The sequence below is a fragment of the Salmo salar genome, chromosome 12 (assembly GCF_965601325.2).
Source record: "Salmo salar chromosome 12, fSalSal1, whole genome shotgun sequence".
NCBI lineage: Eukaryota > Metazoa > Chordata > Actinopteri > Salmoniformes > Salmonidae > Salmo > Salmo salar.
In genome coordinates this window covers 4,552,940-4,697,118 of record NC_138302.1, presented here as the reverse complement: position 1 = coordinate 4,697,118, position 144,179 = coordinate 4,552,940, and the positions used below count along the sequence as shown (strand labels likewise).

Genomic DNA, 144,179 nt, shown 5'->3' with positions numbered 1-144,179 from the left:
TATAGGTCATATCCACTGGTGCCCATATAGGTCATATCCACTGGTGCCCATATAGGTCATATCCTCTGGTGCCCATATAGGTCATATCCACCGGTGTCCATATAGGTCATATCCACTGGTGCCCATATAGGTCATATCCTCTGGTGCCCATATCTCCTATAACAACCATAGAGGTGGCCATTTTAGATCGTCAGATTACCTCAATCACCAAATTTTCTCAAACTGAGTATCACCCAAACACAAAACGTAATGAATAACATGCAAAAGTAGTGGAACGTTGAATTAAAAGGAAAAGGTGCTGTACTGAGCGACTGGTTGAAAAAACGATTGGTTTGAAAATGCACTGTTGCCCTTAATGTATAACTCCTTGCTTTAAGCCACACAAACCACACTAATAGACTGAAGTTGCAATTATTTCAATACCATTTTGTTCTCTTTTTTTATCCTGTGACTTTAATGCGCACATTGAACAGTTTCTCTAGAGATAAATCAGACCAAGCCTGAACTGTGTGATGTAGTAGGGAGTTGTAGTTTCTCTAGCAATAAATCAGATCCAGACTGAACTGTGTGATGTTGTAGGGAGTTGTAGTTTCTCTAGAGATAAATCAGACCCAGACTGAACTGTGTGATGTAGTAGGTAGTTGTAGTTTCTCTAGAGATAAATCAGACCCAGACTGAACTGTGTGATGTAGTAGAGTTGTAGTTTCCAACAGGCCAATATTCTACATAGTTTAGCGCATAAAACGTAATTAACTACAATGACCATAATCCATTGCGCTACTTGTTCGTCTGTGTTTCTTTTACGACTGCCACGGAAGAGAGAAGGAAGAGTGTGCGATCCTGAGGTGATGTGATCTAAGTCAGGGTTCCCAAACTCGGTCCTGGGACATCCCTGAGTTCTACACAGCTGATTCAAATAACCAGCTCATCATCAAGCTTTGATTATTTGAATAGGCTGTGTAGTGCCAGAGGGCAAAAACCAAAACACGCACCGAAGGACCGAGTTTGGGAAACCCTGATTTAAGTGATTGGTATTCTGACTGACATGTTGTGTTATCTACCTTCCAGCCATCCATTCACATACTAAGAAAAGCTCAATATAATGTATGTCCACTTGTGGCTAACATAGTTTAAAAAAATATTAATTTGATTTTTATTCAGAAAACATGTTGCACAATTTTTATTTATTTTTTTACAATCAGAACCCAGTGTTTTCTCCAACATGGGGGAATAATACTGATGAGAACATTCATCAGGTAGTGAATGTTGTAACAACTTATCAACATTATCAGAACAACATCATCACATTAACCTTTAGCTTGAAGACTAAGGGTTCTATCCGGTATTTTATTAGGATCCCCATTAGCTGTTGCAAAAGCAGCAGCTACTCTTCCTGGGGTTCACACGAAACATGAAACATAATACAGAACATTAATAGACAAGAACAGCTCAAGGACAGAAATACATTAAAAAAATTAAAAGGCACACGTAGCCTACATATCAATGCATGCACACAAACTATCTAGGTCAAATAGAGGAGAGGCGTTGTGCCGCGAGGTGTTGCTTTATCTGTTTTTTGAAACCAGGTTTGATGTTTGAGGAATATGAGATGGAAGGAAGTTCCATGCAATAAGGGCTCTATATAATACTGTACGTTTTCTTGAATTTGTTCTGGATTTGGGGACTGTGAAAAGACCCCTGGTGGCATGTCTGGTGGGATAAGTGTGTGTGTCAGAGCTGTGTGTAAGTTGACAGTGCAAACAATTTGGGATTTAACACATTAATGTTTCTTATTAAAAAGAAGTGATGCAGTCAGTCTCTCCTCAACTCTTAGCCAAGAGAGACTGGCATGCATAGTATTTATATCAGCCCTCTGATTACAATTAACAGCAAAACGTACCGCTCTGTTCTGGGCCAGCTGCAGCTTAACTAGGTCTTTCCTTGCAGCACTGGACCACACGACTGGACAATAATCAAGATTAGATAAAACTAGAGCCTGCAGAACTTGCTTTTTGGAGTGTGGTGTCAAAAAAGCAGAACATCTCTTTATTACATCTAGACCTCTCTCCATCTTTGCAACCATTGAATCTATATGTTTTGACCGTGACAGTTTATAATCTAAGGTAACGCAAAGTAATTTAGTCTCCTCAACTTGTTCAACAGCCACACCATTCATTACCAGATTCAGCTGAGGTCTAGCACTTAATGAATGATTTGTACCAAATACAATGCTCGTAGTTTTAGAGATGTTCAGGACCAGTTTATTACTGGCCACCCATTCCAAAATAGACTGCAACTCTTTGTTAAGGGTTTCAGTGACTTCATTAGCTGTGGTTGCTGATGCATATATGGTTGAATCATCAGCATACATGGACACACATGCTTTGTTTAATGCCAGTGGCAGGTCATTGGTAAAAATAGAAAAGAGTAGAGGGCCTAGAGAGCTGCCCTGCGGTACACCACACTTTACATGTTTAACATTAGAGACACTTCAATTAAAGAAAACCCTTTGAGTTCTATTAGAAAGATAGCTCTGAATCCACAATATGGCAGAGGTTGAAAAGCCATAGCACATATGTTTTTTCAACAACAGGTTATGGTCAATAATATCAAAGGCTGCACTGAAATATAACAGTACAGCTCCCACAATCTTCTTATTATCAATTTCTTTCAACCAATCATCAGTCATTTGTGTCAGTGCAGTACATGTTGAGTGCCCTTCTCTATAAGCATGCTGAAAGTCTGTTGTTAATTTGTTTACAGAGAAATAGCATTGTATTTGGTCAAAAACAATTTTCCCAACAGTTTGCTAAGAGCTGGCAGCATGCTGATAGGTCTGCTGTTAGAACCAGTAAAGGCCGCTTTACCACTCTTGGGTAGCGGAATTACTTTGGCTTCCCTCCAGGCCTGAGGACAAAGACTTTCCTCTAGGCTCAGATTTAAAAAATGACAGATACCATCCTCAGTAGCTATCCATCTAAGTTGTAAATGCCAGGAGGTTTGTCATTATTGATCGTTAACAACAACAAAAAATCCACCTCTCCCGCACTAACTTTACAAATTTCAAACTTGCCCTGCTTTTCTTTCATTATTTGTTTTTTTATGCATGAATATAATTGCTCACAGTTTGTCGTGGGCATTTCCTGCCTAAGTTTGCCCACTTTGCCAATGAAATAATCATTAAAATAATTGGCAACATCAAATGGTTTTGTGATGAATATGCCATCTGATTTGATAAAAGACAGAGTTGAATTTGTCTTTCTGCCCATAATTTCATTTAAAGTACTCCAAAGTTTTTTTCCATCATTCTTTATATCATTGATCTTGGCTTCATAATAAAGTTGTCTTCTTCTTTTGGTTGAGTTTAGTCACATAATTTCTCAATTTGCAGTAAATAAGCCAGTCAGATGTGCAGCCAGACTTATTAGCCCCTCCTTTAGCCCCATCTCTTTCAACCATACAGTTTTTCAGTTCCTCATCAATCCATGAAGCCTTAACAGTTCTAACAGTCAGTCTCTTAACAGGTGCATGTTTATCAATAATTGGAAGAAGCAATTTCATAAATTCATCAAGTGCAGCGTGTGGATGCTCCTCATTAATCACATCAGACCAACAAATATTTGGAGAGTCACAGCAAAATATTTTGTATGATCTCTTATACACTATTTTAGGCCCAGCTGTTGGAACTTTGGCTTTCCTGGATAAAGCCACTATACTGTGATCACTACATCCAGTGGGTACGGATATAGTGTAGAACAAAGTTCTACAGCATTAATAAAAATGTGATTGATAGATGTGGATGAACCTTTCCCTGTAGTGTTTGTAAACACCCTGGTAGGTTGATTAATAACCTGAACCAGATTACAGGCACTGGTTACAGTGAGAAGCTTCCTCATGAGCAAACAGCTTGATGAAAACCAGTCAATATTCAGGTCCCCAAGAAAGTAGACCTCTCTGTTTACATCACATACACTATCCAGCATTTCACACATATTATTTAGATACTGACTGTTAGCACTTGGTGGCCTATAGCAACACCCCAAAAGAAAAGGCTTTAGATGTGCCAAGTGAACCTGCAACCACAACACTTCAATAACACTTGACATGAGATCTTCTCTAAGCATTACAGGGATATGAATATATACAGCAACACCTCGCCTATAAGCATTCCTGTCTCTTCTATAAATGTTATATCATTGTACTGCTACTGATGTATCATCAAATTAATTATCTAAGTGAGTCTCAGAAATGTCTAATATATCAATGTTATCTGATGTTAGCAAGTTATTGATTTCATGAACCTTATTTCTAAGGCTACATATATTAATATGGGCTATTTTCAGCCCTTTCCTGGGTAGCTTATCAGAGATAGACATAATATTGAAAAGAGCAGACAAAGCAAGAGAAAAAAATATACATTCAGCAGTCCATTAATCAATTGCTGTGTGTGCTGCGGGGTTGAAACTACAATCAATCCGCATAGCGGAAGTTCAGCTTTACAGCGTTATTGAAATTTAAAGGCAGTGTTACCGCTTTAGTGGAGACTGCATTCAAGGTAAACCCTGCATATGTCGGCTCAATCCGAAATGACCTTTACATTTCTATAGCGGAATCTGTAACGCTTCAGCTGTACAGACTGAATAGAGTCCTAGTACACAAATTAATTAAATGAAACCAAAAGACTAAATTCATGAGGTTAGAGTCCAGAAATACACTGAGTCCATAGTTGTGAACATAAGCAACCGTTTAAATGTAAAACAATTTTTCCGGCACAAAATGCATATCAGCCAATTAAAATGGTTGATTTAATTGCACATGACAGAACACTAAATTGTAGCTGGTCTCATCAGATAAATGGCCCAATGCTAACCTCACCTGGAACAAATCATTAATCAGCAGATTTAAGACTTAACAGACTTTATATCCACCAACAAATGTAATTTCTTAAAATAGGTCAACCCTGGCCACTAGAGGGATATTTTAAACCTCAAGGTTTACTTTTGTTCCATTGGTCTGTAACAAAAATGTTGTGTTCAAATATTAAATTGATGCTTCCTTGACTAGACTACTAGTGACTACTAACGTTAGACAACATTGTCATGTTTTTGCATATACAGTATGACAAAATGTTTTTGTTTCTGTTTGACACACATCCATGATGAGGTCCTTTCTACATGTACAATTTAGCGTTCTGTCAACTGCAAGTAAATCAATGATTTTAATTGGCTGATACCCATTTTGTGCTGGATAATGTGTTTACATTTAAAATGGTTGCTTATGGACCCATAAAAAATAAAAATAAATGAATTGTAATCTGATTTTAGACATGATCATGTCTTCAGAGGAAAAAACAAACAAAAGTAAGCCTATTTTTTATTAAGATTTCAAATAAACAATATGATTTAATGTGACATAAAACAACAGTCAGAACACAGCCTGTCTATTCTGTCAGGTCTTCTGTCTGGGGAAAATGTCTTCCACAATTAGGTTCCCTAACTAAAACTCTCCAAACTGTGAGCTTATCCTCCCCTGTGTGTGTATGTTCTCATGCCTTTTCAGGTTCCCTAGCTTGGTAAAACTCTTTCCACACTGGCAACAATGGTAAGGTTTCTCTTTAGAGTGTATTATCTTATGTATGTTCAGGCTATCTAAGTGAGTAAAACTCTTTCCACACTGGGAGCAGTGGTAAGGCTTTTCTTCTGTGTGCGTCCTCTCGTGCGTTTTAAGGTCTGTTGATCTTGAAAATCTCTTTCCACACTGGGAGCAGTGGTAAGGCTTTTCTCCCGTGTGTTTCCTCTCGTGCTCTTTTAGGTTCCCTAACTTGGTAAAATCCTTTCCACACACGGAGCAATGGTAAGGTTTCTCTCCTGTGTGAGTCCTCTCGTGCTCCTTCAGATTATCGGACAACCTAAAGTTCTTTCCACAATGGGAACAAGGGTAAGGCTTCTCTCCAGAGTGTATTCTCTTATGTTTGTTCAGGTTCCCTAACTGGGTAAAACTCTTTCCACACTGAGAGCAGTGGTACGGCTTTTCTCCTGAGTGTAATCCTTTATGCCTTTTCAGGCTCACTAACTGGGTATAACTTTTTCCACACTGGGAGCATTGGAAGGGCTTTTCTCCTGTGTGTGTTCTATCATGCTCTTTCAGCTTCCATAACCACTTAAAACTCTTATTACACTGGGAGCAGTGGTGTTGTCTCACTGGTTTGGGCATCTCTGGGTATGGTTTCCCTGAAGAAGTCTTCCCACTGTCAGAGTGAGAGTCTGGTCTTTCTCCTGCCAAAGACAAACAGAGCATTTAGTTAAACAAAGAGACCTGAATGAAAACTCCACATGATAAATCAGGTTTAATCTAGATGATATCGCTCATTATAAAACAGTATATTTGGATCCTGGATACCGATTGGTTGATAGCAGTTAGTTATTCATGATAATCCCTGCGTAATGCCTGTTAACAGTTCCATTTGAATTACTCCTACTAGTCAAGGTTCCTCAGAGGAGGACCATCCTCAGTGAATTTCAGAAAAATAAATGTTCTAAAAAGTTACCCTTTTTAGATAAAACTATAATAAATATATATTCACCAAATAAATGATTAAAACACACTGTTTTGCAATGAAGGTCTACAGTAGTCTCAGCAGCACTCTGTAGGGTAGCACCATGGTGTAGCCAGAGGACAGCTAGTTTCCATCCTCCTCTGGGGACATCGACGTCAATACAAAACCTAGGAGGCTTGTGATTCTCACCCCCGTCCATGACCTGACATGTTGTCCACCCAGTCAAAGGATCAGAGAATGAATATAGTACGGAAAGCAAAAGCAAAAGCTAGCTAGCACTGCAGTGCATAACATGTTGAGGTTGACTCAAAGAGAGAGAAAGACAATAGTTGAACAGTTTTTAACAAATTAATTTCTTCAAAACTGAAAGAAGCAAGAGAGAGAAAGCTATATTTGGTTGTATTTTTTTTTCACTGTCACTTCCCTAGCTAGCGAATGCAACTAGCTATGTTTAGCCTACTCAAACACCTGGCTTAAACAGAGAGGGATGCTTTGTTAGCTGGCTGGCTGGCTATCCAACACTGCAACTCTTCCAAGTCAAGGTAAGCTTTTGGTTGGATTAATCTATTGCCACCGGGGCCCGCCGGTGTAACTGCTAAACTGCTTGCTGACTGTACACTGACTGAATGATTGTAGTGGATTTACTAACGCGTTAGTAGCTATGTTGACTATGACAATATGGTGACAACGATGTAGGCTGTGTAGCGGTTAACGGTAATAATATAAAGGTTTGGCTTAGAACGTTTTTTTCCCGCCTGGTCATAGACAGCTGATGCGTTGTGCACTGAAGTCCACAAGTGAAGGGAAAAGGTTAGAGGAGATGCAGAAGAAGGAATTATACAACTATCATGCTGTTTGTATGTGGCAGCTATGAAAGTGATCATGCTGTTTGTATGTGGCAGCTATGAAAGGGATCATGCTGTTTGTATGTGGCAGCTACGAAAGGGATCATGCTGTTTGTATGTGGCAGCTACGAAAGTGATCATGCTGTTTGTGTGTGGCAGCTACGAAAGTGATCATGCTGTTTGTATGTGGCTGCTATGAAAGTGAACTGTTTTTGCGGTGATCAGGGGTGTATTCATTCCACCGATTCTGTTGAAAAACATTTCTTAAACAGAATGAAAATGGGGATAAACATACCTGAATGTGTCCAATAGAAACTCTTGTTTGCAACTGTTGGACTAATGATTACACCCTAGATCAGCTAGATGCAGGCGAGATTGTGCAAGGCAGGATTTAATGTGTCACTGTCTGTTACCTTGATTACTAAAATTGATCTCAAACTGTGTGCACCTACGTTGTAAACTTTCATTCATAGGCTAGGTTGTAGCAACCTCATGATGGGTAAAGAGAAAATTAGAGTATCATGTAGTAGCCTAAACCTATCTATGGGTGAATGGAATATGAATGACAGTCATCCAATATGCTTTAATAGAAATAAGGCCATGCTCATGAAAACAATTATTAAAATGGCCACTGATCCCTATGCATACACTGTCCCACAGCCCAGCCAGGCAATTCATCAACTAATCTCCACTGTTCCACTGCCCAGCCAGGTAATTCATAAACTAATCTCCGCTGGAAAAAAAGCATCTAGACATTACCACGTTTTCTAGTCTAGAATTTGGTTTGCAACAAAGGGGATTTGTATAAACCTTGCTATCGGCCTCTCTGACTTCTGAAACTTTGGTGATTTATTATTGAATATAAATGTATGAAAATGTTTATAATCTCCTTTACCTGCTATAATGACACCTAGTGGACAATTGTTGGTTTGCTACTAGAGTGGTACATAGGGGGTTAAAAATGGGGCTAGAGTGATACATAAGGGGTTAAGATGGGGTTAGAAGTGGAGCGGGTTGAGAGTTTCAAATTCCTTGCTGTCCACATCACCAACATATTATCATGGTCCAAACACACCAAGAAAGTTGTGAAGAGGGCACGACAACACCTTTTCCCCCTTCAGGAGACTGAAAAGATTTGGCATGGGTCCCCAGATCCTCAAAAAGATTGACAGTTGCACCATCGAGAGCATCCTGAACGGTTGCATCACCGCCTGGTATGGAAACTGATCGGCATCCAACCTTAAGGCGCTACAGAGGGTAGGGCGTACAGCCCAGTACATCACTGGGGCCAAGCTTCCTGCCATCCAGGACCTATATACCAGGCGGTGTCAGAAGAAGGCCCAAAAAAATTGTCAAAGACTCCAGTCACCCAAGTCATAGAGTGTTCTCTCTGCTACTGCACGGCAAGTGGTACCGGAGCGCCAAGTCTAGGTCCAAAAGGCTCCTTAACAGCTTCTACCCCCAAGCCATAAGACTGCTGAACAATTAATTAAAATGGCCATCGGACTATTTACATTGACACCCCCCTTTGTTTTTACACTGCTGCTACTCGCTGTTTATTATCTATGCATAGTCACTGTACCCCTACCTACATGTACATTTTTTATTTTTGTATTGCTTGTAACTGTTTCGGGTAAAGCAAGCTCTTGTGCTGTTAGAGGAGTAACCTATGTGTAAATGAAATCTGTTGATGTATTTTTGTGTGTTATCTGTGATCATTTTGTTTGTCTTGTTTAGTTTTTTAATCATTGTACCTAAACTGTATGTGTAAACATGTATACGCAGGGCCCAGCTGTAAAAGAGATCTTGGTCTCAGTCGGTGTTCCTTGTTGAAATAAAAGGTATAATAAAATAATAATAATAATACAAATTGCCTCGACTAACCTCTACCCCCGCACATTGACTCAGTACCGGTACCCCCTGTATATAGCCTCGTTATTGTTATTTTATTGTGTTACTTAAAAAAAAAAACATGTTTTACTTTAGTTTAATTAGTAAATATTTTCTTAACTCTATTTCTTGAACTGCATTGTTGGTTAAGGGCTTGTCAGTAAGCATTTCATGGTAAGGTCTATCTATACCTGTTGGATTTGGCGCATGTGACAAATAAAATTTGATTAGAAACCATGATTTACACCATTATATTTACACCTTTTCATTTGTGAATTTATACCTTTGGATTTACCATTTATTTCACCCTCATAATTTTTGTGTTTTTACTATCAACATCAATTACAACCTGTTTTACCATCAACATCAATTACAACCTGTTTTAACGTCAATATCAATTACAACCCGTTTTACCGTCAACATCAATTACAACCTGTTTTACCATCAATATCAATTACAACCTGTTTTACCATCAATATCAATTACAACCTGTTTTACCATCAATATCAATTACAACCTATTTTACCGTCAATATCAATTCCAACCTGTTTTACCGTCAATATCAATTACAACCTGTTTTACCGTCAATATCAATTACAACCTGTTTTACCGTCAATATCAATTACAACCTGTTTTACCGTCAATATCAATTACAACCTGTTTTACCGTCAATATCAATTACAACCTGTTTTACCGTCAATACCAATTACAACCTGTTTTACAATCAATACCAATTACAACCTGTTTTACAATCAATATCAATTACAACCTGTTTTACCGTCAATACCAATTACAACCTGTTTTACCGTCAATACCAATTACAACCTGTTTTACCGTCAATACCAATTACAACCTGTTTTACAATCAATACCAATTACAACCTGTTTTACAATCAATATCAATTACAACCTGTTTTACAATCAATATCAATTACAACCTGTTTTACCGTCAATATCAAGTACAACCTGTTTTACCGTCAATATCAATTGCAACCTTTTTTACCGTCAATATCACATTACAACCTGTTTTACCGTCAATATCAATTACAACCCGTTTTACCGTCAATATCACATTACAACCTGTTTTACCATCAATATCAATTACAACCTGTTTTACCATCAATATCAATTACAACCTGTTTTACCATCAATATCAATTACAACCTATTTTACCGTCAATATCAATTCCAACCTGTTTTACCGTCAATATCAATTACAACCTGTTTTACCGTCAATATCAATTACAACCTGTTTTACCGTCAATATCAATTACAACCTGTTTTACCGTCAATATCAATTACAACCTGTTTTACCGTCAATATCAATTACAACCTGTTTTACCGTCAATACCAATTACAACCTGTTTTACAATCAATACCAATTACAACCTGTTTTACAATCAATATCAATTACAACCTGTTTTACCGTCAATACCAATTACAACCTGTTTTACCGTCAATACCAATTACAACCTGTTTTACCGTCAATACCAATTACAACCTGTTTTACAATCAATACCAATTACAACCTGTTTTACAATCAATATCAATTACAACCTGTTTTACAATCAATATCAATTACAACCTGTTTTACCGTCAATATCAAGTACAACCTGTTTTACCGTCAATATCAATTGCAACCTTTTTTACCGTCAATATCACATTACAACCTGTTTTACCGTCAATATCAATTACAACCCGTTTTACCGTCAATATCACATTACAACCTGTTTTACCGTCAATATCAATTACAACCTGTTTTACCGTCAATATCAATTACAACCTGTTTTACCGTCAATATCAATTACAACCTGTTTTACCGTCAATATCAATTACAACCTGTTTTACCGTCAATATCAATTACAACCTGTTTTACCGTCAATATCAATTACAACCTGTTTTACCGTCAATTACAACCTGTTTTACCGTCAATTACAACCTGTTTTACCGTCAATTACAACCTGTTTTACCGTCAATATCAATTACAACCTGTTTTACCGTCAATATCAATTACAACCTGTTTTACCATCAATATCAATTACAACCTGTTTTACCATCAATATCAATTACAACCTGTTTTACCATCAATATCAATTACAACCTGTTTTACCATCAATATCAATTACAACCTGTTTTACCATCAATATCAATTACAACCTGTTTTACCATCAATATCAATTACAACCTGTTTTACCATCAATTACAACCTGTTTTACCATCAATTACAACCTGTTTTACTATCAATTGCAACCTGTTTTACCATCAATATCACATTACAACCTGTTTTACCATCAATATCATATTACAACCTGTTTTACCATCAATTACAACCTGTTTTACCATCAATATGAATTACAACCTGTTTTACCATCAATTACAACCTGTTTTACCATCAATTACAACCTGTTTTACCATCAATTGCAACCTGTTTTACCATCAATATCACATTACAACCTGTTTTACCATCAATATCACATTACAACCAGTTTTACCATCAATTACAACCTGTTTTACCATCAATATCAATTACAACCTGTTTTACCATCAATTACAACCTGTTTTACCATCAATTACAACCTGTTTTACCATCAATTACAACCTGTTTTACCATCAATTACAACCTGTTTTACCATCAATTGCGACCTGTTTTACCATCAATATCACATTACAACCTGTTTTACCATCAATTACAACCTGTTTTACCACCAATATCAATTACAACCTGTTTTACCATCAATTACAACCTGTTTTACCATCAATTACAACCTGTTTTACCATCAATTGCAACCTGTTTTACCATCAATATCACATTACAACCTGTTTTACCATCAATATCACATTACAACCTGTTTTACCATCAATTACAACCTGTTTTACCATCAATATCAATTACAACCTGTTTTACCATCAATTACAACCTGTTTTACCATCAATTACAACCTGTTTTACCATCAATTACAACCTGTTTTACCATCAATATCAATTACAACCTGTTTTACCATCAATTACAACCTGTTTTACCATCAATATCACATTACAACCTGTTTTACCATCAATATCACATTACAACCTGTTTTACCATCAATATCACATTACAACCTGTTTTACCATCAATATCACATTACAACCTGTTTTACCGTCAATATCAATTACAACCTGTTTTACCGTCAATATCAATTACAACCTGTTTTACCGTCAATATCAATTACAACCTGTTTTACCGTCAATATCAATTACAACCTGTTTTACCGTCAATATCAATTACAACCTGTTTTACCGTCAATATCAATTACAACCTGTTTTACCGTCAATATCAATTACAACCTTTTTTACCGTCAATATCAATTAAAACCTTTTTTACCGTCAATATCAATTACAACCTTTTTTACCGTCAATATCAATTACAACCTGTTTTACCATCAATATCAATTACAACCTGTTTTACCATCAATATCAATTACAACCTGTTTTACCATCAATATCAATTACAACCTGTTTTACCATCAATATCAATTACAACCTGTTTTACCATCAATTACAACCTGTTTTACCATCAATTACAACCTGTTTTACCATCAATTGCAACCTGTTTTACCATCAATATCACATTACAACCTGTTTTACCATCAATATCATATTACAACCTGTTTTACCATCAATTACAACCTGTTTTACCATCAATATGAATTACAACCTGTTTTACCATCAATTACAACCTGTTTTACCATCAATTACAACCTGTTTTACCATCAATTACAACCTGTTTTACCATCAATTGCGACCTGTTTTACCATCAATATCACATTACAACCTGTTTTACCATCAATTGCAACCTGTTTTACCATCAATATCACATTACAACCTGTTTTACCATCAATTACAACCTGTTTTACCATCAATATCAATTACAACCTGTTTTACCATCAATTACAACCTGTTTTACCATCAATTACAACCTGTTTTACCATCAATTACAACCTGTTTTACCATCAATTGCAACCTGTTTTACCATCAATTGCAACCTGTTTTACCATCAATATCACATTACAACCTGTTTTACCATCAATTACAACCTGTTTTACCATCAATATCAATTACAACCTGTTTTACCATCAATTACAACCTGTTTTACCATCAATTACAACCTGTTTTACCATCAATTGCAACCTGTTTTACCATCAATATCACATTACAACCTGTTTTACCATCAATATCACATTACAACCTGTTTTACCATCAATTACAACCTGTTTTACCATCAATTACAACCTGTTTTACCATCAATATCAATTACAACCTGTTTTACCATCAATTGCAACCTGTTTTACCATCAATATCACATTACAACCTGTTTTACCATCAATTACAACCTGTTTTACCATCAATATCAATTACAACCTGTTTTACCATCAATTACAACCTGTTTTACCATCAATTACAACCTGTTTTACCATCAATTACAACCTGTTTTACCATCAATTACAACCTGTTTTACCATCAATATCAATTACAACCTGTTTTACCATCAATTACAACCTGTTTTACCATCAATTACAACCTGTTTTACCATCAATTACAACCTGTTTTACCATCAATTACAACCTGTTTTACCATCAATTACAACCTGTTTTACCATCAATTACAACCTGTTTTACCATCAATATCACATTACAACCTGTTTTACCATCAATATCACATTACAACCTGTTTTACCATCAATATCAATTACAACCTGTTTTACCATCAATATCAATTACAACCCGTTTTACCATCATTATCAATTGGAACCCATTTTACCATCATTATCATCTGGGACTGGTCTGTGTTTACCATCATTATCATTATCAACTGGGACCGGTCTGTGTTTACCATCATTATCATCTGGGACCGGTCTATGTTTACCTGGACAAATTGCTTCCTTTACCATTCAACAACAAAATAACTTTGTGACAAACCTTTTGAGTATAATAAATGTACTTTCTGTTCAACCAATAAAATATATCTTAGGCCTTTTCTTGGACACGTGTTAAAACATCCTTGTAAAGGTCTAAAGGAAGTGGCTAATTAGAATATTGGGACGTTGTTTGAAGCCACTACAGTAACAATGTTGACATTTTAAAACGTGATCTCTGCCCTGCCATAGGGAACGAACGTGATCTCTGCCCTGCCATAGGGAACGAAAGTGATCTCTGCCCTGCCATAGGGAACGAACGTGACCTCTGCCCTGCCATAGGGAACGAACGTGACCTCTGCCCTGCCATAGGGAACGAACGTGACCTCTGCCCTGCCATAGGGAACGAACGTGACCTCTGCCCTGCCATAGGGAACGAACGTGACCTCTGCCCTGCCATAGGGAACGAACGTGACCTCTGCCCTGCCATAGGGAACGAACGTGACCTCTGCCCTGCCATAGGGAACGAACGTGACCTCTGCCCTGCCATAGGGAACGAACGTGACCTCTGCCCTGCCATAGGGAACGAACGTGACCTCTGCCCTGCCATAGGGAACGAACGTGACCTCTGCCCTGCCATAGGGAACGAACGTGACCTCTGCCCTGCCATAGGGAACGAACGTGACCTCTGCCCTGCCATAGGGAACGAACGTGACCTCTGCCCTGCCATAGGGAACGAACGTGACCTCTGCCCTGCCATAGGGAACGAACGTGACCTCTGCCCTGCCATAGGGAACGAACGTGACCTCTGCCCTGCCATAGGGAACGAACGTGACCTCTGCCCTGCCATAGGGAACGAACGTGACCTCTGCCCTGCCATAGGGAACGAACGTGACCTCTGCCCTGCCATAGGGAACGAACGTGACCTCTGCCCTGCCATAGGGAACGAACGTGACCTCTGCCCTGCCATAGGGAACGAACGTGACCTCTGCCCTGCCATAGGGAACGAACGTGACCTCTGCCCTGCCATAGGGAACGAACGTGACCTCTGCCCTGCCATAGGGAACGAACGTGACCTCTGCCCTGCCATAGGGAACGAACGTGACCTCTGCCCTGCCATAGGGAACGAACGTGACCTCTGCCCTGCCATAGGGAACGAACGTGACCTCTGCCCTGCCATAGGGAACGAACGTGACCTCTGCCCTGCCATAGGGAACGAACGTGATCTCTGCCCTGCCATAGGGAACGAACGTGATCTCTGCCCTGCCATAGGGAACGAACGTGATCTCTGCCCTGCCATAGGGAACGAACGTGATCTCTGCCCTGCCATAGGGAACGAACGTGATCTCTGCCCTGCCATAGGGAACGAACGTGATCTCTGCCCTGCCATAGGGAACGAACGTGATCTCTGCCCTGCCATAGGGAACGAACGTGACCTCTGCCCTGCCATAGGGAACGAACGTGACCTCTGCCCTGCCATAGGGAACGAACGTGACCTCTGCCCTGCCATAGGGAACGAACGTGACCTCTGCCCTGCCATAGGGAACGAACGTGACCTCTGCCCTGCCATAAGGAACGAACGTGATCTCTGCCCTGCCATAAGGAATGAACGTGACCTCTGCCCTGCCATAAGGAACGAACGTGACCTCTGCCCTGCCATAGGGAACGAACGTGACCTCTGCCCTGCCATAGGGAACGAACGTGATCTCTGCCCTGCCATAGGGAACGAACGTGATCTCTGCCCTGCCATAGGGAACGAACGTGATCTCTGCCCTGCCATAGGGAACGAACGTGATCTCTGCCCTGCCATAGGGAACGAACGTGATCTCTGCCCTGCCATAGGGAACGAACGTGATCTCTGCCCTGCCATAGGGAACGAACGTAATCTCTGCCCTGCCATAGGGAATGAACGTGATCTCTGCCCTGCCATAAGGAACGAACGTAATCTCTGCCCTGCCATAGGGAACGAACGTGATCTCTGCCCTGCCATAAGGAACGAACTGACCGGATGAGACAATCTTTTCTAAACCAGCCTGGTGAAATCAAGCCTCAGCACTATTAGGAATATATTATTATCTTATACAAAGAAATATCAATAGAAAAACAGGTCAAACAAACAAAAATAAATCTATCCTGAACAAAAATATATAACGCAACATGCAACAATTCCAAAGATTTGTCTGAGTTACAGTTCAAATAAGGAAATCAGTCAATTGAAATAAATTCATTAGGCCCTAATCTATGGATTTCACATGTCTGGGAATACAGGTATGCATCTGTTGTTCACAGATACCTATAAAAAAAAGTTATGGGCGTGGATCAGAAAACCAGTCAGTATCTGGTGTGACCACCATTTGCCTCATGCAGCATGACATCTCCTTCACATAGAGTTGATCAGGCTGTTGATTGTGGCCTGTGAAAGGTTGTCCCACTCCTCTTCAATGGCTGTTCGATGTTGGTGGATATTGGCGGGAACTGGAACATGCTGTTGTATATGTTGATCCAGAGCATCCCAAACATGCTCAATGGGTGACATGTCTGGTCAGTATGCAGGCCATGGAAAAACTGGGACATTTTCAGCTTCCAGGAATTGTGTACAGATCCTTGTAACATGGGGCCATGCATTATCATGCTGAAACATGAGGTGATGGAGGTGGATGAATGGTACAACAATGGGCCTCAGGATCTCGTCACGGTATATCTGTGCATTCAAAATGCCATCGATAAAATGCAATTGTGTTCGTTGTCCGTAGCTTATGCCTGCCCATAGTATAACCCCACCACCACCATAGGGCACTCTGTTCACAAAGTTGACATCAGCAAACCGCTCGCCCACACAACACCATATATGTGGTCTGCGGTTGTGAGACTGGTTGGACGTACTGCCAAATTCTCAAAAATTACATTGGAGGCGGCTTATGGTAGAGAAATGAACATTCAATTCTCTAACAACAGCTCTGGTGGACATTCCTGCAGTCAGCATGCCCATTGCACACTCCTTCAAAAGTTGAGACGCCTGTGGCATTGTATTGTTTGACAAAACTGCACATTTTAGAGTGTCCTTTTATTGCCCCCAGCACAAGGTGCACCTGTGTAATGATCATGCTGTTTAATCAGCTTCTTGATATGCCACACCTGTCATGTGGATGGCAATGGAGAAATGCTCACTAACATGGATTTAAACAAATTTGTGAACCAAATATTTTGAGAAATAAGCTTTTTCTGCATATGGAAAATGTCTGGGATCATTATTTCAGCTCATGAAACATGGGACCAACACTTTACATGTTGTGTTTATATTTTTGTTCAGTGTAACATTCAGCAAAAAAAAGCTTGCGTCCCTCTTCGAATAGTCTATTGGTATAAGAAATGCCAAAAAAAACAATGTCCAGCTGTTTTAGTCTAGCAAGGAGCGTTTTTTAAGGAGAGGCCACTGGTGTTGCGTATTGTACAAGAGACAGAGGCTAGAAGCTTAATTATGCATTACCCATGATATTTAGCTAATTAATAAGGCTAATACTGCACTGAGTTTATTACCTGGAAGAGGTATGCTAGGAATTATTCAGACCCCTTCCCTTTTTCCACATTTTGTTACGTTACAGCCTTACTCTAGAATTTATTAAATACATTTTTCTCCTTAATCAATCTATATACAATAGCCCATAATGACAAAGTAAAAACTGGTTTTTGCAAATTTTGGGGGAAAATTGGGGAAAAAAACTGAAATACTGTATTTGGACCCTTTGACATGAGACTCAAAATTGAGCTCAGGTGCATCCTGTTTCTATTGATCATCCTTGAGATGTTTCTACAACTTGATTGGAGTTCACCTGTGGTAAATTCAATAGATTGGATTTGATTTTGAAAGGAACACACCTGTCTATATAAGGTCCCACAGTTGACAGTACATGTCAGAGCAAAAACCAAGACATGCGGTCAAAGGAATTGTCCGTAGAGCTCCGAGACAGGAATGTGTTGAGCCACAGATCTGGGGAAGGGTACCACATTTCTGCAGCATTGAAGGTCCCCAAGAACACAGTGACTTCCATCATTCTTAAATGGAAGAAGTTTGGAACCACCAAGTCTCTTCCTAGATCTAGCTGCCCGGTCAAACTGAGCAATCGGGAGAGAAGGGCCTCGAGTTACATGTTAAAATATGCTTATTCTGAGAAATGTAAACCATTTACCTTTGTTACAAAAGTGTTCCTGTTTGACAGTGATATTTTGTCATAATTTCCAACATTGTGAATGTTGGTGTGATTAGACTATATCCTCTGGTATAAATAAAAACATGTTAATATTTTTTGTCATTTTTACTTAAAAGCTTTCAACCCCTGGATTATTGTGCTTAACACTAACAGGCCGTAGTTTGTTACAATAATCCACAGGTTCTCGTGCTTTATTGGTTAAATAACCTGGTCAGTTAATGTTAAATACATTTCATCCATATCAAAATGATCCTGGTCCTCAGTTGATTTTTGCTTTTATGTGATCAAAGCACTACAGAAAGAGATATTCAGATGTTTACAAATGTAGTGAAAATCATATTTTGCAGCATTTGTTCCATTAACGTTTTGTTGGCCGCCCCCCACTCTTTGTAGCTTTCACAATTCCTACAGCACAGAACTATTAAAGTGTAGAACTTCAGTATAATGCCCCTTTAAAACCACACATCAGTTAAACAACTGCAGAGTTTGTACCCCTGTTTTTAAGATATTACTCACTGTTGTTAATCAGATCTCCTGTCTCCTCCTCTTCCAATGTGACAGTAATCTCCCCCACTTCCTTCATTCCAAAAATGTCTTCCTCTTCTTTCACTGTGACAGTCACCTCTTTCTCCTCTTTCTCTTCCTCCTCTTCTTTCACTCTGAACGCTTCTTCATCTTGTGCCAATTTAACTTCTTTCACTGTAACAGCCTCAATCTCTGCTTCTTTCTTAACTGTGACATCCTCTTCTTCCTTCTCCTCTTTCACGACAATGTTCAGCCCCAGAGTTTCTTTCTCCGTCCAGCAGACCCCCTCTTTAGCAGAGTCGTTTAGCGAACTCATGGTTTAAAACACTGTGGCAAATATACACCGAAAGTGTCTACAGAGCTTGAAAGCTTCGGCTATGTTGGCGAGCAAGCTACCAAGGTGTCTGACTACCTGTTGTTGTTGAAGAAACGTCCCGTCCACTAGATTATACGTCACAGTGGCAGCATCACCTGAAAGACGCTCATCGCCATCTGCTGACTGGAGTGGGTAACGCATTCGCGGAACATTTTTATTTTCATTTTCCAGACAAAATTGTTATTTTTTAAATGGATTTCATTATATAATATTATTATATTGTGACGTACAAAGAGGAGCATGTGTTAATTAGTGAATATCTTTCATGAGTGAGAATTTAAAACAATTTACTCCGCATCTGCATTTAGGAAATCAATCAAACAAACAGATAATATCCCAATAAGGTAGCTAGGTCCAAACTGCTCCTACACGGTGTAACAGTACTGAGTAGGTCCAAACTGCTCCTACACGGTGTAACAGTACTGAGTAGGTCCAAACTGCTCCTACACAGTGTAACAGTACTGAGTAGGTCCAAACTGCTCCTACACGGTGTAACAGTACTGAGTAGGTCCAAACTGCTCCTACACGGTGTAACAGTACTGAGTAGGTCCAAACTGCTGCTACACGGTGTAACAGTACTGAGTAGGTCCAAACTGCTCCTACACGGTGTAACAGTACTGAGTAGGTCCAAACTGCTCCTATATGGTGTAACAGTACTGAGCATGTCCATGTCACCCGAACGACGACATCGGTTGGAGCATGTCCATGTCACCTGAACGACGACATCGGTTGGAGCATGTCCATGTCACCTGAACGACGACATCGGTTGGAGCATGTCCATGTCACCTGAACGACGACATCGGTTGGAGCATGTCCATGTCACCTGAACGACGACATCGGTTGGAGCATGTCCATGTCACCTGAACGACGACATCGGTTGGAGCATGTCCATGTCACCTGAACGACGACATCGGTTGGAGCATGTCCATGTCACCTGAACGACGACATCGGTTGGAGCAGTCCATGTCACCTGAACGACGACATCGGTTGGAGCACGTCCTTGTCACATAAACAATGAAAGCTGGTGAGTGCATTGCTGAGTGATGACATTTTATGCTGATAATAGTTCCGTAACATTGTCACCATCTTTGTTCTGTCCAAATGGTGCCGTCTCGTCCTCTCTTCCTGTCTCACCGTTGTTATTTGGTCGTGGCGCAGGCATCTGCTCAGTGCTACTCACCTTTCTGCCTCTCAGAGGTTAAGAATCAGAAGAATAATCATCAGAGATGTCTTGATTCATTTCTTCCCCGCCATCCGAATAGTTTTCGTTCAGATTTGGTAAGTTAGGCACACACTCACTGTGGACTCCAAGTAGACCAGAGTAGACTGATAGGACTGCTGTTCTTCCTTCACAATTGGTGATTAAATAATTATCTTCCCCTCGCTCATCAACTCACCCGTTCTCCCCCTTTCTCCCCCACGATACTTTACTTCATTCATTTAATCCGTTGTTCTACGTCTGAATAGAGGTTAGGTTCAGTTTGGAAGAAATGATTGGGGATGATTATCAACTAGTCACGTCCCTTTAACCTGTCAGGAGAAGGAGAGGAGCTATTGATTACCACCAGTAAGTACTACATTTACATAAGTATTCAGACCCTTTACTCAGTATTTTGTTGAAGCACCTTTGGCAGCGATTACAGCCTCGAGTCTTCTTGGGTATGCCGCTACAAGCTTGGCACACCTGTATTTGTAGAGTTTCTCCCATTCTTCTCTGCACATCCTTTCAAGCTCTGTCAGGTTGGATGGGGGGCGTCACTGCACAGCTATTTTCAGATCTCTCCAGAGGTGTTTGATTGGGTTCAAGTCCGGGCTCTGTCTGGGCCACTCAAGGACATTCAGAGACTTGTCACGAAGCCACTCCTGGGTTGTCTTGGTTGTGTTCTTAGGGTTGTTGTCCTGTTGGAAAGATGAACCTTCACCCCAGTCTGAGGTCCTGAGCGCTCTGGAGCAGGTTTTCATCAAGGATCTCTCTGTACTTTGCTCCGTTCACCTTTCCCTCAATCCTGACTAGTCTCCCAGTCCTTGCCTCTGAAAAACATCCCCATAGCATGATGCTGCCACCACCATGCTTCACCGTAGTGATGGTGCCAGGTTTCCTCCAGACGTGACGCTTGGCATTCAGGCCAAAGAGTTCAATCTTAGTTTCATCAGACCAGAGAATCTTGTTTCTCATGGTCTGAGAGTCCTTTAGGTTCCTTTTGGCAAACTCCAAGCGGGCTGTCATGTGCCTTTTACTAAGAAGTGGCTTCCGTTTGGCCACTCTACCATAAAGGCCCGATTGGTGGACTGCTGCAGAGATGGTTGTCCTTCTGTAAGGTTCTCCCATCTTCACCGAGGAACTCTGGGGTGACCATTGGGTTCTTGGTCACCTCCCTGACAAAGGCCCTTCTCCGATTTGTCAGTTTGGCCGGGCGGCCAGCTCTAGGAAGAATCTTGGTGGTTCCAAACTAATTCCATTTATGAATGATGGAGGCCACTGTGGTCTTGGATACCTTCAATGCTGCCGAAATGCTTTGGTACCCTTCCCCAGATCTATGCCTCGACACAATCGTGTCTCAGAGCTCTATGGACAATTCATTCAACCTCATGGCTTGGTTTTTGCACTGTCAACTGTGGGGCCTTGTATAGACAATCAAGTTGTAGAAACATCTCAAGGATGATCAGTGAAAGCAGGATGCATCAAAACTCAATTTTGAGTCTCATAGCAAAGTGTCGGAATACTTACAGTACCAGTCAAAAGTTTGAACACACCTACTCGTTGCAGGGTTTTTCTTTATTTTTACTATTTCCTACATTGTAGAATATTAGTGAAGACATCAAAACTATGAAATAACACATATGGAATCATGTAGTAACCAAAAAACTAAACTAATCAAAATATATTTTCTATTTGAGCTTCTTCAAAGTAGCCACCTTTTGCCATGATAACAGCTTTGCACACTCTTGACATTGTTAGTAGAGAGGTAGTTCTGTAGTTGTATAGAGCCAGACTGGAAGGGTTCATGCAGGTTGTTGGTAGAGAGGTAGTTCTGTAGTATCTAGCCAGATTGGAAGGGTTCATGCAGGTTGTTGGTAGAGAGGTAGTTCTGTAGTATCTAGCCAGATGGGGGTCGGCAGGGGGAGGGGGCGGCGCCGTTGGGGGCGTGCAGGTTGTTGCTAGAGAGGTATTTTTTTCTTTTTTTTCTGACTAGTTCTGTAGTATCTAGTCAGACTGGAAGGGTTCATGCAGATTGTTGGTAGAGAGGCAGTTCTGTAGCTGAGCTGAGACCACGACTTCAAGGACCTTTTGCCAGATCATCATCGTCAATAGTAAAGTCATTGTTGTAAAGTTTATGTAGTCGACATGTAGGCGCAAGTCGGACACTTTCTATCCCCAAAATGCATCACACTTTGAAAGGTGGTGACTTGACAACAGTGATCCATCCGCTCATACGAGCCCATTGCCATAACATGTGCAAATACCTGTCCAGGCATTGTAAGTTCTGTCAGCAGCGTCTGAGCAGAGGAACACGTCTAAAGACTGCAGGTGGGGGCATTTAAAGAGCTAGCCCCACCCCTTTCAGGTGAATGAAGTGTTTATTTTTTTACATTTTATTTCACCTTTATTTAACCAGGTAGGCTAGTTGAGAACAAGTTCTCATTTACAATTGCGACCTGGCCAAGATAAAGCAAAGCAGTTCGACAACATACAACAACACAGAGTTACACATGGAGTAAAACAAATATACAGTCAATAATACAGTAGAAAAATAAGTCTATGTACGATGTGAGCAAATGAGGTGAGATAAGGGAGGTAAAGGCAAAAAAGTCCATGGTGGCAAAGTAAATACAATATAGCAAGTAAAACACTGGAATGGTAGATTTGTAGTAGAGGAAAGTGCAAAGTAGAAATAGAGATAATGGGGTGCAAAGGAGCAAAGGAAAAATAGAAGAAAAAAAAAATACAGTAGGGGAAGAGGTAGTTGTTTGGGCTAAATTATAGATGGGCTATGTACAGGTGCAGTGATCAGTGAGCTGCTCTGACAGCTGGTGCTTAAAGCTAGTGAGGGAGATAAGTGTTTCCAGTTTCAGAGATTTTTGTAGTTCGTTCCAGTCATTGGCAGCAGAGAACTGGAAAGAGAGATGGCCAAAGGAAGAATTGGCTTTGGGGGTGACCAGAGAGATATACCTGCTGGAGCGCATGCTACAGGTGGGTGCTGCTATGGTGACCAGTGAGCGGAGATAAGGGGGGACTTTACCTAGCAGGGTCTTGTAGATGACCTGGAGCCAGTGGGTTTGGCGACGATTATGAAGCGAAGGCCAGCCAACGAGAGCGTACAGGTCGCAGTGGTGGGTAGTATATGGGGCTTTGGTGACAAAACGGATGGCACTGTGATAGACTGCATCCAGTTTGTTGAGTAGGGTATTGGAGGCTATTTTGTAAATGACATCGCCAAAGTCGAGGATCGGTAGGATGGTCAGTTTTACTAGGGTATATTTGGCAGCATGAGTGAAGGATGCTTTGTTGCGAAATAGGAAGCCAATTCTAGATTTAACTTTGGATTGGAGATGTTTGATGTGAGTCTGGAAGAAGAGTACAGTCTAACCAGACACCTAGGTATTTGTAGTTGTCCACATATTCTAAGTCAGAACCGTCCAGAGTAGTGATGCAGGACAGGCGGGCAGGTGCAGGCAGCGATCGGTTGAAGAGCATGAATTTAGTTTTACTTGTATTTAGGAGCAGTTGGAGGCCACGGAAGGAGAGTTGTATGGCATTGAAGCTCGTCTGGAGGGTTGTTAACACAGTGTCCAAAGAAGGGCCAGAAGTATACAGAATGGTGTCGTCTGCGTAGAGATGGATCAGAGACTCACCAGCAGCAAGAGCGACATCATTGATGTATACAGAGAAAAGAGTTGGCCCAAGAATTGAACCCTGTGGCACCCCCATAGAGACTGCCAGAGGTCCGGACAACAGGCCATCCGATTTGACACACTGAACTCTATCAGAGAAGTAGTTGGTGAACCAGGTGATGCAATCATTAGAGAAACCAAGGCTATTGAGTCTGCTGATGAGGATGTGGTGATTGACAGAGTCGGAAGCTTTGGCCAGGTCAATGAAAACGGCAGCACAGTATTGTTACTTGTCGATGGCGGTTATGATATCGTTTAGGACCTTGAGCGTGGCTGAGGTTCACCCATGACGCTGTGTTTGTAAATGTAACAGTATAGCTTCCGTCCCTCCCCTCGCCCCAACCTGGGCTTGAACCAGGGACCCTCTGCGCACATCAATAACTGACACTCCATGAAGCATCGTTACCCATCGCGCCACAAAAGCCGCGGCCCTTGCAACAGAAGGGGAACAACCACTTCAGGTCTCAGAGCGACTGACGTCCCTGATTGAAACGCTATTAGCGCGCACCACCGCCATTTCACATCGGTTACATAAATACCAGTTGGATGGCCGTTCAAGTGGATTTTTCCCAGTCGTATGTGGTAAATCCCACGTGGTTATTAATGCAGCGTATTGATAACTAACCCCAGATGTATCACTGGCGTTGTTTTCAATGGAAGCAAAGTTGTATCGTGCCTCACATTCATCACACATGACATAGCTACCATCTTGCTCTTTCAGCACTTCAGCAAATCTTTCCCAAACATTACTTTTGTGACCCTCCCTTCTCTTTATTTTCAACTCTCCATTTCGCAGCTTTTCTTAATAAATTAAACAAACAATTATCTGTTCGTTTCACTGAATGACAAAATAGTAGGATAGTATGTTTTAAATTGTCATGAAGTCTAATCAATCAACACCTGCTTGCTTCTCTTTATTCATGTCAATATAAAATTAGTATTTAATAAAATAGATGGGGAAAAAGTTCTGAAAATGAAATAAACGTACGACACCAGTCAGCAGATGAAGATGTGCTTCTTTGAGGCGACGCTACCAGCGTGACGTGTAATCTAGAAGACGGGACGCTTCTTCAACAACAGCAGCTAGTCAGCCACCTCCGTAGCTTGCAACTGACATTAAATTGTCAAGATTGGAGTTCACTCCTTAACTAGGTCTTAATTTTGTTAAACATTTTATTTATTAATTAAGCAGACGCAGATCCACTTACATTAGTGTGTGCATACATTTTCGTACTGGTCCCCCGCGGGTATCAAACCAACAACCCTCGCGTTGCATGCGCCATGCTTTACCAACTGAGCTACACAGAACTATTCTAACAGTATGTATTCATAATGTTCATATTCACATGTAGCTACAGGTCTGCATTAAACTATTCTAACAGTATGTACTCATAATGTTCATATTCACATGTAGCAACAGGTCTGCATAGACGAAAGTTTTGGCTGTAAGAAGTCAGACAAAACATATTTCCTTTCCTCATCTTTAAATTCTTTAAATTAATAAACAATGTAGTGAATATTTTTCTAAACTGCGTTAACCATTCCAATCAGCTGACGGCGATATGCGTCTTCAGATGGTGACGTCATATCTAGTGGACTAATCGACACCGGATGCTGTTTCAACAACACGGATACTGACTCATTCAACCACCTCCGTAGCCTGATAGCCAACATACAACCGAAAACAAGTTCTTTGGACCATTTTTGTGTGTATTGATCTCGGTGTTTTTAACACAATCCTCTTTACGTATCTACTATTTAACTTAAAGTAATTTGCTTGTTAAATGTACAAATGTGGATTATACTAAGTCTAGCACTAAGCTTATCGCTAATGCTAGCTAGCCCGACCATGAGGTCGCTAAGCTACTCTCCAGATGAAGAAGAGGTCTGCTGCACGGAGAAATAAGCTATGGGGCTGAACATTGTCATGAAAGAATATGAGGAGGATATTACAGTAAAAGGAGAGGAAGAAGCTTTCAGAATGAAAGAGGAGGAAGAAGAGGCTATCAGTATCACATTGAAAGAGGATGTTAAAGTGAAAGAAGAGGAGGGGATAGAGGCTGTCACAGTGGAAGAAGAGGAGGAGGAGGATATTGCATTGAAAGGAGAGGAAGAAGCTTTCAGAATGGAAGAGGAGGATGTTATAGTGAAAGAAGAGGAGGGGATAGAGGCTGTCACAGTGGAAGAAGAGGAGGAGGAGGAGGATATTACAGTGAAAGGAGAGGAAGAAGCTTTCAGAATGAAAAAGGAGGAAGAGGAGGATGTTATAGTGAAAGAAGAGGAAGAACCTTTTAGAGTGAAAGAGGAAGAGAGGATAGAGGCTGTCACAGTGGAAGAAGAGGAGGTAGAATCTTTCAGGATGAAAAAGGAGGAAGAGGAGGCCATCACATTGATAGAAGAAGAGGAGAATGTTTTGGGAGATGAAGGAGAGGAAGAGGAGACTGGAGATCTGATTAACACCAGTGAGTGCTGTCTTAAAAACACAGCCAGAAACTCTGCAGTTGTTGAACTAATGTGTGGTTTGAAAGCCAAAGGGTCATTGCACTGAAATGTGCTCCTCACCAGAACCTCAAATATAAGCTTGTAAAACTCCCGTTGTGTGTAAACAATGCAAATGTAAACAAACACTGTATTTGACTCAAAACGTGGTTAAAACAATCATTTTGATCTCATGGTCGGTCCTTGCATCACAGCTCTGTCTATGATTTAGAGTTGTTCCATTTCTTCACATCCTCAGCTACTCTCCCCTATCTGTTTATTAGGACAGTGGAGATATAAAACGTTTAAGTACCAATAAGGTGTATGATATTTATGGCTCTACCTTTCTCACTCATTATTATTCATGATCCATTCATGATTATCCCCCCCCAAAAAATATTTGTATTTTATTTAACCAGGCAAGTCAGTTAAGAACAGATTGTTATTTACAATGACGGCCTACCGGGGAACAGTGGGTTGTTCAAGGGCAGAAGGGCGGGCAGAACGACAGATTTTTAACTTGTCAACTCGGGGATTCGACCCAGCAACATTTCGGTTACTGGCCCAACGCTCTAACCACTAGGCTACCTACCGAACCCATCATGTTAGCATCCACAAAGTGTTAAGAAACATATTCTATTCTTGTGTGACTCGTATGACACAATACATTATTTTACCGTTGTTAGGTTCTAATTCTCAGAGTGAAAACCCAAAGGAAAAAGCTGAACCAGTTTATTCTTCCCAGAGGGTCAATCCAGTTGGATTAGACAAAAAACCTTAGATTAGACCCCCCCCCCCCTCATCACTAATCCGTGGCTCTCTCCCCTTATCAATGCCTGCCACATGTGATCGCTTCCCTGCACTCAGTCTTTCAATAGGATCCCTGATATAATGTAAACATTATACATTACCCTCTCGCCCTCATGTTCATGAATAAGTATATTTCATATTCTCAGAACCCAACACCATTCATTTCTATCGGGTACACATCATCTGAAACACAACCAAAACAAACTGCAAATGTATCCAACAAGTTTGTAGAGTCACAAGCTTGATGTAGTCATTGCGTTCTAGGAATATGGGACCAAATACTTTAATTCACATAAAAGTGAATTTATCCAAATACTTATGACGCATTCAAATGGGGGGACTAGATACATGAAGTGATTTAATTTCTAAATGGTAAAACAGATGCCCTGAAAATACCCTCAAATAAAAGGTGATGTTCTGTACTGTCTCATATGAAACATTTGATCTAAAATGCTTGAGTACAGAGCCACATTAAACGGTTTATCTTCCCTGTCCAGATAAATACGTAGAGGAGTACAGAGCCACATTAAACGGTTTATCTTCCCTGTCCAGATAAATACGTAGGGTATTACAGAGCCACATTAAACGGTTTATCTTCCCTGTCCAGATAAATACGTAGAGGAGTACAGAGCCACATTAAACGGTTTATCTTCCCTGTCCAGATAAATACGTAGGGGAGTACAGAGCCACATTAAACGGTTTATCTTCCCTGTCCAGATAAATACGTAGAGGAGTATAAATAGTTTAAGCAATAAGGCCCGTATAGCACAGGTATGACAACCTGATCTACATGAATGCAGCTTCCACTTCATTAAAGCCGTTAGATGCAGTTTATCATAGCGCTCTTCGTTTCATCACGGGTGACAGGTTTTGCACTCCACTGCTTGCTCTATCAGAAAGTAGGATGACCCTCTTTGACCTCACGTAGGTTGAAACACTGCATTTTATTCATTTATAAAGCCCAACACTTGCAACGAGATTGGTAAAGTATAACTTGTGTGCAGTGTTCAGTGCCTCTTTGTATGTAGTCTGATGATATACCAGGGACTGGGGATGCAGTTAGGTTTGTATGCAGTCTGGTGATATACCAGGGACTGGGGATGTAGTTAGGTTTGTACAGTCTGGTGATATACCAGGGACTGGGGATGCAGTTAGGTTGGTACAGTCTGGTGATATACCAGGGCCTGGGGATGCAGTTAGGTTTGTACAGTCTGGTGATATACCAGGGCCTGGGGATACAGTTAGGTTTGTACAGTCTGGTGATATACCAGGGACTGGGGATGTAGTTAGGTTTGTATGCAGTCTGATGATATACCAGGGCCTGGGGATGCAGTTAGGTTTGTACAGTCTGGTGATATACCAGGGCCTGGGGATGTAGTTAGGTTTGTATACAGTGTGATGATATACCTGGGCCTGGGGATGCAGTTAGGTTTGTAGCAGTCTGGTGATATACCAGGGCCTGGGGATATAGTTAGGTTTGTATACAGTGTGATGATATACCTGGGCCTGGGGATGCAGTTAGGTTTGTACAGTCTGGTGATATACCAGGGACTGGGGATGCAGTTAGGTTTGTATGCAGTCTGGTGATATACCAGGGACTGGGGATGCAGTTAGGTTTGTATGCAGTCTGATGATATACCTGGGCCTGGGGATGCAGTTAGGTTTGTATGCAGTCTGATGATATACCAGGGACTGGGGATGCAGTTAGGTTTGTATGCAGTCTGATGATATACCTGGGCCTGGGGATGTAGTTAGGTTTGTATGCAGTCTGATGATATACCAGGGACTGGGGATGAAGTTAGGTTTGTTTTCCTCTAGCTATTCTCCAGTTTGCTCCCAGCAGCGTTCATAGAACATAGATCCCTGTTAAACTAGGCTGCAGAGTTCCTAGTTTGACAGATAATTCAACCAGTGTGTGGCCAGTGGGTTTCTTTAAATGAATGAATATCAAACTGCCTTAATAAATACAGATGTGAAGGATAGTTTGTTTTAAATTCTCACTTAAAATATGCGCTGCTCTATTTGAACGTCTCAATATAATATTATTATTTCATGAAAGGAATTAAAAAATACATTTATCTGCAAATGAAAAAAAATAAAGTATCTTAACTGCGTTTCCCTCCAGTCAGCAGACGGCGATGTGCGTCTTTCAGGCGATGCTGCCAGCGTGACGTATAATCTAGTGGACGGTTCTTCATAAACAGCTCGTCAACCACCTCGGGAGCTTGCTAGCCAACATAGCCGAAAGATTCAAGCTATTTATACGCCTTCGGTCTATATTAGCTACTGTGTTTTAGACACACTTCTGTCGTATCTACATGTTAACCTATTTAATATAACGTTATTTTTTATTAGTCAGCTATAGTAGCTGGCTGGTTAAGTTAGCATTAGCCTAGTCGCTTATGATAGCTAGCTAGCTAACATCCCCGAACATGAGCTCCCTAAACTACTCCCCTCCTGTTAAAGAAGAGGAGGTCTGCTGGACGGAGAAAGAAGCTCTGGGGCTGAACATTGTCGTGAAAGAGGAGAAGGAAGAGGAGGATGTTACAGTAAAACAAGAAGTAGAGGGTGAGGCTGTTACAGTGAAAGAAGAAGAGAAAGACGTTTCAGTTAAACAAGAGGAAGAAGAGGATGATGCTATTTTTGGAGTGAAGAAGGAAGGAGAGATTATTGTCACATTGAAAGAGGAGGATGTAGTGTTTGGAGTGAAGAAGGAAGGGGAGATTACTGTCACATTGAAAGATGAAGAGGAGGAGATAGGAGATCTGATTAACACGAGTAAGTACCGCCTTCAATTATTTTTGAACTTTGGATATTCGGAGTTGGTTCGTCAATACCTCTTCAACGGAGGGCCCTGGGATGATGACTGGTATGTCTAGAATCAGACGGCGTAGAGAACAAGCTACCCCTTGTTTTCTCCGTTCCGTTTCCAAAAAGTGACTTAACATATATATTTGAGAAGGGTCTATCTGCTGACCGCAGACTGGGGGCCACGGCATGTAGTGATGAATATGCATAGCGATCTGGAGACAACTCCTATAGTGTTTTTATCAAAGTTTTCGGTATGTCAAGTGTCCACATAACAACTTAAGAATTATGAAACTTCTGTTGGATCAAGTAAACCTCACTTAGCAAATAAGCCATTCATTTTGTTGTTGACCAAATTCAACACTTTCCACATTGGGTTGATAATTGTTTCCACTTGGATACAACCTACTGTAACCTACTGGCATGACCTAGAGAGATACAACCTACTGTAGTCTACTGGCATGACCTAGAGAGATACAACCTACTGTAACCTACTGGCATGACCTAGAGAGTTACAACCTACTGTAGCCTACTGGCATGACCTAGAGAGATACAACCTACTGTAACCTACTGGCATGACCTAGAGAGTTACAACCTACTGTAGCCTACTGGCATGACCTAGAGAGATACAACCTACTGTAACCTACTGGCATGACCTAGAGAGTTACAACCTACTGTAGCCTACTGGCATGACCTAGAGAGATACAACCTACTGTAACCTACTGGCATGACCTAGAGAGATACAACCTACTGTAACCTACTGGCATTACCTAGAGAGTTACAACCTACTGTAACCTACTGGCATGACCTAGAGAGATACAACCTACTGTAACCTACTGGCATGACCTAGAGAGATACAACCTACTGTAACCTACTGGCATGACCTAGAGAGTTACAACCTACTGTAGCCTACTGGCATGACCTAGAGAGATACAACCTACTGTAACCTACTGGCATGACCTACAGAGATACAACCTACTGTAACCTACTGGCATGACCTAGAGAGATACAACCTACTGTAGCCTACTGGCATGACGGGCCCTACGACCGGCTGCCTAGGGCAACCTACTGTATTCTACTGGCATGACCTAGAGATTTACAACCTACTGGTAATTCTAAACTTTCTCTCACTTTTATGGGGTATTGTGAAGTCCTTATGAGGTATTGTCTGAAGATTGATAATTTAAAAAAAAAAAAGTCTTCCATTTTAGAATAAGGTCGTAACGTAATGTAACAAAATGCTTAACCTGTTGGGGGTAGGGGGCAGTATTGACACGGCCGGATAAAAAAACGTACCCGATTTAATCTGGTTACTACTCCTGCCCAGTAACTAGAATATGCATATAATTATTGGCTTTGGATAGAAAACACCCTAAAGTTTCTAAAACTGTTTGAATGGTGTCTGTGAGTATAACAGAACTCATATGGCAGGCAAAAACCTGAGAGGATTCTATATGGGAAGTGGCCTGTCTGACAAGTTGTTGTTCATCTGGGCTCTTTTTATTGAAGACTGAGGATCTTTGCTCTAACGTGACACTTCCTACGGCTCCCATAGGCTCTCAGAGCCCGGGAAAAAGCTGAACGATCTTGAGGCAGCCTCTGGCTGAAACACATTATCGCTTTTGGCAAGTGGCCAATCAGAGTACTATGGGCTTAGGCGCGTGCCCGAGTCGACCCCATGCTTTATTTTCTTTCGTCTGTTTACCTAAATGCAGATTCCCGGTCGGAATATTATCGCTTTTTTACGAGAAAAATGGCATAAAAATTGATTTTAAACAGCGGTTGACATGCTTCGAAGTACGGTAATGGAATATTTAGAATTTTTTTGTCACGAAATGCGCCATGCTCGTAACCCTTATTTACCCTTTCGGATAGTGTCTTGAACGCACGAACAAAACGCCGCTATTTGGATATAACTATGGATTATTTTGAACCAAACCAACATTTGTTATTGAAGTAGAAGTCCTGGGAGTGCATTCTGATGAAGAACACCAAAGGTAATAACATTTTTCTTATAGTAAATCTGACTTTGGTGAGTGCTAAACTTGCTGGGTGTCTAAATAGCTAGCCTTGTGATGCCGGGCTATCTACTGAGAATATTGCAAAATGTGCTTTCACCGAAAAGCTATTTTAAAATCGGACATATCGAGTGCATAGAGGAGTTCTGTATCTATAATTCTTAAAATAATTGTTATGCTTTTTGTGAACGTTTATCGTGAGTAATTTAGTAAATTCACCGGAAGTATGCTAGTTCTGAACGTCACATGCTAATGTAAAAAGCTGTTTTTTGATATAAATATGAACTTGATTGAACAAAACATGCATGTATTGTATAACATAATGTCCTAGGTGTGTCATCTGATGAAGATCATCAAAGGTTAGTGCTGCATTTAGCTGTCTTCTGGGTTTTTGTGACATTATATGCTAGCTTGAAAAATGGGTGTCTGATTATTTCTGGCTGGGTACTCTGCTGACAATCTAATGTTTTGCTTTCGTTGTAAAGCCTTTTTGAAATCGGACAGTGTGGTTAGATTAACGAGAGTCTTGTCTTTAAAATGGTGTAAAATAGTAATATGTTTGAGAAATTGAAGTAATAGCATTTCTAAGGTATTTGAATAACGCGCCACAGGATTCCACTGGCTGTTACGTAGGTGGGACGATTTCGTCCCGCCGGCCCTAGAGAAGTTAAAAGGGGTCTGAATGAGAGCATGTTGTATGTTCTAGGGCAGATTAAAAAAAATGTGTTTTCTTTCTACCGATTGATTGGTTGAAATGTTATGATGTGTATTTGTTCATATAGACACACCCCATGTGTTTAATAAAATCAACTGTATGTGCAGAACTTGAACTGTACTGATGCTTCAAGTGTTAGTCCGTGTTAGTCCGTTAGGACACAGAGATACTTAGCTCATAATGTGTAGAGAACTGTTCCTTGGTGGATAGGCTATTGGACATTTAGAATGACAACACATTACAGAGTAGCCTAGTGGGATTATTCACAAAATTATCTGGTGATGAAATGTAATGAAGACAAAGACATTTTAGTTTCCATGTTTCACCCTAAATATTAAATGATATATATAGTCCATGGTCTATGTTGTTGTTAGGTGAAGTTATGGGTCCTACAGTAGGTCTATGTTGTTGTTAGGTGAAGTTATGGGTCCTACAGTAGGTCTATGTTATTGTTAGGTGAAGTTATGGGCCAATTGGTTAAACACTTAGTGTACAAACCCTTATTGTCAGGCTGATGGCAAAGCTAGCCAAAGAGCATTTTACTGGTTGAAGTATTTTTTAAGTATAAAGCAGTTGATTTGCGACAATAACACAAACATATTAAGCAGGTGATTCAAGCGAGCCTTACAATTATAATCTTAAATTAGTGGGAAATACACTCATAATCAACCTGTAAATGGAGGCTGTTTTTGCTGTCAGCCTATGAGAACTCCCCTGAGTTTTCCCCCACGGTGGTGAATTAGTGAATAGACACAGAGCTTAATGTGAGTTTCCTTGAGTAGCACTCCTGATCTTGTGCTGTAATATTCAGAATACATTGTGAAAATCTAAAATCTTTGCTCACTATTTTTGCTCCAGGCAGATATACTACATCCATAACTAGTGGTTTCCTCATTACCAGATATACTACATCCATAACTAGTGGTTTCCTCATTACCAGATATACTACATCCATAACTAGTGGTTTCCTCATTACCAGATATACTACATCCATAACTAGTGGTTTCCTCATTACCAGATATACTACATCCATAACTAGTGGTTTCCTCATTACCAGATATACTACATCCATAACTAGTGGTTTCCTCATTACCAGATATACTACATCCATAACTATCGGTTTCCTCATTAGCAGGAGAGGAGTTTCTGCAACCATATTGTGTGTGCATTGCCCTCGTGCTGCAATTTTAGCAAACACAGAAAAAGGCCTTTATTGGAGACCAAAAGTCGTCTGGCACACTGCTGAGGATTTGAACAACTTGAATAACTTATTTCTAGCCTACATTCATCGATGTTACTTCTGTGAAAACAAGACTAAATCTGACTATTGTTGCTATCTTGACTGTCTTAATTTTCAAATTTAACAGACGTCAATTGTTGTACAGTTTCATGGGTACGCTCTGGGCATCACCCTTTACCTCAAATAAATAGTGGATTTCTGCTGTTGTGGGCCTTTAACCATCTGTCTGACTTTGTTGTTCACACAGGAGAGAGACGGGACTATCGTGGATCCTCTGGGGAGCCTCAACAACATCATGATGCTGAAGAGGCAGAGAAGAGTCTCTCCAGATCAGAACTACTCAAGAAACACCAACAGGGAAGAAATCTCACTGCTGCTCTGACTGTGGGAAAAGATTCAACTCTTCATCAAACCTTAAAATACATCAAAGAATTCACACAGGAGAGAAACCGTACGGCTGTGATCAATGTGGGAAGAGTTTTACTACATCTAGCTATCTAACAATACACCAGAGAACACACACAGGAGAGAAATCTTACGGCTGTGATCAATGTGGGAAGAGATTTATTCTGCTACAAACCCTGAAATCACACCAGAGAACACACACTGGAGAGAAACCTTATGGCTGTGATCAATGTGGGAAGAGTTTTACTCCATCTAGCTGTCTAACTATACACCAGAGGACACACACAGGAGAGAAACGTTATGCCTGTGATCAATGTGGGAAGAGATTTATTGGCCTACAAACCCTGAAATCATACCAGAGAATACACACTGGAGAGAAACCTTTTAGCTGTGATCAATGTGGGAAGAGTTTTATTGGCCTACAAACCCTGAAATCACACCAGAGAACACACACTGGAGAGAAATCTTATAGCTGTGATCAATGTGGGAAGAGTTTATCTCACCCAAGCAGCCTGATAGTACACCAGCGGACACACACAAGAGAGAAATCTTATAGCTGTGATCAATGTGGGAAGAGTTTTTCTACATCTTGCTATCTAACTATTCACCAGAGAACACACACAGGAGAGAAACCTCTTGGCTGTGATCAATGTGGGAAGAGATACTCTTATAAAAGATCTCTGATTAAACATCAGAAAATACATGAAGGAGTTTTTTCATGATATCGATGAAATAATGTCAGAATGTAGAATGTTTTAACATTGTAGTAGGAGTATTTTAATGATGTCACAATGTAGAGTGTTTTAACATTGTAGTAGGAGTATTTTAATGATGTCACAATGTAGAATGTTTAAACATTGTAGTAGGAGTATTTTAATGATGTCACAATGTAGAACCCTAAACGTTTGTCCCCTGTTCTATTGATTTCAGCATGATATGGATATTAGCCTCAGGGGGAAAATCCAGGCTCTGAAATGGAAGAGTTACTATTTATGAGATTTAACAAAGAGTGACAAAAAAAATGTGTTACACTTACCATGTTGGTGACCCACTTGAATCAAAATGCAACACTTCAAAATGTTTAGGTTTTCAATTTATCACAAACTGTTTCTACATATTGGTTATTGATTTGGACACGTTAAAACTGTGTTTTGACATTGCACTATTCTCATTTAGCAAAATGTCATTGAAAAGACGTTGAAAATAAGACTATGCCCGAGGTCCAATATATGTTCGGTTGTTGTTGAAAGTTGAAAAGATGTCTTTTCGGGTCGTTTTTTCAATGACTTGAAAACAGCTTAATTTCAACGTACTTGCAGCCTATACACATGGACGCAGTATAATAAATTGGTCTATAATCTATTTTATTAACAATCCTACATCACTCCAGTATTTCTTTACAACATTCAAGTGCTAATTGTCTTTATTCCACTACTGAAGAAGCATGACTCAAATCACCTCATATTAAAAAATATAAAAAATTATCTATGAAATGTATGTATTCACTACTGTAAGTCGCTCTGGATAAGAGCGTCTGCTAAATGACTAAAATGTAAAAAATTTCAAACATTCAGCCTGACAAAATCCATTTTTTTAAAATTATTTCATGCCTCACCATTAGGTTCATTATTGTCAATATGTATTAACAAAGGGGTGTACATTTGGTTTTGATATTTCATATTTACAATTCATGTAATACTTATTCATGCAACCAACTGACAATTTTTGGGTACAATTATATTGACATTGTTATCCTGCTTTTAGAATATCAGGAATCATTCTCAGATGTGCCAACCCAAATGTACTAGAGCATGACATTGGGGACTGGGCCCCGTTCCAACAACATACCTATCACAGTGCCATCCGTTTTGTCACCAAAGCCCCATATACTACCCACCACTGCGACCTGTATGCTCTCGTTGGCTGGCTCTCGCTTCATATTCGTCGGCAAACCCACTGACTCCAGGTCATCTATAAGTCTTTGCTAGGTAAAGCCCCGCCTTATCTCAGCTCACTGGTCACCATAACAGCACCAACCTGTAGCACGAGCTCCAGCAGGTATATCTCACTGGTCATCCCCAAAGCCAACTCCTCCTTTGGCTGCCTTTCCTTCCAGTTCTCTGCTGCCAATGACTGGAACGAATTGCAAAAATCACTGAAGCTGGAGACTTATATCTCCCTCACTAACTTTAACAATCAGCTGTCAGAGCAGCTTACCGATCAATGCACCACTACACAGCCCATCTGTAAATAGCCCACCCAACTACCTCATCCCCATACTGTATTTATTTTTTGCTCCTTTCCTCCCCAGTATCTCTACTTGCACATCTTCTGCACATCTATCACTCCAGTGATAATTGTAAATTGTTATTATTTCGCTATTTATTGCCTTACCTCCCTAATCTTACTACATTTGCACACACTGTATATAGATTTTTCTATTGTGTTTTTGACTGTACGTTTGTTTATCCCATGTGTAACTGTTGTTTGTGTCGCACTGCTTTTCTTTATCTTGGCCAGGTCGCAGTTGTAAATGAGAAGTTGTTCTCAACTGGCCTACCTGGTTAAATAAAGGTGAAAAAAACATTCTGACATCATTTAAAGTTGAAATAAAGATGTGTCACTAGCTTCTAGAACTCTCGTCCCCTTGGAACGAGCCCAAACAAAACTCATCTCCAATACGGAAAAACATGCAATAATGTAGCTGGTCAGCCCTACACTCTGAGGTGGAAGGCCGAGAGCTCGATGACACAAGGAGTTCAGAAGCCTTATATAGTCAAACTATCTTGTGCATATAGAAAACACGTGATCTTGGTATATGTACGTGTGTGGAGAACGAGACACAGACTTAAGTGTGAATTGGTCGTCTCGTTCTGTAGCAACAGCTAGTTATTCTAGTCTTCTAGTGAGGTGTCAAAACAACAGGAAATCACCCTAGACATAGTTCCTCTGAAGTAGATCAACGGTTCCCCCGAATTGGGACAAGCAAGCGAGTGTCTAGAGATAAATCAGACCCAGCCTGAACTGTGTGATGTAGTAGGGAGTTGTAGTTTCTCTAGAGATAAATCAGACCCAGACTGAACTGTGTGATGTAGTAGAGAGTTGTAGTTTCTCTAGAGATAAATCAGACCCATACTGAACTGTGTGATGTAGTTGTAGTTTCTCTAGAGATAAATCAGACCCAGACTGAACTGTGTGATGTAGTAGGGAGTTGTAGTTTCCAACAGGCCAATATTCTACATAGTTTAGCGCATAAAACGTAATTAACTACAGTGACCATAATCCATTGCTTGCCTACTTGTCTTGTCTGTGTTTCTTTTACACCGGCTATGTAAAAGAGACAGAAGAATGCACGATGGTCAATGCAATCAGGGATCCTTGGGACATCCCTACCCTAAACCCTAACCTTAACCCCTACCTTAACCTTTTTAAATGTCAACTTCAATGGGCTAGGGACGTCCCAAGGATGTATCTCTACCTGAAAATACATGATCTAAGTGATTGATAGTTGGTATTCAGCAGTCATAAAGCCTTATTTACTTTAATGAACTACTAAAATAGTGATTTTGTCAGACAGCAGCTCTACACTTTATTGACTGACTGATCCTTCCATCCCTCCTCAGCCTTCCTCTCCTCTGAAGACCCAGTGGGGGTGGAGCTCAGTCAGAGAGCTGTTGAGGGACTGGTTAGGAAGAACACTTCTACAGCCAGAGAGGTGAGAGGTCACACATGGTTTAGATGGTAAATATTTATGTCCCCTTAGCGGTTCATCACGTCAGCAAAAGGGAATATGTTCATTTACATTAGTGCAAATTGTCCACTGATATTGGTGTAATTTCTCACCCCTTTTGGCTGTATGAAAGTTAATTTCCCCTCAGACACACACATTTGTTCTTTGATATTATGAAGGTCATTTGTTTATAATGTACTTTTCCCCACTCATTCACCCCATCTCTTTACATTGCTGATGCATATTCGGTGGCCTGACTGCATCCAGACTGTCAAAGGCCCATCCTGGTAGATCTGAACCTAATGCAGCTTGGAGTGATCGGATGACAGAAGTCACATTTAGGTGCCAGGTGTAACTGAGGCCATAGATGCTCCATATCCATTACTTTGAGTGTTTTATATAATATGACTAAATGTGTTTCTGTGTTGCAGGGACAGTCAAGAAATGGAACAGCAAGGCCACAGAACATGACATAAGCAGAGCTGTGGGAGACCACCTCAAGCCCCTGGTAGAGCCGGGGGTGGTGTTTACCACTCCACCACGCCTTCAGCAGGCTGGAAAAGTGGGATTGATCTGTTTGATCCATTTGTTTGTTTCAGTTTTCAGTAGTTGAATCCTTTAACATATTGTTGATTTAAACATTTTTCATTTTCAACAAATGGACTGGTTGGTTGAAAAGTGATACTCAATGTACATACCAGCACTATTTTGACATAGTGGAAGATACACTTTTTCATAGTAAGATGGACCAAGATACATGTTGCTTTTGTTCATTGGTTTTGCAAGAGTCTGTTGATTGGTCAGTCATTGGGTTCATTTGTTTTACAATATGTTCAAATCAAGCTTTATTTATACAGCATATTTCAGACATGGATGCAACACAATGGCTTCACAGGAAAAAACTACTAAACAAATATTTAGTACACAACAAACAGAATAATAACAAAGACTAATGAGCATTATGATGAAATGCCATCGATTAAAAAACTAAGAAATGGATGCAATATCCAACCCAAAATATAAGCTTGTTTTAATCCATTGTTTGTTGCTAAGTTCCCCAGCAAATATCTCTAAAATAGAAGAGGGGATCAAATGAAGAGTCACTGACAACAACCACAACTAAACAGGTGGGGTTTTAGGAGGGGTTCTGATAAACAGGTGGGGTTTTAGGAGGTGTAACACATACTGACTAACGAGGTGACACCAATCAGTGCGTCCTACGTGCTAACGAGCTAGACCTGCTAACGGAGCTAGACGTGCTAAAGTCCAACCTCAAAACATAAATGGAAAAACCAAAGCCTGTAACACCTTCCCCCAACAAATATATCCTATATTTTTGTTGGACAAGTTTGCTCACCACCAACAGAAAACAACTTCCATTTCTCATTATAATCAACTACAATGCTTCACCTTCTACAATGTAAACATGGTGTCTACTGGCTGTAAACTATTAAAAAAATGTTTAATTTTTCAAAAATTCTAAATACATTTTCTACAATGTAATTTTTTGCTTCTAGAACTCCCGTCCCCTTGAAACGAGCCCAAACAAAACTAATCTCCAAAACGGAAAAATGTGCAGTCAAAATAAATTGTGATCCATGGTAACTCACTGGCAAAATACAAAACGTTTTGACTGCCCACCCTTGAGACAATCAGCAACCAAGTTGTCCTTACCTCAGACATGTCTGATTTCAAGAGGAAACTCCTGCAATATCCGTAGTAACTTTCCACCTCACTGCAGAGCTTCTCTCTCTTTTCAGGGTTCACTAGATAGGCTGGTTGTTGGATCGGGGCCCAGTCCCCAATGTCATGCTCTAGTACATTTGGGTTGGCACATCTGAGAATGAATCCTGATATTCTAAAAGCAGGGCAACAATGCCAATATAATTGTACAAAACAATTGTCAGTTGGTTGCATAAATAATTATCATTACTAAATGTTACATGAATATTAAACATGAAATATTTGGTTGCATCGTCTTATTTTCAACGGGTCTTCAATGACATTTTGCTAGGTGGGATAGCCCCAATGTCAAAACACAGTTTAAACATGTCTAAATCAATAACCAATATGCAGAAACAGTTTGGGATAAATTGAAAACCTAAACATAAAATGTGCTATATACACAAACATCTGCCACAATAATCATATTACTTGTAATTTTTTTAACAAACAACTTTTAAAATGCACAAGCACCAGAAACGCTGTTGTTTTGACAAGTAGCAATAAGAGGATATTATATTTACATTTTTAGCAGACGCTCTTATCCAGAGCGACTTACAGTAGTGAATGCATACATCTCATACAATTTCATACATTTTTTTTTTTTTCTGTGATATCGATTAGGGGGGGTATCAGGTTGTACATGCTGTTGAAACTAACACAACTAAACTAACACAACTAAAAAAACACATGGAAATGGGAGATATATTTTACCTCACTGGTTAGAGGACAACCTGCAGTAGACAGTCAGCTACATTTTGGAGTGATACATTTAAATGTGGGGGTCGCGAAACAAAGGAACAACACTTATGTCATAACTCATTGATATGCTAAAATCATTTGTGTGACAGAAGGGAGATGAGGTTGCACGTCCTGTTAAAACTAACAGCTCAAAAACCACACGGAATCTGGGAATAATGTGTACATCACTGGTTAGAGGACAATTTGTAGAAAACAGCTAGATGCATTTTGATTCCAGTGCGTCACCAACATGGTAAGTGTAACAGAAGTCTTTTTTTGTTTGTCACTCTTTGTTAAATCTCATAAATAGTAACTCTTCCATTTCAGAGCCTGGATTTTCCCCCTGAGGCTAATATCCATATCATGCTGAAATCAATAGAACAGGGGACAAACGTTTAGGGTTCTACATACCATTATTTCATTGATATCATGAAACAACTCCTTCATGTATGTATTTTCTGATATTTGATCAGAAGTCTTTTATCAGATTATCTCTGGTCACAGCTATAAGATTTCTCTCCTGTGTGTGTTCTCTTGTGTACTGTCAGACCGCTAGATGAAACAAAACTCTTCCCACATTGACCACGACTATACGGTTTCTCTCCTGTGTGTACTCTCCTGTGTACAGTCAGCTTCCCAGATTGACCAAAACTCTTCCCACAATGATCACAGCTAAAAGACTTCTCTCCTGTGTGTGTTCTCTGGTGTTGAGTCAGAGTGCTAGATGCAGCAAAACTCTTCCCACATTGAGCACAGCTATAAGGTTTCTCTCCTGTATGTATTTTCTCATGTTTTTTAAGGTCTGCTGACTGGGTGCATCTCTTCCCACATTGAGCACAGCTATAAGGTTTCTCTCCTGTGTGTGGTCTCTGGTGTAATGTCAGCTGGCCAGATTGAACAAAAGTCTTCCCGCATTGACCACAGCTATAAGATTTCTCTCCTGTGTGTGTTCTCTGGTGTGAGGTCAACTGGCAAGATTGACCAAAACTCTTCCCACATTGATCACAGCTATAAGATTTCTCTCCTGTGTGTATTCTCTGGTGTTTAGTCAGACTGCTAGATGCAGCAAAACTCTTCCCACATTGATCACAGCTATAAGATTTCTCTCCTGTGTGTATTCTCTGGTGTTTAGTCAGACTGCTAGATGCAGCAAAACTCTTCCCACATTGATCACAGCTATAAGATTTCTCTCCTGTGTGTATTCTCTGGTGTTTAGTCAGACTGCTAGATGCAGCAAAACTCTTCCCACATTGATCACAGCTATAAGGTTTCTCTCCCGTGTGTATTCTCTGGTGTGACTTTAAATGTCCTGAAGAAACAAAACTCTTCCCACAGTCAGAGCAGCGGTGAGTTCTCTTCCCAATGGACCTCTGCGGGTGTTTCTTGAGGTGTTCTAATGGGGAGAGACTCTTCTCTGCCTCGTCAGCATCATGAGGTTGTTGAGGCTCCCCAGAGGATCCACGGTAGTCCCGTATCTCTCCTGTGTGAACAACAAAGTCAGACAAATGATTACAGGCCCACAACAGCGGTAATCCACTGTAAAAGTAATGCCAACAGCGTAGCCATGATGTTGTACAACAATTGACATCTGTAATGAATGTTATAATTATTTGACAATTGTCTTAAAATTAGCAAGAATAGTCATATTTTAGTAGTAACATCGATGATTGTAGGCTAGAAGAAAGTTAAAGTTGCTGAAATCCTAAGCAGTGTGCCAGACGACTTTTGGTCTCCAATATAGGCCCTTTTCTGTGTTTAATAAAATTGCGGCACGAGGGCGATGCGCACACAATTTGATTGCAGAAACACCTCCCTGCTAATGAGGAAACCGATAGTTTTTCACAATGTATTCTGAATGTGAATGGGGGAAAACTCAGGGGAGTAACCTCCATTTCCAGGTTGCTTATGAGTGCATTTCACACTACTTTGGATTATAATTGTAAGGCTAGTTTGAATGTCCTGCTTAATATAATGTTTGTGTCATCCTCGCAAATCAACTGCTTTATAATTAAACATTTCAACCAGTAAAATGCTCTTTGGCTAGCTTTTCCATCAGCCTGACAATGAGGGTTTGTAAACTAAGTGTTTGCCAAATTGGCCAATAACTTCACCTAACAATAACATAGACCTACTGTAGGACCCATAACGTCACCTAACAACAAATATACCTATGTCGTGATGTTTGTCATTCAATTGGAATTCAGAAAATGATTTCCTGGATCAGCTGATGATAGTTGAACATGTGACTGTAACTAAACAGCTACAGTATTAAGTATTATGTGTAATTATTTAAGAACCACATTAATGACAGTATCCATTTGGGTGTTGTCAATCAACTTAAATGACTCAGTTAAAACCATTGGATTTTGCATACTCTGAAATGATTTAGGATATCTGTGCCCATGAAAACTGTTTTCCCACCGTAACATAAGGAGACACTAAATGTTACATAGTTAGAGTGCATTGCAGAGATCTGAATACAACAAACTGTCCGACAGCAAGATCCAGTATTTAAGTTGAAGTTCATCATATGACAAGCTTAATGTTATGACTATAACTACTGTTCCCTGAAGGAGGGAAACTAGGTACAACATACTATTAAATCCACGCCTCGATGGAAGCCCCGCCTTCTACAGGTGATGAGTGTGAGGCTTAGATTTATTCCTTAAATTTAATACCGCTCTTCACCGACCCAGGAAGGGGTGGGGCCAAACAGGTGTTGTACCTCGTTTCCCTCCTTCAGAGTAGAACACCTCTTTAGGAGAGGTGCTGGCTAGCAGAGAAGAACACCTGTTTAGGAGAGGTGCTGGCTAGCAGAGTAGAACACCTGTTTAGGAGAGGTTTTCATTTCATAGGTTTCATTTTAGTATACTGTAACAACATACTTAATGAGTATATACGACATACTATTAGTTAATTGTAGTATACTGTAACTTCATACTTAATGAGTATATACTACATACAATTAGTTAATTGTAGTATACTGTAACTACATACTTAATGAGTATATACTACATACTATTAGTTAATTGTAGTATACTGTAACTACATACTTAATGAGTATATACTACATACTATTAGTTAATTGTAGTAAACTGTAACCGAACCGTTCCCTTTCAGTTGAGCGCTCTTCTCCTGTCTACCGGAAGTTTATGCTGTTGCTATGCAACCTCTTGTTAGCTAGTTAGCATAACACATTACAAGTTAGCCTCTTGGGGCTAGGGGGCAGTATTGAGAATAAAAAAAAAAATATGTGCCCATTTTTAACTGCCTCCTACACCAACTCAGAAGCTAGGATATGCATATTATTAACAGATTTGGATAGAAAACACTCTGAATTTTCTAAAACTGTTTGAATGGTGTCTAAGTATAACAGAACTCATATGGCAGTCAAAACCCTGAGACAAATTCTAACAGGAAGTGGATATCTGATGTGTTGAATTACTTTTAAGCCTATGCCATTGAAACACACAGGGACTTATTAATCATTGAGCACTTCCTACGCCATCCACTAGATGTCAACAGTCTTTACAAAGTGGTTTGAGTCTTCTCCGGTGAAAACTGACCCAAAGAGAGGCTTGGAAAGTTGGTCATAAGCGGATGGCCTATACTACTCCGGCGCTAGCGTCCCACCTAGCCCATAGAAGTTAGACATTTTACGACTTCAGGTGTGTTTTTAAATTAGATCTTGAATACCAGAGTGCTTCATAAATTCAGACCGTTGTCAGGTTGTCTGTTTGTAAATTCAGCCCGTTTCGCTCTCGGAGCCACTGGCTGCTCCGGCCGAGGAGTTGGGTTGATTTGACCGTTCTGACCTTAGCTTGCTAGCTACTTCCAGACACAAATGAGACTCTGACCATTTTACTCGCCCTAGCAGAGCTGGTTAGGCAGTTTTCATGTTATCCAGGGTGACTGTAATTGTGCTGCTGGAAAACATTTAAATTACGTTTTTTTTTGCCAACGTTTACTGACACCTGGACATATTCAACAGGTGTTGAGCGCAAGTAAATTCATTATTCTGCTCTCTGGTACTCAGACGAGAGTGCTCTGAAATCAGAGTAGACAGCCAGAGTGAATTTATGAAAGTACCCGAATGTCCATTGAGAAAACACAACGACTATACCATTTAGCTAAGCTAAGAATGACGGGAATAATCAAGTCAATAAACGTTGGGTAGTTAGTTAGATAGAATATAGTTCATATACTGGCAAGTTTGATGTACGTGAGGAACCTGGTTAACATATGCTAACAAATTGTCAACCAAAATAACGTGTAAAGTAACTTATTTGAAAAGTAATTACTTTATTACATTTTATTAACATTTGTCATAATTAGTTAAAACAATGAATTTGTATCGGCTCTCGATGGACTTCGGCTGCATATTTTCCGCCATTTTCTTCCAATCTGAAAACAATGTGAAGCCACGCCCATTTCCTGAAGAATTGCATTATGGGCCCTAACGTACTGCGTGTTTACGTCATATTTTGGTGAATTTAGTACGACATCCGGGAACTTTTGGCATACTAACTACATCATACTATGACCAATAAGCACACTATATACTCAATTAACATCACAAATAGTACGGTTAGTATGAGTATTCTAACACCGCTAATGACTTATCAACAGCTCTAACAATTTGACCCCCACAGGAAATCTACACTGGCAGTTATAGAAAGACCCATTTACAATATAACCATTGATTCTTGAAGAATATAACTTATAAATGCCTCAAATGTTTCAACTTTATTACCCCACCAGAAACCAAAACATAAGCTTGTATAACGCCACTATTTGTAAACAAGCACTGTATAGCCTTGAAATCTGGTTAAACTATCATTTTGACCTTATGGACAGCCAGTCCGTGTATTTATAGTGTAGTCAATTCAGGGGGTAGTCCTGAGCTGAACTCAAACCTGTGTCCAGCAACTGTCAAGCCAACACCTTATAACTGTTACGCCAAGATGTCTGAACTTCTTAACGAGGTCGCTAGTTGTGTTGGGTTACGGTTTCTACAATAGCTTTCTCTATGAATTTGAGAGTGGTTACATTTCTCCAGCCACATCCCTCAGCTGTTTACCAAACCAAGTCTCAGGGCTGACAATGTTTTGCTATTTAAATCCTAGGTTACCCCTATAAAATAGCCGCACATCTATCAACCAATCTGCAGTTCATACAATAACAAAGCTGTCATTCCACCACTAGTTTGGTTATAAGATGATGATGGGGCTGGAGAAATGTAATTACTCTCAAATTCATAGACAGACCTACGGATGCAAGGACTGACCATCCATGATATCAACATAGTTTTAACCATGTTGAGTGTTTACAGTGTTTGTTTATCATTTAAATTGTTTCTAAACATTGGAGTAAAAAAAGCTTATTTGGGGTTCTGATGGGGTACAACAGTTGAACTAAGCTCATGAGGCATGTGTAATATTCTTCAAGAATCAATGGCTATAAATAAATTATTTTAAAAGTCTATATATGGATGTAGCTATTGCATATTTCCCCTTTAACACCAAACATCAGATCAACAACTGCAGAGTTTGTGCCTCTGTATTTAAGACAGTACTTACTAGTGTTAATCAGGGCCTGTTCACCGTTAGAACCATTGGATGCCTTAACATGCGTTTGGGAAACCGAGGCCAGATATCCAGTTTCCTCCTCTTCATCCTCGTCTTCTTCCAATGTGACAGTCATCTCCCCCTCCTCCTCTTCTTTTACTTTACTCTTTCACTGTGAACGCGTCTTCCTCTTCTACTTGTTTTTGTATTGTGACATCCTCTTCCTCCTCTTTCAGGACAACGTTCAGCCACAGACCATCTTTCTCCGTCCAGCAGACCTCCTCTTCTTTAACAGGAGGAGAGTAGCTTAGTGAACTCATGGTCGGGGATGTTAGCTAGCTAGGCTAATGCTAACTTAACCAGCCCGCTAGCTGACTAATAACAACAACACCGTAAATATGGAATAAAATCTGATAACTAACTAACTAGACGACAGAAGTGGGTTTAAAACAAAGTGGCTAATATACACTAAAGCATCTAAAGAGCTTTATTGGTTCGGCTATTTTGTCTAGCAAGCTACCGAGGTGGCTGAATAACTGTTGTTGCTGTTGAAAGAAGCGTTCCGTCCACTACATTATACGTCACACCAACAGCATCGCCTTAAAGCCCCACATGATGTATTGTTACACCATATAGGAGCAGTATAGACCTAGTCTGTTCATTATATACATCTACATGATGTATTGTTACACCATGTAGTAGCAGTATAGACCTAGTCTGTTCATTATATACATCTACATGATGTATTGTTACACCATGTAGGAGCAGTATAGACCTAGTCTGTTCATTATATACATCTACATGATGTATTGTTACACCATGTAGTAGCAGTATAGACCTAGTCTGTTCATTATATACATCTACATGATGTATTGTTACACCATGTAGGAGCAGTATAGACCTTGTCTGTTCATTATATACATCTACATGATGTATTGTTACACCATGTAGGAGCAGTGTAGACCTAGTCTGTTCATTATATACATCTACATGATGTATTGTTACACCGTGTAGGAGCAGTGTAGACCTAGTCTGTTCATTATATACATCAACCTGATGTATTGTTACACCATGAAAGGAGCAGTATAGAACTAGTCTGTTCATTATATACATCTACATGATGTAGTGTTACACACAAAAAAGGGAAATGATATCATTTTATACTAATACAATTGCTCAGAGAAAGAGATTTAGTTTAACATGTAATTCTCAAATGGTAGGTGTCTGAATTATTGCCACCCATGTTTTCAGTACTCCAGCACTCTCCCCTTGGGAGGATAACGACACTGAAATGTTTTATGAGATTAGAGAACACATTGGGTGGGACCTTAGACCCTTCCTCCATACAGAATTTCTCCATGTCCTTGATTGATTTAGTCTGTCTTACGGACTGCCCTGTTCAATTCAAACCACAGGTTTTCAATGGAGTTCAAGTTCCGAAGACTGAGATGGCCATAGAAAATGTTGATTTTGTGCCCAATTGACCATTTCTTTGTGGATGTTGATGTGTCTTGCTGGAAGATCCACTTATGGCCAAGTTTCAGCCTCCTAGCAGAGAGGTAACCAGGTTTTGGGCTAAAATATCCCGGTAGTGGGTAAAGTTTATTTATTTATTTCATACAGTAATTTTTTGCTCATCTTTATCAATGGTATCAATAACTAGGTGCTTATTCGGATATCTAGTTATTTGACTGAATCAGAAATACAGATGTGGAGTAGATGTAGAGTTTGTTTTAAATTCTCATAAAAATCTGAACTAATCAAACAACACTTGTTGCTCTTTATACGTGTTGATATAATATTAATATTTAATGGAGAGAAAAAACGTTTCCATAAACTGCTTTATAATATTATAATTCAATGAACAATAAAAAAAGTTTTCCTCCTCAACTGCATTTCCTCCCCCCAGACAGCAGATGGCGATATGTGTCTTTCAGTCGATGTTTCTAGTGTGACGTATAATCTAGTGGACGGAACGCTTCTTCAACAACTGCAGCCACCTCGGTAGCTCGCTAGCCAACAAAGTCGGAACATTCAAGCTGTTTGGACAATTTCGTGGTTTAATTGCCACTGTGATTTAAACATAGTACTACATTTTATGTAATATTTACGTTGTAAGTCAGCTAGCTGGCTGGTTAAGTTACCACTAGTCTAGTCGCTAATGCTAACTAGCTATTATCCCCGACCATGAGTTCACTAAGCTATTCTCCTCCTGCTAAAGAAGCGGAGGTCTGCTGGACGGAGAAAGAAGGACTGTGGCTGAACGTTGTCGTGAAAGAGGAAGAAGAGGATGTCACACTACAAAGACAAGTAGAGGGTGAAGCTGTTACCGTGAAAGAAGAAGAGAAAGACGTTACAGTTAAAGAAGAGAAAGACGCCTTCAGAGAGGAGGATGTTACTGTGAAAGAAGAGGAGGAAGATGCCGTTTTTGGAATGAAGGATGAAGAGGGGGAGATTACTGTCACATTAGAGGAGGACGAAGAAGAGAAGACTGGAGATCTGATTAACACCAGTAAATACAGTGAGTACTATCTAATAAAACAGGGACATTGATCTGATTAACACCAGTAAATACAGTGAGTACTATCTAATAAAACAGGGTCATTGATCTGATTAACACCAGTAAATACAGTGAGTACTATCTAATAAAACAAGGACATTGATCTTTTATTTAATTTTTTATTTATTTCACCTTTGTTTAACCAGGTAGGCAAGTTGAGAACAAGTTGTCATTTACAATTGCGACCTGGCCAAGATAAAGCAAAGCAGTTCGACAACATACAACAACACAGAGTTACACATGGAGTAAAACAAACATACAGTCAATAATACAGTAGAAAAATAAGTCTATATACAATGTGAGCAAATGAGGTGAGATAAGGGAGGTAAAGACAAAAAGGCTGTGGTGGCAAATTAAATACAATATAGCAAGTGGAACACTGGAATGGTAGATTTGAAGTAGACGAAAGTGCAAAGTAGAAATATAAATAATGGGGTGCAAAGGAGCAAAATAAATAAATACAGTAGGGGAAGAGGTAGTTGTTTGGGCTAAATTATAGATGGGCTATGTACAGGTGCAGTGATCTGTGAGCTGCTCTGACAGCTGGTGCTTAAAGCTAGTGAGGGAGATAAGTGTTTCCAGTTTCAGAGATTTTTGTAGTTCGTTCCAGTCATTGGCAGCAGAGAACTGGAAGGAGAGGCGGCCGAAGGCGGAATTGGCTTTGGGGGTGACCAGAGATATACCTGCTGGAGCGCGTGCTACAGATGGGTGCTGCTATGGTGACCAGCGAGCTGAGATAAGGGGGAACTTTACCTAGCAGGGTCTTGTAGATGACCTGGAGCCAGTGGGTTTGGCGACGAGTATGAAGCGAGGGCCAGCCAACGAGAGCGTACAGGTCGCAGTGGTGGGTAGTATATGGGGCTTTGGTGACAAAACGGATGGCACTGTGATAGACTGCATCCAATTTATTGAGTAGGGTATTGGAGGCTATTTTGTAAATGACATCGCCGAAGTCGAGGATCGGTAGGATGGTCAGTTTTATGAGGGTATGTTTGGCAGCATGAGTGAAAAATGCTTTGTTGCGAAATAGGAAGCCAATTATAGATTTAACTTTGGATTGGAGATGTTTGACAGTCTAACCAGACACCTAGGTATTTGTAGTTGTCCACATATTCTAAGTCAGAACCGTCCAGAGTAGTGATGCTGGACGGGCGGGCAGGTGCAGGCAGCGATCGGTGAAGAGCATGCATTTAGTTTTACTTGTATTTAAGAGCAGTTGGAGGCCACGGAAGGAGAGTTGTATGGCATTGAAGCTCGTCTGGAGGGTTGTTAACCTCTCTGGGCTAGGTGGGACGTTTGCATCCCACCCTAGTCAACAGCCAGTGTAATCGCGTGGCGCGAAATACAAATACCTCAAAAATGCTATAACTTCAATTTCTCAAACATATGACTATTTTACACCATTTTAAAGACAAGACTCTCGTTAATCTAACCACACTGTCCGATTTCAAAAAGGCTTTACAACGAAAGCAAAACATTAGATTATGTCAGCAGAGTACCCAGCCAGAAATAATCAGACATCTATTTTTCAAGCTAGCATATAATGTCACATAAACCCAAACCACAGCTAAATGCAGCACTAACCTTTGATGATCTTCATCAGATGACAACCCTAGGACATTATGTTATACAATACATGCATGTTTTGTTCAATCAAGTTCATATTTATATCAAAAAACAGCTTTTTACATTAGCATGTGACGTTCAGAACTAGCATACCCCCCGCAAACTTCCGGGGAATTTACTAACAATTTACTAAATTACTCACGATAAACGTTCACAAAAAGCATAACAATTATTTTAAGAATTATTGATACAGAACTCCTCTATGCACTCGATATGTCCGATTTTAAAATAGCTTTTTGGTGAAAGCACATTTTGCAATATTCTAAGTTCATAGCCCAGGCATCACGGGCTAGCTATTTAGACACCCGGCAAGTTTAGCCTTCACCAAAATCAGATTTACTATAACAAAAATGTTATTACCTTTGTTGTCTTCGTCAGAATGCACTCCCAGGACTTCTACTTCAATAACAAATTTTGGTTTGGTCCCAAATAATCCACGGTTATATCCAAATAGCGGCGTTTTGTTCGTGCGTTCCAGACACTATCCGAAAGGGTAAATCAGGGTTACGAGCATGGCGCAATTCGTGACAAAAAAATTCTAAATATTCCATTACCGTACTTCGAAGCATGTCAACCGCTGTTTAAAATCAATTTTTATGCAATTTATCTCGTAAAAAAGCGATAATATTCCGACCGGGAATCTCCTTTTCGGTAAACAGAGGAAAAAACAGAAAGACGGGGGCGGCCAGTGCACGCGCCTAAGCCCACTGTCCCTTGATCGGCCACTTGAGAAAGGCGATAATGTGTTTCAGCCTGGGGCTGGAATGACGACATTCAGGTTTTTCCCGGGCTCTAGGAGCCTATTGGAGCCGTGGGAAGTGTCACGTTACCGCAGAGATCCTAAGTTTTGGAAAGAGATGTCAAAGAAAGACAATAAATGGTCAGACAGGCCACTTCCTGTAAAGGAATCTCTCAGGTTTTGACCTGCCATTTGAGTTCTGTTATACTCACAGACACCATTCAAACAGTTTTAGAAACTTTGGAGTGTTTTCTATCCAAAGCCAATAATTATATGCATATTCTAGTTACTGGGCAGGAGTAGTAACCAGATTAAATCGGGTACGTTTTTTATCCAGCCGTGTCAATACTGCCCCCTAGCCCTAACAGGTTAACAAACCTCCAAACGAGCTTCAATGCCATGAAACAAATAAATTACTAATCACACATGCAATACACCAAATTAAAGCTACACTTGTTGTGAATCCAACCAACGTGTCAGATTTTAAAAAGGCTTTATGGTGAAAGCAAACGATGCTATTATCTGAGGATAGCACCCCAGCAAACAATCAGACAATCATATTTCAACCCTCCAGGCGCGACACAAAACACAGAAATAAAGATATAATTCATGCCTTACCTTTGACGAGCTTCTTCTGTTGGCACTCCAATATGTCCCATAAACATCATAAATGGTCCTTTTGTTCGATTAATTCCGTCGTTATATCTCCAAAATGTCCATTTATTTGGCGCGTTTGATCCAGAAAAACACTGGTTCCAAGTCGCGCAACATGACTACAAAATATCTAATAAGTTACCTGTAATCTTTGTCCAAACATTTCAAACTTATTTCCTAATACAACTTTAGGTATTTAACGTAAATAATCGTAAAAATTTAAGATGAGATTATCTGTGTTCAATTCCTGAGGAAAACAAAGTGGAGCGTGCTTTTCAGGTCACGCGCCTCTATCAAAGAGTACACTTCTCTCTACCCTCATTCTGAACAGTGCTACTTCTTCATTTCTCAAAGGAAAAACCTCAACCAATTTCTAAATAGTGTTGACATCCAGTGGAAGCGATAGGAACTGGAAGAAAGCCCCTTCGAAATCTGGATTTCCAATGAAAACCATTGAAAAGAGAGTGACCTCAACAACAAAAAAATTGAATGGTTTGTCCTCGGGGTTTCGCCTGCCAAATAAGTTCTGTTATACTCAGACATGATTCAAATGGTTTTAGAAACTTCAGAGTGTTTTCTATCCAAATCTACTAATAATATGCATATCTTAGCTTCTGGGCCTGAGTAGCAGGCAGGTTACTTTGGACACGCTTTCATCCGGACGTGAAAATACTGCCACCTATCCCAGAGAGGTTAAACGCTAGTAAAAGTAAATGCATGCTCTTCAACCGTTCGCTGCCCGCACCTGACCGCCCGACTAGAATTACTACTCTGGACGGTTCTGACTTAGAATATGTGGACAACTACAAAATACCTAGGTATCTGGTTAGACTGTAAACTCTCCTTCCAGACTCATATTAAGCATCTTCAATCCAAAATTAAATCTAGAATCGGCTTCCTATTTCACAACAAAGCCTCCTTCACTCACGCTGCCAAACATACCCTCGTAAAACTGACTATCCTACCAGTCCTCGACTTCGGCGATATCATTTACAAAATAGCCTCCAACACTCTACTCAGCAAACTGGATGCAATCTATCACAGTGCCATCCATCTTGTCACCAAAGCCCCATATACCACCCACCACTGCGACCTGTATGCTCTCGTCGGCTGGCCCTCGCTACATATTCGTTGCCAAACCCACTGGCTCCAGGTCATCTATAAGTCTTTGCTAGGTAAAGCTCCTCCTTCACTCAGCTCACTGGTCACTATAGCAACACCCACACATAGCACGCGCTCCAGGAGGTATATCTCACTGGTCATCCCCAAAGCCAACACCTCTTTGGCCGCCTTTCCTTCCTGTTCTCTGCTGCCAATCACTGGAACAAATTGCAAAAATTGCTGACTTTGGAGACTTATATCTCCCTCACTAACTTCAAGCATCAGCTATCTGAGCAGCTTACCGATCGCTGCAGCTGTACACAGCCCATCTGTAAATAGCCCATCCAACTACCTACCTCATCCCCATGTTTTTATTAACTTAACTTAACTCTTTTGCACACCAGTATTTCTACTTGCACATCATCATCTGCACATCTATCACTCCAGTGTTAATTTGCTAAATTGTAATTACTTCGCTACTATGGCCTATTTATTGCCTTACCTCCGTACTCCATTTGCACACACTGTATATAGATTTATCTATTGTGTTATTGACTGTACGTTTGTTTATCCCAAAAATCTCAAATGTGTAACTCTGTTGTTTTTTTGTCGCACTGCTTTTTTTTATCTTGGCCAGGTCACAGTTGTAAATGAGAACTTGTTCTCAACTGGCCTACCTGGTTAAATAAAGGTTATTTTTTAATTTTTTAAAATAATTTAAAAAAATAAATTTAAAATAAATTTAAAAAATTTTAACTTTATTGACAACACCCAAATGGATACTGTTATTAACACGGTTCTTAATACTGTAGCAAACATATTAAGCAGGACATTCAAACAAGCCTTACAATTACAATCCAAAGTAGTGTGCAATGCACTCATAAGCAACCTGGAAATGGAGGTTACTCCCCTGAGTTTTCCCCCATTCACATTCAGAATACATTGTGAAAACTAAAATCTTTGCTCACCATTTTTGCTCCAGGCAGATATACTACATCCATAACTATCGGTTTCCTCATTAGTGGGGAGGAGTTTCTGCAACCAAATTGCCCTCGTGCCGCAATTTTAGCAAACACAGAAAGGGGCCTATATTGGAGACCAAAAGTCCTCTGGCACACTGCTTAGGATTTCAACAACATGAATAACTAGCCTACAATCATCGATGTTACTACTAATGTGAAAACAAGACAAAATATGACTATTCTTGCTCATTTTAAGACAATTGTCAAATAATTTTAACATTCATTACAGACGTCAATTGTTGTCCAACATCATGGCTCCGCTGTTGGCATCACCTTTTACAGTGGATTACCGCTGTTGTGGGCCTTTAATCATCTGTCTGACTTTGTTGTTCACACAGGAGAGAGACGGGACTATCGTGGATCCTCTGGGGAGCCTCGACAACCTCATGATGCTGAAGAGGCAGAGAAGAGTCTCTCCACATTAGAACACCTCAAGAAACAGAGATCCACAGGGAAGAGAACTCACTGCTGCTCTGACTGTGGGAAGAGATTCACCTCATCAGGCATTAAAATTCATCAGAGAACACACACAGGAGAGAAACCTTATAGCTGTGATCAATGTGGGAAGCGTTTTACAGACTCTAGCGGTCTGACTAAACACCAGAGAATACACACAGGAGAGAAACCTTATAGCTGTGATCAATGTGGGAAGAGTTTTCGTGGATCTGGCCACCTGGTATCACACCAGAGAACACACACAGGAGAGAAACCTTATCGCTGTGGTCAATGTGGGAAGAGTTTTGGTCAATCTGGAGAGCTGACAGTGCACCGGAGAACACACACAGGAGAAAAACCTTATAGCTGTGGTCAATGTGGGATGAGTTTTCGTCAATCTGGAGAGCTGACAGTGCACCGGAGAACACACACAGGAGAAAAACCTTATAGCTGTGGTCAATGTGGGATGAGTTTTCGTCAATCTGGAGAGCTGACAGTGCACCGGAGAACACACACAGGAGAGAAACCTTACAGCTGTGATCAATGTGGGAAGAGTTTTGGTCAATCTGGAGACCTGACAGTGCACCAGAGAATACACACAGGAGAGAAACCTTATAGCTGTGATCAATGTGGGAAGAGTTTTGATCGGTCTGGAGCGCTAACAGTGCACCAGCGAACACACACAGGAGAGAAACCTTACAGCTGTGATCAATGTGGGAAGAGTTTTCCTACATCTGGCTCTCTGACTCTACACCAGAGAACACACACAGGAGAGAAACCTTATAGTTGTGATCAATGTGGGAAGAGTTTTGGTCAATCTGGCCATCTGGTATCACACCAGAGAACACACACAGGAGAGAAATCTTATAGCTGTGGTCAATGTGGGAAGAGTTTTGCTGCATCTAGAACTCTGACTCAACACCAGAGAACACACACAGGAGAGAAACCTTATAGTTGTGATCAATGTGGGAAGAGTTTTGGTCAATCTGGCCATCTGGTATCACACCAGAGAACACACACAGGAGAGAAATCTTATAGCTGTGATCAGTGTGACAAGAGATACTTTGATAAAAGATCTCTGACCAAACATCAAGAAATACATACATGAAGGAGTTGTTTCATGGCATCAATGAAAAAATGTCACAATGTTTTTAACATTGTAGTTGGAGTATTTGAAAGTATTTCACAATGTAGAACCCTAAACGTTTGCCTCATTCAATTGATTTCAGCATGATATGGATATTAGCCTCAGGGGGAAAAATCCAGGCTCTGAAATGAAAGAGTACTATTTATGTGATTTAACAAAAAGTGACTAACAAAAAAAAAGAGCTGTGTTACACTTACCACGTTGGTGACGCACTTGAATCAAAATGCAACACCTCAAAATGTTGCTAGCTGTTTTCTACAAATTCTCCTCTAACCAGTGATGTACACATTATTCCCAGATTCCGTGTGTTTTTTTGAGCTGTTAGTTTAACAGGACGTGCAACCTCATCTCCCTTCTGTCACACAAATTATTTTAGCATGATATCGATGAGTGATGACAAATAAGTGTTCCTTTGTTTAGCCACCCCTAAATTTAAATGTGACACTCCAAAATGTAGCTGACTGTCTACTGCAGGTTGTCCTCTAACCAGTGAGGTAAAATATATCTCCCATTTCCATGTGTTTTTTTAGTTGTGTTAGTTTCAACAGCATGTACAACCTGATACCCCCCCCCCCCCCCCCCCCCTAATCGATATCATTGATTTATTGCTACTTGTCAAAACAACAGCGTTTCTGGTGCTTGTGCATTTTAAAAGTTGTTTGTTTAAAAAATTACAAGTAATATGATTATTGTGGCAGATGTTTGTGTATATAGCACATTTTATGTTTAGGTTTTCAATTTATCCCAAACTGTTTCTGCATATTGGTTATTGATTTAGACATGTTTAAACTGTGTTTTGACATTGGGGCTATCCCACCTGGGAAAATGTCATTGAAGACCCGTTGAAAATAAGACGATGCAACCAAATATTTCATTTTTACTGTTCATGTAACATTTAGTAATGATAATTATTTATGCAACCAACTGACAATTGTTTTGTACAATTATATTGACATTGTTGCCCTGCTTTTAGAATATCAGGATTCATTCTCAGATGTGCCAACCCAAATGTACTAGAGCATGACATTGGGGACTGGGCCCTGATCCAACAACCAGCCTATCTAGTGAACCCTGAAAAGAGAGAGAAGCTCTGCAGTGAGGTGGAAAGTTACTACGGATATTGCAGGAGTTTCCTCTTGAAATCAGACATGTCTGAGGTAAGGACAACTTGGTTGCTGATTGTCTCAAGGGTGGGCAGTCAAAACGTTTTGTATTTTGCCAGTGAGTTACCATGGATCACAATTTATTTTGACTGCACATTTTTCCGTTTTGGAGATTAGTTTTGTTTGGGCTCGTTTCAAGGGGACGGGAGTTCTAGAAGCAAAAAATTACATTGTAGAAAAATGTATTTAGAATTTTTTTTTAATTAAATGATTTTTGTTCATAGTTTACAGCCAATACACACCATGTTTATATTGTAGAAGGTGAAGCATTGTAGTTGATTATAATGTGAAATGGAAATTGTTTTCTGTTGGTGGTGAGCAAACTTGTCCAACAGAAATATAGGATATATTTGTTGTCTTAAGGGGGAAGGTGTTACAGGCTTTGGTTTTTTCATTTATGTTTTGAGGTTGGACTTTAGCGCGACCGTGCCGTAGCCGTGCCGTTAGCACGTAGGACGCAGTGATTGGTGTCACCTCGTTAGTCAGTATGTGTTACACCTGTGCTGGCTTCTCCATCTCGTTAGTGGGAAGGTGTTTCATCTGAGCTGGTCCAGGTTCTATTTAAGAGTGTCTGGCCCAGTGCTCCAGTTGTCTTGATAGATGTGGAGAGTCAACACCTTTAGTTGCTCCGCCTTTTTGGTTTGCTTCCTGTCTTTAAGTTTGGTGTGGGTTTTTCTTTTATTTTCCTCTTCTTGGCCAGATTTAGTGGGTCTCATGGTGGGTGTCTTTTATGTCCCAGTTGTTGTTACTAGTCAACTTTCAGTGGACACCCCCATAGTGTCTATCAGAACCCCTCCTCCCCCGTTTAGTTGTGGTTGTTGTCAGTGACTCTTCATTTGTTCCCCTCTTCTATTTTAGGGATATTTGCTGGGGAACTTAGCAACAAACAATGGATTAAAACAAGCTTATGTTTTGGGTTGGATATTGCATCCAATTCTTAGTTTTTTAATCAATGGCATTTCATCATAATGCTCATTAGTCTTTGTTATTATTCTGTTTGTTGTGTACTAAATATTTGTTTAGTAGTTTTTTCCTGTGAAGCCATTGTGTTGCATCCATGTCTGAAATGTGCTGTTTAAATAAAGCTTGATTTGATTTGAACATATTGTAAAACAAATGCACCCAATGACCAATCAATCAACAGATATGTATGAAAGAACAGTATAAATTCAGTATATCTTCCACTGTCAAAATGTATGATATGTACATTTAGTATCCTTTTTTAAAAAATCAACAATACGTCAAAGGATTCAACTATTAAAAAACCAGCCGCTCGCTTATGTCATGTTATGTGGCCTTGCTGTTCCATTTGTTGACTGTCCCTGCAACACAGAAATAAACACATTTAGTCATATTATGTAAAACACTCAAAGTAATGGATATGGAGCATCTATGGCCTCAGTTACACCTGGCACCTAAATGTGACTTCTGTCATTCCGATCACTCCAAGCTGCATTAGATTCAGATCTACCAGGATGGGCCTTTGACATCGTCTGGATGCAGCCAGGCAACCAAATATGCATCAGCAATGTAAAGAGATGGGGTGAATGAGTGGGGAAAAGTACATTATACACAAATGACCTTCATAATATCAAAGAACAAATGTGTGTGTCTGAGGGGAAATTAACTTTCATACAGCCAAAAGGGGTGAGAAATTACACCAATATCAGTGGACAATTTGCACTAATGTAAATGAACATAGATGGAACATATTCCCTTTTGCTGACGTGATGAACCGCTAAGGGGACATCAATATTTACCATCTAAACCATGTGTGACCTCTCACCTCTCTGGCTGTGGAAGTGTTCTTCCTAACCAGTCCCTCAACAGCTCTCTGACTGAGCTCCACCCTCACTGGGTCTTCAGAGGAGAGGAAGGCTGAGGAGGGATGGAAGGATGAATTGATCAGTCAATAAAGTGTAGAGCGCTGTCTGACAAAATCACAATTTTAGTAGTTCATTAAAGTAAATAATGCTTTATGACTGCTGAATACCAACTATCAATCACTTAGATCATGTATTTTCAGGTAGAGATACATCCTTGGGACGTCCCTAGCCCGTTGAAGTTGACATTTAAAAAGGTTAAGGTAGGGGTTAGGTTAGGGTTTAGGGTAGGGATGTCCCAAGGATCCCAGATAGCATTGACCATCGTACATTCTTCTGTCTCATTTACATAGCAAGTGTAAAATAAACAGACAAGACAAGTAGGCACGCAATGGATTGTGGTCATTGTAGTTAATTAGGACACGGTTGATTGGCTATCAGACAAGGTTTATTACACTGCTAGCTGGTAGGACTGCTTTGCTGGATTATACTATAGCTGAGATCCCAATACCCATGTAAACATAGCTTACTGACAGATCAATGAAGTCAGATCCCAATACCCATGTAAACATAGCTTACTGACAGATCAATGAGGTCAGATCCCAATACACATGTAAACATAGCTTACTGATAGATCAATGAGGTCGAATCCCAATACCCATGTAAACATAGCTTACTGACAGATCAATGAGGTCAGATCCCAATACCCATGTAAACATAGCTTACTGACAGATCAATGAGGTCAGATCCCAATACCCATGTAAACATAGCTTACTGACAGATCAATGAGGTCAGATCCCAATATCCATGTAGACATAGCTTACTGACAGATCAGTGAAGTCAGATCCCAATACCCATGTAGACATAGCTTACTGACAGATCAATGAGGTCAGATCCCAATACCCATGTATTGCGAACAGGTCGATTGTAGCGGTAGTTGTTTCGATTAGCGAAGTACTTTACAGTTATTTTGACCGCAGTGGTTATTGGAGTCGTGGTTTCCTGGAAGAAACCGTTGTTGTGCATCATCTTTCAACGCTCCAATACCTGATAATGACCAAACCTGTAGAGGCTATTTGGGAATTCAACTTTAATTAACCTGAAAGCGTTGCTTCATAGTAGAAACATCTGTTGTGTTGGTAGAATGTGGAAAGACCCACCTCATTGGTTAGTATTCCCAGTTGTAGAAACATTTGTTGGGTTGGTAGAATGTGTAAAGACCCACCTCATTGGTTAATATTCACTGTAGCAGAAACATCTGTTGGGTTGGTAGAATGTGGAAAGACCCACCTCATTGGTTAATATTCACTGTAGTAGAAACATCTGTTGGGTTGGTAGAATGTGTAAAGACCCACCTCATTGGTTAATATTCACTGTAGTAGAAACATCTGTTGTGTTGGTAGAATGTGTAAAGACCCACCTCATTGGTTAATATTCACTGTAGTATTAACATCTGTTGGGTTGGTAGAATGTGGAAAGACCCACCTCATTGGTTAATATTCACTGTAGTATTAACATCTGTTGGGTTGGTAGAATGTGGAAAGACCCACCTCATTGGTTAATATTCACTGTAGTGGAAACATCTGTTGTGTTGGTAGAATGTGTAAAGACCCACCTCATTGGTTAATATTCACTGTAGTATTACCATCTGTTCGGTTGGTAGAATGTGGAAGTAGGTTATTATTACTTATTACAAATCTGCAGATGTCTGACTATTATATTATTATTTAATGAAATAAATGTAAAAATGCACTTTTTGTCTGGAAATAAAATAAACATTTATCTGCGTTTCCCTCCAGTCAACAGATGGCGATGTGCGTCTTTCAGGCGATGCTTTCAGCGTGACGTATAATCTAGTGGACGGAACACTTCTTCAAGAAAAGGGGCTTTTTCTTCATAAATTTTGATTTGTGTATAAAACATTTTCCTAATAAAATAAAGAGATTTATGACATACTCACGTTCAATTGTGGAATCAGTGTAGTAAAAAAATATGTCAAACTTAGAAATTTCAATGGTTGTATGCAATTTGAGGCCAAGATATAGTTTTACATCAGTCCAGAACACTTCACTATATAGACAATTACAGAATAAGTGTTCAATAGATTCAGTTTCTAGTTCACAAAAACTGCATTCACTGGTAACATCAAGTATGTATTTAGAAATCAAACTATTACACGGATAGAATCTATGGATTATCTTAAAGGAGATCTCCTTCACTTTATTGGTCACCATAAATTTGTGTGGAGTGAGCCAAGCACGGCGCCAGTTTACATCAAACGATGAAGCCCAACAAAATATCGCAGAGGGAATAGACTTCCTGTAGAAAATATCCCTTAATAAACGATTGTTGAATTTCGTATCTAGTAGACCAATGCCATTCACCGGAACATTGCTTACAATCGGAGATATTCCAAAATATGTATTATTCTGAAGTAAAGTTTTTATCCCACTAGGTATAGCTTTAATAACAGTGTCATATTCCTTGCTTGAAAGCTCAAAGTTGTATCTTTCCATAAATTCTCTCCGTGTAAATAGATTCCCACTATTATCAACTAATTGGCTGACAAGAACAATGTTTTTCGAGAACCATTTATGGTTAAATAACATCTTGTTTCTATGTAATATCGACCCATTGTTCCATATAAAACATTTATGAGGTGAAAATTTGTGTTTATACAACAAAGCCCACCACATTAAAGCCTGCTTGTGAAAATCCGCCAGTTTCACAGGAAGTTTACCCACAATATATGGACATTGTAGTAAAAAATTAAGCCCTCCGAACTTCTGAAAAACAAAATGAGGTATAATATTCCAGAAACTATGAGGATTTTTTATGTACCTTTTAATCCAGTTAACCTTTGATATCTGATTAAAGAGAGTGAAATCTAAGACATTTAGACCGCCATCACAAACCCTGTTGGTGATAACATCTCTTTTTATCTTATGTGGCTTGTTTTTCCATATGAAGTTGTACAAAAGCCTATCTAAGGTACAGCAAGTGGATTTGGAAATGTCAATAGATGAAAAAAGATAGGATGCACGAGATAGCCCCTCAGCTTTGGATAAAAGCACCCTTCCTTGAAGACTTAAATCCCTCCCTAACCATGAGGATAATTGTTTTTTGACAGATTCAGTTACAGGGTTCAAATTAAGATCTTTCATAGCCTTAAGATTTTTGGTGATCTTTACACCAAGGTAGGTTACAGTATCTTTTTCAGAGATGTTACAATCTGCTGGATTGACAGCTCCTTTCAAAACAAACATCTCACATTTGGAAAGATTTAAAACCAAACCTGAGATTTTGGAGAACTGCTTCACGATATCCAATGCTAATCTAGCTTGAGACACATTTTTCAAAAAAAGTGAGGTGTCATCCGCCAGTTGGGATATCTTGATCTCTCTGGCCTGGAATGTAATGCCTTCAAATTGACTTTCATGAACTAATGAGCATAGCATTTGAGATACTAACAAAAATAAAAAAGGTGAAATTGGACAACCTTGTCGTATTCCTTTGTAAATGTTAAACCTCGAGGATGTTCCATGACAGAGTTTGATACAGCTATTGCCACCATTATACAGAGTTCTAATAGCATCAACAAAAAAACGACCAAATTTCAAATGCTTAAGACAATCAAAGATAAAATTGTGACTTACTGTATCAAATGCTTTCTGAAAATCCCAAAATAGGATAACAGGGAAGTCATCTAATAGATCACAATACTCAACCAAGTCTAACACCAGCCTGAGATTATTAGATATAAGGCGCCCTTTCATAAACCCTGATTGACATTCATCAATCAGATCATTTAAGCAAGACTTTAACCTTTTTGCAAAGATTAAGGCTATAATTTTGTAGTCGTTATTTAGGAGTGTGATTGGACGCCAATTATCAATACTTAGGAGATCCTTGTGTGGTTTAGGTATAAGAGTAATAACCCCTTGCTTCAGAGAGGCAGGTAGTTCTCCCTTCTTTATAGCCTCCTTAAAGGTTTCAAGTAAAAAAGGTGCTATTTCTTCAAAGAAGGTTTTGTAAAATTCAGAGGTTAATCCATCACAACCTGGAGATTTGTTCTTTTTTAACTGAGCAACCCCGTACTGGATGTCCATAATGGATAAATCTTGGCAACAAGACTGATTGAGTTCTTCACTAATCAAATTAACATTCTCTATAGAATCAAGGAGATCCTTAGAGTCACTCAAATTGTTATCTAAGGAGTAAAGATTCTCATAAAATGTAGTGGTAAATTCTGATAACAACTCTCTATCCTCAGTGGTAACCCCATTAATCTTAAGTTTCCGAAGTGTGTTGAGTTCCCCTCTCCTCTTCTCCAAATTAAAAAAGTATCTACTGTTCTTTTCACCTTTTTCAAGCCATTGTTTTCTAGATCTTATGAAAGCTCCTCTAGCCTTTTCCTCATACAATGTATCGAGTTGATTCTGTAAATCATTCAATTTAGCTTTCTCATTAAGATCAACATGCTCAATCTCTGTGATATCGGCAATTGTTTTAGAGAGTTCAGCTACCTCACATCTCCTTCTTAAAGCAAGCCGTTTTCCATAAGTAATACAGGCTGAGCGGATTTTAAATTTCAGCAGTTCCCAATATTTCCCATATTCTGCATTAGATGTAGCTAAACTCCAGTAAACAGAAATTAGATTCTTAATCACATTTTTTTAAATCAACATGCAATAACAGAGTTATTTAATTTCCAGTAACCACCAGAGTATTTCTTACCATCATTACTGCATATTCTTACAGTCAACCATATGACTTTATGATCCATCAGGACTGCAGACAGTATTTTTACCTCTACAGTGTTGTTGGCTCTGAGCGCCCATGGAAGACGTAGGAAGTGTCACGTTAGAGCAGAGATCCTTTGTAAAAGATAGAGATGGCAAAGAAGTTCAAGAAATGGTCAGACAGGCCACTTCCTGTAAAGGAATCTCTCAGGTTTTGACCTGCCATTTGAGTTCTGTTATACTCACAGCTACCATTCAAACAGTTTTAGAAACTTTGGAGTGTTTTCTATCCAAAGCCAATAATTATATGCATATTCTAGTTACTGGGCAGGAGTAGTAACCAGATTAAATCGGGTACGTTTTTTATCCAGCCGTGAAAATACTGCCCCCTAGCCATAACAGGTTAAACATAATTCTGTCTTATAACTATTTTCTCCATTTAATGTCATATTTCCGTTTAGTCAGGTAACGGTAGCTGGCTTGATAAATTAGCCTATCACTAGGCTAGTCGCTAACTAGCTAGGTTAGCTGGCCAACATCCCCGACCATGAGCTCACTAAGCTACTCTCCTGTTAAAGAAGCGGAGGTCTGCTGGACGGAGAAAGAGGGTCTGTGGCTGAACGTGGTCGTGAAAGAGGAAGAGGAGGATGTCACAGTTCAAAAAGAAGTTGAGGCTGAGGCTGTTACATTGAAAGAAGAAAAGAAAGATGATGCTTTTTTTGGAGTGAAGGAAGGAGAGATAACTGTCATATTGAAGGAGGAAGAAGAGGAGGAGGAGACAGAAGATCTGAACACGAGTAAGTCCTGTCTTGAAAATAGTTGTTGAACTGATGCGTGGTTTTAAAACGGCATTCTACTGAAGTTCTGAGCTTAAATGCCGTTTTTTAATGTAGGAATTGATAAAGCTACACTGTAAGATGTGAATACCATCAACAAGCTGGCCAACAACAAAACTTTAACAATGGATTTGCAGCAAAATCACAACTTAGATGTCTCACAGAATGGACTAGCCCTCATTCAATACTGCAATTACATTGTATTAAACTGGAGGGCAATTCCTAGGCCAATATTAACTGCGGTCAAGTGAGCAGACAGTCGCAAACCGCGGTCAGTCCATTTGCTCTTCAGTTTCTTCCTGAAATCGCGTGCGCAAATTGACTTTACGGAATCACGTATTTTTTCTGGTAGGGAAACTGAGTTGGATGGACTCTCATGCACAGATAGTCGAGACATGGCTACAAATCATTCCAAGAAAACCGTTTGACGCACACTTTTCATTTTCGCGTTCTCAAAAAGGACTTTGATATCGTTGCTAGAGTGAGGCTGCAGTAGTCTAACATGGTGCTGTTTAGCAAATGTTGAATTGTTAAAGCAAGTTGTTTACAGTCATGACATACACTATCTATACAAAAGTATGTGGACACCCCTTCAAATTAGGGGATTCGGCTATTTCAGCCACACCTGTTGCCGACAGGTGTATAAAATCGAGCACACAGCCATGTAATCTCCATAGACAAACATTGGCAGTTGAATAGCCTTACTGAAGCGCTCAGTGACTTTCAACGTGGCACCGTCATAGGATGCCATCATTCCAATAAGTCAGTTTGTTGAATTTCTGCCTTGCTAGAGCTTCCCCAACCAACTGTAAGTGCTGTTATTGTGAAGTGGTAACATCTAGGAGCAACAACCGCTCAGTGGTGGGCCACACAAGCTCATAGAACGGGACCGCCATGTGCTGAAGCGCGTAACGAGTACAAATCGTCTGTCCTCGGTTTCAACACTCACTACGAGTTCCAAACTGCCTCTGGAAGCAACGTCATCACAATAACTTTTTGTCAGGATCTAAATGAAATGGGTTACCATGGCAGCCACATACAAGCCTAAGATCACCATGCGCAATGCCAAGCGTCAGCTGGAGTGGTGTAAACGCTACAGCATACAATGACATTCTAGACGATTCTGTGCTTCCAACTTTGTGGCAACAATTTGGGGAAGACCCTTTCCTGTTTCAGCATGACAATGCCCCTGTGCACAAAGCGAGGTCTATAAAAAAAATGGTTTGTCGAGATCGGTGTAGAAGAACTTGACTGGCCTGCACAGAGCCCCGACCTCAACCCCATCGAACACCTTTGGGATGGATTGGCACGCCAACTGCGAGCCAGGCCTAATCGCCCAACATCAGTACCCGACCTCACTAATGCTCTTGTGGCTGAATGGAAGCACAGCAATGTTCCAACATTTAGTGGAAAGCCTTCCCAGAAGAGTGGAGGCTATTATACCAGCAAAGGGGGGACCAACTCCATTTTAATGACCATGATTTTGGAATAAGTTGTTCGACAAGCAGGTGTCCACATATTTTTGGTCATGTAGTGTATCTACTTTAGTCCAAAGTTGCTCTATAGCTCTGTCACCGAAATAAATGTATTTCCTGTTGCCAAGTAATTTCCGGTTTCTATGCCTTTAGTTTTCCTTGTGGACCAATTTATGGGTGAATCCTGAAAGCTATAGATGGATTGTTCCAGAAGGTTGTGTTTTTAGGAATTCATATTGATTCTTGTAGAAACGTTCAATTTTATTCCACATTGTTCTAGTGTTCTTAAGTATGAAGCTGTTAATGTTCTATATTTTATCCTTTGAAAATAGATACGTACAATTATTCTGTGGATGAGTGAGTGCATCTTCAATCTGTACCCATTGTTCCTCTTTAGTGCATTTAACTATACAGTACCAGTCAAAAGTTTGGACACAACTACTCATTCAAGGGTTTTTCTTTATTTTTACTATTTTCTAAATTGTAGAATAATAGTGAAGACATCAAAACTATGAAATAACACATATGGAATCATGTAGTAACCAAAAAAGTGTTAAACAAATCAAATATATTTTAGGTTCTTCAAAGTAGCCATCCTTTGCCTTGATGACAGCTTTGCACACTCTTGGCATTCTCTCAACCAGCTTCAGCTGGAATGATTTTCCAACAGTCTTGAAGAAGTTCCCACATATGCTGAGCACTTGTTAGCTGCTTTTCCTTCACTCTGTGGTCCAACTCATCACAAACCATCTCAATTGGGTTGAGGTCGGGTGGTTGTGGAGGCCAGGTCAACTGATGCAGCACTCCATCACTCTCCATGGTCAAATAGCCGTTACACAGCCTGGAGGTGTGTTTTGGGTCATTGTCCTGTTGAAAAACAAATGATAGTCCCACTAAGCACAAACCAGGTGGGATGGCGTATCGCTGCAGAATGTTGTGGTAGCCATGCTGGTTAAGTGTGCCTCGAAATCTAAATAAATCACAGACAGTGTCACCAACAAAGCACCCCCACACCATCACATCTCCTCCATGCTTCACGGGGGGAACCACACACGCGGAGATCATCCGTTCACATACTCTGCGTCTCACAAAGACACGGCAGTTAGATTTGGACTCATCAGACCAAAGGACAAATTTCCCTGGTCTAATGTCCATTTCTTGTGTTTCTTGGCCCAAGAAAGTCTCTTATTATTATTGGTGTCCTTTAGTAGTGGTTTCTTTGCAGCAATTCGACCATGAAGGCCTGATTCACACAGTCTCCTCTGAACAGTTGATGTTGAGATGTGTCTGATACTTGAACTCTGTGAAGGATATATTTTGGATGCAATCTGAGGTGCAGTTAACTCTAATGAACTTATCCTCTGCCGCAGAGGTAACTCTGGGTCTTCCTTTCCTGTGGCAGTCCTCATGAGGGCCAGTTTCATAGTGCTTGATGGTTTTTGCGACTGTACATTTCCCGGATTGACTGACCTTCATGTCTTAATGTAATGATGGACTGTCATTTCTCTTTGCTTATTTGAGCTGTTTGTGCCGTAATATGGACTTGGTCTTTCAGCAAATAGGGCTATCTTCTGTATACCAACCCTACTTTGTCACAACACAACTGATTGGCTCAAACGCATTAAGAAATATTCTAGTGTTATAGTGTTCTAAAACTTTTCTAGTGTTCTAAAACTTTTGACCGGTAGTGTATATTAAAGGAGATCTAGACTGTAGATCATCAGTTATTAGGTCTGCTATCATGTTATATATATTTATATATTAAAGGAGATCTAGACTGTAGATTATCAGTTATTAGGTCTGCTACCATGTTATATATATTTATATATTAAAGGAGATCTAGACTGTTGATCATCAGTTATTAGGTCTGCTATCATGTTATATATATTTATATATTAAAGGAGATCTAGGCTGTAGATCATCAGTTATTAGGTCTGCTACCATGTTATATATATGTATATATTAAAGGAGATCTAGACTGTAGATCATCAGTTATTAGGTCTGCTATCATGTTATATATATTTATATATTAAAGGAGATCTAGACTGTAGATCATCAGTTATTAGGTCTGCTATCATGTTATATATATGTATATATTAAAGGAGATCTAGACTGTAGATCATCAGTTATTAGGTCTGCTACCATGTTATATATATTTATATATTAAAGGAGATCTAGACTGTAGATCATCAGTTATTAGGTCTGCTATCATGTTATATATATTTATATATTAAAGGAGATCTAGACTGTAGATCATCAGTTATTAGGTCTGCTATCATGTTATATATATTTATATATTAAAGGAGATCTAGACTGTAGATCATCAGTTATTAGGTCTGCTACCATGTTATATATATTTATATATTAAAGGAGATCTAGACTGTAGATCATCAGTTATTAGGTCTGCTATCATGTTATATATATTTATATATTAAAGGAGATCTAGACTGTAGATCATCAGTTATTAGGTCTGCTATCATGTTATATATATATGTATATATTAAAGGAGATCTAGGCTGTAGATCATCAGTTATTCTTTATTTTTCCTATTGTCATTATTTCGTTTTTTCCATGTTAATTTTATGTCCTGAGATTTTAGAGGATTCTGAAAATATTTTTAGCAGGGGGGCATTGAGTTTTCAATATTGGTCATGTACTGTATATCAGTAAATTTAGTTTATATTCATGTTTAAAAATACTGACACCTGTTATGTGCAAACAGGAAGGGGGAGAGGGGACATCCCTGTCTTGTTCCCAAAATATTTTTAGCAGGGGGGCATTGAGTTTTCAATATTGGTCATGTACTGTATATCAGTAAATTTAGTTTATATTCATGTTTAAAAATACTGACACCTGTTATGTGCAAACAGGAAGGGGGAGAGAGGACATCCCTGTCTTGTTCCCATTTCTAAAGCAATTTAATCAGATAATGATTGTAAGTTGCTTTGGATATAAGTGTCTGTTAAATGGCATATATTATGATAAGTAAAGAAAATAAACCTGGCAAATGTCTCGCAGCTCTCAGAAAAGGAATACATGCTAAACCGGTTATGATTTTAAAAGATAGAAAAGCAGTAATTAGAAACAACAATGTGATTTAATTACAATTTTAAAAGCTTCTATGAACTTTTATATAAATAAGAATAAAACAACAGTTGAATGGATCCCGCCCCCCCGCTCTCAGAATGTTGACTTTGTTCTGATAATTCCACATCTGAAGGGTATTTAGCGTTTTTCTGCTTAACGCCGGTTCAGTGGCATTGGGCATCTTTGACTATTGTTATCTACATTGCTCCAGATCCTCCGGTGATACAGCCACGTCAAGCTCCTCCAATATCAGCTTGATAATGGAACTGGAAAGGTCTCTTTTTTTACCTAATTTTCCGGTAGGGACAATATTCTCATGTTTTGTCTCAATCTGTTTTCTAGCTGATCCAGCTCATCTTCTAAAGTTTGCACCTTTGTTTCCAGATGGGGTATTGTGATGTGATTATGGGGTATTGTGATGTCATTATGGGGTATTGTGATGCCAATTTTGTTGTCTTGTTTGTCCACGCACCCGCCGTGCACATCTGACAGATTCCACTTTCCTTTCTAACAAATCCACCCTTTTAACAACAGATTGCTACAGTTTGTTTCTTTTGGTGTTGTAGCATTGAGAGTATTTTAGCTATGCTTTCCTGGATATCCTTTAGCTGTTTGTTGCTCTCATTTGCATCTCCAAGTTGTTCTTTGTCTTTTCCTCTGAGGGAATCCATGGCTTGTTGGGTTCGAGTCTCAGCGTTGCTTTACTCACAGATTGGTTCACTGTTGTATGTAATTGACCTCTCACTCTCCCCCGGTTGCTTGGAGAAAGATTCATCTATCAGTTTTAAAGGCTTCGTTTAAACTATGTTGTCTGGCTTCTACATGTAATCACAGTTTTGATGTTCATGCGCATCTTTACTGAACCAAGTTTATTTTTAAGGATGAAAGATTTTAGGATCAAAATTTGTCTCAGGTTGAGGATCTGATTGTGATTTAAAACCTAACAGGAAGACAGTGTTATCAGTTTTGATCTCTCTGTTAAACTAAATACCCTCTTTGTCTTTGGCAGGAGAGAGACCAAACTCAGAGGAACCAGAGGCAGAGGCGTCCAAAACAGCAAGACGACACCACTGCTCCCAGTGTGGAAAAGTTTTTTCCCGTTTAGCATCCCTGAAAAGACATAAAAGAATACATACAGGAGAGAAGCCTTACTACTGCTCCCAATGTGGAAAGAGTTTTACCCAGTTAGGAACCCTGAACATACATAAGAGAATACACTCTGGAGCGAAGCCTCACCAATGCACCAAGTGTGGAGAGGGTTTTGCCCATTTAAGGTTCCTGAAAATACACGAAAGAATACATACAGGAGAGAAGCCTTTCCACTGCTCCCACTGTGTAAAGTGTTATATCAAGTTATGGAACCTAAAAGAGCATGAGAGGAAATACACAGGAGAAAAGCCTTTCCAATATTCCCAGTGTGGAAAGAGTTTTACCTATTCACGGAACCTAAAAGGGCATGAGAGAATACACACAGGAGAGGAGAGGACTTACTACTACTGCTCTCAGTGTGGAAAGCGTTTTAGTTGGTTAAAGGACCTAAAACGGCATGAGAGAACACACACTGGAGAGACCCCTTACCAATGCTCTCAGTGTGGAAAGGCTTTCTCTCGTTTAGCGTCCCTGAAGATACACAAAAGAATACATACAGGAGAGAAGCCTTACCACTGCTCCCAATGTGGAAGGAGTTTTACCCAGTTAGGAAACCTGAGCATACATAAGAGAATACACTCTGGAGCGAAGCCTTACCATTGCGCTGAGTGTGGAACCGTTTTTCCCGCATTTAGGTTCCTTGAAATTACATGAAAGAATGCATACGGGAGAGAAGCCTTACCACTGCTCCCACTGTGGAAAGCGTTTTACCAGGTTAGGGCACCTAAAAGAACATGAGAGGACGCAGACAGGAGAAAAACCTTTCCAATGTTCCCAGTGTGGAAAGCGTTTTACCCATTCACAGACCCTCAAAGGGCATGAGAGAATACACACAAGACAGGAGAGGACTTACAATTACTGCTCCCAGTGTGGAAAGAGTTTTAGTTGTTTAAAGTACCTGAAAAGGCACGAGAGAACACACACTGGAGAGACCCCTTACCACTGCTCCCAGTGTGGAAAGAGTTTTACCCAGTTTGGGAGCCTGAACAAACATCAGAGAATACACTCTGGAGAGAAGCCCTAGCGGTATACAATAAAGACTGTATACCGGGGTATTTGGAAATAGCCACCACGGGATGGTTTTTCAATACATTATAATATTTGTAGCCACTTCAGTAAATACCTGTAGTCAACTTGTGCAATACATTAGGAGATAAAGCAGATGGCGATCTTCAGTTCACCTGTCACATTATTTTACATTATGAAGCTAACCGTAGTTCCCCAGAACAGTTGAACCAGTCATGTGTTTGTTTGTAAATAACAACAGAAAGCGAGAGCAGCTGAGTTCAGATGTGTATTGACGGGGGTCACGTAATATAATGAAAGTCATCAGTGTTTTTTTGGTTCAATAGCCTGATCACTTAAGTGTCACTAAAGCTTTACCTTCACAGAAAATACATTAGTGCAACACATTTGTCCAGAAAATAGCTTAATTTTCATCAGATGACAAACAGAAATTCAACGCTATTTGGCTGGCAGCCACACAAGTAAATTAGTTTGCAATGAAAATCAAGGTCTTTTTTTTTTAAACGATGCATGGCCATCATCATATTTCTAAACTTTTTATAATAGAAAGAATGTAGCCAGCTACCGTTCCTAATGTTTTGTTTTAAAGTGAATCTGTCATTTTAGCTGATAAAAGTAGTCTACAGGAGAACAGCACCAAGTAGCTCCACAAAGTCTGATGCAGAAATCACAATAACAAGCATCTTAGCTCTACAGGTACAAAACGCAGACAGATTTTTTCTGACGAGTTTTACATATTTATCCTGCATGAAAAACTCATAATTCTGCATAAACGCCAAGTTTAACTTGCTAGTTATCTCAGTAGGTGGCTGAATTAGTAAGGAGACGGGGCATCATATAGTGTTAACTTTCTGCCCTGTTTGAAAAGGTCAAAGCACTTTGAATTAGTTATTTGTACAGCTGCCACTGCTATCTTGATCTTCTTGTGTTTTTTTTAAATGTCTGTACTCGGCCTGTCTGCTCTTCCCTCCTCATCTCCAAGCGGAGCAGGCAGGCCTGTTGCCCTTGCGACTCCAGAATCCAAACAGACACAGCTTGTACACATGCTGCTCCAGAGCCAGTACTGTTCTTCCTTCCTACGTGTGTGTATGTATATGTGTGTGTATGTATGTATGTATGTATGTATGTATGTATGTATGTATGTATGTATGTATGTATGTATGTATGTATGTATGTATGTATGTATGTATGTATGTATGTATGTATGTATGTATGTATGTATGTTGTATGTATACACAGTGCATTCAGAAATTATTCAAATTCCTTTTTCCACATGTTGTTACGTTACAGCCTTATTCTAAAATGGATTAAGTCGTTTTTTTAACTCCTCAATCTACACACAATACCCCATAATGACGTCACAATACCCCATAATGACATCACAATACCCCATAAAGACATCACAATACCCCATAATGACAAGGCAATAACAGGTTTTTAGATACTTTTGCAAATACTAAAAACAGAAACCTTATTTACATAAGTATTCAGACCCTTTACTATGAGACTTGAAATTGAGCTCAGTTGAATCCTGTTTCCATTGATCGTCCTTGAGATGTTTCTGCAACTTGATTTGGAGTCCACTTGTTTTAAATTCAATTGATTGGACATGATTTGGAAAGGCACACACCTGTCTATGTAAGGTCCCACAGTTGACAGTGCATGTCCGAGCAAAAACCAAGCCATGAGGTCGAAGGAATTATCCGTAGGTTTCCAAGACAGGATATGGGGAAGGGTACCAAAACATTTCTGCAGCATTGATGGTCCCCAAGAACACGGTGGCCTCCATCATTCTTAAATGGAAGAACTTTGGATCCACCAAGACTCTTCCTAGAGCTGGTCGTCTGGCCAAACTGAGCAATCGGGGGAGAAGGGCCTTGGTCAGGGAGGTGACCAAGAAGTCACCTCCCTGAGTTCCTCTGTGTAGATTGGTTTGCCCTTCTGGAAGGTTCTCCTATCAGGCCTTTATGGTAGAGTGGCCAGACGGAAGCCACTCCTTAGTAAAAGGCACATGACAGCCCGCTTGGAGTTTGCCAAAAGGCACCTAAAGGACTCTGACCATGAGAAACAAGATTCCCTGGTCTGATGGAACCAAGGTTGAACTCTTTGGCCTGAATGCCAAGCGTAACGTCTAGAGGAAACCAGGCACCATCCCTACGGTGAAGCATGGTGGTGGCAGCATCATGCTGTGGGGATGTTTTTCAGAGGCAGGGACTGGGAGACTTGTGAAGATCGAGGGAAAGATGAACGGAGCAAAGTACAGAGAGATCATTGATGAAAACCTGCTCCAGAGTGCTCAGGACCTCAGACTGGGGCGAAGGTTCCCCTTCAACAGGACAATGATCCTAAACGCAGAGCCAAGACAACGCAGGAGTGGCTTCGGGACAAGTCTCAATGTCCTTGAGTGGCCTAGCCACAGCCTGGACTGAAACCTGATCGAACATCTCTGGAGAGACCTTAAAATAGCTGTGCAGCAAAGCTCCCCATCCAACCTGACAGAGCTTGAGAGGATCTGCAGAGAAGAATGGGAGAAACTCCCCAAATTCAGGTGTGCCAAGCTTGTTGTGTCATACCCAAGAAGACTGGAGGGTGTAATTGCTGCCAAATGTGCTTAACCTCTTGGGGCTAGGTGGGACGCTAGCGTGCCACCCGTGGTGCACTCCATCAACAGCAGGTGCATTTCAAGAGCGGCAAATTTGAATCCAAATAAATGTCAAAATTCAAATTTTTCAAAAATACAACTATTTTACACCATTTGAAAGATAAACATCTCCTTAATCTAACCACGTTTTACGATTTCAAAAAGGTTTTACGGCGAAAGCATAAATTTAGAGTATGTTAGGACAGTACATTTACAAGAGTTGTGTGTAATGTTTTGTCAAGTCAAAGACAGGGTCACCAAAACCATAAAACCAGCTAAAATGATGCACTAACCTTTTACAATCTCCATCAGATGACACTCCTAGGACATTATGTTAGACAATGCATGCATTTTTAGTTCTATCAAGTTCATATTTATATACAAAAACAGCGTTTTACTATGGCATTGATGTTGAGGAAATCGTTTCCCTCCAATAACCGGCAGTCAAGTCAGCGTCACAAATTAAATAATTAAAATTAGAAAACATTGGTAAAATATTATATTGTCATTTAAAGAATTATAGATTTACATCTCTTGAACGCAATCAACTTGCCAGATTTAAAAATAACCTTACTGGGAAATCACACTTTGCAATAATCTGAGCACTGCGCCCAGAAAAATACGCGTTGCGATACAGACTAGACGTCATGTTGGGGAGATCTAAAATCGAAAATACTATGTAAATAATCCATTACCTTTGATTCTCTTCATCAGATGTCACTTCCAGGTATCACAGGTCCATAACGAATGTAGTTTTGTTCAAAAAAGCTCATCATTTATGTCCAAAAATCTCCGTCTCGTTAGCACATGATGTAAGCCAGCCGGACTTCTCGTCATGAACGAGGGGAAAAAATATATTTCCGTTCGTTCAAACATGTCAAACGTTGTATAGCATAAATCATTAGGGCCTTTTTTAACCAGAACATGAATAATATTCAAGGTGGACGAATGCATACTCTTTTATAACGTATTGGAACGAGGGTACCCAACATGAACTAGCGCACCAGGTGTCTAATGGGACATCACCGTTCCATGGCTCTTGTTCGGTCAGATCTCCCTCCAGAAGACTCAAAACACTTTGTAAAGGCTGGTGACATCTAGTGGAAGCAATAGGAAGTGCCAAAATATTCCTAAACCCCTGTGTTTTTCAATGGGATAGGTTTAAAGTCAATACAACACATCAGGTATCCACTTCCTGTCAGAAAATGTCTCAGGGTTTTGCCTGCCAAATGAGTTCTGTTATACTCACAGACACCATTCAAACAGTTTTGGAAACTTTAGAGTGTTTTCTATCCATATATAATAAGTATATGCATATTCTAGTTACTGGGTAGGATTAGTAACCAGATTAAATCGGGTACATTTTTTTTATCCAGACATGCAAATGCTGCCCCCTAGACCCAACAGGTTAAACAAAGTAATGAGTAAAGGGTCTGAATACTTATGTAAATGTCGTATTTCCATGTTTTTTTTTATTTTTATACATTTGCAAAGATTTCTAAAAGCCAGTTTTTGCTTTTTCATTATGGGGTATTGTGTGTAGATTGAAGAGGAAAAAAACAATTTTAATCAATTTTAGAATAACGTAACAAAATCTGTAAAAAGTCAAGGGGTCTGAATACTTTCCGAAGGCATTGTATGGTATGAGCATTTCTTGAGTCTAAACTTGAAACCTCTTGAATTTAGTCATTTTGTTTCATTTAGATAATTAGTATTCATCAAGCTAAATTAATATGAAAATGTGATTACTTTGTTGACATGAAACATTCACTACATCCTGACTGTTCCCATATTAAAACATTCACTACATCATGACTGTTCCCATATTAAAACATTCACTACATCATGACTGTTCCCATATTAAAACATTCACTACATCATGACTGTTCCCATCAGTATTATTAAAACATTCACTACATCATGGCTGTTCCCATCAGTATTATTAAAACATTCACTACATCATGGCTGTTCCCATATTAAAACATTCACTACATCATGGCTGTTCCCATCAGTATTATTAAAACATTCACTACATCCTGACTGTTCCCATCAGTATTATTAAAACATTCACTACATCATGGCTGTTCCCATATTAAAACACTCACTACATCATGACTGTTCCCATCAGTATTATTAAAACATTCACTACATCATGACTGTTCCCATATTAAAACATTCACTACATCATGACTGTTCCCATCAGTATTATTAAAACATTCACTACATCCTGGCTGTTCCCATATTAAAACACTCACTACATCATGACTGTTCCCATCAGTATTATTAAAACATTCACTACATCCTGACTGTTCCCATGTTAAAACATTCACTACATCATGACTGTTCCCATCAGTATTATTAAAACATTCACTACATCCTGGCTGTTCCCATCAGTATAATTAAAACATTGACTACATCATGGCTGTTCCCATCAGTATTATTAAAACACGCACTACATCATGACTGTTCCCATATTAAAACATTCACTATATCTAGACTGTTCCCATCAGTATTATTAAAACACTCACTACATCCTGACTGTTCCCATATTAAAACATTCACTACATCATGGCTGTTCCCATATTAAAACACTCACTACGTCATGACTGTTCCCATCAGTATTATTAAAACATTCACTACATCATGACTGTTCCCATATTAAAACATTCACTACATCATGACTGTTCCATCAGTATTATTAAAACATTCACTACATCATGACTGTTCCCATATTAAAACATTCACTACATCATGGCTGTTCCCATCAGTATTATTAAAACATTCACTACATCATGACTGTTCCCATCAGTATTATTAAAACATTCACTACATCATGACTGTTCCCATATTAAAACATTCACTACATCATGACTGTTCCCATCAGTATTATTAAAACATTCACTACATCATGACTGTTCCTATCAGTATTATTAAAACATTCACTACATCATGACTGTTCCCATCAGTATTATTAAAACATTCACTACATCATGACTGTTCCCATCAGTATTATTAAAACACCCACTACATCCTGACTGTTCCCATATTAAAACATTCACTACATTATGACTGTTCCCATATTAAAACATTCACTACATCATGACTGTTCCCATCAGTATTATTAAAACATTCACTACATCATGACTGTTCCCATCAGTATTATTAAAACATTCACTACATCCTGGCTGTTCCCATCAGTATAATTAAAACACTCACTACATCATGACTGTTCCCATCAGTATTATTAAAACATTCACTACATCATGACTTTTCCCATATTAAAACATTCACTACATCATGACTGTTCCCATCAGTATTATTAAAACATTCACTACATCATGACTGTTCCCATATTAAAACATTCACTGCATCATGACTGTTCCCATCAGTATTATTAAAACATTCACTACATCATGACTGTTCCCATATTAAAACATTCACTACATCATGGCTGTTCCCATCAGTATTATTAAAACATTCACTACATCATGGCTGTTCCCATCAGTATTATCAAAACATTCACTACATCATGGCTGTTCCCATATTAAAACACTCACTACATCATGGCTGTTCCCATCAGTATTATTAAAACATTCACTACATCATGACTGTTCCCATATTAAAACACTCACTACATAATGACTGTTCCCATATTAAAACATTCACTACATCATGACTGTTCCATCAGTATTATTAAAACATTCACTACATCCTGACTGTTCCCATATTAAAACATTCACTGCATCATGACTGACTAAAGTGAAGACTAGTCTGTTCATTATATACATCTACATGATGTATTGTTACACCGTGTAGGAGCAGTATAGACCTCGTCTGTTCATTATATACATCTACCTGATGTATTGTTACACCATGTAGGAGCAGTATAGACCTAGTCTGTTCATTATATACATCTACATGATGTATTGTTACACCATGTAGGAGCAGTATAGACCTAGTCTGTTCATTATATACATCTACATGATGTATTGTTACACCATGTAGCAGCAGTATGGAGGTACAGTGGGGGACAAAATTTTTGACACCCTTGATAAAGATAAGCAAAAACGACTCTATAAAATCAAGAATTAAAATACTGAGCTATATTGTATGTAACAAAAAAATAAAGGGAAATTATATTATTTTATACTAATACAATTGCTCAGAGAAAGAGATTTAGTGTAACATGTAATTCTCAAAAGGTAGGGGTCTGAATTATTGCCACCCATGTTTTCAGTACTCCAGCACTCTCCCCTTGGGAGGATAACGACACTGAAATGTTTTATGAGATTAGAGAACACATTGGGTGGGACCTTAGACCCTTCCTCCTTACAGAATTTCTCCATGTCCTTGATTGATTTAGTCTGTCTTACGGACTGCCCTGTTCAATTCAAACCACAGGTTTTCAATGGAGTTCAAGTTCCGAAGACTGAGATGGCCATAGAAAATGTTGACTTTGTGCCCAATTAACCATTTCTTTGTGGATGTTGATGTGTCTTGCTGGAAGATCCACTTATGGCCAAGTTTCAGCCTCCTAGCAGAGAGGTAACCAGGTTGTGGGCTAAAATATCCTGGTAGTGGGTCAAGTTTATTTATTTATTTTATACAGTAATTTTAGCTCATCTTTATCAAGGGTATCTAACTAGCTGCTTATTTTGATATCTAGTTATTTGACTGAATCAGAAATACAGATGTGGAGTAGATGTAGAGTTTGTTTTAAATTCTCATAAAAATCTGAACTAATCAAACAACACTTGTTGCTCTTTATACGTGTTGATATAATATTAATATTTAATGGAGAGAAAAAAACGTTTCCCTAAACTGCTTTATAATATTATAATTCAATGAAGAATAAAAATAGTTTTCCCTCCTCAAATGCGTTTCCTCCCCCAGACAGCAGATGGCGATATGTGTCTTTCAGGCGATGTTTCTAGTGTGACGTATAATCTAGTGGACGGAACGCTTCTTCAACAACTGCAGCCACCTCGGTAGCTCGCTAGCCAACAAAGTCGGAACATTCAAGTTCTTTAGACAATTTCGTGTTGTATTTGCCACTATACTTTAAACGTAGTTATGTGGAAACAACTAGCTACCCCATTTATTTTCATATTTACATTGTAAGTCAACTAGCTGGCTGGTTAAGTTAGCACTAGTCTAGTCGCTAATGCTAAAAAGCTATTATCCCCGACCATGAGTTCACAAAGCTACTCTCCTCCTGTTAAAGAAGAGGAGGTCTGCTGGACGGAGAAAGAGGGAGTGTGGCTGAACGTTGTCGTGAAAGAGGAGAAGGAAGAGGAGGATGTCACAGTAAAACAAGAAGTAGAGGGTGAGGCTGTTACAGTGAAAGAAGAAGAGAAAGACGTTACAGAGAAAGACACTTTCAGAGTGAAAGAGGAGGATGTTACTGTGAAAGAAAAGGAGGAAGATGCCGTTTTTGGAGTGGAGGATGAAGTGAAAGAAGATGAAGACGTTTTTGGAACGAAGGATGAAGAGGGGGAGATTACTGTCACATTCATACTCGGCCTTGTCTTAGGACGGTAAGTTGGTGGTTGGAGACATCCCTCTAGTGGTGTGGGGGCTGTGCTTTGGCAAAGTGGGTGGGGTTATATCCTGCCTGTTTGGCCCTGTCTGGGGGTATCATCGGATGGGGCCACAGTGTCTTCTGATCCCTCCTGTCTCAGCCTCCAGTATTTATGCTGCAGTAGTTTATGTGTCGGGGGGCTAGGGTCAGTCTGTTACATCTGGAGTATTTCTCTTGTCTTATCCGGTGTCCTGTGTGTCCTGTGTGAATTTAAATATGCTCTCTCTAATTCTCTCTCTCTTTCTCTCTTTCTTTCTTTCTTTCTCTCAGAGGACCTGAGCCCTAGGACCATGCCTCAGGACTACCTGGCATGATGACTCCTTGCTGTCCCCAGTCCACCTGGCCATGCTGCTGCTCCAGTTTCAACTGTTCTGCCTGCGGCTATGGAACCCTGACCTGTTCACCGGACATGCTTGTTGCACCCTCGACAACTACTATGATTACTATTATTTGACCATGCTGGTCATTTATGAACATTTTAACATCTTGACCATGTTCTGTTATAATATCCACCCGGCACAGCCAGAAGAGGACTGGCCACCCCTCATAGCCTGGTTCCTCTCTAGGTTTCTTCCTAGGTTTTGGCCTTTCTAGGGAGTTTTTCCTAGCCACTGTGCTTCTTTCACATGCATTGCTTGTTGTTTGGGGTTTTAGGCTGGGTTTCTGTACAGCACTTTGAGATATCAGCTGATGTACGAAGGGCTATATAAATAAATTTGATTTGATTTGATTTGATTAGAGGAGGACGAAGAAGAGAAGACTGGAGAATTGATTAACACCAGTAAATACACTGAGTACTATCTAATAAAACAGGGACATTGATCTGATTAACACCAGTAAATACAGTGAGTACTATCTTATAAAACAGGGACACAAACCATTTTCAAGTCTTGCCATAGACTTTCAAGACGATTTAAGTCCAAACTGTAACTAGGCCACTCAGGAACATTCAATGTCATCTTGGTAAGCTCCTCCAGTGTAGATTTGGCCTTGTGGTTTAGGTTATTGTCATGTTAGGACGGTTTTCTGTATTCAGATCTTTGAAATGCACTCTACCTACGTAACATTTAGTGTCTCCTTATGTTACGCTGGAAAAACAGTTTTCATGGGAACAGAAATCCTAAATCATTTCAGAGTTTGCTAAATCCAATGGTTCTAACCGAGAGTCACCTTAACTTTATTGACAACACCCAAATGGATACTGTCATTAACGCGGTTCTTCAATAATTACACAATTCTTAATACTTTAGCTGTTTAGTTACAGTCACATGTTCAACTATCATCAGCTGATCCAGGAAATCATTTTCTGAATGACAGTCACATGGCAAACATCATGACATGCAACAACAACCAAAGTGCTTCTTCATTCATTACTCTGGTAAAGACAGTTATGCCGTGCTCCACATTGGATCCAACATCCCTAACAAATTGGTGTTTATAATGTGTTATTGTCTGCTTGATTTACAGTAGGGTCTCGTTAGTCTGTTTGGACACAGAGATACGCTCCACGTTGGATCCAACATCCCTACTTAGCTCATAATGTGTAGAGAACTGTTCCTTGATGGATAGGCTATTGTTCATCACACAGAGCTATTTCCTTTATTCAGGACATTTAGAACGACAACCCATTACAGAGTAGCCTAGTGGGATTATTCACAAAATGATCTGGTGATCAGGTTATGAAATGTCATGACAAAGACATTTTAATTTCCATGTTCCACCTGAAATATTAAATTATTTATAGTCCTAGGTCTATGTTATTGTTAGGTGAAGTTATGGGTCCTACAGTAGGTCTTTGTTGTTAGGGGAAGTTATGGGTCCTACAGTAGGTCTATGTTGTTGTTAGGTGAAGTTATGGGTCCTACAGTAGGTCTACGTTATTGTTAGGTGAAGTTATGGGCCAATTTGAGTACATTTATTTTACAAACGCTCATTGACAGACTGGTAGCAAAGCTAGTCAAAGAGCATTTTACTGGTTGAAGTGTTTTAAAAAAAAGTATAAAGCAGTTGATTTGCGACAACACATATTATATTAAGCAGGACATTCAAATGAGCCTAACAATTATAATCCAAAGTAGTGTGAAATGTACTCATAAGCAACCTGGAAATGGAGGCTGTTTTTGCTGGCAGCCTGTAAGTTTCCCCACTGTGGTGAATTAGTGAATAGACAACAGAGCTTAATGTTTCCTTGAGTAGCACTCCTGATCTTTCTTTGTAATATTCAGAATACATTGTGAAAAACCAAAATCTTTTCTCACCATTTTTGCTCCATGCAGATATACTACATCCATAACTAGCGGTTTCCTCATTACCAGATATACTGCATCCATAACTAGTGGTTTCCTCATTAGCAGATATACTACATCCATAACTAGTGGTTTCCTCATTACAGGATATACTACATCCATAACTAGTGGTTTCCTCATTACCAGATATACTACATCCATAACTAGTGGTTTCCTCATTAGCAGATATACTACACCCATAACTAGTGGTTTCCTCATTACCAGATATACTACATCCATAACTAGTGGTTTCCTCATTAGCAGATATACTACACCCATAACTAGTGGTTTCCTCATTACCAGATATACTACATCCATAACTAGTGGTTTCCTCATTACCAGATATACTACATCCATAACTAGCGGTTTCCTCATTACCAGATATACTACATCCATAACTAGTGGTTTCCTCATTACCAGATATACTACATCCATAACTAGTGGTTTCCTCATGACCAGATATACTACATCCATAACTAGTGGTTTCCTAATTACCAGATATACTACATCCATAACTAGTGGTTTCCTCATTACAGGATATACTACATCCATAACTAGTGGTTTCCTCATGACCAGATATACTACATCCATAACTAGTGGTTTCCTCATTAGCAGATATACTACATCCATAACTAGTGGTTTCCTCATTAGCAGATATACTACATCCATAACTAGTGGCTTCCTCATTAGCAGATATACTATATCCATAACTAGTGGTTTCCTCATTAGCAGATATACTACATCCATAACTAGTGGTTTCCTCATTACCAGATATACTACATCCATAACTAGTGGTTTCCTCATGACCAGATATACTACATCCATAACTAGTGGTTTCCTCATGACCAGATATACTACATCCATAACTAGTGGTTTCCTCATTACCAGATATACTACATCCATAACTAGTGGTTTCCTCATTACAGGATATACTACATCCATAACTAGTGGTTTCCTCATGACCAGATATACTACATCCATAACTAGTGGTTTCCTCATTAGCAGATATACTACATCCATAACTAGTGGTTTCCTCATTACCAGATATACTACATCCATAACTAGTGGCTTCCTCATTAGCAGATATACTATATCCATAACTAGTGGTTTCCTCATTACCAGATATACTACATCCATAACTAGTGGTTTCCTCATTACCAGATATACTACATCCATAACTAGTGGTTTCCTCATTACCAGATATACTACATCCATAACTAGTGGTTTCCTCATTACCAGATATACTACATCCATAACTAGTGGTTTCCTCATTACCAGATATAGTACATCCATAACTAGTGGTTTCCTCATGACCAGATATACTTCATCCATAACTAGTGGTTTCCTCATTACCAGATATACTACACCCATAACTAGTGGTTTCCTCATTACCAGATATACTACATCCATAACTAGTGGTTTCCTCATTACCAGATATACTACATCCATAACTAGTGGTTTCCTCATTACCAGATATACTACATCCATAACTAGCGGTTTCCTCATTACCAGATATACTACATCCATAACCAGTGGTTTCCTCATTACCAGATATACTACATCCATAACTAGTGGTTTCCTCATGACCAGATATACTACATCCATAACTAGTGGTTTCCTAATTACCAGATATACTACATCCATAACTAGTGGTTTCCTCATTACAGGATATACTACATCCATAACTAGTGGTTTCCTCATGACCAGATATACTACATCCATAACTAGTGGTTTCCTCATTAGCAGATATACTACATCCATAACTAGTGGTTTCCTCATTACCAGATATACTACATCCATAACTAGTGGCTTCCTCATTAGCAGATATACTATATCCATAACTAGTGGTTTCCTCATTAGCAGATATACTACATCCATAACTAGTGGTTTCCTCATTACCAGATATACTACATCCATAACTAGTGGTTTCCTCATGACCAGATATACTACATCCATAACTAGTGGTTTCCTCATGACCAGATATACTACATCCATAACTAGTGGTTTCCTCATTACCAGATATACTACATCCATAACTAGTGGTTTCCTCATTACAGGATATACTACATCCATAACTAGTGGTTTCCTCATGACCAGATATACTACATCCATAACTAGTGGTTTCCTCATTAGCAGATATACTACATCCATAACTAGTGGTTTCCTCATTACCAGATATACTACATCCATAACTAGTGGCTTCCTCATTAGCAGATATACTATATCCATAACTAGTGGTTTCCTCATTACCAGATATACTACATCCATAACTAGTGGTTTCCTCATTACCAGATATACTACATCCATAACTAGTGGTTTCCTCATTACCAGATATACTACATCCATAACTAGTGGTTTCCTCATTACCAGATATACTACATCCATAACTAGTGGTTTCCTCATTAGCAGATATAGTACATCCATAACTAGTGGTTTCCTCATGACCAGATATACTTCATCCATAACTAGTGGTTTCCTCATTACCAGATATACTACATCCATAACTAGCGGTTTCCTCATTAGCAGGGAGGAGTTTCTGTAACCAAATTGTGTGTGCTATAATTTGCAAATAAATTCATAAAAAATCCTACAATGTGATTTTCAGGGATTTTCTTTTCTCATTTTGTCTGTCATAGTTGAAGTGTACCTATGATGAAAATTACAGGCCTCTCTCATCTTTTTAAGTGGGAGAACTTGCACAATTGGTGGCTGACTAAATACTTTTTTGCCCCACTGTATATATATCCATACACGCATGCATACATATACACATATTTACATACACATACCTATATAGACATAGATACTTTATTAAAGAATATACCTTTATTATTATTCCCTGCAAACCCTACCATCGATCGCCCAATTGGAGTAAACTAAGAAACACTTCGGCTTTTACCTTGAATTTATTCATCTTATACACATTTTACAGACACAGTCTAATTTACAATAGTTCTTTTTTGTTTGTTTTTAGTCCTTCCTCTATTTCTGATGTCCATCCAGTTTGATTTCTATTTGTAACTGTGCTATATCACAAAAGTTCTGAACCTATATAGATTTTACAGACCCCGTATGTTTTACATTGTTTATCTTGTTATTAGTCCCACCCTTCAGCTCCATTCAACCCCTCCCATCTATCCATCAACATCATCCATTTCAGATTTCTATTTGCCATATATTTTTCAACTGTGCTATGATGCTTCACAAAACAATTGAACCTTTCTATTCACATAGCTTCTACAGATTGTAAATTTAAAAAAAAATGTTTTGCTAAAATAATTATTATATTATTGATTGATTGACTATGGCTTTTCAAATCACCCAGTACTGCTATCTGCAGCGTTAGTTCTAGGCAAATGTTGCAATTTTTCAGCCATTCCTGGACCTGTGATCAAAAATGAGCTACATATGGACAATACTAAAATAAATGATCTAATGACTCTGCCTCCTCACAGCAGAATCTGCAGAGCTGGGAAGATTGTATCCCCCATATATATAACATTCTATTAGTTGCAAGAATTTTGTATAGTAATTTAAATTGAAAAATTCTAAGTTTTGAATCCGGCGTTGTTTTGCGTATCAATTCATAAACCATGTGCCATAGAATGGGCACATCGAAAATCTCTTCCCAACTATTTAGCAATTTATATGGCACAGCTATCAGTTTTTTGGTCCTTAACCTCTCTTGGGTAGGGGGCAGTATTTTCACCCAAATTAAACGGCCTACTACTCGGGCCCAGGAACTGGAATATGCATATTATTAGTAGATTTGGATAGAAAACACTCTGAAGTTTCTAAAACTGTTTGAATGATGTCTGTGAGTGTAACAGAACTCATATGGCAGGCAAAAACCTGAGAAGAATCTAACCAGGAAGTGAGAATTCTGGTGCTTGTAGTCCTTTCAAGTCATTGCCAATCAAACACACGGTGAGTTAGAGTTCATTTTGCTTCCACTAGATGTCAACAGTCTTTAGAAAGTTATTTGAAGCGTCTACGATGAACAGAGACCGAATGAGAAGCCTGGGAAGTTTGTCACCCAGAGAACGACATCACTTCATTGGGGCGCGTTCACGAGAGAGGATGTTCCGTTCCAAAACCTTTTTCAAGACACAGGAACCGTCCGGTTGAAATATTACTGAATCTTCACGTTCTAAAGGCCCTAAAGATTGATGTTTTACAACGTTTGACATGTTTGAACGAACGTAAAGACATTTTTTTTTTACTTTCATCGTCACATTTTCGGCGCGCTTCCGACATTTTGAGTAGCTGAACTGAACGTGCGAACAACAAGGAGCTATTTGCACATAAATTATGGATTTTATCGAACAAAACAACATTTGTTGAGTACCTGGGATGCCTGGAAGTGCCTTCTGATGAAGATCATCAAAGGTAAGTGAATATTTTTAATACTATTTATTAATTTAGTTGACTCCAACATGGCGGCTATCTGTATCGCCTAGTGTATTTTTCTGAGCACAGTACTCAGATTATTGCAAAGTGTTATTTCCCAGTAAAGTTATTTTGAAATCTGGCAATGCGGTTGCATTCAGGAGATGTTAATCTATAATTCTTTGAATGGCAGTTTAATATTTTATGAAGGTTTTTGAATAGTATTTTTGTCAATTGTAGCACTGATTCACCGGCAGTTTTGGAGGCTAAATATTTTCTGAACTACACGCGCCACTGTAAAATGCTGTTTTTGGATATAAATATGAACTTGATAGAACAAAAAATGCATGTTTTGTGTAACATGATGTCCTAGGAGTGTCATCTGATGAAGATTGTCAAAGGTTAGTGCTTCATTTTAGCTGGTTTTCTGCTTATGGACGGCTACCGTTGCTTTGAAAACACTAAGAAAATGGCTGTTTTGTTACTCTGTTGCTGTGGTGGTATCCTAACATAATGTAATGTTTTGCTTTCTCTGTAAAGCCTTTTTGAAATCGGACAACGTGGTTCGATTCAGGAGATGTTTATCTATAATTCTTTGAATAACAGTTTAATATTTTATCAAGGTTTTTGAATAGTATATCTGTAAATCGTAGTGCTGATTCACCGGCAGTTTTGGAGGCAAAATATTTTCTGAACGTCACGCGCCAATGTAAAATGCTGTTTTTATATATAAATATGAACTTTATCCAACAACAAAATGCTTGCATTGTATAACATAATGTCCTAGGAGTGTCATCTGATGAAGATCGTCAAAGGTTAGTGCTTCATTTAGCTATGTTTTGGGTATTTGTGATGCATGCTAGTTGCTTAGAAAATGGCTGTGTGGTTACTGTGTCGATGTACTCTCCTAACATAATCTAATGTTTTGCTTTCGCTGTAAAGCCTTTTGGAAATCAGACAACGTGGTTCGATTTCATCCCACATACCCGAGAGAGGTTAAATGAAATTGGTATATGTTTTTATTTATCACACTTTTCTTTAACCATTTATGTTCTTTAATACAGGGCCGACATACAAGTTCCTTACTTTTTTCCCCTTCTACTTGCCTCTTCCATTTTTGTGGTTATGCTGCAATTAATTCATTGTAATTTTGGGTAGAGCAGACATTTCCATATGTCTGTGTTAGCTGCATGTGTGACATCACTCCACCAGTCCTATTTATAATATCATTCACTAAAATTATACATTTTTTTTTAAATGTCTTCGAAAAATACAGTTTTTTTAATCAATTATTGTATTTGAATTTAACCACAATATTTGTTGTATTATTTGTTGTATTATTTGTTTCAGGTGGATTAAACTGAAATTGCAACCCACTTTCTAAGGCTTGTTTAAAAAAATAAAGATTTTTTGGAGATTATTTCCTTTTCAAACAACCGAAAGTGGGCAGGTGTAATCTGAATAAAGGGAAAAAGGCCCTTCTTGAACATAGGATGAGACATTTGTACCAATTTACTAGAAAACCAGTTTGGATTTAAATATAACTTTGGTATGACTGATGCCTTTAGTGAGGTCTAATGCTTTAATATTTAATAATTTCTGCCCTCCGAATTCATATTCGTTATATAAATAGGCCCTTTTAATTTTATCTGGCTTGCCATTCCAAATAAAAATGAATCTTTTTTGTTCATATAATTTAAAAAGCAGGTCACTAGGTGTAGGCAAAACCATAAGCAAATAGGTAAACTGTGATATGATTAAAGAGTTAATCAGGGTGATTTTTCCACAAATAGACAGGTATTTTCCTTTCCATGGTAGCAAGATCTTATCTGTTTTTGCTAACTTTCTATAAAAAATGTATTGGAGTGACTACATGGTAATGTAAAATGTGCATTTTTTTGTGATCCAATATGTAGTATCATATCACTTATCATAATTTGGTTTTAATCCAGAGAGGATAGCAAAAGTATCTAGATCCTCTATGAAGCTGTAGAGAGACTCTAATTGTGGTTTTAAAAGAAAACATGAATCATTGGCGTACAATGACACCTTGGTTTTTAAGCAACGGATTTCTAATCCCTTAATATTATTGTTTGATCTAATCTTAACAGCTAACATTTCAATGGCAATAATAAATAAATATGCCGATAGTGGACAACCTTGTTTTACTCCTCTAGATAGTTGAAAACTTTCTGAGATGTAGCCATTATTTACTCCTTTACACCTAGGGTTACTATACATAACTTTAACCCATTTTATAAGAGATTCCCCAAAATTGAAATATTCTAGGCATTTATATATAAACTCCAGTCGTACTTTATCCATAGCCTTTTCAAAAACAGCTATGAAAACCAGGCCTGGTGTCCCTGATATTTCTTGACTGTCTTAATTTTCAAATTTAAGACGTCAATTGTTGTACAACTTCATGGGTATGATCTGGACATCACCTTTTACCTCAAATAAACAGTGGATTTCTGCTGTTGTGGGCCTTTAACCATCTGTCTGACTTTGTCGTTCACACAGGAGAGAGACGTGACTATCGTGGATCCTCTGTGGAGCCTCAACAACATGATGCTGATGAGGCAGAGAGGAGTCTCTCCAGATCAGAACTCCTCAAGAAACACCAGCAGAGACCCACAGGGAAGAAATCTCACTGCTGCTCTGACTGTGGGAAAAGATTCAACTCTTCATCAAACCTTAAAATACATCAAAGATTTCACACAGGAGAGAAATCATACGGCTGTGATCAATGTGGGAAGAGTTTTACTCTGCTACAAACCCTGAAATCACACCAGAGAACACACACAGGAGAGAAACCTTATAGCTAGCTAGCCTACTTTACCAGCCAGCAGTACTGTATCATTTTAGTCATTTTAGTCAATAAGTTGTCTTTGTCATAGTTTGTCATAGTTTGATAATTGTGTAGTTTAGAGTAATTATCGAGGTTAGCTGGCTAGCTATTTTCACACATAAGTGCCTGTTTTTCCGTTGGGTTTTTGTGGGTAATTGTTTCTGTTAGTGTTTTGCACCTGACAGGACTGTTTGGCTGTCGGTTTTCTTGTGTTGTTTCGTATAGTGTTCTTTCTGTTATTAAATTCAATGATGAACACTAACTCCGCTGCACCTTGGTCTACTCTCTCTCCCGACGGCCGTTAGAATGAGTGACTAAACCAAGGCTGGTTTAAAATGTAGTTTGTGGTGATTAAAATAATCTCACTCATGAATATCCAAATGCCAAAACATGTATTGTTTTACATATCATATTGTTCACCATGGCTGGTCATCACTATTGTCTCATTACTGTCTCTTTTTAGGATCATACCTCTCTCTTCCAACTTCATATCCAATTCAACCTGGGCAATTCTCATTTCATGTTCTTCCTTCAGATATTTCATTTTATGCTCATGAAATTCTCTGGTTAACGTTTCATGCATGGTCATCTTTGTTCTCTGCTGAAAGGTGGTGGCAGCATCTTCTCTCAGGGATGTTATAGCAGATGTGGAGGGAACCCACTCACTGTGTACTGGCTCTTCCAACCTGTTCACATTCCACCCTCACTGTGTACTGGCTCTTCCAACCTGTTCACATTCCACCCTCACTGTGTACTGGCTCTTCCAACCTGTTCACATTCCACCCTCACTGTGTACTGGCTCTTACAACCTGTTCACATTCCACCCTCACTGTGTACTGTCTCTTCCAACCTGTTCACATTCCACCCTCACTGTGTACTGGCTCTTACAACCTGTTCACATTGCTTTCCTCTGGAAAAAGAACACGGTTAGAAGCACAAATAAACTCATATGGTCCTTAAAATGAAGAAAAATAAAGATTGACTCAGACAGTGGAATATATTTACCAAAGGAAGTTACCAATTTACTGTCTTTGGTTTATGTACCATTAGCGCTCAGTTCTTCATCTAAACTGGCCAAATGGTCATCGTCCGGTATACCATCCAGAGGTCGGTCATCGTCCGGTATACCATCCAGAGGTTGGTCATCGTCCGGTATACCATCCAGAGGTTGGTCATCATCTGGTATACCATCCAGAGGTTGCTGCTGCTCTATTTTTCCAGACAGTGTTGTCTTGTTTTGGTGGTCCACCACCAGTAGTAAATCTCTCTCTTCTGATCTCTGCTTTCTCTCTTTTTAAAGCCAGTTTAACCTCTCTAGGGTATGTGGGACGAAATTGTCCCACCTACTCAACAGCCAGTGGAATCCCGTGGCGCGATTTTCAAATACCTTAGAAATGCTATTACTTCAATTTCTCAAACATATGACTATTTTACACCATTTTAAAGACAAGACTCTCGTTAATCTAACCACACTGTCCGATTTCAAAAAGGCTTTACAACGAAAGCAAAACATTAGATTATGTCAGCAGAGTACCCAGCCAGAAATAATCAGACACCCATTTTTCAAGCTAGCATATAATGTCACAAAAACCAAAACCACAGCTAAATGCAGCACCAACCTTTGATGATCTTCATCAGATGACACTCCTAGGACATTATGTTATACAATACATGCATGTTTTGTTCAATCAAGTTCATATTTATATCAAAAAACAGCTTTTTACATTAGCATGTGATGTTCAGAACTAGCATACCCACCGCAAACTTCCGGTGAATTTACTAAATTACTCACGATAAACGTTCACAAAAAACATAACAATTATTTTAAGAATTATAGATACAGAACTCCTTTATGCAATCGCGGTGTCCGATTTTAAAATAGCTTTTCGGCAAAAGCACATTTTGCAATATTCTGACTAGATAGCTCGCCATCACGGGCTAGCTATTTTGACACCCACCAAGTTTGGCACTCACCAAACTCAGATTTATTATAAGAAAAATTGGATTACCTTTGCTGTTCTTCATCAGAATGCACTCCCAGGACTTCTACTTCATCCACAAATGTTGTTTTGGTTCAAAATAATCCATAGTTATGTTCAAATATCCTCTGTTTTGTTCTTGCGTTCAAGACACTATCCGAACGGTGACGCGCGGACGCGTATCGTGACAAAAAAATTCTAAATATTCCATTACCGTACTTCAAAGCATGTCAAACGCTGTTTAAAATCAATTTTTATGCGATTTTTCTCGTAAAAAAGCGATAATATTCCGACCGGGAAACCCTGTTTTCGTTCAAAGACTCAAAATCTAAAATGGACTCTTCACGCGCACGCGCGCCCCCCGTCTCATTGTTCTCAGATCGACCACTTACCAAATGCGCTACTGTTTTTCAGCCATGGGCTGCAAAGTCATCATTCAATGTTCTGGCGCCTTCTGAGAGCCTATGGGAGCCTTAGAAAATGTCACGTTACAGCAGAGATCCTCAGTTTTCAATAAAGAGAGTGTAGAAGGCCAAGAAATGGTCAGAGAGTGCACTTCCTGTACAGAATCTTCTCAGGTTTTTGCCTGCCAAATGAGTTCTGTTATACTCACAGACACCATTCAAACAGTTTTAGAAACATTAGGGTGTTTTCTATCCAAATCAAACAATTATATGCATATTCTAGTTTCTGGGCAGTAGTAATAACCAGATTAAATCGGGTACGTTTTTTATCCGGATGTGAAAATACTGCCCCCTATCCTAGGTTCTTCCACAGAGTCTATAAAAGCCAGATATCATTTAATAATAAAAGTGATGTCACAAAAATATGAATATGAGAAATGTGAAATCATGATAATAATGCAGATATCTCACCTCTAGTTGTTGTTTCTTCTTGTAATCCTGATAATAATGCAGATATCTCACCTGAAGTTGTTGTTTCTTCTTGTATCCTGATAATAATGCAGATATCTCACCTCTAGTTGTTGTTTCTTCTTCTTGTAATCCTGATAATAATGCAGATATCTCACCTCTAGTTGTTGTTTCTTCTTGTAATCCTGATAATAATGCAGATATCTCACCTCTAGTTGTTGTTTCTTCTTGTAATCCTGATAATAATGCAGATATCTCACCTCTAGTTGTTGTTTCTTCCTGTAATCCTGATAATAATGCAGATATCTCACCTGAAGTTGTTGTTTCTTCTTGTAATCCTGATAATAATGCAGATATCTCACCTATAGTTGTTGTTTCTTCTTGTAATCCTGATAATAATGTAGATATCGCACCTCTAGTTGTTGTACTCTTCTTGTGGTTACATTTCCATTGAATTCACTGCAAATTGCAGCCCAACCCTCTTGTTCTACTGCTCAGTAGCAGCAGTGAGGCTCAGTTGGTAGAGCATGGTGTTTGCAATGCCAGGGTTGTGGGTTCGATTCCCACGGGGGGCCAGTACAAAAAATGCATGAAAATGAAATTAAATGTATGCATTCACTACTGTAAGTTGCTCTGGATAAGAGCGTCTGCTAAATGACTAAAATGTAAATGTACCTTCAATAACTGGATGGTTTGACAACATTTGTTTTGGTAACGCTTTTTCATACACACTAAAAAAAATTTTAACAAATGATTTTTGCCTCTGCCATTGTTTCGTCTCAAGATTCACACCAGTATTGGTGTTTTCTATTCCGGGTTTTAATGAGCACCACTAGACCAACAGCATGTGTTCATACTGAACCTAATCAGGATTAACCCAGGTGTTCATACTGAACCTAATCAGGATTAACCCAGGTGTTCATACTGAACCTAATCAGGCTTAACCCAGGTGTTCATACTGAACCTAATCAGGATTAACCCAGGTGTTCATACTGAACCTAATCAGGATTAACCCAGGTGTTCATACTGAACCTAATCAGGCTTAACCCAGGTGTTCATACTGAACCTAATCAGGATTAACCCAGGTTCTCAGACTGAACCTAATCAGGATTAACCCAGGTGTTCATACTGAACCTAATCAGGCTTAACCCAGGTGTTCTCATTTAGGCTTACTTACCTTACTCCAGTCTCCGACTAACTAAGCCAAATTTATGCCACGTTCAGGAAAGCTACTTAAATGTCCTAGTTTATCTAGTCCTGGCTTAATCTAGGGTCTGAATGAAACCCAATGTCCAGTGGGATTGATCTGTTTGTTTCAGTTTACAGTTGTTGAATCCTTTGACATGTTGATTTCAAAACTTTTCAGTTTCAACAAATGCATTGGGTTGGTTGAAAAGTGATACTGAATTTATACTGTTTTTCATACTAAGATGGACTAAAATATGTGTTCATTGGTTATGCAAGAGGGCAGCAGGTAGCCTAGTGGTTAGAGTTGACAAGGTAAAAATCTGTTGTTCTGTCCCTGAACAAGGCAGTTAACCCACTGTTCCCTGGTAGGCAATCATTATAAATAAGAATTTGTTCTTAACTGACTTGTCTAATTAAATAAAGGTTAAATAAAATAAAAAAATAATGAAGTCTGTTGATTGGTCAGTCATTGGGTTCCTTTGTTTTGCAATATGTTCAAATTAAAATCAAGATTTATTTATACAGCACATTTCAGACATGGATGCAACGCAATGGCTTCACAGGAATAAAAAAAAAAACTGAAATATTTACTACACAACAAACATGAGGATAAAAAAAACAAAAGATTAACGACTGAAAGACTAATGAACATTCTAAGGAAAATCCATTGATTAAAATATTAACAATTGGATGCAATATCCAACCCTAACGAGATGGACAAGCCAGCACAGGTGTAACACGTACTGACTAACGAGGTGACACCAATCAGTGCGCCCTACGTGCTAACGAGCTAGACGTATTTTTCCCCCACTAGCTTCTAGAACTCTCGTCTACCTAAAACTCACTAGCTTCTAGAACTCTCGTCTACCTAAAACTCGCTAGCTTCTAGAACTCTCGTCTTCCTAAAACTCACTAGCTTCTAGAACTCTCGTCTACCTAAAACTCGCTAGCTTCTAGAACTCTCGTCTTCCTAAAACTCACTAGCTTCTAGAACTCTCGTCTTCCTAAAACTCACTAGCTTCTGGATCGAGCCCAAACAAAACTCATCTCCAATACAGGAAAAAGGTGCAGTCAAAAATAAATTGTGATCCATGGCAACGCACTGGCTAAACACAAAACTTTTTGACTGCCCACCCTTGAGACAAATCAGAAACCAACTTGATAGGCATGTTGTTGGATCGGGGCCCAGTCCCCAATGTCATGCTCTAGTCATGCTCTATTTGGGTTGGCACTTCTGGGAATGAATCCTGATATTCCAAAAGCAGGGCAACAATGTCAATATAATTGTAAAAAATAAATTGTCAGTTGGTTGCATAAATAAATATCATTACTAAATGTTACATGAAATGTAAATATGAAATAGCCCCAATGTCAAAACACAGTTTTAACGTGTCCAAATCAATAACCAATATGCAGAAACAGTTTGGGATAAATTAAAAACCTAAACATAAAATGTGCTATATACACAAACATCTGCCACAATAATCATATTACTTGTAATTTTTAAACAAGCACCTTATAAATTGCACAAGCACCAAAAACGCTGTTGTTTTGACAAGTAGCAATAAATCACTGATATCGATTAGCGGGGAAATCAGGTTGTACGTGCTGTTGAAACTAACACAACTAAAAACACATGGAAATGGGAGACATGTTTTACCTCACTGGTTAGAGGACAACCCGCAGAAGACACCCAGCTACATTTTGGAGTAGACAACTCTTTTTTTGTTAGTCACTTTTTGTTAAATCTCATAAATAGTGACTCTTCCAATTCAGAGCCTGGATTTTCCCCCTGAGGCTATTATCCATATCATGCTGAAATCAATAGAACAGGGGACAAACTTTTAGGGTTCTACATTGTGACATCATTAAAATACTCCTACTACAATGTTAAAACATTCTACATTGTGACATTAATTCATTGATATCATGAAACAACTCCTTCATGTATGTATTTTCTGATGTTTGATCAGATAACTTTTATCAGAGTATCTCTTCCCACATTGAACACAGCTATAAGGTTTCTCTCCTGTGTGTCTCCGCTGGTGTATAGTCAGATAGCTAGATGTAGTAAAACTCTTCCCACATTGATCACAGCTATAAGGTTTCTCACCTGTGTGTGTTCTCTGGTGTACTGTCAGACTGCCAAACATAATAAATCTCTTCCCACACTGATCACAGCTAAAAGGTTTCTCTCCTGTGTGGAGTTTATGGTGGGATTTCAGGGAGCTTGATTGAGTAAAACTCTTCCCACATTGATCACAGCTATAAGATTTCTCTCCTGTGTGTGATTTCTGGTGCATCTTCAAAGTATGTGATGTTGAAAAGCTTTTTCCACAATCTGAACAGTGGTGAAGTTTCTCTCCTGTGTGTCTCCGCTGGTGTATAGTCAGATAGCTAGATGTAATAAAACTTTTCCCACATTGATTACAACTAAAAGGTTTCTCTCCTGTGTGTTTTCTCTTGTGTACTGTCAGATTGCTAGAATTAATAAATCTCTTCCCACATTGATCACAGATAAAAGGTTTCTCGCCTGTGTGTAGTTTACAGTGGGATATCAGGGAGCTTGACTGAGTAAAACTCTTCCCACATTGATCACAGCTATAAGATTTCTCTCCTGTGTGTGTTTTCTGGTGCATCTTCAAAATCTGTGAAGTTGAGAATCTTTTTCCACAATCTGAACAGTGGAATGGTTTCTCTCCTGTGTGAACTCGCTGGTGTCTAGTCAGATGGCTAGATGTAATAAAACTCTTCCCACATTGATCACAGCTATAAGGTTTCTCTCCTGTGTGTGTTCTCTTGTGTACAGTCAGATCTCTAGACGTAATAAAACCTTTCACACATTGATTACAACTAAAAGGTTTATCTCCTTTGTGTGTTCTCTGGTGTACTGTCAGATTGCTAGACTTAACAAATCTCTTCCCACATTGATCACAGCTAAACGGTTTCTCTCCTGTGTGTAGTTTATGGTGTGATTTCAGGGCGCTTGACTGAGTAAAACTCTTCCCACATTGATCACAGCTATAAGGTTTCTCTCCTGTGTGTGTTCTCTGGTGTGATATCAGGTTGGTTGAATGAGTAAAACTCTTCCCACATTGATCACAGCTATAAGGCTTCTCTCCTGTGTGTACTCGCTGGTGTATTTTAAGGTCTGATGAATATTTGCAACGTTTCCCACAGTCAGAGCAGCAATGAGATTTCTTCCCTGTGGGTCTCTGCTGGTGTTTCTTGAGGTGTTCTGAACTGGAGAGACTCTTCTCTGCCTTGTCAGCATCATGATGTTGTTGAGGCTCCCCAGAGGATCCACAACTGTCCCGTCTCTCTCCTGTGTGAACAACAATGTCAGATGGTTAAAGTGCGCACACAATTTTGGTTGCAGAATCACCTCCCTGCTAGTATATCTGCTATTGAGGAAACCAGTAGTTATGGATGTAGTATATCTGGTAATGAGGAAACCACTAGTTATAGATGTAGTCTATCTGGTAATTAGGAAACCACTAGTTATGGATGTAGTATATCTGGTAATGAGGAAACCACTAGTTATGGATGTAGTATATCTGGTAATGAGGAAACCACTAGTTATGGATGTAGTATATCTACCTGGAGCAAAAATGGTGAGCGAAGATTTTAGTTTTTCACAATGTATTCTGAATATTACAGCGCAAGATCAGGAATGCTACTCAAGGAAACTCACATTAAGTTCTGTGTCTATTCACTAATTCACCACCATGGTGGAAAACTCAGGGGAGTTCTCATAGGCTGACAACAAAAATAGCCTCCATTTACCGGTTGCTTATGAGTGCATTTCACATTTTACTTTTGGATTATAATTGTAAGGCTCGCTTGAATCTCTTGGGGCTAGGGGGCAGTATTTTCACAGCTGGATGAAAAACGTACCCAATTTAAACTGGTTACTACTCTTGCCCAGGAAATAGAATATGCATATTATTAGTAGATTTAGATAGAAAACACTGAAGTTTCTAAAACTGTTTGAATGGTGTCTGTGAGTATAACAGAACTCATATGGCAAGTAAAAACCTGAGAAAATTTCAACCAGGAAGTGTAAGGTCTGAGAACTGTAGTTCTACTTTTGAATCCCTCGAGAAACTACAAATACTTAGGGGTCACGTTGCACTTCCTAAGGCTTCCATTGGCTGTCAAAAGCCCTCTGAAAGTTGTTTCATCCGTATCCAGTAACCGGGCAGAATATAGGAGCTCAGTTACTGAGTGGACTGCTGGAGGACAAAGGGTTTGGAAATGGGCAGTCACGTGAGCGCACCTTTCCTTATTTTTCCTTCTGAAATGAATACGCTATTGTCCGGTTGGAATATTATCGCTTTTCTATGAGAAAAATACCATAAAGATTGATTTTAAACAGCGTTTGACATGCTTCTAAGTACGGTAATGGAACATTTGGACTTTTTGTCACTGGTTCCACGCTCGCGCGCTATTCCTTTGGATAGTGCTCTTAACGCACGAACAAAACGGAGGTATTTGGACATAAATATGGATTATTTGGAACAAAAACAACATTTCTTGTGGAAGTAGCAGTCCTGGAAGTGCATTCTGATGAAGATCAGCAAAGGTAATACAATATTTCTAATACTAATTCTGAGCTTAGTTTGCCTTGAACTTGGCGGGTGTCTGAATAGCTAGCCGTGATGGCTGAGCTATGTACTCAGAATATTGAAAACTGTGCTTTCGCCGAAAAGCTATTTTAAAATCTGACACAGCGTTTGCATCCAGGAGTAGTCTATCTATAATTCTTAAAATAATTGTTATGTATTTTGTCAACGTTTATGATGAGTAGCTCTGTAATATGTGTGCTCATTGTGCTCATTCACCGGTAGTTCTGGAGGCAAAACATTTTCTGAACGTCACACGCCAATGTAAAATGCTGTTTTTGGATATAAATATGAACTTTATCGAACAAAACATACATGTATTGTGTAACATAATGTCCTAGGAGTGTCATCTGATGAAGATCATCAAAGGTTAGTGCTTCATTTAGCTGTGTTTTGGGTTTTATTGACATATATGCTTGCTTGGAAAATGGCTGTGTGATTATTTTTGTCTATGTACTCTTCTAACATAATCTAATGTTTTGCTTTCGCTGTAAAGCCTTTTTGAAATCGGACAATGTGGTTACATCAAGGAGAAGTGTATCTTTAAAATGGTGTAAAATAGTCGTATGTTTGAGAAATTGAAATTATTAGATTTTTGCTGTTTTGAATTTCGCGCCATGTTAACTTGTCAAGCAATCCCGTTAACGGGATCCTAATACGAAAGGGTCCCCAACAGGTTAATATGTTTGTGTTTTTGTCTCAAATCAACTGCTTTATACTTAAAAAAACACTTCAACCAGTAAAATGCTCTTTGGCTAGCTTTGCCAACAGCCTGACAATGAGGGTTTGTACACTAAGTGTTTAACAAATTGGCCCATAACTTCACCAAACAATAACATAGACCTACTGTAGCACCCATAACTTCACCTAACAAAAACAAACCTACTGTAGGACTCATAACTTCACCTAAGAACAACATAGACCTAGGACTATAAATCATTTAATATTTCAGGTGAAACATGGAAACTAAAATGTCTTTTTCATGATATTTCATAACCTGATCACCAGATAATTTTGTGAATAATCCCACTAGGCTACTCTGTAATGTGTTGTCATTCTAAATGTCCTGAATAAAGGAAAATAGCTCTGTGTGTTGTACAATAGCCTATCCATCAAGGAACAGATCTCTTCACATTATGAGAAAAGTATCTCTGTGTGCAAACAGACTAACGAGACCCTACTGTAAATCATGCAGACAAACACATTATAAACACCAATTTGTTAGGGATGTTGGATCCAACGTGGAGCACGGCATAACTGTCTTTACCAGAGTAATGAATGAAGAAGCACTTTGGTTGTTGTTGCATGTCGTGATGTTTGTCATGTGACTGTCATTCAGGAAATGATTTCCTGGATCAGCTGATGATAGTTGAACATGTGACTGTAACTAAACAGCTACAGTATTAAGTATTATGTGTAATTATTGAAGAACTGCATTAATGACAGTATCCATTTGGGTGTTGTCAATAAAGTTAAGGTGACTCTCGGTTAGAACCATTGGATTTAGCAAACTCTGAAATGATTTAGGATTTCTGTGCCCATGAAAACTGTTTTTCCAGCGTAATATAAGGAGACACTAAATGTTAAGTAGTTAGAGAGCATTTCAGAGATCTAAATACAAAAAAACTGTCCGACAGCAAGATCCAGTATTTAAGTTGAAGTTCATCATATGACAAGCTTAATGTTATGACTATAACTACTGATCCCTGAAGGAGGGAAACTAGGTACAACATACTATTAAATCCACGCCTCGCTGGAAGCCCCACCTTCCACAGGTGATGAGTGTGAGGCTCGGGTTTATTCCTTCAATGTAATACCGCTCTTCACCGAACCAGGAAGGGGTGGGGCCAAACAGGTGTTGTACCTCGGTAGAAATGGTAAGATAAATTGGCACTCCAAATGGAAAAAGTTTGCCGATTTTACCGGAAACTACAGCAGCATAACGTCAGAATTGACGAAGGCCAGCAGCAGGTGGGGAATTGGTTATTTTCTTCTGGTTATATTGATCTCTGGCTTCCTCAAGTCATTTGTGTGTGTTAATTATTTAATCAAACACATGAAGCATCAGTTCAGTTCTGCACATACAGTTGATTACATTAAACACATGGGGTGTGTCTATACGAAAAAATACACATAAAATGTATACCAATCAATTGGTAGAAAGAAAATTATATATTTTTTTATCTGGGACATACAACATACATGCATTCAGACCCCTTCCCTTTTTAAGCATTTTGTTACATTACGACCTTATTCTAAAATGGAAACATTTTTTTTTTTAATTATCAAATGATCAATCGTCAGACAATACCTCATAATGACATCACAATACCCCATAAGTGAGAAAAAAGTTTAGAAATGCTTGTATATATCTTGAATACCAGTGGTTGTATCGCTGTAGGTCATGCAAGTAGGTTACAGTAGGATGTAACTCTAGGTCATGCCAGTAGGCTACAGTAAGTTGTACCTCTCTAGGTCATGCCAGTAGGCTACAGTAGGTTGTAACTCCAGGTCATGCCAGTAGGTTACAGTAAGTTTTAACTCTCTAGGTCATGCCAGTAGGCTCAGGTAGGTTGTATCTCTCTAGGTCATGCCAGTAGGTTACAGTAGGTTGTAACACTCTAGGTCATGCCAGTAGCATACAGTAGGTTGTAACTCTCTAGGTCATGCCAGTAGGCTACAGTAGGTTGTAACTCTCTAGGTCATGCCAGTAGGCTACAGTAGGTTGTAACTCTCTAGGTCATGCCAGTAGGTTACAGTAGGTTGTAACTCTCTAGGTCATGCCAGTAGGTTGTAACTCTCTAGGTCATGGCAGTAAGCTACAGTAGGTTGTATCTCTCTAGGTCATGCCAGTAAGCTACAGTAGGTTGCATCTCTCTAGGTCATGCCAGTAGGTTACAGTAGATTGTAACTCCCAAGGTCATGCCAGTAGGCTACAGTAGGTTGTAACTCTCTAGGTCATGCCAGTAGGCTACAGTAGGTTGTATCTCTCGAGGTCATGCCAGTAGGTTACAGTAGGTTGTATCTCCCTAGGTCATGCCAGTAGGTTACTAGTAGGTTGTATCCTCTATGTCATGCCAGTAGGTTACGTAGGTTGTAACTCCCTAGGTCATGCCAGTAGGCTACAGTAGGTTGTAACTCTCTAGGTCATGCCAGTAGGCTACAGTAGGTTGTATCTCTCGAGGTCATGCCAGTAGGTTACAGTAGGGTGTAACTCTCTAGGTCATGCCAGTAGGTTACAGTAGGTTGTATCTCTCTAGGTCATGCCAGTAGGCTACTGTAGGTTGTATCTCTCTAGGTCATGCCAGTAGGTTACTGTAGGTTGTACCTCTCTAGGTAATGCCATTTGGTTACTGTAGGTTGTATCTCCCTAGGTCATGCCAGTAGGCTACAGTAGGTTGTAACTCTCTAGGTCATGCCAGTAGGCTACAGTAGGTTGTAACTCTCTAGGTCATGCCAGTAGGTTACAGTAGGTTGTATCTCTCTAGGTCATGCCAGTAGGTTACAGTAGGTTGTAACTCTAGGTCATGCCAGTAGGTTACAGTAGGTTGTATCTCTCTAGGTCATGCCAGTAGGTTACAGTAGATTGTAACTCCCAAGGTCATGCCAGTAGGCTACAGTAGGTTGTAACTCTCTAGGTCATGCCAGTAGGCTACAGTAGGTTGTATCTCTCTAGGTCATGCCAGTAGGCTACAGTAGGTTGTAACTCTCTAGGTCATGCCAGTAGGCTACAGTAGGTTGTAACTCTCTAGGTCATGCCAGTAGGTTATAGTAGGTTGTAACTCTCTAGGTCATGCCAGTAGGTTGTAACTCTCTAGGTCATGCCAGTAAGCTACAGTAGGTTGCATCTCTCTAGGTCATACCAGTAGGTTACAGTAGATTGTAACTCCCAAGGTCATGCCAGTAGGCTACAGTAGGTTGTAACTCTCTAGGTCATGCCAGTTGGCTACAGTAGGTTGTATCTCTCGAGGTCATGCCAGTAGGTTACAGTAGGTTGTAACTCCCAAAATCATGCAAGTAGGTTATAGTAGGTTGTAACTCTCTAGGTCATGCCAGTAGGCTACAGTAGGTTGTAACTCTCTAGGTCATGCCAGTAGGCTACAGTAGGTTGTAACTCTCAGGTCATGCCAGTAGGTTACAGTAGGTTGTAACTCTCTAGGTCATGCCAGTAGGTTATAGTAGGTTGTAACTCTCTAGGTCATGCCAGTAGGCTACAGTAGGTTGTAACTCTCTAGGTCATGCCAGTAGGCTACAGTAGGTTGTAACTCTCTAGGTCATGCCAGTAGGCTACAGTAGGTTGTAACTCTCTAGGTCATGCCAGTAGGCTACATCTCTCTAGGTCATGCCAGTAGGCTAAAGTAGGTTCTAACTCTCTAGGTCATGCCAGTAGACTACAGTAGGTTGTAACGCTCTAGGTCATGCCAGTAGGTTGTAACTCTCTAGGTCATGCCAGTAAGCTACAGTAGGTTGTATCTCTCTAGGTCATGCCAGTAGGCTACAGTAGGTTGCATCTCTCTACGTCATGCCAGTAGGTTACAGTAGGTTGTATCTCTCTAGGTCATGCCAGTAGGTTACTGTAGGATGTATCTCTCTAGGTCATGCCAGTAGACTACAGTAGGTTGTAACTCTCTAGGTCATGCCAGTAGGTTACTGTAGGTTGTATCTCTCTAGGTCATGCCAGTAGGTTACAGTAGGTTGTATCTCTCTAGGTCATGCCAGTAAGCTACAGTAGGTTGTATCTCTCTAGGTCATGCCAGTAGGTTACAGTAGGTTGTATCTCCCTAGGTCATGCCAGTAGGCTACAGTAGGTTGTAACTCCAGGTCATGCCAGTAGGCTACAGTAGGTTGTAACTCTAGGTCATGCCAGTAGGTTACAGTAGGGTGTAACTCTCTAGGTCATGCCAGTAGGTTACAGTAGGTTGTATCTCTCTAGGTCATGCCAGTAGGTTACTGTAGGTTGTAACTCTCTAGGTCATGCCAGTAGGTTACTGTAGGTTGTACCTCTCTAGGTCATGCCATTTGGTTACTGTAGGTTGTATCTCCCTAGGTCATGCCAGTAGGCTACAGTAGGTTGTAACTCTCAGGTCATGCCAGTAGGCTACAGTAGGTTGTAACTCTAGGTCATGCCAGTAGGTTACAGTAGGGTGTCACTCTCTAGGTCATGCCAGTAGGCTACAGTAGGTTGTAACTCTCTAGGTCATGCCAGTAGGTTACAGTAGGTTGTAACTCTAGGTCATGCCAGTATATTACAGTAGGTTGTAACTCTAAGGTCATGCCAGTAGGTTACAGTAGGTTGTAACTCTCTAGGTCATGCCAGTAGGTTACAGTAGGTTGTAACTCCCAAGGTCATGCCAGTAGGCTACAGTAGGTTGTAACTCTCTAGGTCATGCCAGTTGGCTACAGTAGGTTGTATCTCTCTAGGTCATGCCAGTAGGTTACAGTAGGTTGTAACTCTCTAGGTCATGCCAGTATACTACAGTAGGTTGTAACTCTCGAGGTCATGCCAGTAGGTTACAGTAGGTTGTAACTCCCAAAATCATGCAAGTAGGTTATAGTAGGTTGTAACTCTCTAGGTCATGCCAGTAGGCTACAGTAGGTTGTAACTCTCTAGGTCATGCCAGTAGGCTACAGTAGGTTGTAACTCCAGGTCATGCCAGTAGGTTACAGTCGGTTGTAACTCTCTAGGTCATGCCAGTAGGTTATAGTAGGTTGTAACTCTGTAGGTCATGCCAGTAGGCTACAGTAGGTTGTATCTCTCTAGGTCATGCCAGTAGGCTACAGTAGGTTCTAACTCTCTAGGTCATGCCAGTAGGCTACAGTAGGTTGTAACTCTCTAGGTCATGCCAGTAGGCTACAGTAGGTTGTATCTCTCTAGGTCATGCCAGTAGGCTAAAGTAGGTTCTAACTCTCTAGGTCATGCCAGTAGACTACAGTAGGTTGTAACGCTCTAGGTCATGCCAGTAGGTTGTAACTCTCTAGGTCATGCCAGTAAGCTACAGTAGGTTGTATCTCTCTAGGTCATGCCAGTAAGCTACAGTAGGTTGCATCTCTCTACGTCATGCCAGTAGGTTACAGTAGGTTGTATCTCTCTAGGTCATGCCATTAGGTTACTGTAGGATGTATCTCTCTAGGTCATGCCAGTAGGTTACAGTAGGTTGTACCTCTCTAGGTCATGCCATTTGGTTACTGTAGGTTGTATCTCCCTAGGTCATGCCAGTAGGCTACAGTAGGTTGTAACTCTAGGTCATGCCAGTAGGCTACAGTAGGTTGTAACTCTAGGTCATGCCAGTAGGTTACAGTAGGGTGTAACTCTCTAGGTCATGCCAGTAGGCTACAATAGGTTGTAACTCTCTAGGTAATGCCAGGAGGTTACAGTAGGGTGTAACTCTAGGTCATGCCAGTATATTACAGTAGGTTGTATCTCTCTAGGTCATGCCAGTAGGCTACAGTAGGTTGTATCTCTCTAGGTCATGCCAGTAGGCTACAGTAGGTTGTAACTCTCTAGGTCATGCCAGTAGGCTACAGTAGGTTGTAACTCTCTAGGTCATGCCAGTAGGTTATAGTAGGTTGTAACTCCTAGGTCATGCCAGTAGGCTACAGTAGGTTGTACCTCTCTAGGTCATGCCAGTAGGTTACAGTAGGTTGTACCTCTCTAGGTCATGCCAGTAGGCTACAGTAGGTTGTAACTCTCTAGGTCATGCCAGTAGGTTACAGTAGGTTGTAACGCTCTAGGTCATGCCAGTAGGTTGTAACTCTCTAGGTCATGCCATTAAGCTACAGTAGGTTGTATCTCTCTAGGTCATGCCAGTAAGCTACAGTAGGTTGCATCTCTCTAGGTCATGCCAGTAGGTTACAGTAGGTTGTATCTCTCTACGTCATGCCAGTAGGTTACAGTAGGTTGTAACTCTCTAGGTCATGCCAGTAGGTTACAGTAGGTTGTATCTCTCTAGGTCATGTCAGTAGACTACAGTAAGTTGTATCTCTCTAGGTCATGCCAGTAGGTTACTGTAGGATGTATCTCTCTATGTCATGCCAGTAGGTTACAGTAGGTTGTACCTCTCTAGGTCATGCCATTTGGTTACTGTAGGTTGTATCTCCCTAGGTCATGCCAGTAGGCTACAGTAGGTTGTAACTCTAGGTCATGCCAGTAGGCTACAGTAGGTTGTAACTCTAGGTCATGCCAGTAGGTTACAGTAGGGTGTAACTCTCTAGGTCATGCCAGTAGGTTACAGTAGGTTGTATCTCTCTAGGTCATGCCAGTAGGTTACTGTAGGATGTATCTCTCTAGGTCATGCCAGTAGGTTACTGTAGGTTGTACCTCTCTAGGTCATGCCATTTGGTTACTGTAGGTTGTAACTCTCTAGGTCATGCCAGTAGGCTACAGTAGGTTGTAACTCTAGGTCATGCCAGTAGGTTACAGTAGGTTGTATCTCTCTAGGTCATGCCAGTAGGCTACAGTAGGTTGTATCTCTCTAGGTCATGCCAGTAGGTTACAGTAGATTGTAACTCCCAAGGTCATGCCAGTAGGCTACAGTAGGTTGTAACTCTCTAGGTCATGCAAGTAGGTTATAGTAGGTTGTAACTCTCTAGGTCATGCCAGTAGGCTACAGTAGGTTGTAACTCCAGGTCATGCCAGTAGGTTACAGTAGGTTGTAACTCTCTAGGTCATGCCAGTAGGTTATAGTAGGTTGTAACTCTCTAGGTCATGCCAGTAGGCTACAGTAGGTTGTAACTCTCTAGGTCATGCCAGTAGGCTACAGTAGGTTGTAACTCTCTAGGTCATGCCAGTAGGCTACAGTAGGTTGTAACTCTCTAGGTCATGCCAGTAGGCTACAGTAGGTTGTAACTCTCTAGGTCATGCCAGTAGGTTACAGTAGGTTGTATCTCTCTAGGTCATGCCAGTAGGCTACAGTAGGTTGTAACTCTCTAGGTCATGCCAGTAGGTTGTAACTCTCTAGGTCATGGCAGTAAGCTACAGTAGGTTGTATCTCTCTAGGTCATGCCAGTAAGCTACAGTAGGTTGCATCTCTCTAGGTCATGCCAGTAGGTTACAGTAGATTGTAACTCCCAAGGTCATGCCAGTAGGCTACAGTAGGTTGTAACTCTCTAGGTCATGCCAGTTGGCTACAGTAGGTTGTATCTCTCGAGGTCATGCCAGTAGGTTACAGTAGGTTGTAACTCCCAAAATCATGCAAGTAGGTTATAGTAGGTTGTAACTCTCTAGGTCATGCCAGTAGGCTACAGTAGGTTGTAACTCTCTAGGTCATGCCAGTAGGCTACAGTAGGTTGTATCTCTCAGGTCATGCCAGTAGGTTACAGTCGGTTGTAACTCTCTAGGTCATGCCAGTAGGTTATAGTAGGTTGTAACTCTCTAGGTCATGCCAGTAGGCTACAGTAGGTTGTAACTCTCTAGGTCATGCCAGTAGGCTACAGTAGGTTGTAACTCTCTAGGTCATGCCAGTAGGCTACAGTAGGTTGTATCTCTCTAGGTCATGCCAGTAGGCTAAAGTAGGTTCTAACTCTCTAGGTCATGCCAGTAGGCTACAGTAGGTTGTAACTCTCTAGGTCATGCCAGTAGGCTACAGTAGGTTGTAACTCTCTAGGTCATGCCAGTAGGCTACAGTAGGTTGTATCTCTCTAGGTCATGCCAGTAGGCTAAAGTAGGTTCTAACTCTCTAGGTCATGCCAGTAGACTACAGTAGGTTGTAACGCTCTAGGTCATGCCAGTAGGTTGTAACTCTCTAGGTCATGCCAGTAAGCTACAGTAGGTTGTATCTCTCTACGTCATGCCAGTAGGTTACAGTAGGTTGTATCTCTCTAGGTCATGCCAGTAGGTTACTGTAGGATGTATCTCTCTAGGTCATGCCAGTAGGTTACTGTAGGTTGTACCTCTCTAGGTCATGCCATTTGGTTACTGTAGGTTGTATCTCCCTAGGTCATGCCAGTAGGCTACAGTAGGTTGTAACTCTAGGTCATGCCAGTAGGCTACAGTAGGTTGTAACTCTAGGTCATGCCAGTAGGTTACTGTAGGATGTAACTCTCTAGGTCATGCCAGTAGGTTACTGTAGGTTGTACCTCTCTAGGTCATGCCATTTGGTTACTGTAGGTTGTATCTCCCTAGGTCATGCCAGTAGGCTACAGTAGGTTGTAACTCTAGGTCATGCCAGTAGGCTAAAGTAGGTTCTAACTCTCTAGGTCATGCCAGTAGGCTACAGTAGGCTGTATCTCTCTAGGTCATGCCAGTAGGTTACAGTAGGTTGTAACTCCCAAGGTCATGCAAGTAGGTTATAGTAGGTTGTAACGCTCTAGGTCATGCCAGTAGGTTACAGTAGGTTGTAACTCTCTAGGTCATGCCAGTAGGCTACAGTACGTTTTATCTCTCTAGGTCATGCCAGTAGGCTAAAGTAGGTTCTAACTCTCTAGGTCATGCCAGTAGACTACAGTAGGTTGTAACTCTCTAGGTCATGCCAGTAGGTTACAGTAGGTTGTAACTCTCTAGGTCATGCCAGTAGGTTACAGTAGGTTGTATCTCTCTAGGTCATGCCAGTAGGCTACAGTAGGTTGTAACTCTCTAGGTCATGCCAGTAGACTACAGTAGGTTGTAACTCTCTAGGTCATGCCAGTAGGTTATAGTAGGTTGTAACTCTCTAGGTCATGCCAGTAGGTTGTAACTCTCTAGGTCATGCCAGTAAGCTACAGTAGGTTGTATCTCTCTAGGTCATGCCAGTAAGCTACAGTAGGTTACATCTCTCTAGGTCATGCCAGTAGGTTACAGTAGATTGTAACTCCCAAGGTCATGCCAGTAGGCTACAGTAGGTTGTAACTCTCTAGGTCATGCCAGTAGACTACAGTAGGTTGTAACTCTCTAGGTCATGCCAGTAGGTTATAGTAGGTTGTAACTCTCTAGGTCATGCCAGTAGGTTGTAACTCTCTAGGTCATGCCAGTAAGCTACAGTAGGTTGTATCTCTCTAGGTCATGCCAGTTGGCTACAGTAGGTTGTATCTCTCTAGGTCATGCCAGTAGGTCACAGTAGGTTGTAACTCCCAAGGTCATGCAAGTAGGTTATAGTAGGTTGTAACTCTCTAGGTCATGCCAGTAGGCTACAGTAGGTTGTAACTCTCTAGGTCATGCCAGTAGGCTAAAGTAGGTTCTAACTCTCTAGGTCATGCCAGTAGGTTACAGTAGGTTGTATCCAAGTGGAAACAATTATCAACCCAATGTGGAAAGTGTCGAATTTGGTAAACAACATAATGAATGGCTTATTTCCTTCATGATGTTTACTTGATCTAACAGAAGTTTCATAATGATTAAGTTATGTGGATAAGTGACAACGATAACTTTGATAAAAACACTATAGGAGTTATCTCCAGATCGCTATGCATATTCATGCTAGTAGCTTAGCATCTCTCTCCATTGAATACAGGTGGTTGACGACAACAACCCTCATAGAATATAAACAATAGATTACAATAATAAGATGTATCCACCAATCCAAAGACAGGATAGGCGGGAGCGAGACAACCCACAGTGCAGCTTTGTGGACAACGACTCCCCTTGTTAGGACAGAGAGACATCTTGTCAGTATATCCATAATCTTTGGTGTAGCCAACCCAACTCTCACATGGCTCTATTGGGGGGCACGGTGTGTAGTAAAACATCACATTAAAATCACTACATGCCGTGGCCCCCAGTCTGCGGTCAGCAGATAGACCCTTCTCAAATACATATGTTAAGTCACTTTTTGGAAACGGCACGGAGAAAACAAGGGGTAGCTTGCTCTCTCCGTCGTCTGATTCTAGACATCAGTCATCATCCCAGGGCCCTCCGATGAAGAGCTATTGACGAGCCAACTCCGAATATCCAAAGTTAAAAACTAATTGAAGGCGGTACTTACTGGTGTTAATCAGATCCCCTATCTCCTCTTCATCTTTCAATGTGACAGTAATCTCCCCTTCCTTCTTCACTCCAAAAACTGCATCCTCCTCCTCTTTCACAGTAACAGCCTCCTCTTTCCCTTCCTCCTCTTCTTTCACTCTGAACGCGTCTTCCTCTTGTTTAACTGAAACGTCTTTCTCTTCTTCTTTCACTGTAACAGCCTCACCCTCTACTTCTTGTTTTACTGTAACATCCTCCTCTTCCTTCTCCACTTTCACGACAATGTTCAGCCCCAGAGCTTCTTTCTCCGTCCAGCAGACCTCCTCTTCTTTAACAGGAGGGGAGTAGTTTAGGGAGCTCATGTTCGGGGATGTTAGCTAGCTAGCTATCATAAGCGACTAGGCTAATGCTAACTTAACCAGCCAGCTACTATAGCTGACTAATAAAAAATAACGTAACATTACATTAAATAGGTTAGTTAACAAGTAGATACGACAGAAGTGTGTCTGAAACACAGTCGCTAATATAGACCGAAAGCGTATAAATAGCTTGAATCTTTCGGCTATGTTGGCTAGCAAGCTACCGAGGTGGTTGACGAGCTGTTTATGAAGAACCGTCCAATAGATTATACGTCACGCTGGCAGCATCGCCTGAAAGACGCACATCGCCGTCTGCTGACTGGAGGGAAACGCAGTTGAGGATTAGATTTTATTTTCAGACAAATATGATTTTAAATGGATTTAATTAAATAATACTATTATATTGAGACATACAAAGACCTGAAGGTGTTGGTTGATTAGTGCGAATAAAACATGTTTACTACAGCACATTTAAGACAGTTTCATTCAGTCAAACTAAATCTAAATAAGTAGATAGCTACTGTAAGTCTATACTGCTCCTACATGGTGTAACAATACATCATATAGATGTATATAATGAACAGACTAGGTCTATACTGCTCCTACATGGTGTAACAATACATCATGTAGATGTATATAATGAACAGACAAGGTCTATACTGCTCCTACATGGTGTAACAATACATCATATAGATGTATATAATGAACAGACTAGGTCTATACTGCTGCTACATGGTGTAACAATACATCATGTAGATGTATATAATGAACAGACTAGGTCTATACTGCTCCTACATGGTGTAACAATACATCATGTAGATGTATATAATGAACAGACTAGGTCTATACTGCTGCTACATGGTGTAACAATACAGTGCATTCGGAAAGTATTCAGACCCCTTCACTTTTTCCACATTTTGTTACATTACAGCCTTATTCTAAAATGATTAACGTTCAAAAGTTTGGGGTCACTTAGAAATGTTCTTGTTTTTGAAAGAAAAACACTTTTTTTGTCCATTAAAATAACATCAAATTGATCCGAAATACAGTGTAGACATTGTTAATGTTGTAATGACTTTTGTAGCTGGAAACGGCAGATTTTTTATGGAATATCTCCATAGGCGTACAGAGGCCCATTATCAGCAACCATCACTCCTGTGTTCCAATGCCACGTTGTGTTAGCTAATCCAAGTTTATCATTTTAAAAGGCTAATTGATCATTAGAAAACCCTTTTGCAATTATATTAGCACAGCTGAAAACTGTTGTGCTGATTTAACAAAGCGTTTGTAAACAGTGTTGTTGCATAACAATCAGGCAGTAGAACAACAATAATAATCATCCTCTTGACCAATCTTCCCTCCCCTTAACATTGGGTTGATTCAGACCCTGCCAGTGTACCAGGTGTACATTGGGTTTGATTCAGACCCTGCCAGTGTACCAGGTGTACATTGGGTTTGATTCAGACCCTGCCAGTGTACCAGGTGGACATTGGGTTTGATTCAGACCCTGTCAGTGTACCAGGTGGACATTGGGTTTGATTCAGACCCTGTCAGTGTACCAGGTGGACATTGGGTTTGATTCAGACCCTGTCAGTGTACCAGGTGGACATTGGGTTTGATTCAGACCCTGCCAGTGTACCAGGTGGACATTGGGTTTGATTCAGACCCTGCCAGTGTACCAGGTGGACATTGGGTTTGATTCAGACCCTGTCAGTGTACCAGGTGGACATTGGGTTTGATTCAGACCCTGCCAGTGTACCAGGTGGACATTGGGTTTGATTCAGACCCTGCCAGTGTACCAGGTGGACATTGGGTTGATTCAGACCGTGCCAGTGTACCAGGTGGACATTGGGTTTGATTCAGACCCTGTCAGTGTACCAGGTGGACATTGGGTTTGATTCAGACCCTGCCAGTGTACCAGGTGGACATTGGGTTTGATTCAGACCCTGTCAGTGTACCAGGTGGACATTGGGTTTGATTCAGACCCTGCCAGCATGGCCAGAAATGTATTCCAAGGTCAGTAACTTATAACCACAGAACCACCACAAACCTTTCATACATGACTAAAAACACCTAAGTATTAGATTTACTGCCATGGTCTAGTATGTCACCGCCTCAGACACCATTCACAATGCTGGCTGAGGTACGAGTAAAACATGACATATTATTTCCTAACCATTCACAATGCTGGCTGAGGTACTAGTAAAACATGACATATTATTTCCTAACCATTCACAATGCCGGCTGAGGTACGAGTAAAACATTACATATTATTTCCTAACCATTCACAATGCTGGCTGAGGTACGAGTAAAACATGAAATATTATTTCCTAATTGTAAAAAAAATCCCACTCCTTAATCAACTAGTCTCTCACTGTTTAACCAGAATAACATTTGTGTCCTTGTGTGCTTTAGACTGTTAGTCATATTAAGCTACTTAGATATCATCTATTGTCATGTTATGTTCTCCATAATGAAACATCACCACTGTAGATGTCATGTTATGTTCTCTACAATGACACATCACCACTGTAGATGTTATGTATTGTCATGTCATGTTCTCTACAACGAAACATCACCACTGTAGATGTCATGTATTGTCATGTTATGTTCTCTATAATGAATCATCACCACTGTAGATGTCATGTATTGTCATGTTCTCTATAATGAAACATCACCACTGTAGAAGTCATGTATTGTCATGTTATGTTCTCTATAATGAAACATCACCACTGTAGATGTCATGTATTGTTATGTTCTCTATAATGACACATCACCACTGTAGATGTCATGTATTGTCATGTTATGTTCTCTATAATGAAACATCACCACTGTAGATGTCATGTATTGTTATGTTCTCTATAATGAATCATCACCACTGTAGATGTCATGTATTGTCATGTTCTCTATAATGAAACATCACCACTGTAGATGTCATGTATTGTTATGTTCTCTATAATGAAACATCACCACTGTAGATGTCATGTATTGTTATGTTCTCTATAATGAAACATCACCACTGTAGATGTCATGTATTGTTATGTCATGTTCTCTATGAAACATCACCACTGTAGATGTCATGTATTGTCATGTTATGTTCTCTATAATGAAACATCACCACTGTAGAAGTCATGTATTGTCATGTTATGTTCTCTACAATGAAACATCACCACTGTTGAAGTCATGTATTGTCATGTTATGTTCTCTATAATGAAACATCACCACTGTAGCTGTCATGTATTGTCATGTTATGTTCTCTATAATGAAACATCACCACTGTAGAAGTCATGTATTGTCATGTTATGTTCTCTACAATGAAACATCACCACTGTTGAAGTCATGTATTGTCATGTTATGTTCTCTATAATGAAACATCACCACTGTAGCTGTCATGTATTGTCATGTTATGTTCTCTATAATGACACATCACCACTGTAGAAGTCATGTATTGTCATGTTATGTTCTCAACAATGAAACATCACCACTGTAGATGTCATGTATTGTCATGTTATGTTCTCTATAATGAAACATCACCACTGTAGATGTCATGTATTGTCATGTTATGTTCTCTATAATGAAACATCACCACTGTAGATGTCATGTATTGTCATGTTATGTTCTCTATAATGAAACATCACCACTGTAGATGTCATGTATTGTCATGTTCTCAACAATGAAACATCACCACTGTAGATGTCATGTATTGTCATGTTATGTTCTCTATAATGAAACATCACCACTGTAGATGTCATGTATTGTCATGTTATGTTCTCTATAATGACACATCACCACTGTAGATGTCATGTATTGTCATGTCATGTTCTCTATAACGAAACATCACCACTGTAGATGTCATGTATTGTTATGTTCTCTATAATGAAACATCACCACTGTAGATGTCATGTATTGTCATGTTCTCTATAATGAAACATCACCACTGTAGAAGTCATGTATTGTCATGTTCTCTATGAAACATCACCACTGTAGATGTCATGTATTGTCATGTCATGTTCTCTATAATGAAACATCACCAAGTGAAATAAAGAGAGAGAGAGAGAGATAACCATATACATTGCACATGGACCGTAAGAAATCCTGAAGGTATTGAAATGCCTGGGCTCGCAGGGGATGTGTTAATTCATAACCCATCATTTATACCTGTTAATTCATAACCCATCATTTATACCTGTTAGTTCATAACCCATCATTTATACCTGTTAATTCATAACCCATCATTTATACCTGTTAATTCATAACCCATCATTTATACCCTTTAATTCATAACCCATCATTTATACCCTTTAATTCATAAACCATCATTTATACCTGTTAATTCATAACCCATCATTTATACCTGTTAGTTCATAACCCATCATTTATACCTGTTAATTCATAACCCATCATTTATACCTTTTGCTCGAAAGGGGCGGTTCAGGCAGGCTGGCACACTCCCTGACCTAACTTGGCAGGAACTAATGGGGATCCATAATAAACCCCAGGAAGAGTAGCTGCTGCCTTGGCAGGAACTAATGGAGATCCATAATAAACCCCAGGAAGAGTAGCTGATGCCTTGGCAGGAACTAATGGGGATCCATAATTGTATCTCTCTAGGTCATGCCAGTAAGCTACAGTAGGTTGCATCTCTCTACGTCATGCCAGTAGGTTACAGTAGGTTGTATCTCTCTAGGTCATGCCATTAGGTTACTGTAGGATGTATCTCTCTAGGTCATGCCAGTAGGTTACAGTAGGTTGTACCTCTCTAGGTCATGCCATTTGGTTACTGTAGGTTGTATCTCCCTAGGTCATGCCAGTAGGCTACAGTAGGTTGTAACTCTAGGTCATGCCAGTAGGCTACAGTAGGTTGTAACTCTAGGTCATGCCAGTAGGTTACAGTAGGGTGTAACTCTCTAGGTCATGCCAGTAGGCTACAATAGGTTGTAACTCTCTAGGTAATGCCAGGAGGTTACAGTAGGGTGTAACTCTAGGTCATGCCAGTATATTACAGTAGGTTGTATCTCTCTAGGTCATGCCAGTAGGCTACAGTAGGTTGTATCTCTCTAGGTCATGCCAGTAGGTTACAGTAGGTTGTAACTCTCTAGGTCATGCCAGTAGGCTACAGTAGGTTGTAACTCTCTAGGTCATGCCAGTAGGTTATAGTAGGTTGTAACTCCCAAGGTCATGCCAGTAGGCTACAGTAGGTTGTACCTCTCTAGGTCATGCCAGTAGGTTACAGTAGGTTGTACCTCTCTAGGTCATGCCAGTAGGCTACAGTAGGTTGTAACTCTCTAGGTCATGCCAGTAGGTTACAGTAGGTTGTAACGCTCTAGGTCATGCCAGTAGGTTGTAACTCTCTAGGTCATGCCATTAAGCTACAGTAGGTTGTATCTCTCTAGGTCATGCCAGTAAGCTACAGTAGGTTGTATCTCTCTAGGTCATGCCAGTAAGCTACAGTAGGTTGCATCTCTCTACGTCATGCCAGTAGGTTACAGTAGGTTGTATCTCTCTACGTCATGCCAGTAGGTTACAGTAGGTTGTAACTCTCTAGGTCATGCCAGTAGGTTACAGTAGGTTGTATCTCTCTAGGTCATGTCAGTAGACTACAGTAAGTTGTATCTCTCTAGGTCATGCCAGTAGGTTACTGTAGGATGTATCTCTCTATGTCATGCCAGTAGGTTACAGTAGGTTGTACCTCTCTAGGTCATGCCATTTGGTTACTGTAGGTTGTATCTCCCTAGGTCATGCCAGTAGGCTACAGTAGGTTGTAACTCTAGGTCATGCCAGTAGGCTACAGTAGGTTGTAACTCTAGGTCATGCCAGTAGGTTACAGTAGGGTGTAACTCTCTAGGTCATGCCAGTAGGTTACAGTAGGTTGTATCTCTCTAGGTCATGCCAGTAGGTTACTGTAGGATGTATCTCTCTAGGTCATGCCAGTAGGTTACTGTAGGTTGTACCTCTCTAAGTCATGCCATTTGGTTACTGTAGGTTGTATCTCCCTAGGTCATGCCAGTAGGCTACAGTAGGTTGTAACTCTAGGTCATGCCAGTAGGCTACAGTAGGTTGTAACTCTAGGTCATGCCAGTAGGTTACTGTAGGATGTAACTCTCTAGGTCATGCAAGTAGGTTACTGTAGGTTGTACCTCTCTAGGTCATGCCATTTGGTTACTGTCGGTTGTATCTCCCTAGGTCATGCCAGTAGGCTACAGTAGGTTGTAACTCTAGGTCATGCCAGTAGGCTACAGTAGGTTGTAACTCTCTAGGTCATGCCAGTAGGTTACAGTAGGTTGTAACTCTAGGTCATGCCGGTAGGTTACAGTAGGTTGTATCTCTCTAGGTCATGCCAGTAGGCTACAGTAGGTTGTATCTCTCTAGGTCATGCCAGTAGGTTACAGTAGATTGTAACTCCCAAGGTCATGCCAGTAGGCTACAGTAGGTTGTAACTCTCTAGGTCATGCAAGTAGGTTATAGTAGGTTGTAACTCTCTAGGTCATGCCAGTAGGCTACAGTAGGTTGTAACTCCAGGTCATGCCAGTAGGTTACAGTCGGTTGTAACTCTCTAGGTCATGCCAGTAGGTTATAGTAGGTTGTAACTCTCTAGGTCATGCCAGTAGGCTACAGTAGGTTGTAACTCTCTAGGTCATGCCAGTAGGCTAGAGTAGGTTGTATCTCTCTAGGTCATGCCAGTAGGCTACAGTAGGTTGTAACTCTCTAGGTCATGCCAGTAGGCTACAGTAGGTTGTAACTCTCTAGGTCATGCCAGTAGGTTACAGTAGGTTGTATCTCTCTAGGTCATGCCAGTAGGCTACAGTAGGTTGTAACTCTCTAGGTCATGCCAGTAGGTTGTAACTCTCTAGGTCATGGCAGTAAGCTACAGTAGGTTGTATCTCTCTAGGTCATGCCAGTAAGCTACAGTAGGTTGCATCTCTCTAGGTCATACCAGTAGGTTACAGTAGATTGTAACTCCCAAGGTCATGCCAGTAGGCTACAGTAGGTTGTAACTCTCTAGGTCATGCCAGTTGGCTACAGTAGGTTGTATCTCTCGAGGTCATGCCAGTAGGTTACAGTAGGTTGTAACTCCCAAAATCATGCAAGTAGGTTATAGTAGGTTGTAACTCTCTAGGTCATGCCAGTAGGCTACAGTAGGTTGTAACTCTCTAGGTCATGCCAGTAGGCTACAGTAGGTTGTAACTCCAGGTCATGCCAGTAGGTTACAGTCGGTTGTAACTCTCTAGGTCATGCCAGTAGGTTATAGTAGGTTGTAACTCTCTAGGTCATGCCAGTAGGCTAAAGTAGGTTCTAACTCTCTAGGTCATGCCAGTAGGCTACAGTAGGTTGTAACTCTCTAGGTCATGCCAGTAGGCTACAGTAGGTTGTATCTCTCTAGGTCATGCCAGTAGGCTAAAGTAGGTTCTAACTCTCTAGGTCATGCCAGTAGGCTACAGTAGGTTGTAACTCTCTAGGTCATGCCAGTAGGCTACAGTAGGTTGTATCTCTCTAGGTCATGCCAGTAGGCTAAAGTAGGTTCTAACTCTCTAGGTCATGCCAGTAGACTACAGTAGGTTGTAACGCTCTAGGTCATGCCAGTAGGTTGTAACTCTCTAGGTCATGCCAGTAAGCTACAGAAGGTTGTATCTCTCTACGTCATGCCAGTAGGTTACAGTAGGTTGTATCTCTCTAGGTCATGCCAGTAGGTTACTGTAGGATGTATCTCTCTAGGTCATGCCAGTAGGTTACTGTAGGTTGTACCTCTCTAGGTCATGCCATTTGGTTACTGTAGGTTGTATCTCCCTAGGTCATGCCAGTAGGCTACAGTAGGTTGTAACTCTAGGTCATGCCAGTAGGCTACAGTAGGTTGTAACGCTAGGTCATGCCAGTAGGTTACTGTAGGATGTAACTCTCTAGGTCATGCCAGTAGGTTACTGTAGGTTGTACCTCTCTAGGTCATGCCATTTGGTTACTGTAGGTTGTATCTCCCTAGGTCATGCCAGTAGGCTACAGTAGGTTGTAACTCTCTAGGTCATGCCAGTAGGCTAGAGTAGGTTGTATCTCTCTAGGTCATGCCAGTAGGCTACAGTAGGTTCTAACTCTCTAGGTCATGCCAGTAGGCTACAGTAGGTTGTAACTCTCTAGGTCATGCCAGTAGGTTACAGTAGGTTGTATCTCTCTAGGTCATGCCAGTAGGCTACAGTAGGTTGTAACTCTCTAGGTCATGCCAGTAGGTTGTAACTCTCTAGGTCATGGCAGTAAGCTACAGTAGGTTGTATCTCTCTAGGTCATGCCAGTAAGCTACAGTAGGTTGCATCTCTCTAGGTCATACCAGTAGGTTACAGTAGATTGTAACTCCCAAGGTCATGCCAGTAGGCTAAAGTAGGTTGTAACTCTCTAGGTCATGCCAGTTGGCTACAGTAGGTTGTATCTCTCGAGGTCATGCCAGTAGGTTACAGTAGGTTGTAACTCCCAAAATCATGCAAGTAGGTTATAGTAGGTTGTAACTCTCTAGGTCATGCCAGTAGGCTACAGTAGGTTGTAACTCTCTAGGTCATGCCAGTAGGCTACAGTAGGTTGTAACTCCAGGTCATGCCAGTAGGTTACAGTCGGTTGTAACTCTCTAGGTCATGCCAGTAGGTTATAGTAGGTTGTAACTCTCTAGGTCATGCCAGTAGGCTAAAGTAGGTTCTAACTCTCTAGGTCATGCCAGTAGGCTACAGTAGGTTGTAACTCTCTAGGTCATGCCAGTAGGCTACAGTAGGTTGTATCTCTCTAGGTCATGCCAGTAGGCTAAAGTAGGTTCTAACTCTCTAGGTCATGCCAGTAGGCTACAGTAGGTTGTAACTCTCTAGGTCATGCCAGTAGGCTACAGTAGGTTGTATCTCTCTAGGTCATGCCAGTAGGCTAAAGTAGGTTCTAACTCTCTAGGTCATGCCAGTAGACTACAGTAGGTTGTAACGCTCTAGGTCATGCCAGTAGGTTGTAACTCTCTAGGTCATGCCAGTAAGCTACAGAAGGTTGTATCTCTCTACGTCATGCCAGTAGGTTACAGTAGGTTGTATCTCTCTAGGTCATGCCAGTAGGTTACTGTAGGATGTATCTCTCTAGGTCATGCCAGTAGGTTACTGTAGGTTGTACCTCTCTAGGTCATGCCATTTGGTTACTGTAGGTTGTATCTCCCTAGGTCATGCCAGTAGGCTACAGTAGGTTGTAACTCTAGGTCATGCCAGTAGGCTACAGTAGGTTGTAACGCTAGGTCATGCCAGTAGGTTACTGTAGGATGTAACTCTCTAGGTCATGCCAGTAGGTTACTGTAGGTTGTACCTCTCTAGGTCATGCCATTTGGTTACTGTAGGTTGTATCTCCCTAGGTCATGCCAGTAGGCTACAGTAGGTTGTAACTCTAGGTCATGCCAGTAGGCTAAAGTAGGTTCTAACTCTCTAGGTCATGCCAGTAGACTACAGTAGGCTGTATCTCTCTAGGTCATGCCAGTAGGTTACAGTAGGTTGTAACTCCCAAGGTCATGCAAGTAGGTTATAGTAGGTTGTAACGCTCTAGGTCATGCCAGTAGGTTACAGTAGGTTGTAACTCTCTAGGTCATGCCAGTAGGCTACAGTACGTTTTATCTCTCTAGGTCATGCCAGTAGGCTAAAGTAGGTTCTAACTCTCTAGGTCATGCCAGTAGACTACAGTAGGTTGTAACTCTCTAGGTCATGCCAGTAGGTTACAGTAGGTTGTAACTCTCTAGGTCATGCCAGTAGGTTACAGTAGGTTGTATCTCTCTAGGTCATGCCAGTAGGCTACAGTAGGTTGTAACTCTCTAGGTCATGCCAGTAGACTACAGTAGGTTGTAACTCTCTAGGTCATGCCAGTAGGTTATAGTAGGTTGTAACTCTCTAGGTCATGCCAGTAGGTTGTAACTCTCTAGGTCATGCCAGTAAGCTACAGTAGGTTGTATCTCTCTAGGTCATGCCAGTAAGCTACAGTAGGTTACATCTCTCTAGGTCATGCCAGTAGGTTACAGTAGATTGTAACTCCCAAGGTCATGCCAGTAGGCTACAGTAGGTTGTAACTCTCTAGGTCATGCCAGTAGACTACAGTAGGTTGTAACTCTCTAGGTCATGCCAGTAGGTTATAGTAGGTTGTAACTCTCTAGGTCATGCCAGTAGGTTGTAACTCTCTAGGTCATGCCAGTAAGCTACAGTAGGTTGTATCTCTCTAGGTCATGCCAGTTGGCTACAGTAGGTTGTATCTCTCTAGGTCATGCCAGTAGGTCACAGTAGGTTGTAACTCCCAAGGTCATGCAAGTAGGTTATAGTAGGTTGTAACTCTCTAGGTCATGCCAGTAGGCTACAGTAGGTTGTAACTCTCTAGGTCATGCCAGTAGGCTAAAGTAGGTTCTAACTCTCTAGGTCATGCCAGTAGGTTACAGTAGGTTGTATCCAAGTGGAAACAATTATCAACCCAATGTGGAAAGTGTCGAATTTGGTAAACAACATAATGAATGGCTTATTTCCTTCATGATGTTTACTTGATCTAACAGAAGTTTCATAATGATTAAGTTATGTGGATAAGTGACAACGATAACTTTGATAAAAACACTATAGGAGTTATCTCCAGATCGCTATGCATATTCATGCTAGTAGCTTAGCATCTCTCTCCATTGAATACAGGTGGTTGACGACAACAACCCTCATAGAATATAAACAATAGATTACAATAATAAGATGTATCCACCAATCCAAAGACAGGATAGGCGGGAGCGAGACAACCCACAGTGCAGCTTTGTGGACAACGACTCCCCTTGTTAGGACAGAGAGACATCTTGTCAGTATATCCATAATCTTTGGTGTAGCCAACCCAACTCTCACATGGCTCTATTGGGGGGCACGGTGTGTAGTAAAACATCACATTAAAATCACTACATGCCGTGGCCCCCAGTCTGCGGTCAGCAGATAGACCCTTCTCAAATACATATGTTAAGTCACTTTTTGGAAACGGCACGGAGAAAACAAGGGGTAGCTTGCTCTCTCCGTCGTCTGATTCTAGACATCAGTCATCATCCCAGGGCCCTCCGATGAAGAGCTATTGACGAGCCAACTCCGAATATCCAAAGTTAAAAACTAATTGAAGGCGGTACTTACTGGTGTTAATCAGATCCCCTATCTCCTCTTCATCTTTCAATGTGACAGTAATCTCCCCTTCCTTCTTCACTCCAAAAACTGCATCCTCCTCCTCTTTCACAGTAACAGCCTCCTCTTTCCCTTCCTCCTCTTCTTTCACTCTGAACGCGTCTTCCTCTTGTTTAACTGAAACGTCTTTCTCTTCTTCTTTCACTGTAACAGCCTCACCCTCTACTTCTTGTTTTACTGTAACATCCTCCTCTTCCTTCTCCACTTTCACGACAATGTTCAGCCCCAGAGCTTCTTTCTCCGTCCAGCAGACCTCCTCTTCTTTAACAGGAGGGGAGTAGTTTAGGGAGCTCATGTTCGGGGATGTTAGCTAGCTAGCTATCATAAGCGACTAGGCTAATGCTAACTTAACCAGCCAGCTACTATAGCTGACTAATAAAAAATAACGTAACATTACATTAAATAGGTTAGTTAACAAGTAGATACGACAGAAGTGTGTCTGAAACACAGTCGCTAATATAGACCGAAAGCGTATAAATAGCTTGAATCTTTCGGCTATGTTGGCTAGCAAGCTACCGAGGTGGTTGACGAGCTGTTTATGAAGAACCGTCCACTAGATTAGACGTCACGCTGGCAGCATCGCCTGAAAGACGCACATCGCCGTCTGCTGACTGGAGGGAAACGCAGTTGAGGATTAGATTTTATTTTCAGACAAATATGATTTTAAATGGATTTAATTAAATAATACTATTATATTGAGACATACAAAGACCTGAAGGTGTTGGTTGATTAGTGCGAATAAAACATGTTTACTACAGCACATTTAAGACAGTTTCATTCAGTCAAACTAAATCTAAATAAGTAGATAGCTACTGTAAGTCTATACTGCTCCTACATGGTGTAACAATACATCATATAGATGTATATAATGAACAGACTAGGTCTATACTGCTCCTACATGGTGTAACAATACATCATGTAGATGTATATAATGAACAGACAAGGTCTATACTGCTCCTACATGGTGTAACAATACATCATATAGATGTATATAATGAACAGACTAGGTCTATACTGCTGCTACATGGTGTAACAATACATCATGTAGATGTATATAATGAACAGACTAGGTCTATACTGCTCCTACATGGTGTAACAATACATCATGTAGATGTATATAATGAACAGACTAGGTCTATACTGCTGCTACATGGTGTAACAATACAGTGCATTCGGAAAGTATTCAGACCCCTTCACTTTTTCCACATTTTGTTACATTACAGCCTTATTCTAAAATGATTAACGTTCAAAAGTTTGGGGTCACTTAGAAATGTTCTTGTTTTTGAAAGAAAAACACTTTTTTTGTCCATTAAAATAACATCAAATTGATCCGAAATACAGTGTAGACATTGTTAATGTTGTAATGACTTTTGTAGCTGGAAACGGCAGATTTTTTATGGAATATCTCCATAGGCGTACAGAGGCCCATTATCAGCAACCATCACTCCTGTGTTCCAATGCCACGTTGTGTTAGCTAATCCAAGTTTATCATTTTAAAAGGCTAATTGATCATTAGAAAACCCTTTTGCAATTATATTAGCACAGCTGAAAACTGTTGTGCTGATTTAACAAAGCGTTTGTAAACAGTGTTGTTGCATAACAATCAGGCAGTAGAACAACAATAATAATCATCCTCTTGACCAATCTTCCCTCCCCTTAACATTGGGTTGATTCAGACCCTGCCAGTGTACCAGGTGTACATTGGGTTTGATTCAGACCCTGCCAGTGTACCAGGTGTACATTGGGTTTGATTCAGACCCTGCCAGTGTACCAGGTGGACATTGGGTTTGATTCAGACCCTGTCAGTGTACCAGGTGGACATTGGGTTTGATTCAGACCCTGTCAGTGTACCAGGTGGACATTGGGTTTGATTCAGACCCTGTCAGTGTACCAGGTGGACATTGGGTTTGATTCAGACCCTGCCAGTGTACCAGGTGGACATTGGGTTTGATTCAGACCCTGCCAGTGTACCAGGTGGACATTGGGTTTGATTCAGACCCTGTCAGTGTACCAGGTGGACATTGGGTTTGATTCAGACCCTGCCAGTGTACCAGGTGGACATTGGGTTTGATTCAGACCCTGCCAGTGTACCAGGTGGACATTGGGTTGATTCAGACCGTGCCAGTGTACCAGGTGGACATTGGGTTTGATTCAGACCCTGTCAGTGTACCAGGTGGACATTGGGTTTGATTCAGACCCTGCCAGTGTACCAGGTGGACATTGGGTTTGATTCAGACCCTGTCAGTGTACCAGGTGGACATTGGGTTTGATTCAGACCCTGCCAGCATGGCCAGAAATGTATTCCAAGGTCAGTAACTTATAACCACAGAACCACCACAAACCTTTCATACATGACTAAAAACACCTAAGTATTAGATTTACTGCCATGGTCTAGTATGTCACCGCCTCAGACACCATTCACAATGCTGGCTGAGGTACGAGTAAAACATGACATATTATTTCCTAACCATTCACAATGCTGGCTGAGGTACTAGTAAAACATGACATATTATTTCCTAACCATTCACAATGCCGGCTGAGGTACGAGTAAAACATTACATATTATTTCCTAACCATTCACAATGCTGGCTGAGGTACGAGTAAAACATGAAATATTATTTCCTAATTGTAAAAAAAATCCCACTCCTTAATCAACTAGTCTCTCACTGTTTAACCAGAATAACATTTGTGTCCTTGTGTGCTTTAGACTGTTAGTCATATTAAGCTACTTAGATATCATCTATTGTCATGTTATGTTCTCTACAATGACACATCACCACTGTAGATGTTATGTATTGTCATGTCATGTTCTCTACAACGAAACATCACCACTGTAGATGTCATGTATTGTCATGTTATGTTCTCTATAATGAATCATCACCACTGTAGATGTCATGTATTGTCATGTTCTCTATAATGAAACATCACCACTGTAGAAGTCATGTATTGTTATGTTCTCTATAATGAAACATCACCACTGTAGATGTCATGTATTGTTATGTTCTCTATAATGACACATCACCACTGTAGATGTCATGTATTGTCATGTTATGTTCTCTATAATGAAACATCACCACTGTAGATGTCATGTATTGTCATGTTCTCTATAATGAAACATCACCACTGTAGATGTCATGTATTGTTATGTTCTCTATAATGAAACATCACCACTGTAGCTGTCATGTATTGTCATGTTATGTTCTCTATAATGAAACATCACCACTGTAGAAGTCATGTATTGTTATGTTCTCTATAATGAAACATCACCACTGTAGATGTCATGTATTGTTATGTTCTCTATAATGAAACATCACCACTGTAGCTGTCATGTATTGTCATGTTATGTTCTCTACAATGAAACATCACCACTGTTGAAGTCATGTATTGTCATGTTATGTTCTCTATAATGAAACATCACCACTGTAGATGTCATGTATTGTCATGTTATGTTCTCTATAATGAAACATCACCACTGTAGATGTCATGTATTGTCATGTTATGTTCTCTATAATGACACATCACCACTGTAGATGTCATGTATTGTCATGTTCTCTATAATGAAACATCACCACTGTAGCTGTCATGTATTGTCATGTTATGTTCTCTATAATGAAACATCACCACTGTAGAAGTCATGTATTGTTATGTTCTCTATAATGAAACATCACCACTGTAGATGTCATGTATTGTTATGTTCTCTATAATGAAACATCACCACTGTAGAAGTCATGTATTGTCATGTTCTCTACAATGAAACATCACCACTGTAGATGTCATGTATTGTCATGTTCTCTATAATGAAACATCACCACTGTAGATGTCATGTATTGTCATGTTATGTTCTCTACAATGAAACATCACCACTGTTGAAGTCATGTATTGTTATGTTCTCTATAATGAAACATCACCACTGTAGATGTCATGTATTGTCATGTTCTCTATAATGAAACATCACCACTGTAGATGTCATGTATTGTCATGTTATGTTCTCTATAATGAAACATCACCACTGTAGATGTCATGTATTGTCATGTTCTCAACAATGAAACATCACCACTGTAGATGTCATGTATTGTCATGTTATGTTCTCTATAATGAAACATCACCACTGTAGATGTCATGTATTGTCATGTTATGTTCTCTACAATGAAACATCACCACTGTAGAAGTCATGTATTGTCATGTTCTCTATAATGAAACATCACCACTGTAGATGTCATGTATTGTTATGTTCTCTATAATGACACATCACCACTGTAGATGTCATGTATTGTCATGTTATGTTCTCTATAATGACACATCACCACTGTAGATGTCATGTATTGTCATGTCATGTTCTCTATAACGAAACATCACCACTGTAGATGTCATGTATTGTCATGTTATGTTCTCTATAATGAATCATCACCACTGTAGATGTCATGTATTGTCATGTTCTCTATAATGAAACATCACCACTGTAGAAGTCATGTATTGTCATGTTCTCTATGAAACATCACCACTGTAGATGTCATGTATTGTCATGTCATGTTCTCTATAATGAAACATCACCAAGTGAAATAAAGAGAGAGAGAGAGAGATAACCATATACATTGCACATGGACCGTAAGAAATCCTGAAGGTATTGAAATGCCTGGGCTCGCAGGGGATGTGTTAATTCATAACCCATCATTTATACCTGTTAATTCATAACCCATCATTTATACCTGTTAGTTCATAACCCATCATTTATACCTGTTAATTCATAACCCATCATTTATACCTGTTAATTCATAACCCATCATTTATATCTGTTAGTTCATAACCCATCATTTATACCCTTTAATTCATAACCCATCATTTATACCTGTTAATTCATAACCCATCATTTATACCTGTTAGTTCATAACCCATCATTTATACCTGTTAATTCATAACCCATCATTTATACCTTTTGCTCGAAAGGGGCGGTTCAGGCAGGCTGGCACACTCCCTGACCTAACTTGGCAGGAACTAATGGGGATCCATAATAAACCCCAGGAAGAGTAGCTGCTGCCTTGGCAGGAACTAATGGAGATCCATAATAAACCCCAGGAAGAGTAGCTGATGCCTTGGCAGGAACTAATGGGGATCCATAATAAACCCCAGGAAGAGTAGCTGCTGCCTTGGCAGGAACTAATGGGGATCCATAATAAACCTCAGGAAGAGTAGCTGGTGCATTGGCAGGAACTAATGGGGATCCATAATAAACCCCAGGAAGAGTAGCTGCTGCCTTGGAAGGAACACAGTCATGTGATACCTGGTATAGAAAAGTCCAATCTTAGGAGAGTACATGGGAGGTATATAAATAAATCAATAAAATGTGATTTTGATTTGGAATAAACTTCCTATTTATTTATCAAAGGTGATTTTGGCTGGAGTCAAAATGACTCCAAAGGATTTGAATTTGTTAAAAGTCCATATTGATACAGAAACACTAAACCGTGATTTAGATTTATTAAGAACAAGTTGATTGACAAAGTCATGAAAAATTGGAAGAATTGAATAAACCACATTTTGTCTATGATAAAAAATATGCCTCTGGGATCAAAATGATCCATGTCAGAAGTATGGTTCAATGCAAATATGTAGTGGGTGTAAAGTTTGTTTTAAATTCTCACTCATTAAAAACGAATCAATCAACACATGCTTCTCTTTGAACGACTTAATATAATATTAAACATTTATGAAATAAATGAAAAATAAACGTTTGGTTCCTCAACTGCGTTGCCCCCTCCAGTCAGCAGATGGCGATGTGCGTCTTTTAGGTTCAGGCGATGCTGCCAGTGTGACGTATAATCTAGTGGACGGGACGCTCCTTCAACAACAACAGCTAGTCAGACACCTCGGTAGCTTTCTAGCAAACATAGCTACAACATTCACGCTCTTTACACTGTTTTGGTGTATATTAGTCGCTGTGTATTAAACACACTTCTGTCGTATGTCCTTGTTGGCCCATTTAATTATATATTTACGTTGTTTGTCAGCTAGCTGGTTTGCTAAGTTAGCTTAGAACTAGGCTAGTCGCTAATGCTAGCTAGCTAACATCCCCGACCATGAGTTCACTAAGCTACTCCCCTCCTGTTAAAGAAGAGGAGGTCTGCTGGACGGAGAAAGAGGGACTGTGGCTGAACGTTGTCGTGAAAGAGGAGAAGGAAGAGGAGGATGTTACAATACAAAAACAAGTAGAGGGTGAGGCTGTTACAGTGAAAGAAGGTTGGTGGTTGGTAGCGGAGTCGAGGGAACCAATTTGTAAGTCGCTCTGGATAAGAGCGTCTGCTAAATGACTTAAATGTAAATGTAAGAGGAAGACGCGTTCAGAGTGAAAGAGGAAGAGGATGTTACAGTAAAAGAAGAGGAGGAAGAGAAAGAGGAGGATTCAGTTTATGGAGTGAAAGAGGAGGAGGGGGAGATGACTGTCACATTGGAGGAAGAAGAGGAGGTTGGAGATCTGTTTAACACCATTAAGTACCGTCTCTGCAGTCGTTGAACCAATATGCAGTAAAGGGGTTCTACACTTTAATGTTGTTCTGTAGGAATGGCTGAAGCTACACTGTAACGTGTTGAACATCAAGAGTGGACCATCAACAAAACGTTAACAATTGATCAAATGCATCCAATGACAATGCCTGAAATACTGTAGTCCTCAATATCTCCTATTAGATTAGCCCAATATGTTCTCTTAAAGGGGCAATCAGCAGTTGTTACATCCATTTAGGGACTTATACATTAATGATATGTACCCATCTGTTTCTTGAAGAAATCACTTAGAAATGCCTCATGAGCTTAGTTCAACTGTCGTACCCCATCAGAACCCAAAATATAAGCTTTTTTTACTCCAATGTTTGTCAGTAAATATAAACAAACACTGTATATCCTCAAAACATGGTTAAAACTAGAATGTTGATATCATGGATGGTTGCATTTCTCCAGCCCCATCCCTCAGCTTTTTACCGAAACGGGCAGGGAGTACGCTTTGTTATTGTTTCTACTGCTGATTGCTGCCCCTGTTACTCCTCAAGGTCCAAGGACTGTATGTTATTTTCAGAGGTACACTGGCTCTGGCAGCTAAAATAGTCAAATATTCCATCTGAATGTGAATTGATTCTCAATTGCGATACATTTCTAGAAACATAAATTGCTGTACTTTCATATCACATCTAAATAATTTCATACAATGTTTTCATGTCACATCAAAATAGGTAACCGGTCGCGACGCCCCAAACAGTAACCAAATGAGTTTCTCCTCATTTCTCCTTCCTTCAGGATTCTTTTTCTTCTTTGGACTTTATATGGCGGTTGGCAACCAACTTTAAGGTGCATTACCACCATCAACTGGACTGGAGTGTGGTCCTCAGTTCATCTTTTAATCACCCACATGGGTATATACCAAGACAGTCATGAAGAGGGCACAACAAAACCTTTTCCCCCTCAGGAGACTGAAAAGGTTTGGAATGGGTCCCCAGATCCTCAAAAGGTAATACAGCTGCACCATCGAGAGCATCCTGACCGGTTGCATCACAGCCTGGTATGGCAACTGCTTGGCACCTGACTGTAAGGCGCTTCAGAGGGTAGTGGGCTATACTCGGCCTTGTCTTAGGACGGTAAGTTGGTGGTTGGAGACATCCCTCTAGTGGTGTGGGGGCTGTGCATTGGCAAAGTGGGTGGGGTTATATCCTGCCTGTTTTGCCCTGTCCGGGGGTATCATCGGATGGGGCCACAGTGTCTTCTGATCCCTCCTGTCTCAGCCTCCAGTATTTATGCTGCAGTAGTTTATGTGTCGGGGGGCTAGGGTCAGTCTGTTACATCTGGAGTATTTCTCTTGTCTTATCCAGTGTCCTGTGTGAATTTAAATATGCTCTCTCTAATTCTTTCTTTCTCTCGGAGGACCTGAGCCCTAGGACCATGCCTCAGGACTACCTGGCATGATGACTCCTTGCTGTCCCCAGTCCACCTGGCCGTGCTGCTGCTCCAGTTTCAACTGTTCTGCCTGCGGCTATGGAACCCTGACCTGTTCACCGGACGTGCTTGTTGCACCCTCGACAACTACTATGATTATTATTATTTGACCATGCTGGTCATTTATGAACATTTTAACATCTTGACCATGTTCTGTTATAATATCCACCCGGCACAGCCAGAAGAGGACTGGCCACCCCTCATAGCCTGGTTCCTCTCTAGGTTTCTTCCTAGGTTTTTGGCCTTTCTAGGATGTTTTTCCTAGGGAGTTTTTCCTAGCCACCATGCTTCTTTCACATGCATTGCTTGCTGTTTGGAGTTTTAGGCTGGGTTTCTGTACAGCACTTTGAGATATCAGCTGATGTACGAAGGGCTATATAAATAAATTTGATTTGATTTAGTGTGAACGGCCCAGTACATCACTGTGGCCAAGCTTCCTGCCATCCAGGACCTATATAATAGGGGGTTTCAGAGGAAAGCCCACAAAATTGTCAGAGACTCCAGTCACCCTAGTCATAGACTGTTTTCTCTGCTATCGCACGGCAAGTGGTACCGGAGCGCCAAGTCTAGGACCAAAAGCCTCCTCAACAGCTTCTACCCCCAAGCCATAAGACTGCTGAACAATTCATAAAATCACCACCGGAAAATTTACATTGACCCCACCCCCCTCCCTTTTGTGCACTGCTGCTACTCGCTGGTTGTTTGTTACCTATGCATAGTCACTACGCCCCCACCTTCATGTACAGATTACCTCAACTAGCCTGTTGCCCTGCACACTGACTCGGTACCGGTGCCCCCTGTATATAGCCTCATTATTGTTATTCTCATTGTGTTACTGTAACGCCCTGGCCATAGAGAGGGGTTTTTGTTCTTTATTTTGGTTAGGCCAGGGTGTTACATTGGGTAGGCGTTCTATGTTCTTTTCTATGTTTTTTGTATTTCTTTGTTTTGGGCCGTGTGTGGCTCCCAATCAGGCACAGCTGAAGTTCGTTGTTGTTGATCGTTGTTGTTGATTGGGAGTCACACATAAGTGCATGTTTTTCTGTTGGGTTTTGTGGGTAATTCTTTCTGTCATTGTGTTTCACCTGACAGGACTGTTTGGCTGTCAGTTTCTTGTTTTGTAATTGTATAGTGTTCCGTTTGAATTAAATATGATGAACACTAACTCCGCTGCGTTTTGGTCCACTCTCATGGCAGTCGTTACAGTTACTTTTTATTATAACTTTTTATTTTAGCCTACTTGGTAAATGATTTCTTCTTCTTGAACTGCACTGTAGGTTAAGGGCTTGTAAGTAAAGCATTTCACAGTAAAGTCTAAGTTGGTGTCTTGACGGATTTGTAAAAAAAACGGTTTGTCATAAAACACTGTATATATTTTTTGTTAAATGTTGCTGACACCCCTCCCCAGAGGTGTCTCATTATTGGGATTCATTGCTGATTCCTACCTGTAGCTCACTATGAGGTGTCTTGTGATACAGGTTAAGGTCCCTGTTGGAGATTGGTGGTTGGTAGCGGAGTCGAGGGAACAAGCAGGGTTGGACACGGCCATGTTATTATCCCACACAGTCTCTGTGGTTCATATGAACCCCATTCCTGGGAATTAGATTTGATTACAAATCTCCCCTGTCTGTTACCACAGAAGGGTTCCGTCTGTCCCATTCCCAGCTAGGTTACGAGGCGCTTTGTCACCAGTACCTATGACTGGTTGATAGGGGAAACCTCCATGCTCATTATAGAAAAAGTAATTAGGGGAAAACTATTTAGTAAACTGAAATAAAATAACAAACCTGTTTGAAAAATGAAAACTATTCCGAAACTATCTTTGACTCCAAAACTAAAATAGCCTAAAATAATAACCAGCATGAATTATGTTCAGTTTGAATAATTTATATCTTAACTTTGGGCAAAAATAGAATTGGGTTTTAAATATTTTTTTATGTGGTTTTAAATCTTGGTGGCTGGTAAATGCTGCCATGGGATGGCAATGTTTAAAATAGACCTAGCTTGTGTGTCACTATCACTAGCTATAACCAGAAATACTTTAAGAAATGAGGATATTGGAAACTCCTTTCGATTCGTATTAACAGCTTAAAGAAAATAACATTGGCATGAATTACACTATGTGAACTAGAAGCACAACATTACAAATATTTTCAGAGATGTGAGATAATTAACTTGTTCTCTGTAATATCGTATAGCTTTGCAATCGTAACAGTACGTACTTTCGAGGAAAATAGGCATGTTTCTCGATTCATACCCTGACTTTAAAAAGGGATTTGGTGAGAATTAGCTTAGGAACTGGGTGTCACAGCATGACAATGTGAACGCGATTGGATGACAGTCTCTTGGACGGGCGTTATATACGCGTTGACATTTTCTGGAATAGTTTTTATTTTAAAACGTTTTTGTTTACTTGCCTGCCTATTGAATTTGGAATGCACTGTACTGTTCATCTCTGAAACTCACTGAGATAATTCCTTTGATACAGCAGTAGCAATACAGGGATATAACATCTACAGAAAAGACAGGAATGCTTATGGGGGAGGTGTTGCTGTATACAGTGCATTCGGAAAGTATTCAGACCCCTTGACTTTTTACACATTTTGTTACGTTAAAGCCTTATTCTTAAATTGATTAAAATCTTTTTTCCCCCTTTCATTTAGCAAATTTATTTGGCACGCCTGCATTTGGGGAGTTCCTCCCATCCTTCTCTGCAGATCCTTCTAGCTCTGTCAGGTTGGATGGGGAACATCACTGCACAGCTATTTTCAGGTCTCTCCAGAGATGTTAGATCGGTCCCAAGTCCGGGCTCTGGCTATGTCACTCAAGGACATTCAGAGACTCCACTCCTGTGTTGTCTTCGTTGTGTGCTTAAGGTCGTTGTCCTGTTGGACGGTGAACCTTTGCCCCAGTCTGAGGTCCTGAGCACTCTGGAGCAGGTCTTTCATCAAGGATCTCTCTGCACTTTGCTCCGTTAATATTTCCCTGGATCCTGACTAGTCTCCCAGTCCCTGCTGCTGAAAAACATCCCCACAGCATGATGCTGCCACCACCATGCTTCACCGTAGGGATGGTGCCAGGTTTCCTCCAGACGTGACTCTTGGCATTCAGGCCAAAGAGTTAAATCTTGGTTTCATCAAGCCAGAGAATCTTGTTCTCATGGTCTTAGAGTCCTTAAGGTGCCTTTTGTCAAACTCCAAGCAGGCTGTCATGTGCCTTTTACTGAGGAGTGGTTTCCATCTGGCCACTCTGCCATAAAGGTCTGATTGGTGGAGTGCTGCAGAGATGGTTGTCCTTCTGGAAGGTTCACCCATCTCCACAGAGTAACTCTGGAGCTCTGGTTTTTGGTCACCTCCCTGGCCAAGGCCCTTCTCCCCCAAACGCTAAGTTTTGCCGGGTGACCAGCTTTAGGAAGAGTATTCCATTTAAGAATGATGGAGGCCACTGTGTTCTTAGGGACCTTCAATGCTGCAGAATCTTTTTTGGTACCCGTCCCCAGATCTTTGCCTCGACACAATCTTGTCTTGGAGCTCTACGGACAGTTCCTTCGACCTCATGGCTTGGTTTTTGCTTTGACATGCACTGTCAACTGTGGGATGTTATATAGACAGGTGTGTGCCTTTCCAAATCATATCCAATCAATTGAATTTACCACAGGTGGACTCCAAACAAGTTGTAGATACATCTCAAGGATGATTAATGGAAACAAGATGCACCTGAAAGCAATTTCGAGTCTCATAGCAAATGGTCTGAATACTTATGTAAATAAGGTATTTCTGTTTTTTTTTAACCTGTTTTCCCTTTGTCATTATGGGCTATTGATGACACCCCTCTGAAACAATATAGCCTAACCATCAGAAAAAAACTCTTCCTTAGCCTACTCCTCCCGCTGCTGCTGGCCTTCGTAAATTCTGATGTTATGCTCCTATAGTTTCTGGTAATAGGCTACACCAGCAGTCGTTATGCTCCTATAGTTTCTGGTAATAGACTACACCAGCAGTCGTTATGCTCCTATAGTTTCTGGTAATAGACTACACCAGCAGTCGTTATGCTCCTATAGTTTCTGGTAATAGGCTACACCAGCAGTCCTTATGCTGCGATAGTTTCTGGTAATAGACTACACCAGCAGTCAGCAACCTTTTCCATTTGGTGCCAATTTATCTGACCATTTCTACTGATCTGGTGCCAGTTATGATTGTCATATTTTCATTTTCGTGGAACAGTTTCATTTTAATTCCTAATAGTATCTCAAAATCATTGTCTGTGATTAATCTACATTCTATCTAAATCTAAATGAAAATTATACAAATCTAATAGTAACTTGTATTGCCATTGCCAACTATGTAAAAATAGCCGACATAAAGCCAACAAATAAAAACATTGCAGACTGCAGTTAGAAAATATCCTGATAAAAATAAATACCTTTTAAATCATATTGGCTGCACATGGCCTGTCTACAATGATTTTGAAACATTGTATCTACTATCAACTGGGTCGCCTGAAACTGAAGAAGGCAAGCTTGGAACATTGTATAAAATATTCAGGGCCCACAGAGTTTCCTGCACCAGTGAGTTTGGGACAGACACAGCTGTAGGCTATTAGACTAATCCTACTTCTATGTGCGTAATCAGGTGTGTGTCCTTACTCAACATTGACAGGAGTGTTTCAAACAAAAGACAGTAAATAAATTGACACAACTGACGCCACTTGCGGGGTCAGGTCTGGGTGGTCTGCCAGGGGCCGTTTCATTTAGTGTCCGTTTGGGTCGGCATGGAGAATGATTGTATTTCCCCATAGAATGTTGTACCGAAGTTGACCGACTGAAAGGGAGTGTAACTTTATGACTTTAATTACTGTTCCCTGAAGGAGGGAAACGAGGTACAACACCTGTTTGGCCTCGCCTGTTCCTGGGTCAGTGAAGAGCGATATTAAATTGAATATGACCTAAGGCTCGTATTTCTGTGTTTATTATATTATAATTAAGTCTATGATTTTATATTTGATAGAGCAGTCTGACTGAGCTGTGACTGAGTGGTGGTAGGCAGCAGCAGGCTTGTAAGCATTCATTCAAACATTCATTCAAACAGCACTTTCCTGCGTTTGCCAGCAGCTCTTTGCAATGCTTGAAGCGCAGCTCTGTTTATGATTTCAAGCCTGTCAACTCCCAAGATTAGGCTGGGAATACTATAATACCTATAAGAACATCCAATAGTCAAAGGTATATAAAATACAAATGGTATAGAGAGAAATAGTCCTATAATTCCTATAATAACTGCAACCTAAAACTTCTTACCTGGGAATATTGAAGACTCATATTAAAAGGAACCACCAGCTGTCATATGTTCTCATGTTCTGAGCAAGGAACTTAAACGTTAGCTTTTGTACATGGCACATATTGCACTTTTACTTCCTTCTCCAACACTGTGTTTTTGTATTATTTAAACCAAATGGAACATGTTTCATTATTTATTTGAGACTAAGTTGATTTTATTGATGTATTATATTAAGTTAAAATAAATGTGTTCATTCAGTATTGTTGTAATTGTCATTATTACAAATATATATAGTTAAAATCGGCAGATTTAATCGGTATCGGCTTTTGCTGGTCCTCCAATAATCGGTATCGGTGTTGAAAAATCATAATCGGTCGACCTCTACTATGTTATTGTTTGTTAAACACTTGGTGTACAAACCCTCATTGTCAGGCTGATGGCAAAGCTAGCCAAATAACATTTTACTGGTTGAAGTGTGTTTTAAGTATAAAGCAGTTGATTTGCGACAATAACACACAGAAATTAAGCAGGAGATTCAAACGAGCCTTACAATTATAATCCAAAAGTAAGGTGAAATGCACTCATAAGCAACCTGTAAATGGAGGCTATTTTTGCTGTCAACCTATGAGAACTCCCCTGAGTTTTCCCCCACGGTGGTGAAATAGTGAATAGACACAGAGCTTAATGTGAGTTTCCTTGAGTAGCACTCCTGATCTTGCGCTGTAATATTCAGAATACATTGTAAAAAATTCAAATCTTCGCTCACCATTTTTTACTCCAGGCAGATATACTACATCCATAACTAGTGGTTTCCTCATTAGCAGATATACTACATCCATAACTAGTGGTTTCCTCATTACCCGATATACTGCATCCATAACTAGTGGTTTCCTCATTAGCAGATATACTACATCCATAACTAGTGGTTTCCTCATTACCAGATATACTACATCCATAACTAGCGGTTTCCTCATTACCAGATATAATACATCCATAACTAGTGGTTTCCTCATTACCCGATATACTGCATCCATAACTAGTGGTTTCCCCATTACCAGATATACTAAATCCATAACTAGTGGTTTCCTCATTACCAGATATACTACATCCATAACTAGTGGTTTTCTCATTACCAGATATACTACATCCATAACAAGTGGTTTCTTCATTACCAGATATACTACATCCATAACTAGTGGTTTCCTCATTACCAGATATACTACATCCATAACTAGTGGTTTCCTCATTACCAGATATACTACATCCATAACTAGTGGTTTCCTCATTAGCAAATATACTACATCCATAACTAGTGGTTTCCTCATTACCAGATATACTACATCCATAACTAGTGGTTTCCTCATTAGCAGGGAGGAGTTTCTGCAATCAAATTGTGTGCTTTGACCTCGTGCCGCAATTTTATTAAACATAGAAAGGGGCCTGTATTGGAGACCAATAGTCGTCTGGCACCCTGCTTAGGATTTCAACAACTTTAATAACTTATTTCTACTTCCCACTAATGTGAAAACAAGATGGAATATGACTATTGTTGCTAACTTGACAGTCTTAATTGTCATATTTAACAGATGTCAATTGTTGTAGAACTTCATGGGTATGCTCTGGGAATCACCTTTTACCTCAAATAAACAGTGGATTTCTGCTGTTGTGGACCTTTAATCATCTGTCTGACTTTGTCATTCACACAGGAGAGAGACAGGACTATCGTGGATCCTCTGGGGAGCCTCAACAACATCATGATGCTGACGAGGCAGAGAAGAGTCTCTCCAGATCAGAACTCCTCAAGAAACACCAGCAGAGGCTCACAGGGAAGAAATCTTACTGCAAATCTACATCAGAACTTAAAATACACCAGCGAGTACTCACAGGAGAGAAAGCTCACCACTGTTTTGATTGTGGGAAGAGTTACTCAAGAGCAGATGCACTGAAAGTACACTTGAGAATTCACACAGGAGAGAAACCTTTTGGCTGTGATCAATGTGGGAAGAGTTTTACTGAGTCATGCAGCCTGAAATCACACCAGAGAACACACACAGGAGAGACATCTTATGTCTGTGATCAATGTGGAAAGAGTTTTACTCAACCAGACAGCCTGATAGTGCACCAGAGAATACACACAGGAGAGAAATCTTATAGCTGTAGTCAATGTGGGAAGAGTTTTACTCAACCAGACAGCCTGATAGTGCGTCAGAGAATACACACAGGAGAGAAATCTTCCAGCTGTTATCAATGTGGGAAGAGTTGTACTACATCTAGCCATCTAATTGTACACCAGAGAACACACACAGGAGAGAAATCTTATAGCTGTTATCAATGTGGGAAGAGTTTTACTACATCTAGCCATCTAATTGTACACCAGAGAACACACACAGGAGAGAAAGCTAATGGCTGTGATGAATGTGGGAAGAAATTTACTGCGTCAAACTCCTTGATAGTGCACCAGAGAATACACACAGGAGAGAAATCTTATAGCTGAAGTCAATGTGGGGAGACCCCGACGCCTGTGTGCCCGGTCCCGGGGTCACAGCTGCTGGGGAGGGGCCAGCCTCTAATTGTATTTTGGTCAATCTGGCCATCTGACAGTGCACCAAAGAAGACACACAGGAGAGAAATCTTTTTGCTGTGGTCATTGTGGGAAGAGTTTTGGTCAATCTGGCCATCTGACAGTGCACCAAAGAAGACACACAGGAGAGAAACCTTGTAGCTGTGGTCAATGTGGGAAGAGTTTTAGTACATCTTGCTATCTGACTGTACACCAGAGAACACACACAGATGGACAAACTTTGTAGCTGTGATCAATGTGACAAGAGATTCTCTGATAAAAGATCTCTGATTAAACATCAGAAAATACATACATGAAGGAATTGTTTCATGATATCAATGAAATATCCCACTTAGCGAAATGTAATTGAAAAGATGTTGAAAATAAGACTAAATAAGACCAATATACATTCGGTTGAAAGTGAAAATTGAGTTGTTTTTCTGGTCGCTTTTTAAATGACTTGAAAACAACTTCATTTCAACGTACTTGCAGCCTATACACATGGACACAGTATAAGAAATTGGTCTATAATCAATTTTATTAACAATCCTACATCACTCCAGCATTTCTTTACAACATCCAAGTGTCTTTATTCCACTACTGAAGAAGCAGGTCTCAAATCACCTCATATTTCAAACATCCAGCCTGACAAAAAAGACATGTTTTATTATTCCATGCCTCACCATTAAGTGAATTATTGCCAATACATATTAACAAAGGGGTGTACATTTGGTTTTGATATTTCATGTTTAATATTCATGTAAGATTTAGTAATCATAATTATTTATGCAACAGACTGACAATATTTGGGTACAATTATATTGACATTGTCGCCCTGCTTTTAGAATATAAGGGTTCATTCTCAGATGTACTAGAGCATGACATTGGGGACCTGGCCCCGATCCAACAACATGCCTCTCGAGTGAACCCTGAAAAGAGAGAGAAGTGAAGTGGAAAGTTACTATGGATATTGCAGGAGTTTCCTCTTGAAATCAGACATGTCCGTGGTAAGGACAACTTGGTTGCTGATTGTCTCAGAGGTGGGAAGTCAAAAAGATTTGTGTTTTGCGTTTAGCCAGTGTGTTGCCATGGATCACAATTTATTTTGACTGCATGTTTTTCCGTATTGGAGTTGAGTTTTGTTTGGACTCGTTCCAAGGGGACGAGAGTTCTAGAAGCTAGTGAGTTTTAGGAAGACGAGAGTTCTAGAAGCTATTGGGGGAAAAATAAAAAAAAATATTGTTTTTAATTGTTGACATCCAGTAGACACCATGTTTATATTGGTGAAGGTGAAGCATTGTAGTTGATTATAATGTGAAATGGAAGTTGTTTTCTGTTGGTGGTGAGAAAACTTGTCCAACAAAAATATAGGATTTATTTGTTGTCTTAAGGGAGAAGGTGTTACAGGGTTTGGTTTTTCTATATGTGTTTTGAGGTTGGACTTTAGCAAGTATAGCTTGTTAGCACGTCTAGCTCGTTAGCACCTCTAGCTCGTTAGCACGTCTAGGTCGTTAGCACGTAGGACGCACTGATTGGTGTCACCTCGTTAGTCAGTATGTGTTACACCTGTGCTGGCTTGTCCATCTCGTTAGTGGGAAGGTGTTTCACCTGAGCTGGTCCAGGTTCTATTTAAGAGTGTCTGGCCCAGTGCTCCAGTTGTCTTGATACATGTGGAGAGTCAACACCTTTAGTTGCTCCACCTTTTTGGTTTGCTTCCTGTCTTTAAGTTTGGTGTGGGTTTTTCCTTTGTTTTCCTCTTCTTGGGCAGATTTAGTGGGTCTCATGGTGGGTGTCTTTTATGTCCCAGTTGTTGTTACTAGTCAACTTTCAGTGGACACCCCCATAGTGTCTTTCAGAACCCCTCCTAAAACCCCACCTGTTTATTTGTGGTTGTTGTCAGTGACTCTTTGTTAGTTCCACCTTCTATTTTAGTGACATTTCTGGTTTTCTTGCTGGGGAACATAACAATAAACAATGTAGTAAAACAAGCTGATATTTTGGGTTGATGTTGCATCCAATTCTTAGTATTTTAATAAATGGATTTTCCTTAGAATGCTCATTAGTCTTTCAGTTGTTATTCTTCTGTTTTTTATCCTCTTATGTTTGTGTACTAAATATTTCTGTTTATTTTCATAGTTTTTTCCTGTGTAGCCATTGTGTTGCGTCCATGTCTGACATGTGCTGTATAAATAAAGCTTGATTTGATTTTATCATACTGTAAAACAAATGCACCCAATGACCAATCAATCAACAGACTCTTCAGTGAACAAATATGTGCAAAAGCAACACGTATCTTAGTATGAAAAACAGTATAAATTCAGTATATCTTCCACTATGTCAAAATAGTGCATGGTATGTAAGTTTAGTATCACATTTCAACCAACCCAGTTCATTTGTTGGAAATGAAATATGTTGAAGTCAACAATAGGTAAAAGGATTCAACTACTGAAAACTGATACAAACAAATGGATCAACCAGATCACTTTTCCAGCCTGCTGAAGGCGTGTTGGAGTGGTAAACACCACCCCCGGCTCTACCAGGGGCTTGAGGTTGTCTCCCACAACTCTGCTTATGTCATGTTCTGTGGCCTTGCTGTTCCATTTCTTGACTGCCCCTGCAACACAGAAACACATTTAGTCATATTATATAAAACACTCAGGGCCGGTTTCACAGACAAGGCTTAAGCTTAGTCCCAGACTAAAATGCTTGTTTGAGCTGTCTTAACTCAAAGCGACTTGCACAGACTTATCTTAAAATAGTGGTAGATTTAGCCTGTTCTGGACTAATCAAAGCCGATTGCAAGAGGGAGGATTAGAGCTACTCCAGGACTAAATGGAAGATTAAATTAATCTTTCAAATAGGCAGGTTTAACTTCTGCTTAGTGCTGTTTGTGAGGGAGCCTGGACTATGTGGAATGTCTAAATGAAGACCAACATGCACTACAGAGGCCAGCCAGACCAGTACTTGTGGATAGGAGGAATACATTACATTACTTTGAGACCGCTTTAGTATATACAAAGAAAATGCATTGGAGATTATATCTCTACTTGAGCCTAGACTTTCCTCTCTGTCTCAAAGAGGAAGGCCTTCACCCAATTCTCTCCAAGATCTGATCACTGAGGTTTTTGGCATCTGGAATCTTTCATTGTGAAACTGGTGATTTGTGTGGTGCCAGTGAAGCAACTGTGTGTTTAATAGTTCACAAAGTCTGCAGGAGGAGTCTTTACATCTAGTTTCCTGATGCTGCTGGCCAAGCCAACTATAAAGTCTGCAGGAGGAGTCTTTACATCTAGTTTCCTGATGCTGCTGGTCAAGCCAACTATAAAGTCTGCAGGAGGAGTCTTTACATCTAGTTTCCTGATGCTGCTGGTCAAGCCAACTATAAAGTCTGCAGGAGGAGTCTTTACATCTAGTTTCCTGATGCTGCTGGTCAAGCCAACTATAAAGTCTGCAGGAGGAGTCTTTACATCTAGTTTCCTGATGCTGCTGGCCAAGCCAACTATAAAGTCTGCAGGATGAGTCTTTACATCTAGTTTCCTGATGCTGCTGGCCAAGCCAACTATAAAGTCTGCAGGAGGAGTCTTTACATCTAGTTTCCTGATGCTGCTGGTCAAGCCAACTATAAAGTCTGCAGGAGGAGTCTTTACATCTAGTTTCCTGATGCTGCTGGCCAAGCCAACTATAAAGTCTGCAGGAGGAGTCTTTACATCTAGTTTCCTGATGCTGCTGGTCAAGCCAACTATAAAGTCTGCAGGAGGAGTCTTTACATCTAGTTTCCTGATGCTGCTGGTCAAGCCAACTATAAAGTCTGCAGGAGGAGTCTTTACATCTAGTTTCCTGATGCTGCTGGCCAAGCCAACTATAAAGTCTGCAGGAGGAGTCTTTACATCTAGTTTCCTGATGCTGCTGGTCAAGCCAACTATAAAGTCTGCAGGAGGAGTCTTTACATCTAGTTTCCTGATGCTGCTGGCCAAGCCAACTATAAAGTCTGCAGGAGGAGTCTTTACATCTAGTTTCCTGATGCTGCTGGCCAAGCCAACTATAAAGTCTGCAGGAGGAGTCTTTACATCTAGTTTCCTGATGCTGCTGGTCAAGCCAACTATAAAGTCTGCAGGAGGAGTCTTTACATCTAGTTTCCTGATGCTGCTGGCCAAGCCAACTATAAAGTCTGCAGGAGGAGTCTTTACATCTAGTTTCCTGATGCTGCTGGTCAAGCCAACTATAAAGTCTGCAGGAGGAGTCTTTACATCTAGTTTCCTGATGCTGCTGGTCAAGCCAACTATAAAGTCTGCAGGAGGAGTCTTTACATCTAGTTTCCTGATGCTGCTGGCCAAGCCAACTATAAAGTCTGCAGTAGGATTCTTTACATCTAGTTTCCTGATGCTGCTGGTCAAGCCAACTATAAAGTCTGCAGGAGGAGTCTTTACATCTAGTTTCCTGATGCTGCTGGTCAAGCAAACTATAAAGTGCAATTCTCTGAATATGGGCAGTTCCCAGGAGTGATTGGCTGGTTAGATGGATGTCATGTTCCCATTGTGTGTCCATCAACTCCTGATGCTGAGGAGTACCGTAACCATAACAACTGGTTTACCATCAACTCCTGATGCTGAGGAGTACCGTAACCATAACAACTGGTTTACCATCAACTCCTGATGCTGAGGAGTACTGTAACCATAACAACTGGTTTACCATCAACTCCTGATGCTGAGGAGTACCGTAACCATAACAACTGGTTTCCCATCAACCCCTGATGCTGAGGAGTACCGTAACCATAACAACTGGTTTACCATCAACCCCTGATGCTGAGGAGTACCGTAACCATAACAACTGGTTTACCATCAACTCCTGATGCTGAGGAGTACCGTAACCATAACAACTGGTTTACCATCAACTCCTGATGCTGAGGAGTACCGTAACCATAACAACTGGTTTTCCATCAACTTCTGATGCTGAGGAATACCGTAACCATAACAACTGGTTTACCATCAACTCCTGATGCTGAGGAGTACCGTAACCATAACAACTGGTTTACCATCAACTCCTGATGCTGAGGAGTACCGTAACCATAACAACTGGTTTTACATCGACTCCTGATGCTGAGGAGTACCGTAACCATAACAACTGGTTTTACATCAACTCCTGATGCTGAGGAGTACCGTAACCATAACAACTGGTTCTCCATCAATGTTCAGGGTTGATGCTAATCCTCATTTAGAGTTTTCAAACATTGTTGGCCGTTGGAAAGGTGCAACTCAGGATGGAAGGATTTCCCTCAACTCTTCATTGGTCTCAGTTTCAGAGAGGACAACATAGTGGACTACTACCTGGTGACAGTGGATATTAGGGTGAGAAACATGGTCTACTAATAGTTACTACATAATAACATGGTCTACTAATAGTTACTACATAGTAATATGGTCTACTAATAGTTACTACATAGTAACATGGTCTACTAATAGTTACTACATAGTAACATGGTCTACTAATAGTTACTACATAGTAATATGGTCTACTAATAGTTACTACATAGTAATATGGTCTACTAATAGTTACTACATAGTAACATGGTCTACTAATAGTTACTACATAGTAATATGGTCTACTAATAGTTACTACATAGTAACATGGTCTACTAATAGTTACTACATAGTAATATGGTCTACTAATAGTTACTACATAGTAACATGGTCTACTAATAGTTACTACATAGTAACATGGTGTACTAATAGTTACTACATAGTAACATGGTCTACTAATAGTTACTACATAGTAACATGGTCTACTAATAGTTACTACATAGTAATATGGTCTACTAATAGTTACTACATAGTAACATGGTCTACTAATAGTTACTACATAGTAATATGGTCTACTAATAGTTACTACATAGTAACATGGTCTACTAATAGTTACTACATAATAACATGGTCTACTAATAGTTACTACATAGTAACATGGTCTACTAATAGTTACTACATAGTAACATGGTCTACTAATAGTTACTACATAGTAATATGGTCTACTAATAGTTACTACATAGTAACATGGTCTACTAATAGTTACTACATAATAATATGGTCTACTAATAGTTACTACATAGTAACATGGTCTACTAATAGTTACTACATAGTAACATGGTCTACTAATAGTTACTACATAGTAATATGGTCTACCAATAGTTACTACATAGTAACATGGTCTACTAATAGTTACTACATAGTAACACGGTCTACTAATAGTTACTACATAGTAACATGGTCTACTAATAGTTACTATATAGTAACATGGTCTACTAATAGTTACTACATAGTAATATGGTCTACTAATAGTTACTACATAGTAATCTGGTCAGAGTAACTTTTTATTCACTCCAGACATAAATCCCATAACAGCTGAGCAGCAAAGATACAACAGAGCTCATATCCACACGAGAGGTATGGTCCAAGCAAATGTTTGGAGTATGGAAAAATAGACCCGTGTTTTCGCAATACACTTGGTTTCAAGCCAAGAAGTTGCTGCAAGGTGATCATTGCTACAGCTGTGCTGCACAACTATCTGAAGCAGCATGGCTGATCTGATCCTCCCATGATCAGCATCAAGCAGATGTACCCATGACTGAGGCAGATGTACCCATGACTGAGGCAGATGTGATTGAGGCAGATGTGTCCATGACTGAGGCAGGCAATGACCAACGAGTACTTGCACAGTTGCACAGAGTTGCACAGAGTTGCACAGAGTTGCTTCACATTGCAGCACTTCAACTAGATGAGATGCATTTAAATATGGAATGTATTCATTATGGCTTATTTTTGGTTTGATAATGTTTGTTCTGTACAAAATTCAAATAGTGTGCAGCAAAATGAAATGAGTGACTAAACCAAGGCTGGTTTAAAATGTAGTTTGTGGTGATTAAAATAGTCTCTCTCATGAATATCCAAATGACAAAACATGTATTGTTTTACATATCATATTGTTCACCATGGCTGGTCATCACTATTGTCTCATTACTGTCTCTTTTTAGGATCATACCTCTCTCTTCCTACTTCATATCCAATTCAACCTGGACAATTCTCATTTCATGTTCTTCCTTCAGATATTTCATTTTATGCTCATGAAATTCTCTGGTTAACGTTTCATGCATGGTCATCTTTGTTCTCTGCTGAAAGGTGGTGGCAGCATCTTCTCTCAGGGATGTTATAGCAGATGTGGAGGGTTCACACTCACTGTGTACTGGCTCTTCCAACCTGTTCACATTCCACCCTCACTGTGTACTGGCTCTTCCAACCTGTTCACATTACACCCTCACTGTGTACTGGCTCTTCCAACCTGTTCACATTCCACCCTCACTGTGTACTGGCTCTTCCAACCTGTTCACATTCCACCCTCACTGTGTACTGGCTCTTACAACCTGTTCACATTCCACCCTCACTGTGTACTGGCTCTTCCAACCTGTTCACATTACACCCTCACTGTGTACTGGCTCTTCCAACCTGTTCACATTCCACCCTCACTGTGTACTGGCTCTTCCAACCTGTTCACATTCCACCCTCACTGTATACTGGCTCTTCCAACCTGTTCACATTCCACCCTCACTGTGTACTGGCTCTTCCAACCTGTTCACATTCCTTTCCTCTGGAAAAAAAACATGGTTAGAAGCACAAATAAACTCATATGGTTCTTAGAATGAAGAAGAATAAAGATTGACTCAGACAGTGGAATATTTTTACCTAAGGAAGTAACCAATTTACTGTCTTTGGTTTATGTACCATTTGTGCTCAGTTCTTCATCTGAACTGTCCAAATGCTCATCGTCTGGTAAACCATCCAGAGTTCGGTCATCGTCTGGTATACCATCCAGAGGTTGGTCATCGTCTGGTATTCCATCCAGAGGTTGGTCATCGTCTGGTATTCCATCCAGAGGTTGGTCATCGTCTGGTATACCATCCAGAGGTCGGTCATCGTCTGGTATACCATCCAGAGGTTGGTCATCGTCTGGTATTCCATCCAGAGGATGGTCATCGTCTGGTATACCATTCCAGAGGTTGCTGCTGCTCTATTATTCCTGACAGGAAGTCACTCAATTCATCAGTGTTGTTTTGGTGGTCCACCACCAGTAGTAAATCTCTCTCTTCTGATCTCTGCTTTCTCTCTTTTTAAAGCCAGTTTAAGGTTCTTCCACAGAGTCTATTAAAGGCAGATATCATTTAATAATAAAAGTGATGTCACAAAAATATGAATATGAGAAATCCTGATAATAATGCAGATATCTCACCTCTAGTTGTTTCTTCTTGTAATCCTGATAATAATGCAGATATCTCACCTGAAGTTGTTGTTTCTTCTTGTAATCCTGATAATAATGCAGATATCTCACCTCTAGTTGTTGTTTCTTCTTCTTGTAATCCTGATAATAATGCAGATATCTCACCTCTAGTTGTTGTTTCTTCTTGTAATCCTGATAATAATGCAGATATCTCACCTCTAGTTGTTGTTTCTTCTTGTAATCCTGATAATAATGCAGATATCTCACCTCTAGTTGTTGTTTCTTC

The 144,179-nt window shown here is 40.0% G+C and overlaps 6 protein-coding genes across 9 annotated transcripts; 3 read left to right on the top strand and 3 right to left on the bottom strand.

Annotated features, from left to right (window-relative positions):
• Nucleotides 1–1,140: 1,140 nt before the first annotated feature.
• LOC106564000 (uncharacterized) lies at nucleotides 1,141–19,339 on the bottom strand. Its single transcript, XM_014129962.3, has 2 exons — nucleotides 18,905–19,339; nucleotides 1,141–6,275 (listed from the first exon to the last, which is right to left on the bottom strand). Exons 1-2 carry the CDS (start codon nucleotides 19,227–19,229, stop codon nucleotides 5,497–5,499), a joined length of 1,104 nt encoding a protein of 367 aa, XP_013985437.3. The 5' UTR covers nucleotides 19,230–19,339; the 3' UTR covers nucleotides 1,141–5,496.
• A 6,383-nt stretch (nucleotides 19,340–25,722) lies between these two features.
• On the top strand, nucleotides 25,723–36,035 carry LOC145859375 (uncharacterized). 2 transcript variants are annotated; one of them, XM_082958469.1, is made up of 2 exons: nucleotides 25,723–26,644; nucleotides 34,499–36,035. In XM_082958469.1, exons 1-2 carry the CDS (start codon nucleotides 26,092–26,094, stop codon nucleotides 34,750–34,752), a joined length of 807 nt encoding a protein of 268 aa, XP_082814595.1. In that variant the 5' UTR covers nucleotides 25,723–26,091; the 3' UTR covers nucleotides 34,753–36,035. The 2 variants fall into 2 exon arrangements, 1 of the variants encoding a protein (XP_082814595.1); XR_014379555.1 differs by having other exon boundaries at nucleotides 25,730–30,248.
• Nucleotides 36,036–39,214: 3,179 nt separating this feature from the next.
• Nucleotides 39,215–46,973, bottom strand: LOC145859374 (uncharacterized). Its single transcript, XM_082958468.1, has 2 exons — nucleotides 46,429–46,973; nucleotides 39,215–42,329 (listed from the first exon to the last, which is right to left on the bottom strand). The coding sequence occupies exons 1-2, from the start codon at nucleotides 46,550–46,552 to the stop codon at nucleotides 41,338–41,340; spliced, it is 1,116 nt and encodes a 371-aa protein (XP_082814594.1). The 5' UTR covers nucleotides 46,553–46,973; the 3' UTR covers nucleotides 39,215–41,337.
• A 1,422-nt stretch (nucleotides 46,974–48,395) lies between these two features.
• LOC123725375 (uncharacterized) lies at nucleotides 48,396–128,966 on the top strand. 3 transcript variants are annotated; one of them, XM_082958462.1, is made up of 2 exons: nucleotides 48,396–48,937; nucleotides 127,730–128,966. In XM_082958462.1, exons 1-2 carry the CDS (start codon nucleotides 48,604–48,606, stop codon nucleotides 127,741–127,743), a joined length of 348 nt encoding a protein of 115 aa, XP_082814588.1. In that variant the 5' UTR covers nucleotides 48,396–48,603; the 3' UTR covers nucleotides 127,744–128,966. The 3 variants fall into 3 exon arrangements, 2 of the variants coding, with proteins under 2 accessions (XP_082814588.1, XP_082814587.1); XM_082958461.1 differs by lacking the exon at nucleotides 127,730–128,966 and adding an exon at nucleotides 54,457–57,280; XR_014379554.1 differs by lacking the exon at nucleotides 48,396–48,937 and adding an exon at nucleotides 125,596–127,446.
• On the top strand, nucleotides 78,606–79,948 carry LOC145859377 (uncharacterized). Its single transcript, XM_082958471.1, has 2 exons — nucleotides 78,606–79,179; nucleotides 79,494–79,948. The coding sequence occupies exons 1-2, from the start codon at nucleotides 78,833–78,835 to the stop codon at nucleotides 79,507–79,509; spliced, it is 363 nt and encodes a 120-aa protein (XP_082814597.1). The 5' UTR covers nucleotides 78,606–78,832; the 3' UTR covers nucleotides 79,510–79,948.
• On the bottom strand, nucleotides 93,282–108,882 carry LOC106594387 (uncharacterized). The gene is made up of 2 exons (XM_045692038.2): nucleotides 108,308–108,882; nucleotides 93,282–96,112 (listed from the first exon to the last, which is right to left on the bottom strand). Exons 1-2 carry the CDS (start codon nucleotides 108,648–108,650, stop codon nucleotides 94,731–94,733), a joined length of 1,725 nt encoding a protein of 574 aa, XP_045547994.2. The 5' UTR covers nucleotides 108,651–108,882; the 3' UTR covers nucleotides 93,282–94,730.
• Nucleotides 128,967–144,179: the final 15,213 nt, after the last annotated feature.

Bases quoted from the DNA above. Each gene is read 5' to 3' on its own strand.
- LOC106564000 (XM_014129962.3), bottom strand. From the start codon at position 19,229: ATGAGTTCGCTAAACGACTCTGCTAAAGAGGGGGTCTGCTGGACGGAG. The intron at 6,276-18,904 runs GTGAGTAATATC...TGTCTTTGGCAG, and splicing joins AGGAGATCTGATTAACAACA to GAGAAAGACCAGACTCTCAC.
- LOC145859375 (XM_082958469.1), top strand. From the start codon at position 26,092: ATGGGGCTGAACATTGTCATGAAAGAATATGAGGAGGATATTACAGTA. The intron at 26,645-34,498 runs GTGAGTGCTGTC...TTGTTCACACAG, and splicing joins TGGAGATCTGATTAACACCA to GAGAGAGACGGGACTATCGT.
- LOC145859374 (XM_082958468.1), bottom strand. From the start codon at position 46,552: ATGACTGTCACATTGGAAGAAGACGAGGATGAAGAGGAGGAAACTGGA. The intron at 42,330-46,428 runs GTAAGTACTGTC...TTGTTCACACAG, and splicing joins ACAGGCCCTGATTAACACTA to GAGAGATACGGGACTACCGT.
- LOC123725375 (XM_082958461.1), top strand. From the start codon at position 48,604: ATGAGTTCACTAAGCTATTCTCCTCCTGCTAAAGAAGCGGAGGTCTGC. The intron at 48,938-54,456 runs GTGAGTACTATC...TTGTTCACACAG, and splicing joins GATTAACACCAGTAAATACA to GAGAGAGACGGGACTATCGT.
- LOC145859377 (XM_082958471.1), top strand. From the start codon at position 78,833: ATGAGTTCACAAAGCTACTCTCCTCCTGTTAAAGAAGAGGAGGTCTGC.
- LOC106594387 (XM_045692038.2), bottom strand. From the start codon at position 108,650: ATGAGCTCCCTAAACTACTCCCCTCCTGTTAAAGAAGAGGAGGTCTGC. The intron at 96,113-108,307 runs GTAAGTACCGCC...TTGTTCACACAG, and splicing joins AGGGGATCTGATTAACACCA to GAGAGAGACGGGACAGTTGT.